This window comes from Lithobates pipiens, unplaced genomic scaffold (genome assembly GCF_037356315.1).
Source record: "Lithobates pipiens isolate NorthernLeopardFrog02 unplaced genomic scaffold, aLitPip1_a1.2 Scaffold_23, whole genome shotgun sequence".
Taxonomy (NCBI): Eukaryota; Metazoa; Chordata; class Amphibia; order Anura; family Ranidae; genus Lithobates; species Lithobates pipiens.
In genome coordinates, this window is record NW_027507785.1 from 60,767,934 (window position 1) to 60,912,112 (window position 144,179).

At 45.3% G+C, this 144,179-nt stretch overlaps 1 protein-coding gene across 4 annotated transcripts; it reads left to right on the top strand.

Annotated features, from left to right (window-relative positions):
- Positions 1–6,909: 6,909 nt before the first annotated feature.
- MGLL (monoglyceride lipase) lies at positions 6,910–115,511 on the top strand. 4 transcript variants are annotated; one of them, XM_077451725.1, is made up of 8 exons: positions 6,910–7,033; positions 24,853–24,989; positions 46,152–46,258; positions 85,231–85,367; positions 95,799–95,909; positions 99,605–99,694; positions 107,005–107,220; positions 111,592–115,511. In XM_077451725.1, the coding sequence occupies exons 2-8, from the start codon at positions 24,865–24,867 to the stop codon at positions 111,736–111,738; spliced, it is 933 nt and encodes a 310-aa protein (XP_077307851.1). In that variant the 5' UTR covers positions 6,910–7,033; positions 24,853–24,864; the 3' UTR covers positions 111,739–115,511. The 4 variants fall into 4 exon arrangements, with proteins under 4 accessions (XP_077307851.1, XP_077307854.1, XP_077307852.1 ...); XM_077451728.1 differs by having other exon boundaries at positions 6,932–7,056; XM_077451726.1 differs by having other exon boundaries at positions 6,957–7,060.
- Positions 115,512–144,179: the final 28,668 nt, after the last annotated feature.

Below are 144,179 nucleotides of genomic sequence, written 5' to 3' on the forward strand. Positions count from 1 at the left end.
TGGCCACTAGATTGAGCCGATGATGATGAGAAAATAGCATAGTAACATTGAAATTTGATGGCATTCTTGCAGTTTCGCAGGGTGGATAACCTGATGCCGCGTACACATGGGCGGATTGTATGGCGTACTTAGTCCGTCGAAACACATTTCAGCGGACAGTCCGCTCGTGTGTGGGCTTCAGCTGACTTTTTCAGCGTGCAGTCTGGCGTACTAAGTATTTTAGATTTTTCGAAGTTCTGTCCGTCGTACTTTGGTTTCAGCGGACAATCCGCTCGTCAGTATGCTAGTTCGACGGACTAAGAATGGCGCATGCCCAGAAAGGATTTACACGGCGGAAGGGTGCTTTGCTGTGTATTGGACTTCCTATTTCTAGTCCCGTCGTACGTGCTGTACACGTCATCGCGCAAGCTTTCGACGGACTGTTTGTGCATCCGTGTGTGGTCAAGTCCGTTCAGTCGAAAGTATGACGGACTGTCTGTCGGATTGTATGACGGACTAAGTACGCCATACAATCCGCTCGTGTGTACGCGGCATAAGATTTACTATTTTTTAGTTTAAAAAAATGTCAGAATTTTGGGTGAAAACGATGATAACCACGAACCTAAGCATTTCCACCCTCTTTACCAATTCCTGCAAAAGTATCCTGAAAATACTGCATTCGGGACACTAGATGGAGCTGATGATGATAAGAGATAAATACTTTATACTGTAGGTCTACATTAAACATCTTGCTCCTAAATGATGTCTTTTGCTGCCCAGCAGCTCCCGTGTGTGTGTATATATGTATATGTATGTATATGTATGTGTGTGTGTGTATGTATATGTATGTATGTATATATATATATATATATATATATATATATATATATATATATATATATATATATATATATATATACACACACACACAGTATCTCACAAAAGTGAGTACATCCCTCACATCTTTTCATGTGACAACACTGAAGAAATTACACTTTGCTACAATGTAGTGAGTGTACAGCTTGCATAAGGCCCCTTTTACACTAGTGCAACTTGCCTTGCGACTTGGGACTGCAAAGTCGCATGACAAGTCCTACCCCATGATTTCCAACGCGTACCATCCATATCTATGCAACTTCAAGTCGGACCGACTTGAAAGTAGTCCCTGTACTACTTTGGTCTAACTTTTATGCAAGTTGAAGTCTATAGACCTCCACTTTACACAGGCATTCCTCGAAATGGTGTCAAAAGTCACGTCAGCATTGTGGCCGCGTAATCGCTGCAAATTGCTTGACTTTGAAGTCGCGGTAGTGTGAAAGGGGACTAACAGTGTAAATTTATTGTCCCCTCAACACACAGCCAATAATGTCTAAACCGCTGGCAACAAAAGTGAGTACACCCCTAAGTGAAAATGTCCAAATTTGGCCTAATTAGTAATTTTCCCTCCCCGGTGTCATGTGACTCGTTATTGTTACAAGGTCTCAGGTGTGAATTGGGAGCAGGTGTGTTAAATTTGGTGTTATCGCTCTCACTCTCTCATACTGGTCACCGGAAGTTCAACATGGCGCCTCATGGCAAAGAACTCTCTGAGGATCTGAAAAAATAATTATTGCTCTATATAAAGATGGCTTAGGCCAGTGATGGCAAACCTTGGCACCCCAGATGTTTTGGAACTACATTTCCCATAATGCTCAACTACACTGTAGAGTGCATGAGCATCATGGGAAATGTAGTTCCAAAACATCTGGAGTGCCAAGGTTTGCCATCACTGGCCTAGGCTATAAGAAAATTGGCGAGACCCTGAAACTGAGCTGCAGTATGGTCTTTGAGAAATAGACGTATGAGTGCTGCCAGCATTGCTGCTGAGGTTGAAGGGGTGGGGGGACAGCCTGTCAGTGCTCAGACCATACAGCGCACACTGCATCAAATTGGTCTGCATGGCTGTCATCCCAGAAGAAAGTCTTCTAAAGATGATGCACAAGAAAGCCCGCAAACAGTTTGCTGAAGACAAGCAGACCAAGGACATGGGTTACTGGAACCATATCCTGTGGTCTGATGAGACCAAGATAAACCTATTTGGTTCAGATGGTGTGAAGCGTGTGTGGCAGCAACCAGGTGAGGAGTACAAAGACAAGTGTGTCTTGCCTACAGTCAAGCATGGTGGGGGGAGTGTCATGGTCTGGGGCTGCATAAGTGCTGCCGGCACTGGGGAGCTACAGTTCTTTGAGGGAACCATGAATGCCAACATGTACTGTGACATACTGAAGCAGAGCATGATCCCCTCCCTTCAGAGACTGGACCGCAGGGTAGTATTCCAACATGATAATGACCCCCAAACACACCTCCAAGATGACCACTGCCTTGCTAAAGAAGCTGAGGGTAAAGGTGATGGACTGGCCAAGCATGTCTCCAGACATAAACCCTATTGAGCATTTGTGGCACATCGTCAAAAGGAAGGTGAGCGCAAGATCTCCAACATCCACCAGCTCCGTGATGTCGTCATGGAGGAGTGGAAGAGGACTCCAGTGGAAACCTGTGGAGCTCTGGTGAACTCCATGCCCAAGAGGGTTAAGGCAGTGCTGGAAAATAATGGTGGCCACACAAAATATTGACACTCTGGGCCCAATTTGGACATTTTCTCTTAGGGGTGTACTCACTTTCGTTGCCAGCAGTTTAGACATTAATGGCTGTGTGTTGAGTTATTTTGAGGGGACAGCAAATTTACACTGTTATACAAGCTGTACACTCACTACATTACATTGTAGCAAAGTGTCATTTCTTCAATGTTGTCACATAAAAAGATAGAAGAAAATATTTACAAAAATGTGAGGGGTGTACTCACTTTTGTGAGATACTGTATGTATAGATAGATAGATATGGTGTGTGTTATGTAGCTGTTATTCTGACATTCCCTTTGGAGCCGGTCACCCTCCACCCAGACCACCGACACACACACACCGCCCAGCTGATAGGCAATTCCTCCCTTCTGAGGGTACATTAGTTGAGGTCATAATAATTACTACATTACTGCTGTCATAGCCGATGCCATTAATGAAATTACAGCATATAGCTTTAACCCTTTCCTTTGCATCTGAAAGCCACCAGAAAAACAAAAAAAGATAATTTCTTCGTATAGATGGCTCATCGTAAAGGCATCGCTTTGTGAACATGACATAAAATTTACAGTAAGGCCAAGTTTTCACTTGTGGTTGGGGGGGCAGTAAAAGCAAGCGGTTGAGCTGCATTTATTTTACCACCTCTCTTTAATCTGCAAAGGCAGCCAGATAGGGTTGTACACTTACCCTAACCGCCAAGCTTTGCTTCTCAGCGTGGAAAGAAAGAATTATCCCCGGTCATGCTCTGCTGGCAGTACCAACCCATTCAAGTAAATGCAGCTGTGCTGCAAGCGCATGCCCACGATTGTGGTGTGGTGGTGCGGGCTTTTAGAGATTAAAGCAGGAGGTAAGGAGACAACATAATGCTTCCAAGCCGTCTGTCAAATGTCCTCTGAATAGTGAGCCATTGTGGATTGCTTTTCATAGGGCAACGCATGTAAATGAGCCCTAATATAGAACTATGGTAAAAAATAAAAAAATAAATGACACATATACGATGCAGTCTGTCAGTACTGTTAAAGTGATTCTAAAGGACTTTAAAAAAAAAATAACAAACATGTCATGCATGCTCTGTGCAGCCCCAGTCCTCCTCTTCTCGGGTTCCCCGCCGCCTCCATGCGCACTATAAGCTAAAAAAAATGCTAGAAAAATGCTGGATGCTAAATGCTCATAATAATGTTTTTGTGGCAGCTTTTAGCCGCAGTGAGGAGCATTCAGCATTTTTTTCTGCTAGCAAATCGGTGCCAAAAATGCAAAAAAATAAACGTTTTTTCTGCTCCTACAAGCTGACGCTTCAAAAACGCTTCTGGACTATAATAGTGTGCATGAACACATAGGATAACACGATTTGCTTCTAGAAGCAGAAAAAAAATATACGGAATGTAAAGGGCTTCGGAAATTTTTGGCGCTTTATAACTGCAAACAATAAATTAATTAAACAAGACTGTACGTTGGAAAACAAATAAATCGGCTATTGGTCAAGCGAAACAAAAATGGTTTTGGTAAGCGACAGATGGTGACGAGTTCAATCGACCTAAGAGACACATGGTGGCGGTTTCGATCAGCTCAAGGCTGACCATACACTATACTATGTACAGCCACCATTAGATTGTAAGCTCATCAAGGCCAGAGAGGCTGATGGTGATCTATAGTGGGTTAGGGGCTCGGTAAATAGTTGGTGCTTTATAAATGCAAACAATAAACCATACCTCCCAACTTTTTGAGATAGGAACAAGGGACACCTACTAGCAAAAGTATGTAGGCATAGGACACACCCCCCTGCCACGCCCAGCGCTGGTGCAAGGATTTTTGACACCCTAGGCCAGTGATGGCGAACCTTGGCACCCCAGATGTTTTGGAACTACATTTCCCATGATGCTCATGCACTCTGCAGTGTAGCTGAGCATTATGGGAAATGTAGTTCCAAAACATCTGGGGTGCCAAGGTTCGCCATCACTGCCCTAGGCGAAACCTAATTTTGACGCCCCCATTGACTCCACCTAGGGTTGCCACCTGTCCAGGATTCACCCGGACAGTTCGGATTTTGAATCATGTGTCTGGGTTTCAGTTCACCTGAAACCCAGACACATTATTCAAACCAGGCTGTGGCTCCCCAAGTAACCGAGATAGTCATACACAAATATATTGCCGCCGCAGGCAGCTGTTTGGGAGAAGTTTTGGCATCACTGAAGGGTGGGGTCATTATGTCAGCAAGAGCAATTTGGCCACACCCACTGGCACTCTCTGTGCGCTACATTACTACTCCCCTTGGGGCACCCAAATGTGTCCCAGGACTTTTATAATCCTATCGTGTTTATGGCTGTGCCAATAAGCAAATAAGTAAAAAAAATTGCCCTGTGCCGCAAAAGTGTTAAGGGTGCCACCTTTTCTTCAAGCCAAACCCAAACTCCACCCCATTTGCCCATGTGACAGAAGGCGCCACTATACAGGAAGCATTGGCTCTTCTTCCTCTAGTGCTGGCTCCATTGCTGCACTGCAGCTCTAATTACACTACCAGTCAGACTGAGTTAGTTACATGCTGCAGCCTGCAGAGCATGCAGACGTGGAGGAAAACCAGCGGCCAGGCGCCCCCTAGGCATCAGTGCGCCCTAGGCGGCTGCCTAGTTTGCCTAGTGGTAGCACCGGCCCTGGCCATACCCTCTTAAAGAAGAATTTTTTTTAATTTTTTTAACCTCTACTATTCCTTTTTTATATCAGCTTTTGAAATTTACAAATACAGCAATTTAGAAACTGGATGAAAGGTTTAGCACTGAGAAACACTTTATGAAAGATAAAAAAAGTGCATTCTATATACATCTATATAGATCAGACCAAAATGAGGGACAAAAGAGGATGAAAGAGGGACAGAGGGACTTTTCTCCAAATCAGGGGCAGTCCCTCGAAATCAGGGACAGTTGGGAGCTATGATAAACTAAAGAAGACTGTTCGATAAAAATGATTAAATAGAATGAAAGAAAAATTGCATGGCTGAAAAAAAAACTGATTGGGCACCACAGTGGTGCATACCTCCCAACTTTTTGAGATGGGAATAAGGGACACCTATTAGTAAAAGTATTCAAAAGACATTGCTCCAAATTTGGGGACAGTCCCTTGAAAGCAGGGACAGCTAGGAGATATGGGTGGTGTAGTGGTTAGCACTTTCACTTAGCATTAAATGGGTTGCTGGTTCAAATCCCAACCACGACACTACCTCCCCGGAGTTTGCATGTTCTCCCTGTGCCTGTGTGGGTTTCCTCCAGCACTCCAACAACATGCTGGGAGGTAATTGGCTCCTGTCTAAATTGGCCCTAGTATGTGCATAGTCCCTGGATTTGTAACAATGTCCCTGATTTTGGTCTGATCTCTATAGATCTATATAAAATGCACTTTTTATCAATCAAAAAGTGTTTTCCAGCACTAAACCTTTCATCTAATTTCTAAATTGCTGCATTTGGAAATTCCAAAAGCCAATATAAAGGAATGATAGTGGTAAAAAAATCACTTGTGGGTTTAACCAATCTTGTTTTTTTTTTTTGTACAATTCTCCTTTAAGGGGGCGTGGCAGGGGGTGTGTCCTATGCCTGCATACTTTTGCTGGTAGGTGTCCCTCATTTCCATCTCAAAAAGTTGAGAGGGATGTATGTGTATTTTTTTAATGTGGGTTAGGGACTTTAGATTGTAAGCTCTATGGGGGCAGGGACTGATGTGAATGTACAATGTATATGTAAAGTGCTGTGTAAATTGATGGCGCTATACAAGTACCTAAAATAAATTGTACAGGGTGGATCATTGGCTGTGTTTGTTTTTTTTTTTTTTGTGCCCTTTGACTTGCTCAATCAAAGTCTGATTCGATTGTTTCATCAAATCAGACACCAATTACTCAGTTTTATTAGATCGCAAGCTCCTTGGGACAGGGGCTGACGAGTAATGTAAGACGCTGCGTAAACTGCCAGCATTTGCAAAAGTGCAAAAATAAATAAATTCACTTAAGTTTCCAATGTCAAAAGATCTCCTTGTCTGTGTCCAGATCTTCCCACTGCCGATGTTTGCAAACAAAGCACAATACACACAGCCTCCTTACCAGGCAAGCAGAGGACATCTGAGCAAAATAAATAACAATTAAAATATAGAGAAAATAACAAAAGGTCAGTCTCCTTTAAGAGCTGGAGCATGCAACTGAGAAAGCGCCCGCCCCCTACTTAGCATGATCCCGCCCCGTCCCAGTGACAACCACGTGCTGTAGCCAGAGCTGTAGGAGAGGTGACAGCGGGGAAGGAGACCCCGCCCGCTCATCTGCCTATCCCCGCCCCTCTCCTCCTGATCAGCTGCACAGGCAGCGCTGGCTGTCAGTTAGAGGGCTGACACCGAGCTGGGCACCAGCTGCATCACCAGCATGGCACTCCAGGGCTAGGACACCTCACTGCTGGCTCTCTGGCTGGGTAAGGCTGCCAACCACAGCTTGGTGGGTAAGAGAGTACACCCCCCCTCCCTCCCCTCTCCCTTTCTTCCTTTCCTAGGTGGTGGGTAAGAGCTGCCAGTGTTGGAGGGTAAAGGCAGCAGCCTCATCCCTATTGTTGGGTAAGCAGCAGCAGCAGCATCCTTTGCAATGCTGGTGGGAGAAAGCATCCTGCAGGGTAAGACAATGCCAGTGACCTGTCTTCACGTGGGCAGTGTCAGGGGTAAGGGAAGGTACAACACCAGGTGGTCTGGGTGGCAGCCTTTCCAGCTGTGCCAGGTGCCCGGTCCTCTTCTGCCTGCCCTCTATTAAATCTATTGATCCCTCCGCAGATAAAACATTGTGTTTCTCTGATTTCTTATTTATTTTTTTCAACCCTTATCTATCCCCCAAGAAAATATGCTTTACTCAATTGATCATTAAGCGAGTGAGCTAGCGTGCCAGCTGGGTGGATGAGATGGTGGGGGGGGGGGGGGGGGGGATAATTCAAGTGTCTGTAGGTATTTAACGCTCCTTGGCTCGATAAGGCAATATTGCCTCCTACTCTCTGTAGTAAAAGCAATTCTTGGCTCCGCTGCCAGACATGTCTTTGCTATTTTTTTTGTTCCCTCTGTTTGCTGGAATAGGTATGTGCAATTGCTCTCTTGAAACGGCAAAAGCAAGCCAGGGGGTCTGTTGTTGGCACATGGTGGTGGGTACAGGGTGACCTGGGTTACCAGAGCTGGCGCCAGTTCCTTGGCTTGCCTTTGAGGTCCCCCCCCCCCCCCTGCTGTGGGTGCAGATTGTCATCTCTTCAGATGCTGAGCATGGCTTTTTATGTTTGGAGACAGTGGCCGTTTTTATATCTTTGTATCAAGTTAGGCAACCAACCAAAAGAGCTGCGGTGGTGTGTGAAAAGCGCACACATACGGGAAAGATGGTCGTTATTGGTTAATATAGATTACGCTTTGAATAATGATCTTTGAAATAGCGGACTCAGTTTTGTCTGGCTCTTGTAAAATTACAAGTCTCATCATGGTCTTCATCAGGGTTTCTCAACCTAGGGTTCCTCCAGAGGTTGCTAGGGGTTCTTTGAGCAATGAGAAATTTCTGCCTCTCGGATAAGTTCCCACTGACACCATTTGATCCTTTTAGCTATCTATAAGGGGGTAATTCTTCCCAATGACCACAAGTGTAAAGAGCATTCTTCCCAATGACCACAAGTGTAAAGGGCATTCTTCCCAATGACCAGTGGAAAGAGCATTCTTCCCAATGACCACAAGTGTAAAGAGCATTCTTCCCAATGACCGCAAGTGTAAAGGGCATTCTTCCCAATGACCAGTGGAAAGAGCATTCTTCCCAATGACCACAAGTGTAAAGAGCATTCTTCCCAATGACCATCACACTAATGCAGCCGTTCTCCACCTTTTAAAAACAGAGGAACCCTTGAAATAGTTCTCCAGTCTCGGGAACCCTTGCTAAAAATTAGAAGTCTACAACTCATGATACATTAGGGTGATTGGTCAGTGGAAAGAATTACACTTGTGGTCATTGGAAAGAATTACCTCCTTACAGATAGCTAAAAAGATCATTGGTGTGAGTGGGAACTTATCCAAGAGGCAGAAATGGCCCAATGTTGAAGGAACCCCTAGCTACCTCTGGAGGAACCCTAGGGTTCCACAGAACCCTGGTTGAGAATCACTGCACTAATGTATCATAAGTTGCAGATATAGTAACTGTTAGTAGGGACTCCCTGAGACCAGAAAGTTATTTCAAGGGTTCCTCTGTTTCGAAAATGTTGAGAAAGCCTGGTCTACAGCCTTGGCTTGATGGCATTCACCATAATCCACTATTGACTTGTGGAACAATGCCCGTTATGCCTGTTAAGCATGCCTTTTTGTTAATCCAGGTCATGGAATAGCTAGTAATAGCTGGTCGCATTCAACCAGACTTGTTCAGCAATATTGAAGACATTCTGTAGTCTCTCCAAGCCATTTCCTTGGTTCCAATGAGCATCAAGAAGATACCCTAGCATTTATATCCACACAGCTAGCACAGAAACCTTAATCCAGCCACTGCATAATGTGTCAAATCGGATGTTGATTGTCCAAGAACAGGAGGTTCTCCAAGATATGAGAGTTGGGGAAATTGCTGTGCTCTTGGTTATATAATCCCATCATTGGTGTCAGGAGGGCTGCGTATGTGTTAATCATTTGAGTCACATGGCTGAATATGTCAATTGTCAAATCGTTGGGATTGACTGTTCAGTTGTAGAACTATAAGAACCAGCATCTAGGTGAAGGTTCTCATTTATCTAGGTTATGGTATAGCTAATAGTAGTTAGTTACATCCAAGACTATTTCTGTAATGTTGAAGGCATTTTGTAGCCTCTCCAAGTCCAACTCCAAGTCTTTTTTTGCTTCCAGTGAGTGCCAGGAAGATGCCCTAGCATTTAAACCTACCTAGGTGGCACAGAAACCCCAATTCAGTTAACAAAGAATGTGTCAAGGTAGTAAATGTTGATTGTCCAAGAACAGGATGGGAGGTGTTGAGTTGGGAAACCGTTGTGCTCTGGTTACATAATCCCATCAGTGATGTAAGGAGGGCTGCATAGGTGTTAATCATTTGATTCACATGGCTGAATGAGTCAATTGATATGTTGCCGGGGGTTAACTGTTTAGCTATGGAACTTTAAGACCCAACATCTCTGTGAAGATTCTCATTTATCCAGGTAATAGTGTATCTAATAATAGTTTGGACAGAACAACGGCACTTGCTCTGTAATGTTGAAGACGTTCTTTAGCTTCTCCAAGCCACATCTTCAACTTTGTGGCTTGGAGAAGTGTCAAGAAGCTGCCCCAGCGTTTATATCCACACAGGTAGCAGGGATACCTTAACACAGTCACCATGCAATGTGTCAAGATAGATGTTGTCCAAGAAGTCTCCTGTTCTGATTACATAGTCCCAGGGCCATCTTTAACCACTACAATACCGGGCACTTTCGCCCCCTTCCTTCCCAGCCCAATTTTCAGCTTTCATCGCTCTAGCGCTTTCAGTGACAATTGCGCAGTCATGCTACACTGTACCCAAAAGACATTTTTATCATTTTGTACGCACAAATAGAGCTTTATTTTGGTGGTATTTATTCACGACTCCATTTTTAATTTTTTGCAATATAAGCGCAAAAAAAACGGAAATTTGGAAAAAAAACTATTTTCTTTTTTCTATTTTAAAAGAAATCCAATAAAATCAAATTTTGTCATAAATTTAAGCCAAAATGTATTCTGCTACATGTTTTTGGTAAAAAAAAAAAAATTTCGTTAAGTGTATAATAATTGGTTTGTGTGATCACGGACATATGTACGCAAATTATCATGTACATGTGTGCAGGTGATCACGCACATATGTGTGCAGATAATCATTGGGACACGTGATTTTAGTGGGACATATGTGGGGGACATGTTTTTATTATTAGGGACATGTGTTTTTATTATTTGGGGACATGTATGTTTTGGGGACATGTGTGGGGACATTGTGTTTATACTGTGTGGTGTGTTTACACTGTGTGGTGATTTGTGTTTACACTAGACTGGTGATCAGTGAGTAAAAAGCTGTAAAAAACAGCTCATACTCACTGATCATCACCCGGCTGCAGCGTTCTGCTCTCCTCTCCTCAGCGATGACTTCTGTGTGAGGAGAGGAGGAGCCGATTGCCTAGCAACCGGCTGTTTGTTTACATCACATGACGGCCGTGATTGGACACGGCCGTCATGTGATCAGGAGGGCCAATCACAGAGCCCTCCTGCCGATCTGAGATGCGCTGTGTCCGGGTGACACGGGCACATCGGGATCGCGCCGCTGCGCGGGCACGCGCGCGTGATCGATCCCGCTCCTTCTGATGGACGTTCCTGAATGTCCTATCAGAAGTAGACGGCTCCCACCCGGCCGTATATGTGCATTGGCCGGGTGGGAAGTGGTTAATATTGATTGGACCCTGGGCAAAAATTTTCTTGGGACCCCCTTCCCATGCAGTTTTGCTCTCCACCTGCTCTGAGACATAAAATAAATAGCAGCTAGACTCAAAATCAGTTTACTGAATCAGATCAGGCAGCTATTGCGATTGGTTGCCAGAGGTTACAGTGTATCATTACCCCTTACTGACTGGTTGCTAGAGGTTACAGCACACATTACTGCTCACTGATTAGTTGCTAGAGGTTACAGCACATGATTTCTGCTTGTTGACTGGTTGCTAGAGATTACTGTGGATATGACCTCAGGGGGGAATGATATACATATCAATGCAGCGGGCCGCCTCTATTTACGTATGAATGCCACCTTTTACATATGAATGCCACCGATCTTTACATATGAATGCCTGTAATTTACATGTAAAAACAGGGTCTGCGGATGAGTCATCCGTACACAGCAATAGGGCAGAGTTTTGCAGCATTGGTAGCAGCACTTCACACTGAAATATTGGGACACAGCACTGGACTAAAACCTCAAGGGAGGACTGAATTTAAACCAGGATAGTTGGCAAGTATGAGGCAGCTGCTTTGGGCCCCACAACAATGACAGGGCCCAGGGCAGCTGCCCCTTTTGTCCTGCCTTAAAAACGGCCCTGCATAGTCCCATCCTTGTGTCAGTGGTCTGCACGTGTTAATCATTCGATTCACATGGCTGAATGAGTCAATTGACAAATCACAGGGGTTGACTGTTGAGCTGTGGAACTTTAAGACCCAGCATCTCTGTGAAGGTTCTCATTTGTCCAGGTCATAGTGTATCTAATAATAGTTTGGACAGAACAACTAGACTTGTTCTGTAATGTTGTAGACATTCTTTAGCTTCTCCAAGCCACTTCTTCAGCTTGGTAAGTCAGTGTCAGAAAGATGCCCCAGCATTTATATCTACACAGGTAACAAAGAAGCCTTAACACAGTCACCATGGAATGTATTAAGGCAGACGTTGTCCAAGAACCTTCCTGTTCTGATTACATAACCCCATCCTTGATGTCAGGGGTCTGCATAGGTGTTAATCAGTCAATTCACATGGCTGAATGTATCTATTGATGAATTGCAGGGTTGCTTACAGGGGCGGACTGACAACTCATGGGGCCCCCGGGCAATAGGAGATTATGGGGCCCCCAGGCAATCAGAGATTATGGGGCCATACAGTATACACACACACACACATACACACACACACACACACACACACACACACACACACACACACACACACACACACACAGTATACACAGACATGTTTCTATTAGCTGAGAAGGTACTGGAGAGGTGGGGCAGCTATAATCTCTGGATTTTTAGACCAAATGGATGTTGGTAAGGGACATTTTCAGAGACAGATGTAAAAAAAAAAAACACAATTTTTTACATACTGTCCCTGGTTTTACTGAGGCTGGCAACCCTGATGGGGCCCCCTAGTGGCATGGGGCCCTCGGGCACTGCCCGAGTGGCCCAATGGTCAGTCCGCCCCTGGTTGCTTACAAGTCTCATCATGGTCTACACCCTTGACTTAATGGTATTCAGCACCACAAGTCCCACCATAGCACACTATTGAGTCTTCATTTGTGGAAATATAAGATTCAGCAAGTTTGTGAAGTTTCTGATTAATCCAGGTTTATGGTTTATCTAGTAGTAGTTTTGCTACATTTACCTGGACTTGTTCTCTAATGTTAAAGGCTTCCAACCGAAGCTACAAAACATCTTAACGTCACAAGTCAAAATGTGACCACCAACTACCGTATTTAAGACCCAGCATTTTGGTCATGCTGGGATTGTGCTTCTGCAGCTTGTGGAACTATAAAGCTGACCACACATAACCTTATAGTACAATTTCCTTTAGATCGGCCAAAAACTATGTAGTGCAAGGGCTTCCCTAATTGGATACAATTTATTGGATACAAACTGATTGCATTGGATTAGGTAGGTTGTCATATAACCTAATGTAGGTAAATTTAAAGTTGACTGTATAAAGCTTGTTTGGTCAGGTTGTAACAGGTATGGTGACTGACCTTGCATGTTGGTCAAGGAGCAGCTGGACAGGTTCTACAGGTCTTTGTCATTGTCCTGAGCTTACAGCACAGTCATTTAAGTAAACATAGTATAATAGGAAACTGCAAAAAACATCTTGTACTTTCCAGAATTTTTCCTTCCTCTCTGGGGATGTCCAGAGCCGGCTGTGCAGAGGAGGTAATGGTGGGCATTCGAGGGCACTAAGTGGTATGGTAAAATCTTTTATTGTATGCTTCTCATCCAAATAATTGAACAAGGGACCTTGGTATTTAGCAATGGTTAATAATAGAGCTCATAGGACTTGATGTACCAATCCCTGTAGAAGTTCAACACTCTTGGTGTTCTCATTGGTGTGGTGAGAATGGGGGAGGGTAGGTATGTCATCAGGGTCATCTATCTTTGGCATTTCGTTGTTGAGCCTACAGGACTACACTGCTGATCATGGTTAGGGGCTCCTACTTTTGTATTATGGGAAAATACGAAAAAACCCATCAAAAACATTGCTGAGGGTTGAATGCCAGAGGAGGTGAACCATTCGAAATAAAACGACAGTGGACAAAGGTAAATTGCACAGTAAGTCCAAACAGATTTTTTAAAAATGTTAAATGGTAGTGGCTTAAGAACTCCTATCAATGTTTTTCTCTTATCTGTGGCTCCAGTCAGCTGACCATATACTATGCAATCTATTTTGGATTTTACAAGGAAGATAGAAGGTAGATAGACTTTCTAACTACCTTCAAGGTAGATAAAACACCGCTCTCCCAACCAGCCACTATAACCTGTGTATGAGGATTGGCTTCAGCCTAGATGTCTCTGCAAAGAAACCATGCCCCTGGTACGCTTCACCCCGCTAACTGGGTAATAGTCTTAGGCTAAGCCCTGGTTGGTGGGACGAAATGGACCTGGGGGGTGGGGCGAAATGCATCAGTGAGCGTGGTTTCTTGGTGGATACATCTAGGCTGAAGCTGATCCACATACACAGGTTATGGTGGCTATGGTGGTTATGGTCTATTTACTGCACACATCGCTGTGGATGGGCATGCCGACAGCCTGCACCCCTTTTCCTGCGGATCATGGTGGTAGAAACCCTGCCTTCCTGCACCCCTTTACCTGTGGATCATGGGAATAGAAACCCTGGCTTGTGTAGATGTGTAGAGCTGGGGTGTCTTACATTACCCCACTGCTTGAGAAAATCCAGGGTTCTGGGAACACCTACACCGGAGGTAAGCGAAATACAGAACCGCGGTGATAAAGCTGAATTGTTCATCGCGCAGTAAGTAATCCAGCATCCAGTCACATTTCAGTATACAGTAAAACCTTGGATTGCGAGCATATTTCGTTCCAGAAACATGCTTGTAATCCAAAGCACTTGTATATCAAAGCAAATTTCCCCATAAGAAATAATGGAAACTCAAATGATTCGTTCCACAAGAAATGTATTCATAAATCCTTCAGGTTATAATCCATATAAAAAGATTATAGCAATGTGATAGGTTGTGTAGCCATAAAATGTCCATCCACAAATGGAAGCCTCCCCAAGGAGATTAGAAGCAAAATCCAGCAGGAGCTACAGAGTATAAAAGAGAAGAGAGGCGCCTCTAAGGCCGCGTACACACGCGGGGACTGTTCGCTCAACTTTGTCCGCTGAACAGTGTTTCAGCGGACAGTCCGCTCGTGTGTGGGCTTCAGCGGACAGTTTCAGCGAACAGTCTGCTGAACAAAGTTTTTCGGAATTTCCGAAAAACTGTCCGCTGAAACTTGGTTTGAGCGGACAGTCCCCGCGTGTGTAGGCTTGTTCGTCAAACTAAGTTCCGCGCATGCTCAGAAAGAATTTATACGCCGAAGGTTGCATTGCAGTGTATAGGACGTCGTTTTCTAGTCCCGTCGTACGTGCCGTTCACGTCATCGCGCACGGTTTCAGCGGACTGTTCGTTCGTCGTGTGTGGCCAAGTCCGTCCATGCTAATTTTGAGCGGACTGTCCGCTGAAACTGTTTGACGAACAAAGTTGAGCGAACAGTCCCCACGTGTGTACGCGGCCTAAGTGTAGCAATATGGTTACATTTAATGAAGGCACAACATTTAGCAACTCTTCTTTTTTTTTTTTTTTTTTTTTTTTTTTTTTTTTTATATATGTGACGTTTGTTTCTCTTTCTTTTTAAAATAATTTATTGAGAATGATACAATACAAGTTAATAATACAAGTTTTAGCATTGTATAGGGCTATAAAATTTGAATAAAGGAACTGCTCAGTTATTAATTTGGAATAACAATAGTACAGTTACCATTTAGAGAGTAATATAGGAATCTTTTATCAGTAAATATATGTGAAGAATATAATCATAACAATTAATAAACCTGGTATAATTTGCATAAAGCAAAATTAATAATATGTCATATATTAAAGAATTGGACATAGAGATACAACAATGTTGGATGAATCGGTCTGTATTGGGATGTCCTAGAGAGACACCCACCCAACCAGGGCTTTTATACTCAGTAGTGACATGACGCTACTTGTATATCAAGACATTGCTTGTATATCAAGTCAAAATGTATTAAAAAATGTTGCTTGTCTTACAAAATGGAAAAAGAACAAAATCCCCTTGTGGTGGACTTTATAGGCACTAAAACTTTTATCAAAAGTTTTCTTTTATCAAAAGTTTTCGTGCCTTTAAAGTCCACCGCAACAAGGGGATTTTGTTCTTTTCCTTAATATTGGATGTGGCACTAAAAATGCTCAAATATTGCCGACTCACCAATTGTACTTGTCTTGCAAAACGCTCTACAAACCCAGGTTTTGCTACCATAGTTATTGGAGTAAAAGTTCATTCTTATTGGTCGCTGTGTGTGACCGCACTTTATGGTGTCTGTCGCACAGATTCTCAGCCAATAGGATGTGTTCCTCATAGAGCCGTGTGCTGTGGATTCTTCTGCTGATTCCTCATTGCAGGTTAGAGGCTGAGAAAATAATCGTTCCAATATAAACGGATCTTACAGAGTATTTTTAGCGATTTAAAAACATGTTCAGAGAGTACTTCTAGTCTGGAGGGGCTGGCAGTAATGCGCACAGCGAGAGGCGTACTTGATATGAGCTGTAGAATGAAACTCGGGAAATGTATTTTTTTAATAACGGTGAATGTTCTTTCCTACATTTCAGACACAGCGATTGTTGCGTCGGTCGTTCTGCTTGTCATTTTGGTTGCAACTTGGGGCAGACACACCCTTGTAAAGCCGGCCATAAGCCCTGCACACACGATCAGAAAATACCGCGTTCGAATCGATCGTACGATAATCGGATCGTTAGTACAGAGCTTTTCGAGAGTCGATCATGACAGTTCATCCGATATTATTCTGTCGAAGATGCACGAAAATTTTCTGCATGCGATGCCAGATCGTACGATTTTAATTATTTTTATTTTTTATTTTTAATAGTTTAATCGATAAAGCTATAGTTTGAAAATGCAATACAAATGCATTAAAACACACAACTTTACTTCCTGAATTTTTTTTCTGTCGTACGGGAATTTTCGTGACTTTAGTAAACTCATCAGATTCGATCTGAGATTGGCATGCAAAAAAAAAGCCTCATACACATGATAGGACTTTGTACAAACTTTCCCTTGGATTTTTGTACAAAGGGCGTCGGCCCTGAACTTGTATTGCATACACACAGCAGGACTTTTTCAGCCAACTTTCACCAAATCACGTGGTTTTTCTGCTCTTTACCGCCACCTTTGGTCAACTTCTGTATTGTTGTCTGATCTTTTGCATTGGTTCTGAGCATGCCTGTTTGTACTTTGTACAAAAGTCCTATGGTTTTCTGTACACACGATCAGACTTTGCTCCATCGGACTTTTGTTGCCAGAAAGTTTGTCCGTTGGCACAGCCAACAAAAGTCCAATGAAAACCAAAAAAGTTTGTCCGATGGAGCGTACACACGATCGGATGTTGCTCCAAAACAGCTAATTTGCATGTTTGTTGTCAAAAAGTCTGATCGTGTGTATGGGCCTTAATTGTGTGTACCGGGCAATACACTATACCAGTGATGGCGAACCTTGACACTCCAGATGTTTTGGAAATACATTTCCCATGATGCTCAACTACACAGCAGAGTGCATGAGCATCATGGGAAATGTAGTTCCAAAACATCTGGGGTGCCAAGAGTCGCCATCGCTGCACTATACAATCTTCTTTATGGTGGTGATTTGATTTCTATTTCCAATTGATCTCTTCCAATAGGAACAATCGATCCAAAGACGGCAAGTCATTTGATCGATAGCTTTCAATACTAAGTTGCGTTGTACCTCCATATAAAGTGAATCTGTTCGATAAAAATTGATTGTGCTAAACTTCCATAAAGTGAATCCGTGCAATAAAAAAATTATTAGTTATCACACTATAAATCATTATATTGAAGATGTGTTTCCAATGTGAGATTGACACACGATACACCAAAGAATTGTGGTGAGAAAAGATGCAACTTCCACCTCTGCACACACACTGCCACTTACCGACTCCAAATGGTCTCCTTTTACAGGAGGTCACACACGCTTTTGGCTTAATACCCAGCCCTGGCCTTTAAGATGTAAAGCAATGGTCCCAGCATCTTCTCAGGGGTTATTCTTCAAAGATACATATTGCCAGATGGTCCCCATGAAGAAATAAAAACTTCCATAGTGTAAAACAGTGTGTGCTCACCTGTCAAATCAACGATGCAACCAACAATGCTGTGCAGCCCAGCTGCCTGTATCCTAGCAACCAGTGATGGTGTTCAGCTGTTCATCGTTGGTTTCTAGGATACAGGTGACTGGGCCACACAGTATTTTTGGCTGCTAGGATGCAGGTGGCTGGGCCACATAGTATTCTAGGTTGCTAGGATGCAGGTGGCTGGGCCACATAGTATTCTAGGTTGCTAGGATGAAGGTTGCTGGGCCACACAGTATTCTTGGTTGCTAGGATGCAGGTGACTGGGCCACACCATATTCTTTGTTGCTAGGATGCAGGTTGCTGGGCCATACAGTATTCTTGGTTGCTAGGATGCAGGTGGCTGGGCCACACAATATTCTTGTTTACTTGGATGCAGTGGGCTGGACCACACAGTATTCTTGGTTGCTAGGATGCAGGTGACTGTGCCACGCAGTATTCTTGGTTGCAAGGATGCAGGTTGCTGGGCCACACAGTATTCTTGGTTGCTAGGATGCAGGTGACTGGGCCACACAGTATTCTTGGTTGCTAGGATGCGGGTGGCTGGGCCACACAGTGTTCCTGGTTGCTAGGATGCAGGTGGTTGGGCCACACAGTTTTCTTGGTTGCTAGGATGCAAGTGGCTGGGCCACATAGTATTCTTGGTTGCTAGGAAGCAGGTGGCTGGGCCACACAGTATTCTTGGTTGCTAGGAAGCAGGTGGCAGTCCTGCACAGTGTCATTGGTTGCTATAGTGCAGGTGACACCAGCATCCTAGCAACCAGCTTAGTAATGCTGCCCTGTATACACAAGACAAAGTAACTGAGCTGCAGTGAAGACAGGGTGTTTGAAACAGACACTCCGGGCTCAGTGCAGCCGCCAACCAAGTACCACCCGAGGCCTCATTGATGGCTCTCCCTTGTCGCCAAGTATTTCCCCAACCCCCCCCCCCCAATTGCTCGGCTTGGGTTGAGCATGCAGAATATGATAACACAAGTGCATAGCAAATTTGTACACACACATGGGGGGGGGGGTTATGTATACGAAAAAAAAAAAAGAATTGCATAACAATATGCCAAGTGGAAAAGCATGTACATTCATTTTGTGTAAATGGTGCAAAAGAAAAACAGAATGTTATTAGGTGATTTCCTGCTTGGTTTAAAATACTGCATTTAGCCACTAGTTGGCACTAAGTATTGTGGAAATTTCCTATGATACCTAGCGCCATCTAGGGGGATCCAAATGCAATATTTTCTATTTTAATGACATTCGACCAGCCCAGGAAATAGCTTAACAACATTTGTTTTGTTGTTTTGGCCTTATTCAGCAGGTCTTTGAAGTGCTGGAGGAAACCAGAATTTCCAGAGGAGGTACAGGGGATGTGCGTAGATATCTACAGGTTTAAAATGTCGAGGAGCAAAGTTCAGTGGCCTGCAGCAACCAATCAGCAGTGAAATGGCTCTAATGGATGGAAAGGGACATCTGAAAGTGCAGGTTGCATATTATGCGAGCTTATTGCATTTCCTCCTTGTGTACGGAGCACAGATGCTCGGGACGCTCGCCGTTGTTGCGGTCAATATCTCTATGTGCATGTAAGGCAGACGTGGGACAGCTGTAAAGCGGGACCGAGGGGGATCACCAGCCAGGTAACTGGGTCAGCTGTGCGTATATCCATCTACCCGACCCACAGTGAGTGATATACGAGATGGGGGGGGTTGTAGCTGCACCTGTTTCCTTTGTTGTTTGCATTCAAGGCTCACATATCTCACTCAACCTACGCCATCCGCCCGTGCCGTCTCCTCGTAGCTTAACCCTCACCTAACCAGGAGAGTTTCTATACGAGATTCGGGGCTCATTCACTCTCACTAAGGATAGATTCACTCGTGCGGTGCGTTTGCGTGCGCACATCATGGGTACACCAGCCTGTTCATTTTATTGGGTTGCGGTACCTGTGAAAAAGTCCTGGAACCTTTTCCTAAAAAAAAAAAAACGCAGCACGTGGTATCACATGGCACGCGTTTCCGTGCGTTTCGGTACCACGTGGTTTGGTGGCCACAAATGTGCTGCATTTGCTAGAAGTTTATAGGGTGCCATTAACAGCGTGCGTCTAGCAAGGGCAGCGTGTACCTGTGCCTTTCCCATACCACATTCTGGTGTCAAAGGGGTCTACAGGCTAGGTTCTCACCTATGCAGGTTGTGGTTGATGCGTTTTTTTTCCTTTTTTTTTTTATTTTGAAGCACACGTTTTATTTTTATTTTTTTATGTGTATTTGAGGCTGGGTTCACACCTAGCAAATTGGATGCGGGTTTCCCTGCATCCAATAGGAATAGCAGGAGAATGTGACTGGCTCTCTATGGAGCTGGTTCACATATCTCCGGGGGGGGGGGGGGGGGCTGCGGAGCGCACGGCACAGTTTTTGCCTCCGTTTCAGGGCCGACTTCAGGCAAATATTGTGCCCTGATTTGTCCCTGAGGCTGGGTTCACACTGCTGCGATGCAGGAATGCTGCAAATCCACTGCGGGTTCCCGCATCGCATGCCTCCTGGCGGCTGTTCACACTGCCCTATGCGAACTGCTGGGAGTGCTGGGAGTGTCAGTTAAAAGTTAATAACACCTCCAAATCAGTTCGCATATCGCAGTGCGATCTGCAAACTCGGACAGGAATCGGATCGCATGGTGTGAACACCCATGTGATCCGATTCTGCTGCGGACCAAAAAAAGGGTCCTGTACGAATTTGGGCCGGATGCGATGCGAATTCAGCCATACTATCTGTATGGCTGAAATCGCATCGCACAGAGATCGCATGTGATTTGCACTGCAGTGCGGTGCGAATCACATCCGATCATGGACATCGCAGCAGTGTGAACCCAGCCTAAAATGGAGAACAGGGAGGGACAGCGTTGCTGTACGATCCTTGGCCGTTTTAGGTGTGAACCGAGCCTCATGCGTCAAGTCTGTGGAAATATTTTAAAAAAGCTACTTGCCTAAGGGACTAATTCTTGGGGGTTCCAATCTACTTGTCCTGATTTAAAAAAAATAAAAAATAAAAAACTCCAAGGGTGGAAAATATGAAGGGTTGATTTTTTTTTACTTTTATTAGGCAGAGGTGCTTTTAGAAATGTCTGAGTCTCTTACAAATGAAAGTTGCTTTATGGCGACTTTAGCTTTTAATTTTTTTTTTATATTTTGCTAGAAAAATTTCTACAACCCCTCCAGATATTATTTATTTATATATATATATATATATATATATATATATATATATATATATATATATATATATATATATATATATATATATATAAATTATTTTTTTAAAGCAGAGGCCCTAGAGAATAAATTGGTGGGTGTTGTCATTTTATTATGTCACATGATATTTGCGCAGCGGTTTTTCAAACAGTTTTTTTATTTTTTTGGAAAAAAATACCCTTTTTTTTTTAAATTTTAATGCAAAAAAAAAATTTTTTGGTCAAATATTAAAAATTATATTACGCTGAGTAAAAAAGATACCAAACATGCCACGCTTTAAAATTGAGCACGCCTGTGTAATGGCAACAAACAACGTACATTTTACTATCCATAGGCGACAAAAACTTTCTTAGAACCCCCAAACATTATATCTTTTTTTTTTTTTTTTTTTTTTAAAGCAGAGGCCCTCGAGAATAAATTAGTGGGCATTGCAATTTTTTATGTCACATAGTATTTGAACAGCGGTTTTTCAATCACATGTGTCCCGATCCCTGTTTGCGTGTGTCACTGATGTGTGCGTTCACCTTTGCATGTGGGGATGGGGGCACTTTAAATTATTTTTTGCCAGGAAGGGAGGGGGGGGGGGGTGAGTCATAAGAGGGCCAATGAGAGCTGCAGAGCTGGAGGTGTACCTCTGTGTGTCTGTGTAAATCCAGGCAGTCAACAGGCAGCAGCTTCAGCTGCCCACAGTTGAAATGGTTGCAGCCAGACTCAGTGGAGGGAGATTTCTGCAGCATATTTGCAAGTACAGAATCACAGTATATATAAAATAATATGAAAAGTGGTTGGAGGGAAGCTTCAGAATGGCAAAGATGTGTTTATTATAAGTTATGTGAGCAGACTGCAGTTCCTCTTTGACATGGACATTTATAGATGGACAACGCCTATATTCATATTGATTAGTGGTTTAATTAAATTAATAATTACTACTGTAGTAGGGAACAGACACAAAAGATACACTCGGCATCTTTCCAAATAACTGTTCTGATTTATTATGACGCAATTGAAGGTTTTTATATACATGATTACATAAGTATCACATTAATATTACAATTGTACTTTTATGGTGACAAGGGGCGTAACATAGGCAGGCTAATTCTAATCAGGACTCGAAAGAATGCAAACATATAATCAAAACATTATTAGTGCCGTGTGCACAGTGATGGCAGTGTACAATACATATAAAAAAGAATACAATTATATACAGAGCTTACAAATTTCCTTTACAGTCTCCTCTCTTTTGATCAATATTTTGATTACTAACCATACCCGCTATCATTTTGAACCTGGAACCTCCACTGTTGGAGGTATAGTCCTGGCCAAAGAGGCAAAACTCCATTGTTGAGAATATAATAGCTGAGCAGCTTTTTCATTACAAAATGACTTTTCATTGTGAAAAACAAATGATTGATAAGACATATTAACAGAGTACTGGCTGTACACTCCTGTGACCAGAATAGCCTTCTAGCTTAATTGTTGGCATGCTGACTTATCAGCATAGGTAAACACAGACAATACTACATAAAATGGAAGAATGGAAGATGTACAAAAGATAAATATGACTTCAACATGGCTAAACTACTTTTCAAATCACATATATATATGACATATATATTACACATATTTTATATATTTATATATATATATACTGTGTGTGTGTGTGTATATATATATATATATATATATATATATATATATATATATATATATATATATATATAATATTTATTCAAATATTTTAACTGTAAGGGATATAGAAATGTAAGGGATATAGAAATATATATATATATATATATATATATATATATATATATATATATATATATATATATATATATATATATATATATATTTCTATATCCCTTACAGTTAAAATATTTGAATAAATAGTACCCTAGACTGTGATTCCAAGAGGGAAACAAATGAAACGCTGAGATTTCTTCAATTTAGTCATTTTTGCAGTGTCTGGTGTGGATCCAGGTGACTTTTCCTTCAAGTTTTGCACAACTGTACATGGAATAGATGCTGTATTGAGTCTCCAAACATTTCCTTATATATAAATGTCTCTTAAAGAGGAAGTAAAGCCTCTTAAAAAAAAATAAAAAATACACACTGCAAGACAAAGGCATAATGAGCTAGTATGCATAGCACACTAGCTCATTACGAATTACTTACCTGAGATTGAAGCCTCCGCATCGGACCTCGTTCTCCTTCTCTGACGCTGCCATCTATCCCGGAGTGACTTCCAGGTATTGCGGCTCCAGCGCTGTGACTGGCCGGAGCCGCGATGATGTCACTCCACTCATGCGCACTGGTGCTGACACCAACGGCATGAACGCTGTTAGAAAGGGCACGCTCAGTGCACCTGCGCCCGATGTCTACGGCACTTCCCCAATAACCTGGATTTAATTTCCATCCAAAGGTTGTCTAAACCAATTACAATATATCTATATTATTAATAAAATTGTTAAACTCATATTATAAACGAATAATTCAACTAATGTATGGTCGAATTTCGAACGAATTTTCTTTTTCAAAATCAGAAAATTAGTTTTTTTTGTGATCCGATGGCGCCACCATTGATTTTCGAAATTCGGCCGACCAAGCCTTCAATTTCACCTCATGTTGCTACAGAAAAGAATTTTCTTGGCCGGGAATCTTCTATCTCTGTAAATTATCTTTTCTTATTACATTTCTCACACGATTCTCCCATCATTGATTAGAAAATCGTTTGTTTTTTCAAAAAATTTCCAACATGTCCGATTCCTCAAATTTTATTTCCACACGAAAATCGGGTGTTGCTGCAGCCCACTAATGGTGCAAAATTCATACGAAAATTCTTAGATACGATTTTCGAAAGAAAATTCTTTCGAAATTCGAACCGTGTATGGCCAGCATAAGTAAAATGTCGTCCTGTCAAGAAATATATATCTGTGGATATGTATTAGTATTAGCCCTTGTATACACGGTCGGACATTCCGACAACAAAATCCGACCGATTTTTTCAGACGGATTTTGTCTGAAACTGGTGTTTCATACACACGGTCGGACAAAGTTGTTGGAAAATCCGATCGTTCGGAACGTGATGACATTTGTACGTTACGACCGGACTACGTTCAGGCTAGTAGCCAATAGCTTTGGTCTCGTAATTTGATCTGAGCATGCGTGGCACTTTGTCCGATCAGAATTCTCTACAAACGATCGGACAAAGTCCGATCGGATGACGTTGTCGGACAATTTTATATCCAGCTCTCAAACTTTGTTGGTCGGACATTCCGACGGAAAAAATCCGATGGAGCCCACACACGGTCGGATTATCCGACAACACGGTCCGATCGGACATTTTCCGTCGGAATTTCCGACCGCGTGTACAAGGGCTTAGGGTGTGTTATTGAGATTATCACTTGAGTATTAATTTGGAACCACTAATCAATATAAGGATAGTCACTCTTTAGTACAAATGCGTTGAAATTACAACAGACAGGTCAGTAAACCATTGTGAGATATGTGTAAAGAACATGCATGGGGGAGGGGTTAACCCAAGAACCGTGTTTTTGATGTGTTTCCATTGAAGGCTATGGAACCAACCTGCTGCAGTCAAAGTCCCTGCACCTTTTTCAAAAAATGCACCGAATGTGAACGTGGCCCATAGGAAATCATATTAAAGGGACTGTAGTGCGTTTCTGCCAAATTTAAAAAACGCACTACAAAACGCATAGGTGTAAACTTAACCGTAGGGTGCACCGGAGGGATGATCTGGTTGGTATCAGCAATAGCAGGCCTCCCCAGAGCCCCCCCCCCCAATATGACGGGTGACTCACCCTGTGTTTTTACATATTCTCTTCTTGTGATTTTAGGACCCTTCCACCATGCCTGAAGACGGCGCTCCCGACGCGAGTCCTCCGGAGGCCCCAGAGAAGGAAGCGCAGCATTATGTCAACCAGGACGGGCAGAAGATTTTCTGCAGATACTGGAAGCCAGAAGTACCGCCAAGGTACGGACCGAAATCTTCTCTTTATAAAATGTTGGGGGGCGTTTGTAAAAGATTCGGGGGGAGGGAGGGGGAGAGGTAGGTTCTGTGTCACAAATTTGAACATTTTGGCAGATGGTTAGGTGTCCTCCATTGAAGGAGCTGAACCCCAGACACATGCAAACTCCATGCAGATAGGGTCCTGGCTGGGATTCAAACCGAGAACTCCAGCGCTGCAAGGCAGAAGTACATAATAAGCAAGAACATGCTTTTTTGTCTTTTAACAAATATTGTTTCCACCATTTTATTTATTTTTTCATCTTTTAACCCCTTCACGCCATAAGGGTAAAACAAATCGAAATGCCTAAGCACAATTTTGCAATTGGTAAAACCGTACAGATCATCACAACTACTTGTGATGGATTATTCGGTAGTAAATAGTTATTGATATCGCCTGATTATTTTTTTTTATGTCCCAAATGTCCCAAAATAACAAAAAAAACTTTTTTTTTTTAATTTTTTTTTATTTAGTTGTAGATTTCTTGTTACTACTGTAACCTACCACTAACAAACAACTCAAAATAAATTCTCCTGCTCCTGACGATCGCAGCGATCCCACATATGTGTATGTTAGTTGTTGTTTGTGCTCGTAGTACAACCCAGAAACAATAGTGTGCATTTTGCTTTTTTTTTTATTTTTTGTCCTACCTAAAACCTGATGCTAATGTAAAAAAGGAAAAAAAAAAAAGTCTCATAATATTCTAACCCTGACCTTTAACCCTCAACTTGACCTTTGACCCAAACACTAACCCTGGCACTGACCTAAATAAATCCTTGATCTAGGTATTTTTTCTTTTATTTTTTATTATTTTATTTATAGTTTTTTTTTTATTTTTTTTTTTTACAAACACAATTATTTTCTTTCTGCATGGAAAGACAACAATCCAGTGGTTCAAATAGCATATGTCAGGGTGACAGCACAGAAGAGCAGTGTAGAGAGAGGAGCAGAGCGTTGTCACCCTGTAGCAGGAAGTGCCTGAACAAGGACCTTTCATGGCGGGATCACCAGGTATAATTTTAATAGAAGACAAAAACGTAAAATAATTAAAACCGGCTTTTGAAATGATAATAAAATGTCACGTCTGACTTCCGGCCTTCCCTTCAGTCTTGCGCAGTTGTAGAGGCTCCTCTCTTGTACTGAAATTTCTTACTCCAATTTCATTGCACACTGTGAGCGTATCACAATGTGCATCAGAAGCTGCAGCAAGTCAGATAGAGCTCCGCCTCATTTCCTGGTTGGAGGATGTCCAGCACCATCTAGGCCCGCCCCTTTTTGTTTATTGGATCTTTGTCAATAATGGAGGCTCGGGCATCACATGTGGGCGTTACCTAGGGTGGTCAGTATTGAATACAGCCTGCCTAGGAAACGCCCACTTCTCCAGGCTGACACCCGTCCAATCAAGGCATTTTGATATTTGCATAACTCCTCCCAAGATCCAGCCCACATGAGGGCTCATGAGAGGAGTACTGTGATGGTTTTATGAAGCTGTGTATAGCTCCTCCCACCAGCCATGATCTATCTGCATTGCATAGAGAATCCCAGAGACCCAGTGATGACATCACCGGGTCTTATATAAGGTATGGAATGAAAACATAAACATTGCATTTAACCACGTCCCGCCCGCGCTGTAGCCGAAAGAAGGCTACAGCTCAGACCTACTTTGCCGGGAGTATGTCCATAGACACCCTCCCGTGCTTGAGCGGCCTGCGTGCCCCATGTAGGGTGCACACGGAATGCTCTGTGATCAGCTGTCAGCCAATGACTGCTGATCATGTGATGTCAATAGAGTCAGTAATCAGCTGTTTTTTTTTTTCTCCTTACGCTGGTACCGTGAAGAGAAAAAAAAGACACCAGTCGCGATCGTGGAGATCCTCTACAGAGGCTTCTGTGCCCACCTGTGTCGCCTACCAGTGCCCACAGTGTCACCAATCATTGCCCACGGTGTTGCCTATAAATGTCACCAATCAGTGCCTCATCACTAGTGCTGCCTATCAATACCAACTACCAATGCCACCTATCAGTGCCACCCATCAGTACCCATTAGTGCTGTATTATCAGTGTCACCTTATCAGTGCTCATCAGTGCAGCCCCATCAATCCAGCCCATCAGTGCAGCTTCATCAGATCCCATCAGTGCAGCTTCATCAGATCCTATCAGTGCAGCTTCATCAGTGCCCATCAGTGCAGCTTCATCAGTGCCCATCAGTGCAGCTTCATCAGTGCCCATCAGTGCAGCTTCATTAGTGCCCATCAATGCAGCCTCATCAGTGAATATCAATGAAGGAGAAGAATTACCCATTTGCAAAATTTTATAACAAACTATGAAACGTGTTTTTTTTTTTTTTCCAAGAAATTTTTTTCTTTTTTTGTTTGTTTAGTAAAAAATAAAAACCTCAGTAGTGATTAAATACCACCAAAAGAAAGCTCCATTTGTGTGAAAAAAAATGATAAAAATTAAATTTGAGTGCAGTGTTGTATGACGGCGCAATTGTCATTCAAAGTGTGACAGTGCTGAAAATGAAATATTGGTCTGGGCAGGAAGGGGGGTTTAGTGCCCAGAAAGCAAGTGGTTAATAATTTGATTATCATGTTGATGAGGGGGGAGGGAATTATCAGGGAAGGCAAAAATATAGGCGGATTAAACTTCAGCTTTAAAGCTTATATGAGAGTTTAGTGATTGGATTTAGGTCTGTAATTCGCTAATATTCTTCTAGAAGTTATGACTGTCTTCCTTTAAGCAGAGAAGGGGCATTTATGAAACTAGGACACCGGGATCGACTTCATTGGAATTTATTGGTAAATACAAGAAACCTTACAGATGAATCATTATGTAAATTGAATTATCATTAATTTAGGTGGGGGGGAGGGGCGGGGATGCAGAAACCGATCGGAGCAATTCATGACGTCTTCATTAGTGACATATTTAAATACCTGTGATAAATTCGGAAACTTTGTGTACATTCTATATTTATTCTAGATAGGACCTCCGCCTATAATAGATTCCTTCTGTACGTTCCTGGCAATGTCAGTCCTGCGGAATGCAGCTGGGGAAAAAAAAGGCGATCGTAGTCTGCCGTGCTTTTGAAAGGGTGATCGGGTGGAGGCGGCATGCCAGCATTGCTGGAATACCTTCACTTGAAATACCGGAGTGGTTCAGTATTATATTGTTTGCTGTGCTTTTTTTTTTATAGGTTAAAGGTTTCCCCGCTAAAAGCCAGTCTAAAGCTGGCCACAGATGGATTGAAATTCAGGCAGTTCTGCAAATATTCCGATCCATCGATGGCGTTCCCGCTCAAGAAAAGTTGATCGAATGATCGACTTTTCTTGAGCGTGAAAAGCCAACATTCAATCAGCGCATGCGGCCACTGTCCGGGTATTCTGACAGCAGCGTCCATGGTTTACGGGAGATCCCGTCCACCTTTGGGTGTTCCCCCGCTCTTTTCCCGCATTCCCCAGTGTATTAATAAATGGACACAGATATATGGAAGTCGCAGATCATGGTGCCCCGTTCCAACGCCGTCCCACATGTACAGATCTAATCAGCCGATAAATTACTCGCATGACTTTTTGATTCAGTCAGAAATCAATTATTTAAATATAATTTGTGCCCCCTGATCCGATCGATCATTCTGCAGTTATTTGGGCACAGCAGTAAATTCCCACCTTCTTCAGGCTGTTTTCATCAATGTTCAGCTCAATCATTACTGTAATCAGAGTAACTGCTCAGAGATCATTAAAGTATATTATTTGAACAAAATCAATCTATTTAGATCAATATCTGGTCAAAAATGATTGAAAATTAATCGCCCTTGTATGTCCGTCTATTTCTTCTTCCTCTCTTCTCACGTGATGGGATTGTATCCCCAGTGTACACAACCCACGTTATATTTATAGATAAGAACACGTTCAACAGGTTCCCTTTACAGGACTAATACCTGAGGAATCTTTTCTTACACACTTAGTTGGGGAGCAGTGATGTCATCTCTCACATTTGGGGAGTGGTGATGTCATCTCTCACATTTGGGAGCAGTGATGTCATCTCTCACATTTGGGAGCAGTGATGTCATCTCTCACATTTGGGAGCAGTGATGTCATCTCTCACATTGTTTCTCAACTGCAGTCCTCAAGGCACCCCAACAGGTCATGTTTTCAGGCTCGCCATTATGTTGCACAGGTGATTTGATCAGTTTCACTGCCTTAGTAATTACCACAGCAGTTTCATCTAAGAGAAATCCTGAAGACATGACCTGTTGGGGCTCCTTGAGGACTGGAGTTGAGAAACACTGATATATATCATATCTGAAGAGCAGTGATGTCATCAATCACATTTGGGGAGCAGTGATGTCATCTCTCATATCTGAAGAGCAGGGATGTCATCAATCACATTTGGGGAGCAGTGATGTCATCACATTTGGGGAGCAGTGATATCATCTCTCATATCTGAAGAATAGTGATGTCGTCTATCATATTTGGGGAGCAGTGATGTCATCCATCATATTTGAGGAGCAATTATGTAATCTATAATATTTGGGGAGCAATGATGTCATCAGGGGCGGACTGACCATTGGGCCACTCTGGCACTGCCCGAGGGCCCCATGCCACTAGGGGGCCCCATCAGGGTTGCCAACCTCAGTAAAACCAGGGACAGTATGTAAAAATTTGTGTTTTGTTTACATCTGTCTCTGAAATGTCCCTTACCGACATCCTTTTGGTCTAAAAATCCAGAGATTATAGCTGCCCCACCTCTCCAGTGCCTTCTCAGCCAATAGAAACATGTCTGTGTACACTGTGTGATTGTATACTGTGTGTGTTTGTGTATACTGTGTGGCCCCATAATCTGATTGCCTGGGGGCCCCATAATCTCCTATTGCCCGGGGGCCCCACGAGTTGTCAGTCCGCCCCTGGATGTCATCTCTCATATTTGGCAAGCAGTGATGTCATCTATCATATTTGGGGAGCAGTGATGTCATCTATCATATTTGGGAGCAGTGATGTCATGTATCATATTTGAGAAGCTGTGATGTCATCTCTTATATGCACCACCTGGCCTCCCTGATTGGCTGTCCATCATTCTGCATGGAACTCCAAGGGGTCTTTGTGATGAATGTGCGTTTCGGCACACTAACGTGCATTTCTCTGCTAAAGGATGGCAATATTTTTTGAAGGCCCATTGAAAGGTGTGTTGGGTACCCCAACGCATGTAACATGCATTGCAGGAAGGCCTGTGGTGCCGCTTGTACAGGGTCCCATGATATCTAATGGTGGTCCTGCATGATAATATCCCCCCCCAAAAAAAAAACAATAACTTCCTGTGATTGGTTCAGAACAGACAATAGATCTCCTGTACCCACCGTACACAAATGGGGTTGACATTTTTTTCTTCAGGCCAAACCCGAACGCTTTTAGCAGCGTGCAGTAATTATTGTCCGGAAGAATCCCGGACAGGTGGCAACCCTATACACAGCTGGCACCCAGCGATCTATAGTACATTGTATATTGGGGGGGTCTCCTCATTCTAACTTGGAATGCAAATTCCTTTTTAAGTGATGTCCAGAAAAACTGTCTGAGTGCGGTCACTGTGCCAGAGGTCGGACATTTTTACACTGGGTCATGTGAGTGCCGGTCAGGGTAACCTGAACCCGTGACACTTCGGTATTATTATTGACCCACCATGCGACTTTCCACCATCACGGCTCTGATATCCGAGGTGACTGACCTTGTCATCTGATATATTATCTGTGAACCATGTGGGAAGCCATGGATGGGGTCAGCTCATTGCAGCGTTTTTTTTCCCCAAAATGTATTGTGATTCGTTTAAATTTGAACTCCAGGGAGATATAAAAGACAGGCGTGCAGCTCTGTAATCATTAATACTTCATTAAACTGATGTTTTTTTTTAAATGCAAGCGGTATGAGGTCCTGAATTTGACCAGGTATGCTCCTCTTGTAGCCCCTGTACAGCAGGTCTCAAGTATGAGATTAAGAAGCAGCACAAAGAGCCAATGAGGAGCACGCTGATAGGAGGAGAAATCGGAGTGACAGAGAGATGTACTCATCCCTATGCTGGCAGCAAATGGGAAACGCAACCTGATACAATTAGCGCCACATCCCAATTGCAAAACATAACATAGAAAAAGAAAGAAGGGACTTTGAAGGTGCTCAACATCAGCCAAATAATTAATAGAATGTGACCTCAATATAAAAATGACAAAAACGTAATTTAATAACTTAAAAACATATAAAATATATAAAATGTGGGGTTTATGTTGAGCACCTTTTTAAAAGTCCCTTCTTTCCTTTTCTATGTAACGTTTATAAACATTGCTGTGCTGCTTCTCTTTTCACTGTTCAGTCACAGGCTGGGGGGGGCTGGTCCGGGACCATCCGGGCTCAGAGGAAATGGGTTAAATGGCTGGCCATTAGTGAGGAGTTTAACCACTTGCCTTCCGGGGCACTTTTTACCCTCTTCCTACTCAGGCCAATTTTAAAGATGGGCAGGAATTACTATTACTTAAAAAAAAAAAAAGAACCCCATAAGATGACATATTTGCATGCCTTCTGCCCCGTACACACGATCGGAAACTCCACCAGAAAAAGTCCGATGTGAGTTTGTCGGAAATTTTGATCGCGCGTATGCTCTATCATACTTCCACCAGCGAAAGATTGAGAGCAGGTTCTCAATTTTTCAGTCATGAAAAGTTCCGATCGGAAATTTCCGATCGTCTGCGCAAAATTCCTGTGCATGCTCGGAAGCATTGAACTTCATTTTCTCGGCTCATCGTGTTGTATGTCACCGCGCTTTTGACGGTCGAAAGTTCAGAGAACTTTTATGTGACCGTGTGCATGCAAGCCAAGCTTGAGCGGAATTCCGTCGGAAAAACCATCCAAGTTTTTTCCCGACGGAAAATCCGCTCGTGTGTAGGGGGCATTAGTCCTTGCGCTGCTTCTTATGACCGTCAACCCCGTGTAAACCCCTGCCAAACTATTTATACAGAATTTTCTTACCCAGGATGCCCCACACTGGCAAGGGCACTACTGCTAGTGCGAAACGTCAGCTTTTTTTGTCTGCTGTGTTTGCTGGGTTTTGATGTGATTTTTTATTTTTTTTTATAAAAAGGTCGTTTTTCTGAAGAGTGTGGCAGTCCAGAGTCTACTTTCATCTGTTAATGGCAGGGGCAGGACTGGCACTTCCTAACTGTCTATAGTACACCCCCGTTCACTACTCTACGGACCTCTAGTCTAGAAGCTACCTTTGCACTTACAATGTCTATTCTACTCTATAGGGTTCCCAACCCCAACTATGATGACATCTAGTGGCCAATTTGGGGAACTACACAGGGCACTTAGCCAACAGACCTACCCAGCCCTCATGTGAGGAGCCCTGTAAAATCTGTCTGCAGTAGATTACAGAAAGCTCAAATTGAGCCATTCCTAGTGGGCTGTCTGAGCGCTTCATGTAGTTCTTGTGATACCTTTGCAATTTTCAGATTTTTTTTTTCTTTATCCCTGGAACAGCTTGAAGTAATATTTTTAAAGCACTTAAAGTAGCTGATTTAATCACTTACTAAGTAGGCAGCTTCTTTATCTTTTAATCCTCGCCTGTGTTCCAGTTTAGGGCGGTGCCATGCATGCTGCCCCAGGTTTCCTGTTTCAAAGTGGCTCCTTTTTTTTGCAGCATTAGAGTCACCCTTGCATGCCAGACAGTGGCGGCTGGTGCTCTTCTTTTTTTTTTGGGGGGGGGGGCAAACAAACCGCCCCCCACCCCTTTTGGTCGATCAAACCCCCACCCCTCCCCATGTCGCTCAGTCAATCGGAAAACATCAGCTCACCATCCTCCCACCAGCCTCGCATTTACCCCATCGGGGTCGTGGCAGCTTCAGCGGCTTACCCCTGCTTCTTCTTCCCGGAACCTTGCTCCCTTGCTTTTGCTCCTGGCCAATACGGTCGCTCCTCCTCCCCTCGGCCAATTGGGTCTAAAGACCCGCTTCCTGATTGGACGGGGGGAGAAGGAAGACAATAGTGAATATTAATTCTATTACTATTTTCACACTAATTGCTATTCTCGCACTACTGAGGTTAGGGGTCAGTCTGTCCAATCCAGGGGGCAGTGTGATTTATTTTAGGACCCAGATCCATTGGCAACAACTGGAGAAAGCCTCAAAAGTTAGGCGCCAGCTGTCATTTTGCTCTAACAATATTCAGACACTGGGGGCTGGAGGTGCAGGCAGGTCTTTAAAGTGGTTGTAAACCCTCGCATATACCCAGTTAAGTGACTGCCCTCAGGGGAAAAACACAGAGATGAAGCAAATCCTCCTACATAAGTTGTACTTGTTTATCTGCAGCTTTCTCTTCTCTACATCCTTTCAAAGTTCAGAATTTATAAAGCTTGCCTGAGCTGTCAGAAAAAAAAGGGGGCAGAGAGCTGAAATTACTCTCTGCAGAGCTCAGTGAGGAGAGCTCTGAGATTGATTGGAGGGAAGAGACACACCCCCCTCCACACAGGGACAGAGCTGAGGCCATCAATCACTTGGAGCCTCCTCCCCGTCACCATATTTCAGCACTGGAGGCTGGAGTGGCAGGCCGGTCTTTAAAGTGGTGGAAAACTCTTCCATATACCCAGTGAAGTAAACGGCCTCAGGTGATACAAAGGGATGAAACAAATCCTCCTACATAAGTTGTATCTGTCTATCTGCAGTCTTCCCTTCACTACATCCATTCAAAGTTCAGAATTTACAGCTTGTCTGAGAGCTCCAAAAAAGGGGGTGGAGAGCTGAGGTTACACTCCTCAGAGCTCAGCGAGGAGAGTTCTGATAGCTGATAGGAGGGAAGCATAGGCATGTGCCTGGGCACACCCTAATCACCCTGTGCGGTGCCGATTTCCCCTGCTTTCTGGCACCCCCCCCCCCCCAGTCTCCCCCCTGCAGTGCTGCCAGCTTCCCTCCTCTCCCGCTGGCAGCTGCGGGGATAATTCAGGGTGGAGAGCGGGGTCCCCTTCCTTTTCTGAATGAACACAGTGAATGATCTGTACCGATCGCCCCTATGTTCATTCTTAACTGAAGCATAGTAAACTATGTTTACCATGCTTCCGTTTGTGAATGAACAGGAAGCCGCTTAGCAAAAGAGCACTTCCCATTAGTTCACTGTCCAGTGCAGCTGAGGCTGCAGAAAAATGGATTGGGGAAACTCTGTCCTCAGTCCCTTTCACTGTCATAAAAGTGAGACATCAGAGGTCTGTTTAGAGAAGGGGTCTCACACTGGCGGCCCTCCAGCTGTTGTGAAACTACAAGTCCCATCATGCCTCTGCCTGTGGGAGTAGGGTTGCCACCTTTTGTTCAAGTCAAACCCGAACACTTTAGTGGAGCACGCCAATTATTTTTTTTTTTTATAGTATAAACTATACATATATTTTGCTATTAAATGACATTTCTAATCATATGAAGTTAATAACAAGAGTCCCCCCTTTACATCAGAGCCCACAGAGTTCTCCTTTTTACATCTGAACTCGCTGAGTTCCCTTTCACTGTAAGGGGGGACTCTGCAGACTCTGATGTAAAGGGAGAACTCTGGGGACTCTAACATAAGGGATGCTCTGGGAACCCTGATGTAAGGGGGAACACTGAGAACTCTGATGTACGGAGAGGACTCTAATGTAAGGGGGAACACTGTGGCTTCTGGTTTAAAAGGGAAATCTGATGTAAGGGGTGCTCTGAGAACCCTGATTTACCTTAGTGTACTCACTCAGAGGCAGGAGATAGAAGCGGGGAGACTTCAGTCACAGACAGGGATGGATGGTGAGCTCACTCACCCCTTGGCAGTCAGCACCTCTCATCCAGATGTCTCTGAGTCTTTTTTTTGCTGAATTCAAATTTTTCCGGCCCCAACTTTCCTTTTCTGAAGCACAGCGCCGGGGATTGGAGTGTGGGCAGACCCAGAGGGGTAGGGGTGGGGGGAAGAGGTGCTGATCGAGCCATCTCTCCTCTCCCGTCTGTGTGTGTGTGTTTCGGGGGGGGGGGGGGGGGGTTTAGTGTTGGCTTTGAGCAGGTTGAAAGAGTTTAACAGACACTTTCAGCTTAGACAACTGCAGCCAGCAACCCTGCTGGGAAGCCATAGTCCAGTCTAAATAATGTGTCCGGGTTTCAGGCAGTCTGAAACCCGGACGCATGATTCCAAACCCGAACTGTCCGGGTGAATCCTGGACAGGTGGCAACCCTATGTGGGAGTCAAGCTTGCCGAGTTCAGTTGAATCTTGAAATAGCGTGGTCCTTTACACAGCAGGGTCCCAATACTATGCTATGCTATACTATACTATGCTATACTATACTATATTATATTATGCTATGCTATACTATGCTATACTATACTATGCTATGCTATACTATACTGTCTGCCTTGCAATACCTCATGGGACTTGTAGTTTCACAGCAGCTGGAGGGCTACCAGTTTGAGAGACCCCTGATTTAAACCCTTGATAATTCACCAAAGCCCATCAACAGGGATCCTAAGCTCCAAAAAAAATTTTTAAATAATAATAATAAAAACTGACACCAATCTCTGCTTTACTGATATACATGCATGTGTGTTTGTGCTCTGGGTTGCAATAGGTTATCTACACCAATGGAGTGAAGGGGACACACCCCCTTCACAGAGCATAGAAGAATAGCGCTAAGGCTGTCAGTCACGGGCTCTGTGCTGGAGCTCCCTCCCCTGTCACCTTTTTTTCTCTTGGTGTCAGGAAAATTTGTCATAAGTGACTCATGCAGACAGCAGAGGAAGTAGGCAGCAGGCAGAAATGGCACTTAGTGCTCTGGATTGAGACAAGCACACACTATAGAGGGATATGCTTTGTTCATATTTCATATCTGAGGTTTACAACCACTTTAAAGCTCATAAATGGAGAGCCAAGAGAGAACCCATTCAGCTCAATGAGCAGAAGGTGAGACGGGGAGTCAAGTTCATGGTTTTCCAGCTCTGTAGTTTGAAGGTTTGAGTTATCTGGTAATTATTATCCTAACTGGAGTCAATTCAGCTAAGCCTGGCTGCAGGTTGAGCTCTCCAAGGTTACAGATGCCTGTCAAGGTCACTCCAAAGCCCTCGGCCTGCTAATGGAAATTTTAGCAAAGCTGACACTTGCAGTCATAAGAAACGGACGGTGCAATCGCAGGAATGGAATCGCACATCATTTCACGGCTGCTTGTGGCGGTCTCGGTGCCGGTGTGTGCGCTCATCTACAGTCACCCCCTTCCTGTCTGCTGGTTATGGAGCCCTAAAAAAAGACACTTCTTCTTTTTGGTTTCCTGGCATGCAGAATTATACCTTCCACAACTTGTTCTCTTTCCAGCAAGCAATTTTAGAAAAACCCAGTATGAGATCAGCCGAGGTGAGCGCCAGCATCGTGCTGCGTCCCCCATGGGAGAACATAACCCCAGCTGACAGTGTCCCCCTGGAACTGATAGGAGAATCACGGCTACGAGCTGATTTCCAGGCAGATATAAAAGACACAAATTATTGCAGCTCTGAATTCATGAATGCATCGCTAATGTATTTTTTTTTAAATGCAAGTTCCTTGAATTTGACTTATTATGAGGCTCTTGCAGTCTCTGTACAGCAGAGCTCAGACTGGGAGAGAGAGAGAGAAGCAGTACAAAGAGCCAATAGGGGAGATTTGCTAAAATTGGAGAGTGAAAAATCTGGTGCAACTCTGCATTGAAACCAATCAGCGTCCAGGTTTTATTATTTAACCGCTTCTGGACCGCCCCATGCTTATATACTGCGGCAGGGTGGCCCCTTAGCGCGAAATGCATGCCACCGGTGACCCACTCCCTCTGTGATTGGACACAGCAGGAACTGTCCGCTGGGACCCGCCGATCGTTCCTGAGGCCGACCGAGGTAAACAAGTCAGATCACAGTTCTGTGCATGGCTGTCTTAATGAATGGGCACTGCCAGTGGCGTAACTAGAACCTTCAGGGCCCCGATGCAAGAAACCATGAAGGGCCCCCCTGAACCCCAGCCAGGGCCCTTCCCTCCGAGTCCGGCGGTGGAACTCCAGGGCGTGGTCACAGGTATGACCTTTGTGAGCCCTGTAGTTTCACCACTGGCATCAGTAGTTTTTTTTATTTTTTATTTTTAGGTGTCCCCAGGGGAGATGGGGGTCCCTGTCCCCATGTGAGAAGGGGGTAAGTAATGGTGTGTGGGGGATGGGGTCCTCTCACTCACCATGACCAAGCTGCAGGCCGCGCACTCATCCATGTTGGCCTGGGCTCCATCCAGTGTGCTGGACAGGTGATCAGCATATCTCCCAGAAAGACCTTTCATCATCTGTGTATGACAGGGAGGAAGGGGACTGGCAGACAAGCCTGCAGTGTCCTCCGGGGGGCTCTAATAGGGCTGCACTGCATCTGTGTGCTTAAAGTTTGTTTACCCGGGTGAAGTATGCAGTGCAGTGTGCGCCGGACTCGGGGGGGGGGGGGGGGGGGGACGACTCTGGCTGGGGAGAACAGACATCGGACTGAGCGGCAATGCATGGAGCAGGAGAGGGGTACTCTGAGGAGCCGGCCGAGGACACAGGTCATGTGGGGAATGCACAACTAAAGAGCAGCCAGTGCGATAGTCGAGCATGGAGCTCTGCTAGTCACCCTCCACCTCCAGCCACCCGTTTACATGGTGCACTGGTACCCCTAGCTGCCTATGCTGCTGCCAGCCATATGTGGTGGGGGCTGCATGGGCCCCCTGCAGCACAGGGCCCAGTTGCGGTCGCGACTGCTGCACCCCCTATAGTTACGCCCCTGGGCACTGCCCAGGGGCCCCAGCTGCATGGGGGGCCCCTGCATTTTTCCCAAAGCAGCTGATCCTTGAGCCAAAATTGATGGCACTGAGAGTGATGGATAGACAGGAGAGGCAGGCTGGCAGAGGTGCGCCATGCTGTGCAGAATGATACCTATTATTTCACAGCCAGCAGGGAGGGGCAGGGCCGGAGTGCCAGTGATGCTCTGACCCCGCCCCATGCAGCTCGAATGCTCGGGACTCGAAGGCTGCGGGGTAGGAGCTGGAGTGGGAGCTGCTGAGTCAGCAGCACTGAGAGCCCACCCGCGGAAGTGGCATTGTGTATGGTGTCATGGTGAGCCCAGCTGTCCATTACAGTTTGCACCAAAGGGCTTGGAATGCCCGGAGGGATGCTCCCTCCTCCGCCCCTCCTTCTGCCTGCTTGATTGGTATAGGGGAATCCAGTGCTGGAGGTGGGCACATAGCCAAAAGTTTACATGCACTGTATCTCCACTGGAAAAGGAGGTACTACATGGATGAAATAATGATGCTGGGGGATATCAAAGGTGTATGGTGGAAAACAATGCTGAGGGTAGATCTGGGGTGCATAGGGGGTAGCAATGCTTGGGGTAGCTTGGGTGGCTACAGTGCTAGAGGTATCAGGGATGTAGAGAGGCCACAGTGTAGGGCTATCAGGGATGTAGAGTGGCTTACAAGGCATGGTGGGTGTAATGCAAGATAGATTCATGGGCGCCAGACACTTCTTGAATGCAAAGAGATTTATTGTCTCTTGAACAGAACTGTGGGAGAGAGGATTTAGGGCCAGGACACCCTTTAGTAGTTGCAATGTTAATTGGCAGACAGCCATGCAGGGAAAGGCACCCAGCCGGACACCACATCTGCATGTGTAGACATGCCATCTCCTATGGCAACAATCTTGAACAGTTTCTAACAAAGGTTACAATGAACTCTTTCACTTTCTCCACAATCTCCTCTTGTAGAGCTTCACTCAACTGAGCTCCCAGTCTCTCTCACAAGACTTGCGGATCCACTGCCACTGGATCTCCTGAGCTCTTCGAGTCCTCTTTCTCAGTATCTTCCTCAAGCTTCACCCCCGCTTCCCTGCTGGATCCCTAGATTGGCACTCACAGATACTCCTCAAGCGTGACCCCCCTGGCCTGCTTGGTCCCTGGCTTGGCTTCCAAGACTGCTCTGCAAGCGTCACCTCCGCTGGCTGGGTCCCTGGCTTAACATCTACTGAAGTTTTCCAATTCTTCCCCGTACTCAGTTGGTTAAAATAATTGCTTCGAATACTCAATGTGATCCCTGGTAATGAGACGAATCCCCTCAGCTTCCCTTCTTCCTCCGACCACGACAGGTTCCCCAGCCAGCAGAACCGTCACTTCTGGTTGGACTGCAAGCCGCAGTCCCAACCCTACGCTGCTCTCTTGCTTCTGGATAGGCCCTCAGACAGCCTAGCAGCCAGATGTCCCCAGGATAGGCCTCAGGCTCTGGCCTAACAGCATGGACAGTACAACACAAGTCCACCCAGACAGCCGTCCAGGGCAGGGCCGGATTAAGAGCATCGTGTGCTTGGAAAGCAGAAGGGTGCCCAGTAAAAGGCCCACCAAAATCCTCAGCACCAAGAGCCTGTGCTGGCATGCGCCCAAACTCAAAAGTGAGCAGCCGCACAGGCCTAACACTATGGAAGCCCCAGACTTCTGTAAGAGCCCTGCATTGGCATGCCCCAGGCTTCTGTTAGGACTGCTCATGCAGTGCCCATTATCAATCCCACCACCCTGCCCCGTCGGTGCATGTGGAATGCAGGGCCCATCAGGGGAGATCTCTTCCTCGTTGACCCATTGCTTTCCATGTCCTTTTTGGATGGCTGGGCCTATATTAAGTTAGGGGCCTGGAGCTGCAGCTCCAATAGCCCCTACATTAATCCAGCCCTGGTCCAGGGGGCACAGAACCCCGATCACCTGAACTCACCCAAAATAGGCTCTCCCATTAGGCCAGAGGACCCAAGAAGATCCCTGCCCATTGGCTGAGACACCCCATCTATTCCTAATTTGTCCTTGCAATGCCCTTGTCTTATCTAATGCCACCAGATACCCGGCCATCTAGTGACAGAAGAGAGAAGTGCAGCAATTCCAGAATTGGGGTGCAATCAATTGATCCCCTATCAATTGAGCAAGGCAACTAATACCTGGCAGGTAAATTTACTAGCAACCCTACCTAAACATCAGGGTGCTACATCTGCAACACTGGAAAGGAGAGACGGTAGAAGACACGGGCCACCGGGGAGATGAGTATAACACCTTGTCTAGTGCAGGAGACTTTTTTTTCCCTTTTTTTCTTTTTTATAGACTGACAGGTTCTCTTGAATGCTGAAATATGTTCTGCCTTTTCCTACCTAATAAAAGATATTATATACCATCCTACAGGTTTACTGTCAGCAACATAAAGCCATCATAAAAATTGATTGAACCATAAAAAATTGCCCGTCTTATCGGAGTTTTGCAGGTTCTCCGGAAAATTTTACAGTATCTTTTTACTACCTTGTTTATTGAGCTGTTCAGCAGGTCTGGCTGGTCCAGGAATCCAGCAGTGATGGGGTTAAGCCTTGTATGGCAGGCAGATGTAGCACGTGCCTTCGCTGTAGTTCACCGGCTGCCGGATAAATCAATATGGATGTTTAAATTGCATTGTGGAGCTGTCAGATTAGAGACGTGCCTTTGTGATTTGCAGCTTAGCAGAGACTGCTGTGCAACCTTCAATAGCTACCTGTCTTCTGAAGGGGTTTGCATTCCACGGCTGGCGGAGAACCACAGATCCTTATTTCCCTTTCTGATGTCACAAACAGCAGAACGAGCCGTAGAGACTGCGTCTCATTGTCAACCGCATGGAGATAAAGCAAGAGATGTAGTTGCTCTATTTATTTATAACACAACACTTTACATACTATAGATTGACATCAGTTCCTGGCCCCAAGGAACTTACAATCTAAGGTCCCAATCTCATATTCATATATACACTCATTGGCCACTTTATTAGATACACCTTGCTAGAACTGGGTTTAACCCCCTTTTGCCTTCATAACTGTCTTGGTATGCTGAAGCCTTAAGAGTTAAGGGGCCAAGCCCAACCCCTGAAAAACAACCCCCCACCATAATCCCCCCTCCACCAAATGACTTGGACCAGTGCACAAAGCAAGGTCCAGAAAGACACGGATGAGCAAGTTTGAGGTGGAGGAACCTATCTGGCCTGCACAGAGTCCTGACCTCAACCCAATAGAACACCTATGGGATGAATTGGAGCGAAGACTGTGAGCCAGGCCTTCTCATCCAACGTCAGCGCCTGACCTCACAAATACGCTTCTGGAAGAATGGTCAAACTTTCCCATAGACACACTCCTAAACCTTGTGGACAGCCTTTCTAGAAGAGTTGAAGCTGTTGTAGCTGCAAAGGGTGGGCCAACTCAATATTGAACCCTATGGACTAAGACTGTGATGCCATTACAGTTCATGTGCATGTAAAGCCAGGTGTCCCAAAACTTTTGGCAATATAGTGTATGAATCCATGGCTCTCCACAAGCCACTAGACTGATAAGTACAGCACATGAAATTAGGAGCTTCCTGGATTTTTGGGACATCAACAGAGATGTACTAAACATGCACTTTTCTTATTTTGCCCAGTCAAACCCTTTAAGGCCCTTGGGTCCCCTGTGTTTCCCTGTTGCCTTGTTATAAAAGCGATTTCTAGAAGTTTCATGTAATCTGTTTCCGGTCTCCTGAAGCAAGTTCCCAGTCTCCAACAATTCCTATAGCATGTCTACAGTCTCTGACCATCTCCTGTATCACATCTGCAGTCTTTGATCATCTCTTGTATTATGTCCACAGTCTCTGACCATCTCTTGTATTCTGTCTACAGTCTCTGACCATCTCTTGTATCCTGTCTGCAGTCTCTGACCATCTCTTGTATCCTGTCGACAGTCTCTGACCATCTCTTGTATCCTGTCTGCAGTCTCTGACCATCTCCTGTATCATGTCTGCAATCTCTGATCATCTCTTGTATTATGTTCACAGTCTCTGATCATCTCTTGTATTATGTCCACAGTCTCTGACCATCTCCTGTATCATGTCTGCAGTCTCTGACCATCTCCTGTATCCTGTCTGCAGTCTCTGACCATCTCCTGTATCCTGTCTGCAGTCTCTGACCATCTCCTGTATCCTGTCTGCAGTCTCTGGCCATCTCCTGTATAATGTCCGCAGTCTCTGACCATCTCTTTTATCACGTCTGCAATCTCTGACTATCTCCTTTTATTATGTCTGCAGTCTCTTATCATCTCCAGTATTATGTCTGTAGTCCCTCACCATCTCTTGTATCATGTCTGCAGTCTCCGACCACCTTTTGTATCATGTCCGCAGTCTCTGCTTATCTCTTATATCATGTCTAGAATAGAATAAGGTGCTATACATGTTCATATAAAAAAAACTGGCACAAAGAAAACCCGGAAATTACAGATCCTCTGCTCCGACGTATGTTTCCCCGTGAATGGCTCTTCAGGAAGTGAGTCCATATTTGATACCCCACACCAGGCTTTGCACCTTCGGAGCGAGACGTGGGACGCACGCTACCCCCAGGGATCAGCTGACTCGCACACACTGTTTTCACCTAGTGCCAGGCCAGGCACTATCACATGTGAGTGTAACTGCTATCATTACTGCTGTTTTTACTTTATAAAAAATGACTACACTAAGACTTTCATCCGTGTCTCCTGTGGAGTCATTTTTTACATTCTAGCTCCTTCCTGAGTGGCCATTGAAGTGGATTTATGCCATTAGTGGGACCAATCTGGTGTTCCCAAAGCATTTTTTGACTGTCCTGTAAAAAGGGGTCAAACAGCTCTGGTGAGTGGCCATCTTCATACGGAGCACTCATGGTGGAAGATCTAGAAGTTTTATCTCAGAGTATTCCATTTTGGTGTTGGGATTCATTCACTTGTGGACTTTATGCTTGCTTATTTTTTCATTAATGTGTACATTTAAGTTTGATACAGTGTTTTCTTTGTGCCAGTTTTTTCATATGAACATGTATAGCGCCTTATTCTTTGATAATTTCGCAGAGTTTAGTGATTTGTTCACTTTAAAGGGGGCAGCTGTTTGTCTATATGTTCTCATCCCCACAATGTGCAATTTTTTTGGTACACATTTTTGCATCTCTTTAATCATGTCTGCAGTCTCTAAGCACCTCTTGTATAATGTCTGCAGTCACTGACCATCTCTTGTATCACATCTGCAGTCTCTGACCATCTCCTGCATAATGTCCGCAGTATCTGGCCATCTCCTGTATAATGTCCGCAGTCTCTGGCCATCTCCTGTATAATGTCCGCAGTCTCTGACCACCTCTTGTATAATGTCCGCAGTCTCTGACCACCTCTTGTATAATGTCTGCAGTCTCTGACCACCTCTTGTATAATGTCTGCAGTCTCTGACCACCTCTTGTATAATGTCTGCAGTCTCTGACCACTTCTTGTATAATGTCTGCAGTCTCTGACCACCTCTTGTATAATGTCTGCAGTCTCTGACCACCTCCTGTATAATGTCTGCAGTCTCTGACCATCTCTTGTAACACATCTGCAGTCTCTGACCATCTCCTGTATAATGTCTGCAGTCTCTGACCACCTCTTGTATCACGTCTGCAGTCTCTGACCACCTCCTGTATAATGTCCGCAGTCTCTGACCATCTCCTGTATAATGTCCGCAGTCTCTGACCACCTCTTGTATCACGTCTGCAGTCTCTGACCACCTCTTGTATCACGTCTGCAGTCTCTGACCACCTCTTGTATCACGTCTGCAGTCTCTGACCACCTCTTGTATCACGTCTGCAGTCTCTGACCACCTCTTGTATCACGTCTGCAGTCTCTGACCATCTCCTGTATCATGTCTGCAATCTCTAACAATCTCTAGTATCATATCCATAGTCTTTTACTATATCCTGCTGTCTATTTTCTATCTCTGACATTAAGTTTACACAGAATTTTATGTTTGTCCCTTTCAGTAACGTCAGGGGCCACGCTTGGGGCCTCCTATATCAATAAAGTTGACCACCACTGGTTTAAGGTATGCAAGCTGAACTTTTAGAATAAATAACTTTTAGAATAAAATACACAGTTTTGATTCCCATCACTCTGTGACCAGCGGCTGTTGGCAAAGGTTAATCTCTAAACATCTGCTGTTGATGACTGTGCGTCGTCCCCTTCGTGTGCGAGCGCCTGAGATGCAAAAACAGCGGAAGGGACATCAGACCTATCATTATTTATTTTTCCACTGGAAAACAAGAGTGTGTGTATCTTTGCCGACATCAGAAGGGACATCTGCCTCTAGCAGAGAGGAAATTTCCTGAATGGTCCTCGCTCTGTGCTCCGGAGGTCACATCGACGTATATAGCACTGGAAAGGAAACCTTGTTTGCCACTGCATGAAAGATCGCCGGGAGCCCATCAGATATTCTGGCGCCCAGGAGGTTGGATAAATTCCTGTTCTTGTCACCGGATAATCGTTCCTCTGCTAGATCCACCCTTTGTTCCATCTCCAAATAATGTAGAGCTGGATTGATGTATATGTATGTGTTTATTTAGAAATGATCAGTGGAAAACATTCTATACCAGTGGTGGCCCCTGACACTTTCAAAGGGCCACAAGGTAGCCCAAAGATTCTCATCCCACTGCATTTTTTGCAGCGTATCGCAATGCATACTAGGTAACCCCCAGCATTGGTGTCAGGGAGTGCAATAATAACCCCAGCATTGGTGTCAGTGGACAAAATAATAACCCCCAGCATTGGTGTCAGTGGATGTAATAGTAACCCCCAACAATGGGGTCAGCAGAAGCACGAATAACCCCCAACACTGGTGTCAGTGAGTTAAGTAATAATCACCAGCATTGGTGCCAGTGAGCGCAATAACAACCCCCAGCATTGGTGCCAGTGGATGCAAAACAAACCCCCAGTAATGGGGTCAGTGGAAGCAAGAATAACCCACAACATAGGTGCCAGTGATTGTAATAATAATCCCCAGCATTGGTGTCAGTGGATGCAATAATAAACTCTGACAATGGGGTCAGTAGGAGCAAGAATAATCCTCATTATTGGTGTCAATGAGTTCAATAATAACCCTGAGCATTGCTGTCAGTAAGTGCAATAATAATCCCCAGCATTGATGTCAGTGGGTGCAATAAACCCCAGCAATGGGGACAGTGGATGCAAGAATAACCCCCAGCACTGGTGTCAGTGAGTTCAATAAAAATCACCAGCATTGGTGCCAGTGATTGCAATAATAACCCCCAGCATTGGTGTCAATGGATGCAATAATAACCTCCGGCAATGGGGTCAGTGGGGGAGCAAGAAAACCGCTCAACATTGGTGTCTGTGAGTTCAATAATAACCCCCTGCATTGCTGTCAGTAAGTACAATAAAAATCCCCAGCATTGGTGTCAGTGGATGCAATAACCCCCAGTAATGGAGTCAGTAGATGCAAGAATCACCCCCAGCGTTGGTACCAGTGAGTGCAATAATAACCCCCAGAATTGGTGTCAGTGGACACAATAATAACACACTGCATTGGTGTCAGTGAGTGCAATAATAACCTCTAGCTTCGATGTCAGTGGACTCGATAATAACCCCCAGCATTGGTGTCAGTGGATGCAATATTAACCCCCCAACAACGGGGTCAGTGGAAGCAAGAATAACTCCCAACACCGGGGTCAGTGAGTTCAATATTAATCCCCAGCATCTGTGCCATTGAGTGCAATAATAACCTCCAGCATTGGTGTCAGTGGATGCAATAATAACCCCCAGCATTGGGGTCAGTAGAAACACGAATAACCCCCAACAATGGTGTCAGTGAGTTCAATAATAATCACCAGCATTGGTGCCAGTGAGTGCAATAACAACCCCCAGAATAGGTGTCAGTGGATGCAAAAATAATCCCCAGTAATGGGGTCAGTGGAAGCAAGAATAACCCCCAACATTGGTGCCAGTGAGTTCATTAACCCCCAGGATTGGTGTCAGTGGAAGCAAGAATAACCCCCAGCATTGGTGTCAGTGAGTTCATTAACCCCCAGCATTGCTGTCAGTGGATGCAATAATAGCCCCCACCTTTGGTGTAAGTACTATTCACTCCCCCCCCCCCCCCCACCCCTGCATTGGTGGTCATGGCTGTGAAAGTTCATTGGGTACCAGGGACATGAGTAAATGCATTCTACAAATGAATCCTAAGGCTATATAAAGCAACAAACACTATGCATCTGTTTATTAATTTCAGCATAGGTAAACATTGAATAACCGATCTGTGTTCTTGTTTCAGGGCTCTGGTGTTTGTGGTCCACGGCGCTGGAGAGCACTGCAATCGATATGACGATCTGGCGCAACTACTGACCGGCCTGGAATTCCTCGTGTTTTCCCACGATCACGGTGAGTACCCAGACCCTGGAACATGCAGTCGTTGACCTACCTGGCAGCCAAGTGGTTAATCTTCCCAAATGTTCCGATTACCTTTCCAGCCAATGAGAAAGCGATGGCAGTCATGTGGGGGTGTCTGGACTTTGCTTTATGTTGCCAAATGAAAGGCCGTCAGTTTCATGTTACTATGCAATTTTGTTGGCAGGAAAATGTTTGTTCCAACCTGAGTCTCGTACGGCAGTTATGTTGCCTGGAGCCGTTTCCTCCTAATCAATGAAAGTAAATTGGCGGCAGCTGTGATTATCGCTCTGCTTATCGCTCTGTTTGTCAAAGATACTTTGTCTAATCTGCGTCCTAGGGACTTCATTAATAGGCCCCTCCCACTCACCATACCACCGTACCTAGAAGAAGTCGCATTTGACTGTGAGGTTCAGAATATTTTGGCGGGTTGCGGTGATTGCAACCCAAATCTCAGGGTCACTGGTTCGGTGCCGGCCCCTGTACAGGAGATAACGATCGGATCTAAAAATAATCGTCTGCATGCGCGGTGCCGCATTGTTGGATGCGTCCTTGGTGACCGATTTTAAGATGAATTTCTAAAAAATAGTCCCAAATCTTCCCCCAGATACGGCCAGCTAAAGGAATTGTTCATATTTCTACTGTGTGACAAGGCCCCTCATTGTAACCTTATATACAGATCCAGCACTGCTTCCTCCTCCTCCATAATCTGACAAGAAACCCATTATATAAGGTATATAAAGTATACTGATCCATCACTGCTTGCTCCTCTACTATCTGGTAAGACACCCATTGACCCATTATATAAAGTATACTGATCCAGCGCTGTTTCCTTATCTACCAGAGTCCGCCGGACAATCCGCCCGTGTGTGGGCTCCGGCTGACTTTTTCTTTCCAAAAGTCCGGCGGACTTAGAAAGAAGTATTGGCTCAAAATTATCCGCCCGTCTGTGTGCTAGTCCACCAGAGTTTTGAAATGATCAGACTTGCCCACTCATGGAGAAAAGTTCGGCTTCAGGTAGGCGGGACAAGCGAAGGAAGTCGATGTCGCCGCCTCCATCGGTGAGATTGACAGTCGCGAGCCCCGTCACCTGGTATGGACTTAAAGGGGAAGCCCTACGCCGTAAAAAAATCCATATCAGACCCTTATCCGAGCACGCAGCCCGGCCGGTCAGGAAAGGGAGTGGGGACAAGCGAGCACCCCCCCCCCCCCAGCCGTACCAGGCCGCATGCCCTCAACATGGGGGGTGCTTTGGGGAAGAGGGGGCCCTGCCCACCCCAAAGCACCTTGTCCCCATGTTGATGAGGACAAGGGCCTCTTCTTGGCAACCCTGGCCGTTGGTTGTCGGGGTCTGCGGGCAGGGGGCTTATCGGAATCCGGGAGCCCTCTTTAATAAGGGAGCCCCCAGATACCGCCCCCCCCCCACTCTATGTGAATGAGTATGGGGTACGATGTACCCCTACCGATTCACCTGGTGAAAAAAGTATAAATAAAAAAAACACAAGTTTTTTAAAAAATGTATTAGACAGCCCTGGTGGTCTTCTGTCTTCGGGGGTCTTCTCGCTGGACTCCTCCGCTATCTTCTACTCTTTTGATAGCTATTTTACTAGCGGAGGAGCCCGGCTTTCTTCTTCGTCGTCGCCGCCGCCGTCCGGGGGTCTTCTTCCGACTTCGGGGTCTTGTCCCACTCTTCGGGGGTCTTGTCCCCCTTTTCAGTTCTTCTGCCGGGCCTCCGCTTTCTTCTTCCAGCTCTTTTACTAGCGTTGGCCCGGTCTTCTGTCGCTGTCGCCTTCTTCTCTTCTTTTCTTCTCTTCTTCCTTGCGATGTTAACATGACGCTCTCTCTGGCCGCAATGGCAGGGACGCGTTGTGCGGTGACTTGTATAGGGACAAGGGGCGGGGTCACTGGGTGATGTCACACAGTCCCGGAGGATGCTGGGATTGTGACATCATAGATGTCACAGTCCCGCGTACACACAGATAGTCCGATCGTGTGTACGCGGCATTAGGAGAGAAGGTTGACAACCTTTGGAAAGGAAATGCCGTTGTTTCGTCACATATGGCGAGCCATCACATTTGGCTACCCGCTGGACTGCGCATGTGCGACGCCGCCATATGCAGTCCAACACTGTGACGATCTGCGCTTGCGCAGAATTTTGTGCCCACACCCCAGTTTCAAGCCCCACCATCCAAGTGGATATAGAGATAGATTATAATTATGCCAAGTGAAGCGAGGCCGTGCCCGAAGCGTGGCGAGCGAAGCAAGCCAGCGAGGGGCCCTGCTTTGGAACCCATATGGAGGCGGCGTGCATGCGCACTCCAGCGGGTAGCAAAATGTGATGGGTAGCCGAATGTGACGTGACACAGTGCTGTGTTTGCAGAGTTTCTATATCAGGATGACAGAGATGGTTTTCAGATCTAAGAAACGAAGTTAAACAGGAAATCCGAGTCATCATCTCTTAGCAGGGTGGTGCAGCTGGAGATCTCTAAAGTTCGTATTCTTCCATCTGAAGATCTTGTCCTGCCAGTAACCTTGGGGGAGGTTTGAGTCAGCGTGGTCTTGCCTTTGCCATTTCAAGAGGAATAAGTTACATAGAGCTCCTCCTGCTATAATTACTGCATGCTGGAAGAACATCTGCAATCTAAAAGTAGAATTTGATTTGAGGGTTTCAGACTTCAATTAAAACTCTTTCCTTTTACATTTTGGATGGGTAGTCCAGGGTTTTTTGTTTTTTTTGCTATCTGCGTCCCCATTGAGTAAAATTCCTTTCACTTCCTGTGTCGGTGACAACAATGGCAGTGTGGCTAGCTACATTTCAGTTGTCCCTCTCCAGTGGGATTTTTTCCCAGTTGAGAGAACTCCTTTGGTTTATACCAGGGGGTATTGAATTAAAATTCATGGGGGTCCGGTCAGTAAAATTTTCTTTCAACAGCAAGGCCTGAATCTCATCGCTTAGATCCTTCCCATCACAACCCCCTCATTTCATATCACAATCCCATTCTTACAGCTATCTTCAGTTTCCCCCACACAGCACTGTCCCACTTCACGGCACTGCCCCTCCCAGCACTGTCCCACTTCATGGCACTGCCCCTCCCCCAGCACTGTCCCACTTCACGGCACTGCCCCTCCCCCTTCACATCACACACCTCCCCACCCTGTTCCACTTCACGGCACTGCCCCCCCTTCACATCACAACCCCCCCCCCCCCCACAGCACTGTCCCACTTCATGGTACTGCCCCCCTTCACATCACCGCCCACAGCACTGTCCCACTACATCACTGTACCACTTTACAGCACTCCCCCCCCCCTCCACAGCACTGCCCCTCTTTATATCACCCACCCCCCCCCCACAGCACTTGCCCTCCTTTACATCACTCCCCCCCCCCACAGCACTTGCCCTCCTTTACATCACTCCCCCCCACAGCACTGCCCCCTTTAAATCACATGCCCTCCACAGCATTGCCCCCCTTTAAATCACATCCCCTCCAAAGCACTGCCCCTCTTCACAGCACTTACCCTCCTTTACATCACTCCCCCCCCCCCTACAGCACTGCCCTCCTTTACATCACTCTCCCCCACAGCACTGCCCCCCTTCATATGACCCACCCCCCACAGCACATGCCCCCTTTTAAATAACACCCCCTCCAAAGCACTGCCCCCCTTCACATCACCCACCCCCCCATGGCACTTGCCCCCCCTTTACATCACATACCCCTACACAGCACTGCCCCCTTCACATCACCCACCCCCCCCCCCCCACGGCACTTGTTCCTCTTTACATCACATGCACCCCCACAGCACTGCCCCCTTTACATCGCACCCCCCACAGCACTTGCCCCCCTTAAATCAGCCCCCCCACAGCACTGGTCCCCTTCACATCACCCACCCCCCCGTAGCACTTGCCCCCCTTTACATCACCTCCCCCCCAACAGCACTGCCCCGCTTCAACTCGCCCCCTTTACTTCACATCCCCCCCCCATGGAATGCCCCCTTCAGACCCCCCACAGTTCTACTTCCCTTTACACCCCACCCCATTACATCTCTCCTCCCACAACACTTGCCTCCCCTTTACATCACCCCCTGGCACTGCCCCCCCCCCCCCCCTTCATATCACATCTCCCCTAGGGTTTCCACCTCATTTAAACTGGCACACATATGAACTACACAGGTTCTGAGGCCAATTTAATGCAGGGTTTACTTCCTCTTTAAGTTGTTTGTCTCATCCATGCAAACGGATACATTTTGCTGGAGAGGTTGTACTTTTGAAAAACAGACTTGCTAGCTGGATCACCAGATGAAAATAGAAAAAAAAAGAGAGCCCAAAAAAGAAAACTAATGCAGCCATCACATCTAAGAATTGGTAAGCTGCAATATAATTGTTTGCTTTTGGGTTTAATACTACTTTAAGTATTCAGAGAATTGTAGGCTCTACAAAGAAGCAGAGGGCAGGTTGCCCATGTCTCCCGTATACTCCCGTACAATGTCATCCATTTACAGGCAGCTCACCCAATCACAATCATTGCTTGTTCCTTTTTGTTTGCGATTGTTAATGTAATCCTGGGCCGATTTACAGTCTCTCCAGACCGGTTTGTTGAGCTCTCCTCTAAATAATTCATCATTGTCCTCTCTGCAAAACTGTGTCACAGTGACAGGGCTGGAGGAAAAGCCTTTTAACATTCCGCCCTCTCCTGTGTCTGAAGAAGTCTCTGCAAAGAGCCGGGTGGGAAAAATGATTTCTAAATAGGATATTATTCAGGATCAAGGGACCTTACACGATGAAAGGAAACGGTGATACCTTAAAGTCCTGCATACATTTCCATTTTTATCCTGAGCACTGTAGGCTCAAACCTACAGTGAGTATAGATAAGAATCTCCCCCCCCCCCCCCCCCCCCTTTAAAATAATCACATTTTGTTGCTTTGCAGCCTGAAACAAAGACAGGCACAGTTTTTGTTTTATCCAGCTGTATTTACTTAGTGAAACTTATAACATCCAAGATATAACACCAACACATCAGAAAAAAATCAAATACAGAATCCCTGAGTTGGTAAAAGGATCACCCCCCTTGTGTCAGTGTTTTGTTGAACCACCTTTTGCTTTAATTACAGTCTTTAGTCTGTTGGGATTTGTCTACTGACTTTGCACATCTAGACTTTGCAATATTTGGCTGCTTTTCTGTGCAGAACTGCTCAAGTTCAGTTACAGTTGATGGTGAACGTTTGTGCACTGCAGTCTTCAAGTCATTCCACAGATTTTCAATGGGGTTCAAGTCTGGGCTCTGACTAGGCCATGCAAGGACATTCACCTTTTTCTCCTCCAACCACTGTGTGCTCATTGTTGCTGTGTGCTTTGGGTCATTGTCATCTTGGAATGTAAACCTTCTTCCCATTGACAGCTTTCTAGCAGAGGGCAGCAGATTTTCCTCAAGAATTTGATGGTATTTTGCCCCATTCATGTTTCCTTCTATCCTGACAAGTGCTCCAGTCCCTGCTGCAGAAACACCCCCATAACAGATTACTACCACCCTCATAACAGGATAATACCACCCCCCCACAACAGGATATTAATACCCCCCACAACAGGATAATACCCCCATAACAGGATATTACCACTCCCCATAACAAGATAATATCACTCCCCCCCCCCCCCATAACAGCATAATACCACTCCCCATAACAGGATAATACCACCCCCCATAACAGCACATGTTTTACTGTAGTAATGGTGTTATTGGATGGAGAGCTGTATTGGATTTCCACCAGACATATCGTTTGGTGTTGAGGCCAAACAATTCAAATTTAGTCTCATCTGACCAGAATACCTTTTTCCATGTGGCTTTAGAATCTGCAAGGTGCGTTTAAGGCGGCCCCTTTAGGGCCGGCCATATAGGGATTGTTTGAATCTCGGCCTGGTAATTAATGTGCCTTTAGGGCCAGCCATAGATGGACGGTTAGAATCTCAGCCTGGTATTTAATGCCTCTTTAGGGCTGGCCATAGACAGATGGTTCAAATCATCATGCATGGGCTGGTATTGGATGTCCCTTTAGGGCTGGCCATATATGAATGGTTTGAATCTAAACCTGGTATTTAATGTACCTTTAGGACCGGCCATAGATGGACGGTTCTAATCTCAGCCTGTATTTAATGCCCCTTTAGGGCCGGCCATAAACGGATGGTTCGAATCTCGGCCTAGTATTTAATGCCCCTTTAGGGCTGGCCATAAAGGGATGGTTCAAATCTCGGACTGGTATTTAATGCCCCTTTATGGTCAGCCATAGATAGACGGTTCAAATCTCAGCCTGGCATTTAATGTCTGTTTAGGGCTGGCCATAGGCGGATGGTTTGAATCTCAGCCTGGTATGTAATGCCCCTTTAGGACCGGCCATAGATGAATGGTTCAAATCTTGGCCTGGTATTTAATGCCCCTTTAGGGCCGGCCACAGAGGGACGGTTCAAATCTTGGCCTGGTATTTAATGTACCTTTTAGGGTCGGCCATAGAGAGACGGCTTGAATCTCAGCCTGGAATTTAATGTCCCCTTAGGGCGAGCCATAGACAGATGGTTCGAATTTCGGCCTTGTATTTAATGTCCCTTTAGGGCCGGCCATAGACGGATGGTTTGAATCTCAACCTGGTATTTAATGCCCCTTTAGGGCCAGTCATAGACAGATGGTTCGAGTCTTGGGCTCATATTTAATGCCCATTTAGGGCCACCATAGATGGGTGGTTTGAATCCCAGGCTGGTATTTAATGCCCTTTTATGGTCGGCCATAGGAAATAATTTTGAATCTCGGCCTGGTATTTGATGCTCCTTTAGGGCCAGCCATAGAGAGACGGTTCTAATCTCGGCCTGGTATTTAATGGTAGTTAATGCCCCCTTAGGGCCAGCCATAGACGGTTTAAATCTCAGCCTGGTATTTAATGCCCCTTTAGGGCCGGCCATATATGGACGGGTTGAATCTCGGCCAGGTTCAGCAGGAACTGGCCAATATTCTAACCATGTATGGGTTGGCTGAATGTACCCAAGTTGATCAATCAACTTGGGTACAACCAGCCTGCCGGATTTTACATGCAACTATCACTAGTGGCTCTAATAGCGGGGGTGGCTTGCTTTTGGGTTTAATAGCACTTTAAGGCAGGTTTCATGATAGTGGTATGACACATTGTAAAATCACAGAACAATAATCGCAAACTTGGAGAATTCTAAGCATATAAGGGAAAGATTTCTTCCTCCTGCCTATAGTTGACTGATGACATCATCGCTGCCTAGGCAAAAGCCAGTGACTGGAGATTAAAGGGCAGCTTTTTAATGATAGAAGGCGGAGCTTTTTTAAATGTTGTTGTTGCTATATATTGTGACAGATCAGAAATGTATTTCTTAGGACTGTACAGTCAATGAAATGGCCACTTTAAACGCACTCTCATTTTTTAATGTACAAATGAGGGACATTTGGCAAGGAGTAAAAACACTTAAACATGTAAGAAAATGATTGGCAAGGGTAACAGACCCAGAATTGTGAATGGTGTGTTGGAAGCAAAGAAATTTTGCAGCAGATGGTGCCAGGCTCCATGAACCGGGTATCCTGGCAATGGCCGTCGCTGGTGCCTGTCTTCAAGCCAATGCGTTTCACAAGCTGTGTTCTTGAAATACACACACGGGAATGAGATATTAATACAGATACCCACTTCTCATCGTCCAACAAGGAGGGACTGTGCGCTGGCACCCAATTTTGTATTTACTAATCTGACACAGCTTGGCAAGCCCATCAGAGATCCTAGGACCGTGCCAGGGATAGATGCACCAAACTGCCTGTACGGGAAGGAGGACAGATTCAGTCTAGTCCTGTCTGGACCAAAAGAGAGATTAAAGCTGAACTCCAGGAAGATATAAAAGACGCAAATCAATGCAGCTTTGGATTCATTAAGGCCCCATTTAAACCTGTGCACAGCGGGAACTCGCGTTCCTGCTCACTTTTTTGGGGGAATGAAGCCTTTTTGCGTATATGGCAGCGTTCCCTTGAATAGGCTACCCTACGTGTGACAAACTCTCAAAAGAAGCTCCTTTGCTTTTTTTGGAGCAGAGCATACCGTGTTTTTTTTTTTTACCACACTTGTGTGTGTTTGTAGCAAGTTTAGTGCCCAACAAAAAACGCAGCAAATGCGCGCCTGGGCTGACATTAACATTTAATGTTAATGCATTCTCGATGCGCACTTGCAACATGTTTCTACAAATGCAATGAGCGCCTTTAGTGTGTGGTTTGCCACGCCATCGGAAACGCAGATATGTGAATGGGGCCTGACGGATTATTAAAGCCCCATTCACATCTCTGCATGTCTGATTGCACTGAAAACCGCACACAAAACATGTGCTGTGCTGCTCATTTTGGAAATATGCAGCAAATGTATTGCATTGCCATTATATGTTAATGGGCTGGCATGCGTTTGCAACATGTTTTGTCCCATGCAGTGGTGGCTCGTCCATACAGGGTGCATGGCACCGCCCCTCTAATCCATGCATCCAGCCCCTATTGATTTCTATGAGGTTTTTTTTTTTTTTTTTTGGAAGCACATGATTAGACCTTGAGGCTCTAATTGGCTTCAAAAAAAGGGTGGGCTAACGTGTGTCGTCCACCCCCTCCCCAAAAATTGGAGCACCAGCCACTACTGGTCCAATGACAAATACACTGCAAGCGCATCAAAAGGGCATGGTAAAAAAAAAAAAATGCATTAACACATGAAAACGCACAAAAAAAACCCCCACAAGGAACTACGTGCAGATATGAATGGGGCCTAGATTTATTTTTGTAAAAGCACTAAAGTTGTACATTTTATTAAAACAGACCGCAACCGGAGTTTGGGGTGTCGTTGCCACTTGCACCTGCTGCAGATCGCAAGTGCAGTGCATTTTGAACATTGTGCGGGAAATGCGCACGGAGCACGGGTTTCCCACATTCTGGCGTGAACTGGCCCTTAAAGTTCTTTGAGTTCTGGTGCAGTGATTTTATCTAGGCTGAGATGAGAAATGAGGGACCCATTCACGCCAGAAACTGCACATAACTGCGCATTTTTGACTGCATGTTTACATGCATTTGAAGCGAGTTTGAAGAGTGCTTGACATGTGCTTGAATGCGTTTTGCATAGCATTTTTCTGTATGTTTTTGAGCTTGGCTTTCTTGGCTAAAAGAGACACGGTGTGGTGCATTTGAAGCACGTTTGTAGCGCATTCCCTGCATTTGCAGTGTGAAAAATGTAGCATGCTCTACTTTTTTTAACTGTGCTAAACTGCACTGCAATGATGTGAACTATGCCCATAGGCTTACCTTGATTTTGGGCCTGTCTATGCAGTCGGGAGTGCAGTTCAAAATGTGTTCAACTGCATTTGATGTGAAAGGGCTCTAATGCCGCGTGCACACGACCGGACTTAGGTCCGACAGACCTTCGACGGAGTTCTGACGGAGTTCTGACGGACTTTCCGAATGAACGGACTTGGCCACACACAATCACCCCAAAGTCTGACGGATTTGAATGTGATGACGTACGACCGGACTAGAATAAGGAAGTTCATAGCCAGTAGCCAATAGCTTCCCTCGCATCGGTTTTTATCCGTCGGACTAGCACACACGCGAGCGGATTTCTCGGTAGGAACTGGGTCCGGCGGAGTTCTGGCAGAAAAATTTGAAACATGTTCCATTTCTAAAGTCTGTCAGACTTTTGCAAATCAAAAGTCCGCTGCAGCCCACACACGATCGAATGGTCTGCCGGAATCATTCCGTCGGACTTTTGATGTTGAAAAGTCTGGTCGTGTGTACGCGGCATTAGGGTTCTCAATTATTTTGTCAGGTTGAACTGGATGGACTGGTGTCTTTATTCAACCTTACTAACTATGTAACTATGCACTGTTGACTATGGACATGATAAAAGGGATCATCAGAGATTGCGGACATGATACAATAGATGGTCAGAGATTATGGACATGGACTATGGACACAATACAAGAGATGGTCAGAGGTCGTGAACATGGACTATGGACATGATACAAGAGATGGTCAGAGACTGGGATCATGATACAAGAGATGGTCAGACTATGGACATGATACGAGATCATAAGAGAGCGTCAGCTAGATACAAGAAATTGTGAGAGACTATGGACATGGACTGTGTACATAATACAAGAGATGGTCAGAGGTTGCAGACATGATACAAGAGAGACTGGGGACATGATACAAGAGATGATCAGAGACTATGGACATGGATTATGGATATGGTACAATAGATGGTCAGAGACTATGGGCATGATAAAGGAGATAGTCAGAGACTGTGGACATGCTGCAGGAGACTGTCAGAGATCATGAACATAATAAAGGAGCTGTTGGAGACTGGTAACCTACTTCGAGAGACAGTCATAGACTGGAGACACATTACATGAGACTGCTAAAGATCACTACTATAATAGGGCAATAGGGGAACACTGATATATGTCTTTAGGGGTCCCAAGGGAAGGCTGCATACACAAGGGCTTCATGCAGCCCCCAGGCCACAGATAGGTCACCAGGGCATTAGACATTCCGTGAAAGTCTTACAGAATAGAAAGTCTAATGACCACACCAGACTAGTCCAAAAATCGGCTAAAACAGCCAACACGTTTCAGAGGCACAAAACTCTCCCCCATCTTCAGGGCTCAAATACAGTATGTGGTTAGGAGGACTCAAAAACAGCATAGTCACCAAAATGAATTTTTTGAAGAATGAACAGTGGAAAGTGCCTGGGGTTAGTATAGCAGTAGCATGTTGCTGAGGAGCCTTAAGGAAGTTGAGGCCCTGGAACAGAGGGGAGGTAGGAGCCACAAGCCACTGGAGAGGTAGGTAAGACACCCTTTCCTTGGGAACTTTCTAATATAGTAGTGGTAAAGAGTTTCCGCATCTTAGAGGGTTTGGTCATGTGTTGAAGGTGGAAGAAAATACGGAATGGTGATGGAAAGGACCCTGTGGGGACTACAGGGAAAAAGTCATAAGTAAGGCAGAAAACTGCTCTTAATCATCCGTTTCCATTACAGATTGTTAAAAACAGTTTTTAAAATAATAACTTCTACAACCCTGCATTCATTTTATTTTTTCATGGAGCTACTTACCCATCACTCCCTTTGCCAGCCTTCTTCCCCTTTGACAGCACATTTTCCCCCCCCCCCCATGCTATGGTTGCGCGCAGAGGCTATTTTAAGTACATAAAGGCAGAGCGTGCCGAGGCTGTTTGCTGAGACGACAAACAGATTGATCAGTAAAGTGCATTAGATAAACGTAGCCCCAGGCAATGCCCGGAACATTATTAAAATCTAAATCGCCGTCAGGCACAGTCAAGAAGCAATAAATGATTTGACAGCACAAGCGAACCACCCGTTGCGGCATAAAAGCTGTGCAGCCACGCAGGAGGGCTGAACGGTTAAAGGGACATTGACATATTTTTTCCAAATTCTTTTTATTGCCTAAAATGGAAGTCCTTTTTTTATTTTTATTTAAAGAAAATAATCCCTAAAATCCGTAGCCCCCACTTCCTAATCCTTTCCCCTGCACAACAGTAATTGGGGATTTTCTGGCTGCCCAGATGACATCACAGGTCCTTCCTCTCTTCTCCTGCAACTGTGATCCTTATTGAGTCTTTCAGTGCAGTCATACTCTGAATCCGATCTGTGGGTCCATGACAACCTGGGCTCACAGTAAGTGGGTTCATACAACCTAGAAGACTCCAGGACACCTAGAGGCAAATATGATCAGCACAAAATAAACCAAACTATTTCATTTATGGAATCGCTTTTCGGCCTTTTGACTAAGATCAAATGTAGTATCTGTTCATATCAGTGTCCAGTAGGGGTGTTTTGCTGTTATTTCGGACTTTTGGCAGGAATGGTTGGCTGTAAACTGCCACAAGGTCACGGCATCAATAACGTCAGTGTATAGGACCCTTCCCGACGCGTTTTGTGCTCAAGTACATCGTCAAAGGGATCTGCCTATCGCGCATGTCTTGTTGTGGAGATGTTTAAAAAAACAGACCTGGAAATGCCGAAATTTCAAACCAGAAGTTGAAAAAATGCCATCTTTGTCAAGACCGCAAATTCTCGAAGGCCAGGACTGTTTGAATACAGACAACAAGCGTTCAGAAATCACCAGACCCATAGGTTCTGGAGTAATTACTTATACAGCCATCGTTTTTATAGAAAATGTACAGTCATTTAACCACTACAATACAGGGCACTTTCACCCCCTTCCTTCCCAGCCCAATTTTCCGCTTTTATCGCTCTCGCATTTTCAGTGACAATTGTGAGGTCATACTACACTGTGCCCAAAGGAAATTTTTATCATTTTGTTCACACAAATAGAGCTTTATTTTGGTGGCATTTATTCACGACTCCGTTTTTTATTTTTTGTGATATAAGTGCAAAAAAAGCGTAAATTTGGAAAAAAAAACAATATTTTCTTCTTTCTATTTTAAAAGAAATCCAATGAAATCAAATTTTGTCGTAAATTTAAGCCAAAATTTATTCTGCTACATGTTTTTGGTAAAAAAAAAATCTGTTAAGTGTATAATAATTGGTTTGTGTGATCACGGACATATGTACGCAAATGATCATGTACATATGCGTGCAGGTGATCACGTACATATGTGTGCAGATAATCATTGGGACATGTGATTTTAGTGGGACATATGTGGGGGACATGTGTTTTTATTTAAGGACATGTCTTTTTATTATTTGGGGACGTGTGTTTTGGGGACATGTGTGTATTACACTAGACTAGTGATCAGTGAGTAAAAAGCTGTAAAAACAGCTCATACTCGCTGTTCACCAGCCGGCTGCAGCGATCTGCTCTCCTCTCCTCAGTGATGACTTCCGTGTGAGGAGAGGAGAGCCGATTGCCTAGCAACCGGCTGTTTGTTTACATCACATGACGGCTGTGATTAGACACAGCCGTCATGTGATCAGGAGGGCCATTCACAGAGCCCTCCTGCCGATCCGAGATGCGCCGTGTCTGGGTGACATAAGCGCATCGGGATTGTGCCTCTGCGCGGGCACGCGCGCGCACAATCCCCCTCCTTCTGATGGACGTTCCTGAACGTCCAGTCAGAAGGAGGCGACTCCCACCCGGCCGTATATGTACATTGGCCGGGTGGAAAGTGGTTAAAACATAAAAAAAATAATAAATGTTATATTTTTTTGTTACCAGGTGCCCCCCTCCCCACTAGTAACCCCCAACACAGGTGGTCAGACACTCTTGCTAGCTTCTGTGTTCTTCACCTTTAGCAGCCCCATTTCCCATAGCATGAGACTGAAAGCTTGACTGGCTTATATCAGGTTTGGTCTCCACCCAGAGTCTGGCCACATCAATCACTTTACTGGTGGACAGACAGACAAGGAAAATGCTACAGCCAAAACCAGGATGCTGGAATGAGGAGCAAGAGCGCTAGACGCTTCTGACACCAGGCCCAGGGCCACCCAGTGCACCAGCACCAATGCCATTTATTTATTTTTTTCTCTCATGTTTTGTCACTTTACACTTTTGTCCGCTTTTCTCACTAGGATTGAGGGTGTGGGTCTTCAGGCCTACCCTGAAGTCTAGGGGGATGTGTGGCCATTAGGTTTCATTCACCCCTGAACTCATCTAGTATTTGTTGGTCAGCTTCGGCTGACCATGAGGAGAGGGGTCTGCCAGGGCTTTTGGCTAGGTGGGCCAAGTTGAACCTTACCCATCAGGATACATTAGGTTCCTTTTTCCCCTGAACCAGGAGGTCTCTCTTCAGGAGAGCCCCTCACCTAGTACTCGTTGGTTGGCTTCGCCTGACCAAGAGAAGAGAGGTCCGCCATGTCTTTTGGCTAGGTGGACTAATTTAACCTTGCCCGTCAGGAGCCATTAGGTTCCTTTTTACCCTGAACTGGAAGGTCTCTCTTCAGGAGAGCCCCTCGCCTACTACTCGTTGGTCAGCTTTGCCTGGCCATGAGGAGAGGGGTCCGCTAGGCCTTTTGACTAGGTGAGCCAAGTTGAGCCTTGCCCCTGTCAGGACCCCCAAGGGTTCAGGGTAAGGTCTTACTCATTTGTGGAGTGAACAAGGGACACACCCTCAAAGTGGTTGTAAACCCTTACAAACCACTTTGACCTACAGGTAAGCCTAGATTAAGGCTTACCTGTAGGTCCAAGAAATATCTCCTAAACCTATACGGTTTAGGAAATATTTACCCGAAGACAGCCACCGCTGTCTACGGCGCATGCAACGTAGACAGCGGTGCGCAGGCGCACTGGGCAGGCCGCCGATCGCAGCGATATGCCACGAGTGTCGGCTCCCGTGCGCATGCGCGGAAGTGACGTCATCGCTGCTCAGGCGAATCACAGCGCCGGAGCAGCGAGACCCACCAAGAAGATGGACGCTCGGAACTACAGGGGACAGCAGTGACTTCGCTGGCTCCTGTGTCAGGTAAGTGACACATAATGGGGTAGTATGCGATGCATAGTAGTCCATTATGCTTTACCTTTGCAGGGAATCAAAGAGGAAGTAAACCCATCAGGGTTTACTTACTCTTTAAAGCGGAGGTCCACCCTAAAGTGGACCTTCCGCTCATCGGAACCCTCCCCCCCCTCCGGCGCCACAATTGGCACCTTTCAGGGGGGAGGGGGGTGCAGATACCTGTACAGTACAGGTATCTGCACCCACTTCCGGGATAGCTCTCTGCGGAAAGGGGCGCCCCTTTCCGCAAGTGCCCCGCTGCCTGCTGGGAAAACACACAGATCCCAGAGGCAGCGGGGACCGTCCTTATTGCGCAGCGCGGCTCGCGCATGCGCAGTAGGGAACCGGGAAATGAAGCCGAAAGGCTCCATTTCCTGATTCCCATACCCAAGATGGCGGCGGCAGCACCCGAGAGACGATCCACAGATCGGCTTCGGGTGCCGACATCGCGGGCGCGCTGGACAGGTAAGTGTCACTATTTTAAAAGTCAGCAGCTGCAGTATTTGTAGCTGCTGGCTTTTAAAAAAAAAAAAAAACGCGGAGTCCCGGCGGACTCCCGCTTTAAGTGCACTTTTTTTTTTTTTTTTTGCACACTTAGGTGTTTCATTTTTGCGCACCACCACGGATTAAAAAAAATAATGAAATCCATTTAAAAAAATAGTTTTCCATCCCTGGCTTGAGTAAGCAACTAGGAAAGGAAAATACAAACTACTTTCTTTAGATGCCCAGAGGGCGGCACAGTAAGGGCCACAGTTTGGGCACCTGGTATGGTAACGTGTAAAAAAAAAAAAAAAAATGGGAATGGTGATGTAGCTGAATGGTATAGTGGATGCGTTTTAATTATCACTGGAAGCAGGCTTAAACCCATTCTTTCAAATCTAGGAAAAAACCTTCATCCCTGCAATATCTTCTTCCTCTAACCTCCTTCATTGGGTATTTGCATTGAACTACAGGTGCGCTCTATCAGCCGAGTTTGACATGTCTTAGTATTCTTGTCCTTCAGGCCTTCTAAAAGTCTTCAAAAGCGTTCTTTCGCCCTTCAGGTGTTTAACGCCCCAGAACCATTCCACTTCTAGAAATCACCATGGGCGAAATTTGACAATGTGAGGCCTGTTTTCATAAACAGCCGCAACGCCGTTTAATTAATGTGAATTATTCTGACTTCTGCACCAGATGGGTTGGGTTTTCTTTCTTTTTTTTTCATTACTGTTTTATATAATCCACAGACAGAATGAAAAAATAATAATAATGCTCAGCTATGTGTATTTCTGGTTTACCTCTTCACCGGCAAGTCACTCGTTCTTGGAAGTGCAGGGGACCAAGGGTGATGGGGGGTCTTTTAGCCTTTTTTGCTGACGCAATTATTTCCTTGGAGTACTACATTTCCTCCTAAATAATGCAGAACAGACTGCGCTCCTCCCAAGACCTCATGCTTTCCAGCTCTGTTGTTACCTCCTCCTGTGCTCGCCTTTAGGACTTCTCCACAGGACTTCTCATCCTCTGAAACCCCCTATCCAAGTGAGCTCAAATGTGATGACAAGTCCATTGATTCACAGTGCAATGAGGGTGTAGGCTTCCATGCATGCTTGATCCAGAAAGCATTGTATGAATGTAGAAATGAAAGGATGACACACACCGCTAACTCAACAAGTGCTGTGGAATGTAAAAGGCCTCAGTCATAGGCTTCTTCTAAGCCATGCCACTGACGCGTTTCACCCTGCCCCCAGGGTTTAATCATACAGCTATTACTTTTTTTCAGCACCTCCCCCCTCTCTTTAGATTGTAAGCTCCATGAGCAGAGCCATCCTATTCCTTCTGTATTGAACTGTATTGTAATTATACTGTCCCCTTTATATTGTAAGGAACTGCGCAAACTGCTGGATAGAAATCCTGTATAATAATTATAATTATCTTGAAGATCGCTGATCATAGGGCTTGTCCTTTGATGTGCCTCTGCAAGTATATACTGTACAGCATATGCTGTATACGTGTGTGTATATATACAGTATCTCACAAAAGTGATTTACATTTTTGTAAAAATGTTATTCTATCTTTTCATGTGACAACACTGAAGAAATGACACTTGTCTACAATGTAAAGTAGTGAGTGTACAGCTTGTATAACAGTGTGAATTTGCTGCCCCCTTAAAATAACTCAACACACAGCTATTAATGTTTAAACTGCTGGCAACAAAATTGAGTACACCCCTAAGTGAAAATGTCCAAATTGGGCCCAACGTGTCAATATTTTGTGTGGCCACCATTATTTTCTAGCATGGCCTCAACCCTCTTGGGCATGGAGGTCACCAGAGCTTCACAGGTTGCCACTGGAGTCCTCTTCCACTCCTCCATGATCGCTCTTCCACCTTCCCTTTGAGGATGCCCCACAGATGCTCAATAGGGTTTAGGTCTGGAGACATGCTTGGCCAGTCCATCACCTTTACCCTCAGCTTCTTTAGCAAGGCAGCGGTCATCTTGGAGGTGTGTTTCGGGTCATTATCATGTTGGAATTCTGTCCTGCGGCCCAGTCTCTGAAGGGAGGGGATCATGCTCTGCTTCAGTATGTCACAGTACATGTTGGTATTCATTGTTCCCTCAATGAACTGTAGCTCATGAAGCCCCAGACCATGACACTCCCAACACCATAGTTCACTGTAGGCAAGACACACTTGTCTTTGTACTCCTCACCTGGTTGCCACCACACACTTGACACCATCTGAACCAAATAAGTTTATCTTGGTCTCATCAGACCACAGGACATTTGTCCAGTAATTCATGTCCTTAGTCTGCTTGTCTTCAGCAAACTGTTTGTGGACTTTCTTGTGCATCATCTTTAGAAGAGGCTTCCTTCTGGGACGACAGCCATGTAGACCAATTTGATGCAGTGTGGGGCGTATGGTCTGAGCACTGACAGTCTGACCCCCCACCCCTTCAACCTCTGCAGCAATGCTGGCAGCACTCATACGTCTATTTCCCAAAGACAACCTCTGGATATGATGCTGAGCACGTGCACTCAACTTCTATGGTCGAACATGGCGAGGCCTGTTCTGAATGGAACCTGTCCTGTTAAACCACGGTATGGTCTTGGCCACCGTGCTGCAGCTCAGCTTCAGGGTCTTTTTAATCTTCTTATAGCCTAGGTCAGTGATGGTGAACCTTGGCACCCCAGATGTTTTGGAACTACATTTCCCATGATGCTCCACTACACTGCAGAGTGCATGAGCATCATGGGAAATGTAGTTCCAAAACAGCTGGGGTGCCAAGGTTTGCCATCACTGGCCTAGGCCATCTTTATGTAGAGCAATTCTTTTTTCAGATCCTAAGAGAGTTCTTTGCCATGAGGTGCCATGTTGAACTTTCAGTGACCAGTATGAGAGTGAGAGTGATAACACCAAATTTAACACCCCTGCTCCCCATTCACACTTGAGACCTTGTAACACTAACGAGTCACATGACACCGGGGAGAGAAAATGTCTAATTGGGACCAATTTGGATATTTTCACTTAGGGGTGAACTCACTTTTGTTGCCAGCGGTTTAGACATTAATGGCTGTGTGTTGAGTTATTTTGAGGGACAACAAATTTACACTGTTATACAAGCTGTACACTCACTACTTTACATTGTAGCAAAGTGTCATTTAGTGTTGTCACATGAAAAGATAAAACAAAATTTACGAAAATGTGAGGGGTGTACTTACTTTTGTGAGATACTGAATATATCTATATTTAGATATATAGCAGTGGGGAAAGTAATTATTTGATTTCCTGCAGATTTTGCAAGTTTGCCCACTTACAAGGAAATTTTGGTGAATTTTAAATGATAAAGACAGAATATTAACCAAAAATCCAGAAAAAAAACTATGTATTTGATCCCCAAGCAAAACATGACTTAGTACTTGGTGGAGAAACTCTTGTTGGTAAGCACAGAGGTCAGACGTTTCTTGTAGTTGGTGACCAGGTTTGCACACATCTCAGGAGGGGTTTTGGTCCTCTCTTCTTTAAAGATCTTCTCTAAATCCTTAATGTTTCTTGGCTGTCTCTTGGCAAATTGAAGTTTCAGATCCATAAATGTTCTATACTATAGGATTAAGGTCTGGAGACTGGCTAGGCCACTCCATGACCTTAATGTGCTTCTTCTTGAGCCACTCCTTTCTTGCCTTGGTGGTATGTTTTGGGTCATTGCCATGCTGGAAGACCCATCCACGACCCATCTTCAGTGTTATGGCTGAGGGAAGAAGGTTGTCATCCAAGATTTTACAATACATGACCCTGTCCATTGACTCCTCAATGCGGCAAAGTCGGCCTGTACCTTTAGCGTGCTGGACTGTAGGGATGGTGTTGTTAGGATCATAGTCAGCATTTTTCTTCTTCCAAACACGGCGAGTCGAGTTATTGCAAAAGAGCTCAATTTTGGTCTCATCTGACCACAGCACCTTCTCCCAATCCTTCTCTGAAGGCATTTTTATATTTGCATAACTCCTCCTAAGAGCCAGCCCACTGCTTCCATCAGAGCTGAGAGCGCTTCAGTGAAGGCCGGGTGCTGTGATGTTTTTGGGAAGTTTAGGTTTACAGCCCCTCCCACCAGCCATGATTTGCCTGCATTGCATTGAGAATCACAGAGACCCAGTAATAACATCACTGCCAGTAATGACATCACTGGGTCTAAAATAAGTTGTGTACTTTTATTTATTTCATTAATGTGTATTAAGGGAAAAAAGGAGTCGGAGAACACAAAATATAAGCAGATTAATCTTCGGCTTTACCTGCTAATACACTTTCTTAGCCCTTGTAAATACGGTCGGACATTCCGAAAACAAAATCCGTCTTTTTTGTTTCCGATGGATTTTGTCCGAAACTGGTGTTGCATACACACGGTCGGACAAAGTTGTCGGAAAATCCGATCGTTCGTAACGTGATGACGTTCGTTGGTTATGACGGGACTACGTTGAGGCTACTAGCCAATAGCTTTGGTCTAGGAATTTGATCTGAGCATGCGTGGCACTTCTCTACAAACGATCGGATCATGTTGTTGTCGGAAAATTTTATATTCAGCTCTCTTTGTTGGTCGGACATTCCGACGGAAAAAGTCCGATGAAGCCCACACACGGTCGGATTATCCGACAACGCGGTCCGATCGGACATGTTCCGTCGGAATGTCCGACCGCGTGTGTACAAGGGCTAATACCAACATTAATTCTAAGCCCTTGTACACACGGTCGGACATTCTGATGGACAATGTCCAATAGGACCGTGTTGTCGGATAATCCGACAGTGTGTGGGCTCCATCGGACTGTTTCCGTCGGAGTATCTGACGGACCAAGTTTTCAAGCTGGGCTATAAAATTTTCCGACAACATGATCCGATCAGACTTTGTCCGATCATGTGTAGAGAATTCCAATCGGACAAAGTGCCACGCATGCTCAGATCAAATTCCTAGACCAAAGCTATTGGCTACTAGCCTGATTGTAGTCCCGTCCTAACGAAATAACGTCATCACGTTAAGTACGATCGGATTTTCTGACAGCTTTCTCCGACTGTGTGTATGCAACAGTTTCGGACAAAATCCGACGGATTTGGTTGTTGGAATGTCCGACCGTGTGTACAAGAGCTAAGACCCTTTTCACACGACTGCATTGTGATAACATGGGGTAAAACATGGCTTTTACAGTACATTACTGCAGCATTACTGCAGCAGATCAGCATTACTGCAGCAGATCAGCATTACTGCAGCAGATCAGCATCGCAGTGCAGGAGACGCCAATGGACCCGCGTTTTAGGGTACCCGCAGTGCACATAGAGAAATGCACTTTAACAAGTAGGACCCTAAAAGTTGAACTAACGCCAAGTCTGTCCCATACAAATCTCTACATCGCCCGCTTTGTAAAACTCAACCTGCCGCAGCACCGAACGCTTACAGCTCTGCTCACATCTTAACAGCACCGACATCCCGCCGTTCAAAGCTACAGATCCGCTGCTGAGGAGAGATAGCGCTTTATCAGCACGCCCCAGAATGAAGAATGATGTTCTGGCAGCAGGGTGCCTAGAGCCTACACACAACTAAATCCTGCCCTGAGACCCGCTCATCGCCCTTTACTGTTCAGCGTATTATGCCGAGCCGAACGAAGCAAACACAGCATAAAGGTGAAAAAAAAAAAAAAAAGAGCATAAAGATAAGCAGTTGTTACAGAGCAAAGCAGCCGATAAATAGAATAACTGTATAAGGAAGATAATGCTATAGTCTCATGGAAATTTCCTTGAAAAGCAATGCTCCTTGTCGGCACACGCGCTTGTAGCACACCTGATTGGTTAAAGCGGGCAGTTATCTCCATCGGAAGCCCATGTGACAGGGTGACAACTTAGGACCACGATTGGGAGACAGAAACAGAGTGTTGTCACCCTCTAACAGGAGGTACCTGAACAAGGACCTTCATGGCAGGATCACCAAGGAATAAATTATTTAAAGCTTCAGATTTGGAAATATAAAAAAAAAAAAAAGTACTTTTGTAATGACATTGTGATCGAAAATTTGAGGAGCCTTGTGATTGTAAACGTTTATTTTTATTTTTAAATAACCAACACATTTATAGTTACCTCCTCTGTGTAATGTTTTTGTACAGAGGAGCCCCGATCCTCCTCTTCTTGGGTCCCCCCCCCCACTCCTGCCTCCTCCCCCCCCCCCACCAAGTGCCCACCATAGAAAGCTGCTTGCTATGGGGCACTTGTGCATGCTCACTCCTGAGCTGGCACCATGTGTGACTCGGCCCGCTCCTTCCTTAAAGTGGTTGTAAACTCTTTTTAAAAATTCATTAAAAAAAAAAAAAAAACCTGCAAGACAAAGGCATAATGAGCTAATATGCATGGCTCATTATGAATTGCCTGAAATCGAAGCCCCCGCAGCGGACCTCGTTCACCGCTCCGGTGGCAGACGTCTCTCCGGGGGGCTACTTCCAGCGCTGTGATTGGCCAGAACCGCGATCACGTCACTCCTGAGCATGTGCGCAGGAGCCGCCGGTAACAGCACAGTACAACTGACGTACTGCCATTGCTTCAGTGCGCATATGCGCCATAGGTAACGGCACGTGCCGTTGCTTCAGTGCGCACGTGCCGATGACGTCAGCACATGCAAATACAAGGAATATCTCCTAAACCATTCAGGTTTAGGAGATATCCAGTGTAGCTACAGGTAAGCCTAATTATAGGCTTGCCTTTAGTATAAAGTGGTTGGAAAGGGTTTCCAACCACTTTAATGGCTGTGATTGACAGCAGCAAGCTGCGGTCTCTGAATCAATGAGAAGGGAGAGAGGGGACAGAGCCTCCGCTCTTGTGCACATTGCTGGATCGAGCTTGGGTTCAGGTAAATATAAGTGGGGGGGGGGGGGGGGACTGCATGCAGAAGGTTGTTTTCCCCTAATGAATTCTAAAAATTCATTCTGCATGCAGTCCCTGCCCCCAGCCCTGCATTTATTTACCTGAGCCCAATCTTGATCCAGCAATGTGCACAAGAGCTGAGGCTCTGTCCCTTCTCTCCCTCCTTATTGGCTCAAAAAAAAAAACCTTCTGCATTTAAAACCACTTTTAAAAAAGGTACTGGTCTCCATCAGAAGCCCATGTGACAGAGTGACTACTCAGAAGCACAATTGGGAGACAGAAACAGAGTGTTGTCACCCTCTAAGCCCTTGTACACACGGTCGGAGATTCTGACAACCAAATCCGTCGGATTTTGCCCGTCGGATCTTGTCCGAAACTGTTGCATACACAGGGTCGGACAAAGTTGTCGAAAAATCCGATCTTTCAGAACGTGATGACGTAATTTCGTTACGATGGGACTACGTTCAGGCTAGTAGCCAATAGCTTTGATGTAGGAATTTGATCTGAGCATGCGTGGCGCTTTGTCCGATCAGAATTCTCTACACCTGAACGGAGTATGTCCGATCGGAGCAGTTTGTCAGAAAATATTTCCAGCAAGTTGGAAAATTTGGTCCGACGGATATTCAAACGGAAACAGTCCGATGCATACCACACACAGTCGGATTATCCGACAAAACGTTCCGATAGGACACATTCCGACGGATTCTCCGACCGTGTGTACAAGGGCTTACAGGAAGTACCTGAACCTATTGTCTAATAGGAAAGTATGACAGTTGTGTTCATAGAGTGCGACTTTGATGCGACTTGAGTGCCAGAGAGTGTAAAGCTGCATCAAATTTGCATCAAAGATGCACTCCATGGACAGAACAGTCATACTTTCCTATTATTACTATACTATCCTACGCAAAAAACGCATCAAAAAGGCAACACTTGCGTTTTAGGTGGAGGTCCTGTGAAGTCTATTTCATGCTAAATTCAATCTGCCGTGGGAGAAATAAAGTCCCCAACACTTTCCAAAAAACACCCCGATGTAAACAAGATCCATAGGAAACCATGTTAAATCGACTGTAGTTCATTTCTGCAAAACGGACTAAAAAACGCATAGATGTGAACCAAGGGTCAGACAGGAAGGGTGTTACTGCCAAAAATAACTGACAGAAAGAAAACAAATGCAGCCACCACATCTAAGGACTGGCAAGCTGCATAATGTTACATTTAAATTTTTTGGGTTTTGATACGGTTCAAATTCCTTTTTAAAAAATACAAAATGTGAGTTCAAACTTATATTTGAATGCATGCCGCTTTTTTTTTTTTTTTTGATGTTCTGCATCGCTTAGGCGGCCTGATTTATTCTCGGCTGTCTCCATGAATATTCATTCATACCTTTTCTCTCCCTGTAAAAGTCCCTTGCCGTGTAGCCATCTCCGTCATCTCCACGGTAATTACATTACATTATTCTCCCGTCGACCCACGGGGAGCCCGGCGAGGCTACGCAGACGGCGGCGTGTTAGCGGAAAGGGTGAGCCTGGGCTTATTTGTATAGAAAGCCATTGGAGGGGGATTATGTTCCCTGCTGATCAATGGCCCCACGTTCATTTGTGGATTTTGTTAAAACCCCTAATGGAATATAATCGCCTTACCTAAATTTCAAAGTATGTGAATCGTTGTGTTAAAGTGAAACGACCAGGAAAAAATATTGGGAGCCCAAATCTACGCTAATTTCTTTTTCATACCTTCCTGTGCCCGGGAAATAAGGCTGTGCTGCTGGTGCGTTTTTGCAAATGAGGCCAAAGTTTGCCAAATGTATCCTAATAACCAAGAGCGGCCGGTCCATAAGGGGCGCAGGGGCGCCCCCCTCTACTTTGCATGCGGGGCACCGTTTCTATGAGTTTGTTTTTTTGTTTTTTTTCAAGCCACATCATTAGAGACTGAGGCTTTAACCACTTCAGCCCCGGAAGGATTTACCCCCTTCCTGACCAGAGCACTTTTTGCGATTTTGGCACTGCGTCGCTTTAACTGACAATTGCGCAGTCGTGCGACGTGGCTCCCAAACGTCCTTTTTTTCCCCACAAATAGAGCTTTCTTTTGGTGGTATTTGATCACCCCTGCGGTTTTAATTTTTTGAGCTATAAACAAAAAATTTGCGACAATTTTGAAAAAGACACATTATTTTTTTTACTTTTTGCTATAATAAATATCCCCCAAAAATAGATTAAAAAAACATTTTTTTAATCAGTTTAGGCCGATACGTATTCTTTTACATATTTTTGATAAAAAATAAAAAAATTAATCGCAATAAGCGTTTATTGATAAGTTTGCGCAAAAAGCTATAGTGTCTACAAAATAGGTGATAGTTTTATGGCATTTTTATTAATATTTTTTTTTTTTTTACTAGTAATGGCAGCGATCAGCATTTTTTATCGTGACTGCGACATTATGGCGGAAACGTCTGACAATTTTTACACATTTTTGGGACCATTGGCATTAATACAGCGATCAGTGCTATAAAATTGCATTGATTACTGTAAAAATGTCACTGGTAGTGAAGGGGCTAACCACTAGGGGGAGGGGAGGGGTTAAGTGTGTCCTAGGGGAGTGTTTCTAACTGACTGGGGGATGGGGCTTGTGTGACGTGGACACTGATCGCTGCTCCCGATGACAGGGAGCAGACAATCGGTGTCCTGTCATTAGGCAGAAGGGGGAGATGCTGTTTAAATCGGCATCTCCCCATTCTTGAGCTCCGTGACACGATCGCGGGTATCCCTGCGGCGATCGAGTCCGCGGGTCCCGCGTGCACGGTCACGGAGCTCACAGCAGGAAATTCAAAGTAACGTATGGGTACGTTACTTTACCCAGCCATGCCATTCTGCTGATGTACATATGCCGACAGCGGTCAGCCAGTGGTTAATTGGCTTAAAAAAAGGGTGGGCTCGGGCGCAGAGTCTTAGGACTGGCTGGGAGGAGAACAACGGCCCCGGCTCTCCCCTGGAGCAAGGAGCAGCATCGGCCTCCTAAGGTAAGGCAACTGATCGCCGCTGTCCATCTCCCATGGGGGGGGGGCACTGATCGCTGCTGTCTGTCTTCTGCGGGGGGGGGGGGGGCAGGTTTGTTTGACACTGCTCCCAAAATATTAAGCACTAGCCACCACTGTATCCTAATAGGGCCAAGTTGGTTTTATGCTGGTCACTGCCGGTTAGCTTCATAGCCCTGGAACTAGGATGAATCATCCCACCTGGATTTTACAGTCCTGGGCAGAGGAAGGTACAAAAACAATGAAAAAAAATTGCAAACAAAATAGATAAAAATGTGATATTAGCTAAAAAAGACAAAGTCCCATAAGTGATACAGTCCAATCCTTGTAAGTCACTCCTAAAAAAGAAAGATTCAATATTTAACATATATCACATGCACATCTTCATAGTGAGAATCATAAAGAAAGGGGAATCACCCAGGTGCGTCTCCACCATATGATGAGAAATGGCCTCTTACCAGAGGGAGTGGACTCTAGGTTATAAGAGTCATAAACGCAGTATAGTAGAATCTCCTTTAAGGCAGAAGTCATCAATCCTTACTCGTTTGCAATATAGCAGGGGACCTCAAAATCCTTCTTTACTAAATGGGAACACTCACATGGCAATAGTGGTTGGTTCACCGGCAGATCATACATGTAGGATAAATCAGAGAATCTCCCATAGTGTAAAACTGTATAAAATGTATTACAAATAAAAAATACCATCTACTCACTAAAAAGCGATTAAAAACAAACATATATGTCATAAAAGTCAGTCCTGGTGATGAGCGTGGTCCCCAGTGACGTGACCTTTCACGAAACGAGCTGGACGGAGTCCATGCTCGTGACGCCACCACGCCCACTGATCCCATGAGGTTGTTGGCTTGATTCCCGGGACTGACTTTTACTGCATATATGCTTGTTTTTTTAAATGCTGTTGAGTGAGTAGTTGGTATTTTTTATTTGTAATACATTTTATACAGTTTTAGATGGAGCAGCATTGGCCCCCTAAGGTAAGGCAACTGATTGCCGCTGTCCATCTCCCATGGGGGGGGGGGGGGGGGCTGATCTTCCACAGAGGAGGGGGGGCAAGTTTGTTTTCCGCAGCGCCCAAAATTTTAAGTACCAGCCACCAGTGTATCCTAATAAGTCCAAGTTGGTTTTATGTTGGTCACTGCCGGTTAGCTTCACATCTCTGGAACTAGGATGAATCATACCACCAGGATTTTACAGCCCCGGCAGAGGAAGGTACAAAAACAAACACAATTTTGCCGCGCTAACATAAGCAAAAAAAAAACAAACTAATAAATATGTGATATTAGTCCCATAAGTGATACAGTCCTGTGATGAGCATGGCCCCCAATGACGTGACCTTTCACGAAACATGTTGGGCGGAGTGATATTGTCATGCCCACTGATCCCACAAGGTTGTTGGCTTGATTCCTGGGATTGATTTTTAGTGCATATAGGCTTATTTTTAACCACTGTTGAGTGAGTAGTTTGTATTTTTTATTTGTAATATTATAGTTTTCCACTATGTGAGTTCCTCTGATTCATCCTGCACATATGACCTTTGGAGTGTGGGAGGAAACCCACACAGGCACAGGGAGAACATGCAAACTCCAGGCAGGTAGTGCCATGGCTTGAACTGACACCCCTGGTGCTTCTAGGTGGAAGTGCTAACCACTTAGCCACTGTGTTGCCCAATATGTTGAGCTGGATTGGATTTAGTAAGGATTTCCAAGGCCTGAAAATTATTTTAAGGGTTCTTCTGGAGTAAAAAGGTTGAGAAAGGCTGCTGTAGGACAAGAAGTGTTAATGGCGGGATCACCAGGTGAAAATAAAGGGAAAAAAAGTCCGGACAAGGAAAGCCTAAAAGAAATAAAAACGAATGTGCCCATTACATCTGAGGACTGGTAATCTGCAATTGGATGTTTTCCATACCCTGGAGAATGATATAGTATCCATATAATGAACCCTGCGGTTGTTCTTCTAGCAATCCAGCAGGAATCATGCTGACTTTACTGCCTTGCATTCAGTTAGCTAGTAAAAGGCATACCTTTAATTATTGCATATAGTGCCATATACTGAAAAGATGTCACAGCAGGCGTGCGATCGCCATCCTCTGCAGCTTATTATCTTGGTACGGAATCGCAGATAATAAAGATATGTTTTACTGCAAATGAACACATCTTTATTGACTCTTCTCTGGTGCTGTCACGATATTGCCGCAGCAACAAATGAAGTCGGTGATTAGGATCTGCGACTCGGGCAGCCCGCGGACGCAGTCGGCTTCACCACGCATGTTGCTGACAGAAGGAAAAACAAAAGGTAATTCTGGCTCATTACCGGAGCTCATCGAATGAGCCAGAAACAGAGCATAGAGCCATTTGTGCTCCGTCAACTGTTTTATGCAAAGTCGCATCATTATTCTTCCTGGAGAGCGGTTAACTGTTTACAAGGAAGAACGCATCGGGCCTGATGTTTGAGATACAGGATCACATAATAGTACAAGCTCTAACGAAAAATGATTAGCTGTATCCGTTCTGCGAACTTGACAGTGATCTTAACCATATGTAAGCAAAGCAACTTGTTGTTTGACACAACTTGTCACAAAATGTAACTAAAAGCGATGATGGCCATAATCCCAGCAATAATCCCGGGACTGCCAGAGAAAGAAAAATCCACATCGTTCTAAGGCAGGGGTGTCAAACTTCATTGAATTGTGGGCCACATCAGCATTATGGTTGCCTTCAAAGGGTCGGTTGTGTCTGTGAGCCCTTGTACACACGGTCGGAGAATCCGTCGGAATGAATGTGTCCTATCGGACCGTGTTGTCGGATAATCCGACTGTGTGTGGTATGCATCGGACTGATTCCGTCGGAATATCCGTCGGACCCAATTTTCCAACTTGTTGGAAATATTTCCCGACCAACTGGTTCGATAGGACATACTCCGATCATGTGTAGAGAATTTTGATCGGACCAAGTGCCACGCATGCTCAGATCAAATTCCTACATCAAAGCTTTTGGCTACTAGCCTGAACGTAGTCCCATTGTAACGAAATTACGTCATCACGTTCTGAATGATCGGATTTTTCGACAACTTAGTCCGACCGTTTGTATGCAACAGTTTCGGACAAGATCCGACGGACAAAATCCAACGGATTTGGTTGTCGAAATCTCCGACCGTGTGTACAGGGTATAAGACAAGATGTTCAGAGCGCCCCACCCCTCCTTACATCAGATGTCAAGAGCCCCCCCACCATCAGAAGTCAAGAGTCCTTCACCCTCCCTTACATCACAGTGCACCCCCCACCCCCCACCCCTTACTTTCTGCTGCTACCTGGAAGAAGCTGGGGGGAGCTGGGAAGCAGAAAGTGCTGGGCAAAGGTGTGCGCATGCCTATTGCATTAGAGCAGGGGTCTCAAATTGGCGGCCCTCCAGCTGTTCTGAAACTCCAAGTCCCATGAATGAGTTCCATGCATTACAAGCATGACTCCCACAGGCAGAGGCATGATGGGACTTGTAGTTTTGTAACAGCTGGAGGGCCGCCAGTTTATATATACAGGGCTTTTTTTTTTCAGGGAGAACGCAGTTATGGCACCTCCAGCACTGGATGTATGTAATGGCAAGGAGTGCCAGGTTGTGCTACAGTGTCCATTGATGCTGATGGATCTATTGTTGCTGGAGGGTTAATTGCTGCTGTGGAGGTCTATTGTTGCTTCTGGGGATCTATTGTCTCTGGAAGCCCTTGTACACACGATCGGACATTCCGATGGATTTTGTCCGAAACTTGTGTTGCATACACACGGTCGGACAAAGTTGTCGGAAAATCCGATCGTTCAGAACGTGATGACGTTATTTCGTTATGACGGAACTACGTTCAGGCTAGTAGCCAATAGCTTTGGTCTAGGAATTTGATCTGAGCATGCGTGGCACTTTGTCCGATCGGAATTCTCTACACACAATCCGACAATATCTGATCGGATCTTGTTGTCGGAAAGTTTTATAGCCCAGCTCTAAAACTTTGTCCGTCGGATATTCCGATGGAAACAGTCCGATGGAGCCCACACACTGTCGGATTATCTGACAACGCGGTCCGATCGGACATTTTCCGTCAGAATGTCCGACCGTGTGTACAAGGGCTAAGGGACCTAGTTTTGCACTGGGGGGGGGGGGGTCTATTGTTGCTGGTGGGGCATATATTGTTGCTGGGGTGGTTAGTTGTCGCTGGGAGGGATCTACTGTTGAGAGCGTAGTCTATTCTAGCTGGCTGCTGGAGGGTCTATTGTTGCTCGGGGGTATTTTGTTGTAAGTGGTCCATTATTGCAGGTGGGGATCTATTGTTGCTGGTGGGTCTATTGTTGGCTATGGGGGTCTATTTTACTGCTTTTCTTGTTATCATGAACAAATTCCATACAAATTACTTAGTATTAGTACCACAAATGTTACTTGGTTCTGTACTCTCTAAATGGGGCATTGCTGGGAGGTGGGTAGAGGGTAGAACCAAGGACTGGTGCTCAGAGGTAGGTAGGGGCAAAGACAAGGGGTAACTCCGAAAAGGGAGAGTTCCTGCACCTATTCTCTGAGTAAAAAAGCCCTGTGTGTGTGTGTGTGTGTATATATATATATATATATATATATATATATATATATATATATATATATATATATATCTATATCTATATTAACAAAAGCAGTTTACGCAGCGCTTTACAATGTATAGAGGGAACAACACAATTACAGTACAGTTCAATACAAAAGATACAGGAGGGCCCAGCTCATAGAGCTTACATTCTAAAAGGGAGGGGGTGGTGGTACAAAAGGTAATAGCTGCAGGGAATGATTTGATGGCGGTGTCTCTGGGACAGTTAGGTGGGTGTGGGATAGGCTCCTCTGAATAAATGAGTTTTCAGGGATCTCTTAAAGGTGGACAGGGTAGGGGCTGATCGGATATACTGGGGTAGGGAGTTCCAGAGGATGGGAGAGGCACTGGAGAAGTCTTGAAGGTGAGCATGGGAGGAGGTAACAAGGGAGCTGGAGAGCAGGAGGTCCTGGGAGGAGCGGAGGGGACGATTTGGGCGAAATCTGCAGATGAGGGGGCGATGTTGTCAACGGCCTTGTATGTTATGGTTAGCATTTAGCATTTATTTTTTACCCCAGATTTTGATCTTTTTGACCCCAGATCTCATATTTAAGAGGTTCTGTCGTGCTTTTTTTCTATTACAAGGGACGATTACATTCCTTGTAATAGGAATAAAAATTACACAGTTTAAAAAAAAATAACAGTGTAAAAATAAAAAATAAAAGGTAAAATAAATAATAATTTTTTTTTTTAAACGTGCCTGTCCCGCGGAGCTCGCATACTTGAGTAACACCAACATATGAAAACAGTATTCAAACCACACATGTGAGGTAGAGCGAGAGCAATAATTCTAGCCCTAGACCTCCTCTGGAGCTCAAAACACGCAACCTGTAGAATTTTTTTAAACGTCACCTATGGAAATTTTTAAGGGTTAAAAGTTTGTAGCCATTCCACGAGCGGGCGCAGTTTTGAAGCGTGACATGTTGGGTATCAATTTACTCATCATAGCATTATCTTTCACAATTATACAAAAAAAATTGGGCTAACTTTACCGTTGTCTTATTTTTTAATTCAAAAAAGTGTATTTTTTCCAAAAAAAAAGTGTGCTGCGCAAATACAGTGTGACAGAAAGTATTGCAACGACCACCATTTTATTCTATAGGGTGTTAGAAAAATAATGTATAATGTTTGGTGGTTCTAAGTAATTTTCTAGCAAAAAAAAAAACTTTTTTTAACTTGTAAACAACAAATCTCAGAAAGAGGCTCAGTCATTTCCCCCCCCCCCCCCCCAAAAAAAAAAAAGCGTACCGACAGTGGAACCCCGCTTTAAGTGGCTAGAGAAACTTTTATATATGTAAACATGCAAAGAAGCACATGAACACCCATCTATGGCAACAAATGCATTCAAGTGACTAGAATAAGGGTTGGTTCGCGGTGGAACACGCATTCCCGTGCGGTCAATCATGTTCTGCTTTTGACAGCTCATTCATATGAATGGGCTGCAAAATGTACTAGAATGTGAAAAAAAAGTAGTGCAAGCAGGGCCGGGACAAGGGGTGGGCAGGAGGGACGGCTGCCCCTGGCGCAATGGTCTATTGCAGGGGTAGGGGGCACCCTAACCCTAAGTGAAAGGGGGGAACAGTTTGGCATCTTTGCCCTGGGCGCTGGGTGACCTTGTTCCGGCACTGAGTGCAAGCATTACTTTTGCAAATTGCACTGCATTGCGACACCATGCAGTTTGGTGGACGCAAGCCCTTATATACCTTTACAGTCACAGTATTAACGGCCCTGTAATGTTTGCAGTGAATGGACAAGACGACAGGGTCTCTTTAAGTCCTAAAGTATCTATTCACAGATCTACAAAACAAAGTGTAATAGAACATCAGCCTGTGAATGGACTCCTTGTAAGGTGAGACTTCCTCAAACCTGGTTAAATAAGTATATAATTAACACCATCTGCTAACGTCGTACTTTGATATGAATTGCACCACCGTCACGGGAGTCTGCCATCCACAGTCAGATATTACTAAATTTGTTAATCATTTTCCACAGTTCTTCATCCTGAAGAACATCCTCCTCAATGTTTCCATGTCTGAAGGCTTGGATCACTATTGTAAACCTGACATCAGTCTTGGAATATTTCAGTGAAATCAAATACACATTTCAAAGATTTTTCTATAATGAAGTCAGTATGGGTCAGATCAGCACTCCTCCCTGTGTGAAGAGGATTTTTTGGAAATAGTGCAGTTTTTATGTCAAGTTTGGAGTCAGGCTTAGATTTTGGAAGAGGTCATGTAGGGCCCAAGGACTGATTCCATAGTGACCTTGTGCCCAATGGCAAAGGCAAACATGGCTTGTTCCATGTAATTGTGGGGATATACTGTGAAAGTTCACCATATTCCTTACAATACGGGTGGGCAATCTCCTTTAGATCTGGCAACTACTACGTTGTGCAAAGGCCTGCCTGAATGAATACAAGCTGAACGAACTGCTTGGGTAGATCCTCACATTTCAAAGTGTTGGTACCTAAACCTACAGAAAAGTGAAGATTGCAGTATCCATGGAATGTATCTACGGAATGCAGTGATCCATAGTGAGAAACAGCCAGCAAACGCCCAAGATTCTTGGATTAATTGGAACTCCATCCAAAAAAAAATATTCGTTTTAGACGGAGAAAAGTGAGGCACAACAGAGGATCTAATCCTGCATCATTTAAAACCTGAAAAACAAGAGTTTTAGCCAAAATCCTATGTTATGTTGGCCATAGACAATAGAGCAGCCATTCTCAGATGGATCTCTAGAGTTCTTTCAGAGGTTGCTAGAGGTTCCTTGATCTGTGGTTGATTGACCTCCCATCTGATGGTGCCTGTATAGTTCCGGGGCCAATGTTACTTGACAAAATCAGCAGCATGGCAGTTATGTTTTTGTTGTCTGTAAGGACTGGACCACCAATGTAAGGAGTAATCTTCCCTCTGACCACCAACGTAGGAGCATTCTTCCCACTGACCATCACTGTAAGGAGCAGTCTTCCCACTGACCACCAATGTAAGGAAAATGTTTCCCACTGACCAGCAATGTAAGGGGCATTCTTCCCACTGACCACCAATGTAAGGGGCATTCTTCCCACTGATCACCAATGTAAGGAGCATTCTTCCCACTGACCACCAATGTAAGGGTCATTCTTCCCACTGATCACCAATGTAAGGAACATTCTTCCCACTGATCACCAATGTAAGGAACATTCTTCCCACTGATCACCAATGTAAGGAACATTCTTCCCACTGATCACCAATGTAAGGAACATTCTCCCCACTGTCCACCAATGCGGCGGTGACAGGTGCTCCGTTTTTTGAGGGGGAGAGCGGCAAAATCAACCACCACACCTCCCCCCCCCCACAGTCGGTAGGTTGGTTGCACCCCCCCATCACTTGATCGTCAGCCCACCAGCCCCGCGCTCACCCCATCTAGGTCGGTGGCAGTGTCTTCTCCTTGGCTTCACCCAACGTCTCCTCCTCGGCTTCATGGCGGTTCCCCCTGCATCTTCTCCTCCTTCCTCTGTGGCCAATATGATCGCTTCCCCTCTTGTCCAATCAGGTCTCAAGACCCACTTCCTGATGGGTTGGGGAGGAGAATCAGGTAGACAATAGCGAATATTAATTCGCTATTGTCACACAACTGGGTGGGCTCAGGGCTGACATAACATGCACGGCATTGATGCATTCACACAATTTCACAGTAACCATGAGATAAAACAAAGTTCAGGAATATTCCTTTATCTCATTGTTTTGCAAATCTATGTACACTACAAACTGTATTATTGTCTGAAGAGAAATGCACCTGTGCCAGTTTTTCCTTCAGATTTACCAAAACCATATAATATGCGGTCAAATCTTAGGAGTTTCAATTTGTATGCAATCAGGCAGGCCCTTGCACTACATGGTTTTGGTAAATCTGAAGGAAAAAATCAGCAGACAATCTGATAGTGTGTATGGAGGAAGGGCAATCAGTAAAAAATGAAAGTGAAACCTTCTAAGCGCCTTATAAACCTTGTGATCTTTTTGCACATAGCTTGAAGTGCTTTTTTCCTTTTCTGAGGACCAGGAATGAGTCCTTACATGTAAAGAGCACCTGTCATTTCAGATCCATCATGGCAGCGCCGTTAGCGGGCATCCACTCACCCGCTGCCGCCACGTCCCTCACCTTGTTATGTCACTGCCGCATCACCCGCCATCCCATTAAAGTGAATGGAACTGTCGCTGAGTCAACAGTGGGTCAGAAGAGGAGCCACTGCGGGACAGAGATGACAGTTGCTCTTTAAAAATTAGGATATAAATCAAGTTAATTTAAATCAAGCCTTTTTTCTAGTAATTTAAATCATGATTAAATCCACCCTGTCAGGGACAGAGCGTTGTCACCCCATAACAGGAAGTGCTTGAACAAGGTCTTGTAGGGCAGGATCCTTAGATAATATTTTGAGGAAAGCTGAAGATTTACAAACATGGAACATGACCTTTTGAAATGACGGTAACGTGTTAAAGGTTGTATGAAATTTTAATGATCGGGTTTTCATGTACTTTAAATCCGCCATCACAGATCAGTTGGGCACTTTAAACAAAGCTGGAGTCTCTTTCACTTTTAATGGGATTTATTATCGGCATCAACATCTCCTGGCTAATCTGCAATCCGGGCCCTGAGCGAACACTGTGTATTAATTAACACATCCTTATCAGGGCTCGTGATAGAATCTGCAGGTGTAAGCTTTGCCACTGAATATTTACAGGAGTTGTCAAAACTTTCATATAAAAAAAAAAAAAAATGGCAATTAAAGTTGAACTCCAGCCTTACTTTTAGCCTTCCACGGTTGTGTAGTCTCCTTTGAAATTTCTTACTCTGATTTCACTGCACACTGTGAGCTTCTCACAATGTGCATTAGAAGATGCAGCATGCAGATAGAGCTCCGCCTCATTTCCCGGCTGCAGGACAGCCAGCTTTATCTAGTTATCTGACTGGCCCTGGCCCGCCCCTTTCGATCATTGGATTTCAGTTCTTTCAACCACGGAAGCTCAGCATCACATGTGGGTGTTACCTAAGGTGCTCTGTATGCAAATATAGCCTGCCTAGAAACGCCCACTCCTCCATACTGACATCCACTCATCAAGGTATTTAAATATTTGCATAACTCCTCCCACTCCCTGCGTCAGGATTAAGGGCTCTTGAGAGCAGGGATGGGACAAAGGGTGGGCAGGAGGGTCGGTTGCCCTGGGCACTGGGGTATCATGTGAGGTGGGGGGCGCACCACAATGAGGTGGGGGGGGGGGAAGTTGTGTTAGAAGGAGGAATTTGGATGGCTGGAGGGGAAATTTGGGGGAGGTTCTAAGAGGGATTTGTTCGGGGATGGGGGAGAAAATTTGTTTAGGGGGGCATATTTTGGGACAGTTGATGCTGGGAGGGGGGTATTTTGAAGTGGGGAGAGGGGGAGATGTGTACTGAGAGGGGACATTTTAGGGGTAGAAATTTGTGCTAGAAGGGGTGAGTTTTTATTTGGGGGGGAATTTGAGCTTAAGGGGGCAAAGATTTTTGCTGAGATGGGGGATTTCAGCAGGGGGTGGATTTGTACAGGGAGCAGGGGGAATTTATGCTTAGGGGGAAAGCTAGGGCTGCCACCAGTCCAGGATTCACCCAGACAGTCCGGGTTTTGAATCATGTGTCCGAAACCCGGACACATTATTTAGACTGGGCTGTGGATCCCCAATTAACTGAGACACTCAAATCTGTTGCCATCCGGGAGCTGTGGGCAGCTGTTTGGGGGCAGGTTTGGCATCACTGAGGGGCGGGGTGGTGACGACAGCAAGACTAGTTTGGCCACACCCACTGTTTGCTGCAGCGCACTATGTGCGTTGCATCTCCTTGGGGGAAGGCACCCAAAGGTGTCCCAGGTCTTTTATAATTTTACAAAGGCTAAATACAGTATCTCGCAAAAGTGAGTACACCCCTCACATTTTTGCAACTTTTTTATTATATATTTTCATGTGACAACACTGAAGAAATGACACTTTGCTACAATGTAAAGTAGTGAGTGTACAGCTTGTATAACAGTGTACATTTGCTGTCCCCTCAAAATAACCCAAAACACAGCCATTAATGTCTAAATCGCTGGCAACAAAAATGAGCACACCCCTAAATGAAGATGTCCAAATTGGGCCCAAAGTGACAATATTTTGTGTGGCCACCTTTATTTTCCAGCACTGCCTTAACCCTCTTGGGCATGGAGGTCACCAGAGAATCACAGGTTACCACTGGGGTCCTCTTCCCCTCCTCCATGATGACATCACAGAGCTGGTGGATATTAGAGACCTTGTGCTCCTCCACCTTCTGTTTGAGGATGCCCCACAGATGCTCAATAGGGTTTTGGTATAGAAACATGCCTGGCCAGTCCATCACCTTTACCCTCAGCTTCTTTAGAAAGGCAGTGGTCGTCTTATGCCGCGTACACACAACCAGACTTTCCGGCAGACTAGGTCTGACGGTATTCCCGAAAGGACTAAGTCTGTTCGAAAGTCCACTCATTTTGAACGGGATGACGTAAACGGGACTAAACAAGGAAGTTCAGTAGCCAATAGCTTCCCTTGCGTCGTATTTGGTCCGTTGGACCAGCACGCAGACAAACGGTTTTCCCGATTTTTAGTCCGTCAGAATTGAGTCCGTCAGATAGATTTGAAACATGTTCTATTTCTAGGTCCGTCTGATTTTTTTTTTTCAAAAACCGATCGGACTAGCCCACACATGATCGGAATGTCTGACAGACTAAACTCTTCAGACCTAGTCTGCCGGAAAGTCCGATTGTGTGAACGCGGTATTAGAGATGTGTTTGGGGTCGTTATCATGTTGGAATACCGCCCTGCGGCCCAGTCTCTGAAGGGAGGGGATCATGCTTTGCTTCAGTATGTCACAGTACATGTTGGCATTCATGATTCCCTCAATGATCTGTAGCTCCCCGGTGCCGGCAGCACTCATGCAGCCCCAGACCATGACACTCCCACCACCATGCCTGACTGTAGACAAGACACACTTGTCTTTGTCATCCTCATCTGGTTGCTGCCCCGCACGCTTGACACCATCTGAACCAAATACGTTTATCTTGGTCTCATCAGACCACAGGATATGGTTCCAGTTATCCATGTCCTTAGTCTGCTTGTCTTCAGCAAACTATTTGAGGGCTTTCTTGTGCATCATCTTTAGAAGAGGCTTCCTTCTGGGACAACAGCCATGCAGACCAATGTGATGCAGTGTGTGGCATATGGTCTGAGCACTGACAGGCTGACCCCCCACCCCTTGAACCTCTGCAGCAATGCTGGAAGCACTCATACATCTATTTCCCAAAGACAACCTCTGGATATGACGCTGAGCACGTGACCTCAACTTCTTTGGTTGACTATGGCAAGGCCTGTTCTGAGTGGAACCTTTCCTATTAAACCGCGGTATGGTCATGGCCACCGTGCCACAGCTCAGTTTCAGGGACTCTGCAATCTTCTTATAGCCTAGGGCCATCTTTATGTAGAACAACGATTTTTTTTTTTCAGATCCTCAGAGAGTTCTTTGCCATGAGGTGCCATGTTGAACTTCCAGTGACCAGTATAAGAGATTGAGAGAGTGAGAGCGATAACACCAAATTTAACAAACCTGCTCCTCATTTGCACCTGGGACCTTGTAACACTAACGAGTCACATGAAACCGGGGATGGAAAATGGCTAATTGGGCCCAATTTGGAAATTTTTACTTAGGGGTGTACTCACTTTTGTTACCAGCGGTTTAGACATTAATGGCTGTGTGTTGAGTTATTTTGAGAGGACAGCAAATTTACACTGTTATACAAGCTGTACACTCACTACTTTACATTGTAGCAAAGTGTCATTTCTTCAGTGTTGTCACATGAAAAGATGGACTAAAATATTTACAAAAATGTGAGGGGTGTACTTACTTTTGTGAGATACTGTATAAGCTGATTAAACTTCAGATCTAAGTGATGACTCTTCAGCTGATGGAAATTGTAATACTGATTGCTGGAGTTATGGTGACTCTGCAAGTTTTAGGATGGCTGTGCCCTGTCCTGAACTGAATGTGGATATACACAGATAGGCCAGCTGTGTGAAGTCACATTGTAAAGATAAGGCCACTGATGTGTCACAGTAAATGGGCAGTGGTTAGTATCCAGCTTTAGTTATCTAGTATTTAAAGGGTATGTCACAGCAAGATAAAAAAAAATTTTTTTAAAAACATATGCCGCACTTCTGCAATACCATATGCCATGCCCATCCTTTATCTTTTAAAGAGCCTGTAAGTACAGAAAATACTTATCAATCTGCCAGACATGCTCTTGGCTCTTAAAGCAGAACTTTAGCCCCTGTTCTTCATGAATCCACTACTCCCCCACTTCCCTGCACTGATATTATGACGCGTGCATATTGGTGCATGCGTCATAATAGCAATACAAGTATTGTATTACCAAAAGTATTGGGATGCCTGTCTTTACACGCACATGAAATTTAATGGCATCCCAGTCTTAGGCCTGATTCACACCTAGGCGTTTTTGGTGCTTTTTGCATTTTGCAGATTTGCACTACAGACCATGTTCCATAGGAAACTATGTTAAATGGACTGTAGTGCAAATCTGCAAAATGCAAAAAGCACAAAAAATGCATAGGTGTGAATCACGCCTTAGGCTGGATTCACACCTATGCGTTTTTAGTACTTTTTGCATTTTGCAGATTCGCACTACAGTCCATTTAACATGGTTTGTTATGGAACACGTTCTGTAGTGCAAATCAGCAAAATGCAAAAAGCACAAAAAATACATAGGTGTGAACCCAGCCTTAGTCCGGAGGGTTCAATATTGAGTTGGCCCGCCCTTTGCAGCTATAACAGCTTCAACTCTTCTGAGAAGGCCGTCCACAAGGTTTAGGAGTGTGTCTATGGCAGTGATGGCGAACCTTGGCACTCCAGCTGTTTTGGAACTACATTTCCCATGATGCTCATGCACTCTGCAGTGTAGCCGAGCATCATGGGAAATGTAGTTCCAAAACATCTGGGGTGCCAAGGTTCGCCATCACTGGTCTATGGGAATGTTTGACCATTCTTCCAGAAGTGCATTTAGTGCGTAGACTGTGAGCCAAGCCTTCTCATCCAACATCAATCCCTGACCTCACAACTGCACTTCTGGAAGTTGTCGAAATGTCCGACCTTGTGTACAAGGGTTTAGATGAGCTGCTATCAAAAGGAACAGCAATAGATTGGTCGAAATTCCAAATGAATTTCGATCCATCTATGGCCAGCTGAACTCTGGTGTCTGCCGGGCAGCGCAGACGTGCAGAAAGATTTCTACGACACAGGCAGTGAGCTGTCAAGCAAGCCTGTTCGTTTCCCATGTATAGGTTGCAATGCCCGTTCTTAACGTATGATGACTGTGAATTGAGATGTGATGATTTCCAAGTCTAATTTCCCTTCTTTTGGATTTTGGCAGTTGGCCACGGACAGAGCGATGGTGACAGGATGATGGTATCCGACTTCCACGTCTTCGTCAGGGACGGCCTTCAGCATGTGGACCTCATGCGGAAGGAACACCCGAACGTACCGCTGTTTATCTGTGGACACTCCATGGTAAATAATCGCATATACATTACACCAGTGTTCATTTTGATGTCAAATTTGGATTTAGTTTTAGTCATAGCCTTTTGAACACCATGCCATTTTAGTTTTTTTGGCGTATTTTAGTCATGTTAATTGTTTTCATTTAGTCAACAAAAACCTCCAGTACATTTCAGTCTAATGAAATCGAATAGGTTTAGTTAAATTGTAATGCATTATTTAAAGAGGAAGTAAACCCTGATGGGTTTACTTCCTCTTTTTTTCCCTGCAAAGGTAAAGCATAATGGACTACTATGCATCGTATAGTAGCTCATTATGTGTCACTTACCTGACACAGGAGCCAGCGAAGTCGCCGCTGATCCCTGTAGTCCGCCGCATCCATCTTGCTGGTGGCGTCTCGCAGCTCCGACCAATGACAGCGGCGAAGCCGCGATGACGTCACTCCCGCGCATGCGCACGGGAGTCGCGTCTCGCAGCTCCGCCTCTGCCATACGGCGAAGCCGCGATGACGTCACTCCCGCGCATGCGCACGGGAGTCGACAAATTAGGCAAATCCATTCTTGGATTTGCCGCATTTAGTGCGCCTGCGCGCCGCTGTCTACGGCGCATGCGCCGTAGACAGCGGTGCCCATTTTCGGGCAAATATCTCCTAAACCATATAGGTTTAGGAGATATTGCTTGGACCTACAGGTAAGCCTTAATCTAGGCTTACCTGTAGGTCAAAGTGGTTTGAAGGGGTTTACTTCCTCTTTAAGCATTTATCTAGAATTTCCAAACTTATATACTCCTGGAGTAAAAATCTAATAACATGTTATTATTTAGGGTATTAACACCTTCCTGCCCGGCCTACATAGGCGTGCGCACAGGGTGTGCCAGGTGTGCCTGGGCACACTCTAATCACTCCATGTGGTGCACATTACCCCTGTTTTGACCCCTGATATTTCACCTAAAAAATTGTAAAAAAAAAAAAAAAATGAAAAAAAAAATTGTGAAATATAATACAACGTAAAATAATAAAAATAGAAACCACTGACCCCAATCTCTGCCCTGCTGACACCATCCACTGCTCTACTGACACCATCAGTCAATATAAACATACACGCACACACCCAGGTGTGTTTGAGCTTTGGGGTGCACACCCTAATGCAGCATGCTGCCCACACCTATGCCGGCTTATAACAGAATGACGGCTGGGCAGTGGCTTTACCATTCTGAGTGGACGTCGTATGCAGGGCTGTCTTTAATACTGATTGGACCCTGGGCAAACATTTTCTTGGCCCCCCCCATGCAATTTCACTCTCCACCTGCTCTGAGACATACAATAAATAGCAGCTAGACTTAAAATCAGTTTACTGTATCAGATCAGGCAGCAATTGTGATTGGTTGCCAGTGGATACAGCATATCACTGCTTACTGACTGGTTGCTAGAGGTTATAGCACACATTATGGCTCACTGATTAGTTGCTAGAGGTTAGAGCAAATGATTTCTGCTTGTTAGTTGGTTGCTAGAGATTACTGTACATGCCCCTCTGCAGTACATGCCCCTCTGCATCTGTATACAACAATAGGGCAGAGCTGGGCAGCATTAGTAGCAGCACTTCACACTGAGATACACAGCACAGGACTAAAACTTCAAGGGACGAGGGAACTTAAACTGGGTTAGTTGGCAAGTATGAGGCAGCTGCTTTGGGCCCCACAACAATGACAGGGCCCAGGGCAGCTGCCCCTTTTGCCCTGCCTTAAAGATGGCCCTGGTTATATGACATCCTCTCAGAAAGCGCCAATGACTGATCGGTGTACCGACTCCCTGTCAGTACCATGTGACTGCTATGACCAATCTCAGCAGGTCACATGACATGGCTTCTTTCATGCCATCCATTGTGTATAACTGTGTTGCTAGCTGTTATTGGTCAATGTGATTATATGGTACAGACCAGGGACAGGTGGTGAGGCACTGGCTAGTATCAGAGCCACATACACACAGGGTACATACACCCAGAGGCGTAACTAGAAACCTCAGGGCCCCGATGCAAGAAATCAGGAAGGGCCCCCCCCCGAAAAGCATGATTTTGATACTATATTTTTTTCCACTGTAGAACAAAGTAAAACATTTCTGTGCAGCCTGTGTCCCGAGTGAAACCTGTGTCACCAGTGCAGTGGTGGTACTGGAGGGGGGTGGCAGTGGTACTGGAGGGGGATGGTGGTCCTGGAGGTGGGTGGCGGTGGTAGTCCTGGAGAGGGGTGGCAGTGGTACTGGAGGTGGGTGGTGGTGGTGGTACTGGAGGGGGGTGGCAGTGGTGGTACTGGAGGGGGATAGTGGTCCTGGAGAGGGGTGGCAGTGGTACTGGAGGGGGATGGTGGTCTTGGAGAGGGGTGGCGGTGGTACTGGAGGTGGGTGGCGGTGGTGGTACTGAAGGTGGTAGCGGTCCTGGAGAGGGGTGGCGGTGGTACCGGAGGTGGGTGGCGGTGGTACTGGAGAGGCATGATGGTCCTGGAGAGGGGTGGCGGTGGTACTGGAGGTGGGTGGCATGGTGGTGGTACTGGAGAGGGGGTGGCGGTGGTACTGGAGGTGGGTGGTGGTGGTACTGGAGGTGGCTGGCGGTGGTGGTACTGAAGGGGGGTGGCGGTCCTGGAGAGGGGTGGCGGTGGTACCGGAGGGTGGGTGGTGGTACTGGAGGAGGGTGGCGATGGTACTGGAGAGGCATGGTTGTCCTGGAGGTGGGTGGCGGTGGTACTGGAGGTGGGTGGCATGGTGGTGGTACTGGAGAGGGGGTGGCGGTGGTACTGGAGTGGGTGGTGGTGGCACAGTCTGGAGGGGTGGTGGCCTGGTGGTACTGGAGGGGGGGTGGTGGCACTGGAGGGGGGATGGTGGCATTGGAGGGAGGGGTGGCACTGGAGGGCGGTGGTGGAACAGTCTGGAGGGGGGGTGGTGGAACAGTCTGGGGGGGGGGTGGTGGTGGCACAGTCTGGAGGAGTGGTGGTGGTGGCACAGTCTGGAGGAGTGGTGGTGGTGGCACAGTCTGGAGGGGGGGATGGTGGCATTGGAGGGAGGGGTGGCGGCAGTCTGGAGGGGTGGTGGTGGTGGCAAAGTCTGGAGGGATGGTGGTGGTGGCACAGTCTGGAAGGGTGGTGGTGGTGGCACAGTCTGGAAGGGTGGTGGTGGTGGCACAGTCTGGAGGGGTCTGGAGGGGTGGTGGCACAGTCTGGAGGGGTGGTGGAGGCACTAGAGGGGGGTGGTGGTGGCACAGTCTGGAGGGGTGGTGTTGGCAGTCTGGAGGGGGGGTGGTGGGCTGGTGGTACTGGAGGGGGGGTGGTGGCACTGGAGGGGGGATGGTGGCATTGGAGGGAGGGGTGGCACTGGAGGGCGGTGGTGGCAGTCTGGAGGGGGGGTGGTGGAACAGTCTGGAGGGGTGGTGGTGGAACAGTCTGGAGGGGGGGTGGTGGTGGCACAGTCTGGAGGGGGGGTGGTGGTGGCACAGTCTGGAGGGGGGGTGGAGGGCTGGTGGCACTGGAGGGCGGGTGGTGGCACTGGAGGGGTGGTGGCACAGTCTGGAGGGGTGGTGGCACTGGAAGGGGGTGGTGGTGGCACTGGAAGGGGGTGGTGGGCTAGTGGCACTCGAGGGGTGGTGGTGGCACAGTCTGGAGGGGGGGGTGGTGGCACTGGAGGGAGGTGGGGGTAGCGGCACTGGAGGGGTGGTGGTGGCAGTCTGGAGGGGGGTGGTGAAACAGTCTGGAGGGGTGGTGATGGCACTGGAGGGTGGGTGGCACAGTCTGGAGGGGGGGTGGTGGCACTGGAGGGAGGTGGGGGTAGCGGCACTGGAGGGGTTGTGGTGGCAGTCTGGAGGGGGGTGGTGAAACAGTCTGGAGGGGTGGTGACGGGGGGTAGGTGGGTGGTGGTGGCACTGGAGGAGGTTGTGGGCTGGTGGCACTGGAGGGGGGTGGTGGCACTGGAGGGAGGTGGTGGCACAGTCTGGAGGGGTGGTGGTGGCACTGGAGGGGGTTGTGGGCTGGTGGCACTGGAGGGGGGTGGTGGCACTGGAGAGGGGGTGGTGGGCTGGTGGCACTGGAGGGGGGGTGGTGGCACTGGAGGGAGGTGGTGGCACAGTCTGGAGGGGCGGTGGTGGCGAACAGTCTGGAGGGGGATGGGGTGGAACAGTCTGGAGGAGGGGATGGGGTGGAACAGTCTGGAGGAGGGGATGGGGTGGAACAGTCTGGAGGGGGGGATGGGGTGGAACAGTCTGGAGGGGGGGATGGGGTGGGACAGTCGGGGGGGTGGGGTGGGGTGGAACAGTCTGGGGGGGGGATGGGGTGGAACAGTCTGGGGGGTGTGGTAGAACAGTCTGGAGGGGGGGTGGTGGCACTGGAGGGGGGGTGGTGGGCTGGTGGCACTGGAGGACAGGGGGTGGCACAGTCTGGAGGGGTGGTGGTGGCACTGGAGCGGGGTGGTGGGCTGGTGGCACTATGGTGGCACTGGAGGGGTGGTGGTGGCATTGGAGGGAGGGGTGGCACTGGAGGGGCGGTGGTGGCAGTCTGGAGTGGAAGTGGTGGAACAGTCCGGAGGGGGGTGGTGGAACAGTCTGGAGGGGTGGTGATGGCACTGGAGGGCGGGTGGCACAGTCTGGAGGGGTGGTGGTGGCACTGGAGAGGGGGTGGTGGGCTGGTGGCACTGGAGAGGGGGTGGTGGAACTGGAGGGGTGGTGGTGGCACAGTCTGGAGGGGGATGGGGTGGAACAGTCGGGGGGATGGGGTGGAACAGTCGGGGGGGGGGGGATGGGGTGGAACAGTCGGGGGGGGGGGGGATGGGGTGGAACAGCCTGGGGGGGATGGGGTGGAACAGTCTGGGGGGGTGGGGTGGAACAGTTTGGGGGGGGGATGGGGTGGAACAGTCTGGAGGGAAATGGGGTGGAACAGTCTGGGGGGGGGTGGAACAGTCGGGGTGGGGGGGATGGGGTGGAACAGTCTGGAGGGGGATGGGGTGGAACAGTCTGGGGGGGGATGGGGTGGAACAGTCTGGGGGGGGGATGGGGTGGAACAGTCTGGGGGGGATGGGGTGGAACAGTCTGGGGGGGGGGGGTGGTGGTGGCACTGGAGGGGGGGTGGTGGGCTGCTGGCACTGGAGGGCAGGGGGTGGCACAGTCTGGAGGGGCGATGGTGGGCTGGTGGCACTGGAGGGCAGGTGGTGGCACTGGAGGGGGGTGGCAGGCTGGCACAATCTGGAGGGGGGATGGCGACTTACCGCCAATCAATCGATGATGATCGATTCCCCCTCCTCAGAATCCTGCAGAGTGATGCTGATCAAGTGATCAAGTCCTGCATGAAGCGTGCCTCCGTTCCTACAAGAAAGCCTTGCTTCAGAGAGCTCCTCCCCCGCCTTCACTGAATTGGCTGTTCCCTTTCAGTCGCTCTGGATAGGCGGGGGCGGAGCCAAACGAGCAATTCTCTCACGCTTTCTCTCACGCTGGTGAAGGAAGCCCCCCCCCCCCTCACCACGTCATGACAAGCGAAAATGAATAACAGCACACGCACACCCCCGGCCGGACAGTCAGGTGGGCCCCTCGGGCGGCGGGCGGAGGGCGGCGGGCGGGCTGCCGGTGGGCCCCCTGAAGTGGCAGAGAATTACAGGGCCCAGTCGCACTTGCGACTGTTGCGACCCTGATAATTCCGCCACTGCATACACCACTAATGTTAGAGCGAGAGCAATAATTCTGGCACTAGACCTCCTCTGTAACTATAAGCATGTAACCTGTAAATTATAAATAGCAATATGGGTGGGTGACAATGATAAAGAAATGACACCAACATCCCTGAGAATAAATGAAAACAAGGGTTTTTTGGCAGGATTTTTGGGGGTGCCGGAGAAAGAGGAGTAATTTCAATACTCCACAATATGTATAAGAGACAGAATTGTTTAATTACAAACAGGACATAGTTACAAAAAGCTGTTAAAGATATGAGGTTATGTGCACATGTACAAGGATACATTTAGAGTTCTAAACGGTTGAGGGAATTCAATCACTCAATTCGAACATTTCCCAACATGTTTCGCCACTGTAACCTGTAAACATTTTTTTAAAGCGTTGTCTATGGAGATTTTTAAGTACTGAAGTTTGGCGCCATTCCACAAGTGTTTTTAATTTTAAAGTGTTGCCATGTTGGGTATATATTTACTTGGTATAACATCCTCTTTCAGAGTATACACAAAAATTGGGCTAACTTTTAGGGTCCTTTCACACGGGGCGGATCAGTTCTGATCCGCCCCGTGGATATCCGTTTGCTCAGCGGGGATCACTCCGTCGATCCCCGCTGAGCAGGGAGATGACCGGTCCGTCTCTGCACACTGCGCAGGGACGGATCTGTCACAGCGCCGCTCTCCCCTATGGGAGATCGGATGACGACGGACCGCAGTGCCCGTCGTCACCCGATCCGATCCGCAGACGGATGGAAAAATAGCTTTTTCCTCCGTTACACTTTTTCGGATCGGAGCGGGTCGGATGTCAGCGGAGGCCTTAGGAGGCCTTAGTGTTTTTTTTTTTTTTTTTATTATTCATGAAACTGTCCATCCCCCCCCCCCCCCCAAAAAAAACACATTTGAAAAATTGCTGCGCAAATACCGCGTAACATAAAAAGTTGCAACAACCACCATTTTATGCTCCAAATCAGGGACAGTCCCTCGAAATCAGGGACAGTTGGGAGCTATGTTCTCGTGACAACCCAAAATTTGTGACTCCTTAATACAGCCACTAGACATGCTGCATTTTCATGCAACAAATCTCAAGGCGTGAACAGGGCGCGTAGGAAACAATAGATTTGTGTGTGTCCTCGTGTTGAGCCTAAGTTGATGAACACAGATGTAGTGTGTCATAGTGTAAATGAGCCCCAAGACATGTTATTAAGGCTTAATGTACGTTGTGTTAAATGTCAGACTCGCTGTCTCCTAATAATACTCCATAAGTGCTGTGACATCCATTTATTTTAATTGCGCACACACCCACGCTTTCATCATATTATTATATATAATGTCGTCCTGACAATTAAACTTGTCTTAGTATGATTCTATTTTTACTTCAATATTTGCTAATAAAAAATGTAAATGCATATTAAAAAAAATTTTTTTCTTTTTTACTATCAAATTTTGAATAAGATTAATAGTTTTTCAAAAAGTTGCACCTCGATTTAATTTATTTGCACACACACACCCCTTTCAATTTCATCTTATTATTATGTATATGTATAAGTGCTGCGTAAATTGATGGAGATCTATAAATATCTTAAATAATAATAATAATTATTAAAGGCATACTAAACACACACAGTTTAACCACTTCAGCCCTGAAAGGATTTACCCCATTAATGACCAGGCCATGTTTTACGATATGGCACCGCGTCACTTTAACCGCTAGCCGACCAACCGCCGCAGTTGTACTGCGGCAGCATGGCTCAGCTTCACGAATCGCCATCATGCTACGTCGGTAGCATAAACGGCCAATAGGGGGCCCCCCGCTCACCCCCCAAGCCGATGCGAGTGCCCGGCGGTCTCGATCACCTGCTCCCGTGATCGCTCTGGGGAACATGGAGAACCGGGAGCTGTGTGTGTAAAAACACAGTTTCCGGTTCTCTGAGCAGTGAACTGACAGATCGTCTGTTCATACAGAGTATGGACAGCGATCTGTTAGTTTCCCTGCACAGTCCCATCCCCCCTTCAGTTAGAACACTCCCTAGGACACATATTACCCCTTCACTGCCCCCTAGTGTTAACCCCTTCACTGCCAGTGACATTTTTACAGTAATCAATGCAATTTTAATCGCACTGATCGCTGTATTAATGCCAATGGTCCCAAAAATGTGTCAAAATTGTCCGAGGTGTCCGCCATAATGTCGCAGTCCCGATAAAAATAGCCCATTACTAGGGAAATTATTAATAAATATGTCTTCAATCTATCCCCTATTTTGTACATGCTATAACTTTTGCGCAAACCAATTTATATATACGCTTATTGCAATTTTTTTTAACAAAAATATGTAGAATACGTATCGGCCTAAACTGAGGAAAAATGTTTTTTTATATATTTTTGGGGGATATTTATTATAGCAAAAAGTTAAAAATAATGCGTTTTTTTCTAAATTGTAGCACTTTTTTGTTTATAGCGCAAAAAATAAAAACCACAGAGGTGATCAAATACCACCAAAAGAAAGCTCTATATGTGGGAAAAAAAGGACGTCAATTTTGTTTGGGAGCCACGTCGCACGACCGCGCAATTGTCAGTTAAAGCGACGCAGTGCCGAATCGCAAAACGTGGTCTGGTCTTTGGCCAGCCAAATGGTCCGGGGGTTAAGCGGTTAACTGACAATTGCGCGGTCGTGCGACGTTGTACCCAAACAAAATTGCTCTCTTTTTTTTTCCCCACAAATAGAGCTTTCTTTTGGTGGTATTTGATTTTTATTTTTTACGCTATAAACAAAAAAAAAAGACAGACAATATTGAAAAAAATATATATTATTTTTACTTTCTGATATAATGCATATCCCAAAAAAAACAAAAAACAAATTTATTCATCAGTTTTTTTTTTTTTTGTTTTAATTGGAAAACCAACTTTATTGAAAAAATATATGCATGGTACATAAATCGGTATAAGCCAGTATGGCAAAAACAGTAGTACATACATAAACACATTGAAATATCTGTGTGACATAATGCAAAATATCTATCGGGGTGGAACCAGTACTTAATAAAAAAAAGGAGAGAGATGAGGGAGAAAAAAAGGGGGGGGGGGCTGAACATATCAAGTACACGTTTCACCATTTATTCATCAGTTTAGGCCAATATGTATTCTGCTACATATTTTTGGTAAAAATAAATAAATAAACAAATAAATCGCAATAAGCGTATATTGATACGTTTCTACAATATATAATATTATAAAATAACAATTCTACAATATTTGATAAGTGTCTACAAAATAGGGGGTAGATTTAGGGACTTTTTTTTTTGCAATTATTATTCTTACTAGTAATGGCGTGATCAGCGATTTTTTGTGGGACTGTGACATTGCAGTGGACAAATCTGACCCTAAGTGACACTTTTTGGTGACCAGTGACACCAATACAGTGATCAGTCCTATTAAAATGCAATGATCACTGTATAAATGGCACTGACAGGGAAGGGTTTAACACTAGGGGGCAAACAAGGGGTTAAGTGTGTCCTAGGGAGGTGTCTCTAACTGTGGGGGGACAGACTGGCTGGGAGTACAGAGAGATCGCTGTTCCTGATCACTAGGAACAGCAGATCTCTCTCTTCTCCCCTTTCAGAACAGGGATCCGCCTTGTTTACATAGACAGATCCCCATTCTGCCTCTCTTTACCGCAATCGTTCGATGTCCGCCGGACCCGTGGGTGACCTCCAACGCCCGCAGTACCACATGCAAAGACCGACGTACAGGTACGTCTGTTTTCACAGCCGAGCCGCCTTGCCACAGTATATATGCGGAAGGTGGTTGGCAAGTGGTTAGGTTATATTGTCCCTTCTATTTCTGTATGGTAATAATGGCACTGTAATTATTTTAATAAAAAATCTAAGTATCTTTTTTCTAATCAATGTTCAGCTTTCACATGACCCAGATCATTCTCTGCAGAGAAACATAAGCAGGGGGAGCTTCTAGTCCTCTGTATTTCAAAGGCTATTTATTTTTTATTTTTAACATGTGACCAGCAGCAGAGTAAAAATAAATAATATCAATAGAATTGTTATACAAATATATATTTCAAATCAAAACTTTATTACTTTGTGGAAATAGCATGGTGAGGGCATATTTCTGCCAGTCATATGCTGTGCCCCACCCCTTCAGCCTGTGTCTTAGAATAAGAGGGAGGTAAAGCCTCCATTGATCTACATGCAATATCCTGCCCCTATTGTGTTTGTCTGGTTAGTGGGCATGGAGGAGGAGGGGGAGAGTGGGCTGTCATTAACCACTGTGTAGAGGCCCACATGTGTGACTCTATAGTCACATGGGCTGCTCAGTTATGAGATGTGATAGGGAGGAAATGCTCAGTATAGTAACTCACTGAAAACTGAGCATGTGCAGAGTTGCCACCACAGCTGAAAAATCCCTAGCTGAGTTTGGGACATAAACAGAAGGTGGGGATAGAGAGCAGCAGAATCAACCAGGTTTTTTTGCAGAATACAGAAAACAAATCTCATAGTGACTGAGTGCGTATGAACAGCATGGAATACAGCATTTGTTGATCGTTTTTATGATGTGGGTATAGCGATACTTTAATGTTGTCCTGCCAATTAGTGTGCAATTCTGTTTTAACTTCTTATATATTTGATTAAAAAATTGTAAATACATATATAAATGTGTAAAAAAACAAACAAAAAAAACATGAATAAGATAAATTGTTTTTCAGAAAGTTGAAAATTAATTTTTTATTTATTTTTTGGCCTAGGGGGGCGCTATTAGCATTTTGATGGCCAATGAAAGGCCTACTGACTTCTCTGGCTTGATCCTGATATCACCGCTGGTGTTGCCTAACCCGGAGTCGGCGTCTTCTTTCAAGGTAAGTTCAGGGATCTTTCCAAAGATCTGTCTAATTATCTGTTGGTAGGGGGACGGGTTGCTGCAAAGAAGCCATTGGGGGCTTGTAGCCTGTGCGGCAGTGTCTGGACCGTTGGTCCATGCACTCCTTCACTTGATTTATGCACCCCTTACATCATTTGAAGTGGAGAGCAGGCAGGAGTTGCCAGGGCAAGGATAATTCTGTATGCAGGAACAAGTAGTATTGTAGAACCATCCAGAGGCATAACTAGAACCTTCAGGGCCCCGCTACAAGAAACCATGAAGGGCCCCCCTGACCCCCAGCCGGGGCCCTTCCCGCTGATCCAGAGGCCCTTTACTCCTGACGCAGGGCCCTTTTTTATGGTCCCGTAGTGGGATCCTTTCACATGTTCTGCAGTGGGCCCCCTTTTTGCTGTCTTGGGGCCGCCCCATGGTGGCGAAACACCAGGACCCAGTCGCAAGGGAAACCTTTCCTGCCCTGGCAGTTCTGCCACTGGTGTCAGTGGTTTTTATTTTTGTTATTTTATCTAAGGGCAGAGGATCCTAGGTCAGTCATAGTAGGTGGTTAAGTGTAATTAATAATTTGTTGACCCTCATGGGCTCCTCTGCCCCTCCCCCCTCTTCAGGGATTTGTAGTTCGGCCTTCTCTGGATCCCCTTCCCCCATGACTGGTGTCCAGACACTGCGCATAGACCTGGCTACAGGGCCTGGATAGGAGGGGCGGTGGGGTTGACATACAGAGGAACTGTTACCCCCACTGCTCCTCCTATCCAGGTGCACAGGGGAGCCGCATGGGTCCCCTGGAGCATGGGGCCGGGTCACAATTGAGACCCCTAAGACCCCCATAGCTACGCCCCTGGACCCATCTTATGTAGCCCTCCGAGCCCCTGTTAATTTCCAGCGCAAATGAAGTATCACGCCCTTTTATTTTTTTGTATATTCCCATCATTTTAATGATTTGTAAATGCCCTAAAATCCAGTTCTCTCCCAGTAAAATACTGCTTCCCACTCTCCCCCTCCAATGTTCTGCACTGGCAGAGCTGAGTAACAGCCACACCTCTCATCACACAGACTTGTATTGCAGAGGAGGAGAAAGAGGCATGTCTGAGCTGGCCTGTTACTGAGTGCTGATTACTAAATGCACTAGGGTCTACTTCTGGTGCCTATCGGACCATCATATTTAACCACCGTCCCCAAAGGCACGTACATGTACAAATGCACAAAACCCTCCATTCCGCTACACGTGTTACATATCCCTGCACATGCCGGAGTGAGAGCAATAATTCTAGGCCCATTATTCACAGTTAACTCTGAAACGACCTGATGACCTGTAGGGGCTTTTTCCTATGGAAAATATAGGGTGCTGAAGTTTACCTGTAGGGGCTTTTTCCAAAGGCACGTACATGTACAAATGCGCACGTAGGGAGCGCCTATGCACAAAACCCTCCATTCCGCTACACGTGTTACATATCCCTGCACATGCCGGAGTGAGAGCAATAATTCTAGGCCCATTATTCACAGTTAACTCTGAAACGACCTGATGACCTGTAGGGGCTTTTTCCTATGGAAAATATAGGGTGCTGAAGTTTGTTACAGTTTTACAGGTCCACACAATTTTAAGGCTTGACATGTTGGGTATCTATTTACTCTGTGCAACCTCACCTTTTATATTTTACAAAAAAAATTGGGTAACATATTGCGAAACTGTGCCCTGAAATTAGCCTTTGTGTAATTTTTTATCGTGTGACATAAAAAAAAAAAAAAAACCTGCCACTATTTTATTCTCTTGGGTCTGCTTTCAGAAAATATATAATGTTTATGGGGTTTTACATAATCTTTAGGCCTACAGCCATGGCCAAAAGTTTTGAGCATGACACAAATATTCATTTTCACAAAGTCTGCTGCCTCAGTTTTTATGATGGCAATTTGCATAAACCCCAGAATGTTATGAAGAGTGATCAGATTAATTGTAAAGTCCCTCTTTGCCATGAAAATGAATTTAAGGTCATAAAAAGACATTTCCACTGTATTGGTGAAGAAGGCTTCAGGGCTCCCAAGAAAGTCCAGGAAGCGCCAGAACCGTCTCCTACAGTTGATTCAGCCGGGGGATCGGGTGCAGACCACCAGTGCGGAGCTTGCTCAGGAATGGCAGCAGGCAGGTGTGAGGACAGCGGCACGCACAGTGAGGAGAAGACTTTTGGAGGATGGCATGGTGTCAAGAAGGGCAGCAAAGAGGCCACTTGTCTCCAGGAAAAACATCAGGAACTTTTCTGCAAAAGTTATAGGGATTGGACTGCTGAGGACTGGGGTAAAGTAATCTTCTCTGATGAATCCTCTTTCTGATTGTTTGGGGCATCTGGAAAAAACCTTGTCCGGAGAAAAAAAAGTGATCACCACCATCAGTCCTGTGTCATGCCAACAGGAAAGCATCCTGATGCCATTCATGTGCGGGGTTGCTTCTCAGCCAAGGGAGTGGGCTTGCTCACAATTTTGCCTAAGAACACCGCCATGAATAAAGAATGGTACAAAAACATCCTCCGAGAGCAACTTCTCCCAACCATCTAAGAACAAGTTTGGTGAGGAACAATGACTTTTCCAGCATGATGGAGCACCTTGCCATAAGACAAAAGTGATAACTAAGTGGCTTGGGGAACAAAACATTGACATTTTTGGTGCATGACCAGGAGACTCCCCAGACCTTAATCCTATTGAGAACTTGTGGTCAATCCTCGAGGTGGGTGAACAAAAAAAACTCCCACAAATTCTGATAAACTCCATGCATTGATTATGCAAGAATGGGCTGCAATCAGTCAGGATGTGGTCCAGAAGATGATTAACAGCATGCCAGGGAGAATTGCAGAGGTCTTGGAAAAGAAGGGTCAACCCTGCAAATATTGACTCTTTGTATAAACTTCATGTAATTGTCAATAAAAGCCTTTGACTCTTATGAAATGCTTGAAATTATACTTCGGTATACCATAGTAACATCTGACAAAAAGATCTAACAACACTGAAACAGCAAACTTTGTGAAAATTAATATTTATGTCATTCTTCAAATTTTTGGCCAATGCTGTAGAATAAGTGAAGATTTTTTTTCTGGCAGGGTGCTGGCAGGGAATCCAAAGCATGGAGGCAACTATTTGTGACCTACTTTGAAAATCCAGTTTGCTTGGCTGCCGTGCTAACCTGATGGCTCTAGAACAGCCTTTCTCAGCCTTTTCAACACAGAGGAACCCTTGAAATAGTTCTCCAGTCTCGGGAACCCCTGCTAAAAAATGTGAAATCTACAACTCATGATACATTAGTGTGATGGTCAGTGGGAAGAATGGTCCTTACACTTGTGGTCATTGGGGAGAATTACCTCCTTACAGGTAGCTAAAAAGATCAATGGTGTCAGTAGGAACTTATCTGAGAGGCAGAAATTGCTCATTGCTGAAGGAACCCCTACAACCCCTGGAGGAACCCTAGGGTTCCACAGAGCCCTGGCTGAGAATCGCTGCTCTAGAACCTTGCGTTCCTGATTTAGGACTTTTGACTTTTTTTTTTCTTTCTATGACTTTTCTGAACACTTGTTGTGGGACTCAGAAAGTATTAAAGACATTAGAACAATATAAGAGCCAGGAAACTGGCATTTTCAGAAGCAGGTCAGTATTTTAATTTTTTTTTTACATGAAATCTTTTTTTTCTCCAAACAGGTGTTTGCAGCTAAAATCCTAAACCACGTTTTGCCAAATTTATCCCTCGGTGGTATTGACCCCAACTATTTGTCTCGGAATAAAAAGGAGGTGAGAACAGTCAAAGCTTTGTACAATAGTTATACTTTCACTTGCCCAACAAGTGGGTCTTCCATAAATATGAAGTTAAGGCGCGGCTCCAGCCAGAATGTCGTTGCTGTCCTCTAATATTTTAGGCCTCGATAACGAGAGAATGCAATGTCCTAGTGCACATCCATTGTTTAAAGCTGAACACCAGGCAAGCAGCCACACACATGGACTGTCTAATGTCCAAAGGATTTATAACTCTGTATAGCAACTTTTGTGATTCGCACACCTCTGCCAGACAGCACAGCCAGGATGTTGACCCTACTTTCACTGTTAGATTTAAAGCAATTTTCCCCTTAAAAATAACAAACACGCCATACTTACCTGCCCTGTGCAGGGGTTTTGCACAGAGCAGGCCAGATCTTCCTCTTCTCAGGTCCCTCTTCGGTGCTCCTGGCCCCTCTCTCATGTTGAGTGCCCCCACAGCAAGCAACCATTCAGACATGGAGCCGCAGCCCGGCCCTGCCCCCTTTCTCTGCTGATTGGTTGGTTGACTTTGATTGACAACAACTGGAGCCAATGGTGCTGCAGTCTCTTAATTAATATTGGTATTAGTGGGAGGAAAAGTGCCCCATTATAGGTATCTGTGAGAGGAATAGTGCCCGATCATTGGTGTCATTGAGAGGAATAGTGCCCCATCATTGATGTCATTGAGAGGAATAGTGCCCCATCATTGGTGTCAGTGGGGGGAATAGTGCTCCATCATTAGTGTCAGTGGGAGGAATAGTGCCCCATCATTGGTGTCAGGGGGAGGTATAGTGCACCATCATTGATGTCAGTGGAAGGAATAGCGCCCAATCATTGGTATCTGTGGGAGGAATAGTGCTCCATCATTAGTGGCAGTGGGAGGAATTGTGCCCCATCATTGGTGCCAGTGGAACGAAAAGTGCCCCATTGTTGATGTGAGGACTAGTCTAGTACCCCACCTTTTGTGTCAGTGGAAGGAATAGTGCCCCATCGTTGGTGTGGGTATGAGAAATAGTGCCCCATCCTTGGTTTCAGTGAAAAAAATTGTGCCCCATGTTTGGTGTCAGTGGATGAAACGGTGCCCCCTCATTTGTGTCAATGGGAGTAGTAGTGCCTCATTATTGGTGTCAATTTGAGGAGTAGTGCCTCATTATTGGTGGCAGTGGGAAGAGTAGTGCCTCATTATTGGTGTCAATGGGAGGAGTAGTGCCTCATTATTGGTGGCAGTGGGAGTAGTAGTGCCTCATTATGGGTGTCAATGGGAGGAGTAGTGTCTCATTATTGGTGTCAGTGAGAGGAGTAGTGCCTCATTATTAGTGTCAATGGGAGTAGTAGTGCCTTATTATTGGTGTCAATGGGAGGAATAGTGCCCTGTTAAAGATTCTTCTTTTTTCTTTTCTTTATCTTTTCTCTGCCTAGAGTTCAGTTTACTAATACTGTACATGGATAACATTGCCTTCTACATTTCTGAAGAAGCTTTTTGTTTACTGTCATCCATCGACCATCACTTATATCAGAATGCAGACTATAATAACCCTCCCAATGACCCTGTCTGTATTACAGAGAACATAGACAATAATTCACCCGTCTATCTCATTTTCTGCTCTGGCTGGCAGAAGAGGGTTTAAAAGGTCGGCGGGATCTAAATTATACATTCTCATTCATATTTCACAGCTGACTTCCTCCATTGGGTACACTTGACTGTCTGTGGTGGTTAGGAAAATACGATGGTGGCACCCTATTGTCGGCAATGGAGTTGTTCACAGCGGTGCGACTTTGCGCTGCCTCACCAATTTAAAAAAAGGTTCCTGCGTTATTTTTTTTGCGATTTCAGGTGCGACTTGCATAGACATCTGTGCATGAAGCGGCGCAGATGTTAACCAAGTAGCACCTGAAATCACGCTGACTTGCTACTTTGAAATCGCGCTTGAAGTGAATTAGCGCGATTTCAAAGTAGCATGAATGTGAACCAGGGCTTAAAGTGGTTTTAAAGTCTGAAGGTTTTTCATTCTATGCATTAAGATGAAAAAACCTTCTGTGCAGCAAAATCCCCCCAGCCCTCCCTTATACTTACCTGAGCTTGATCTGATCCAGCGATGTGCACGAGAGCAGTGGCTCTCGCCACTGTCTCCCTCCTCGTTGGGCAGATTGCTAGCAGCGTTGGCTCCCACTGCCAAAAAGAAAAAAAAATGCAGTTCATGAAAAACTAAGAAAAAATATGGCATGGGGACCACCATGACATGGGGCATGGCATGGGGTATGGATTGGGGGGGGGGGGGACTCCCACACTTTAAAAAAATTTTTTATTAGTTTTTCATTTTTTTTGGCATTCATCTGTCAGCGGGGCCCCTTAGAGGCCTGGTATGGCTTTTGGGTAGTGGGGGGGAGAGGCGCACCATTTTTTTTTTCTTTAGCGTGGGACTCCCCTTAAAATCCATAACAGACGCTAAGGCCCCATTCACACCTGAACGCCGATCGTTCAGAAAGAGGTGACGTATAAAACGTACGACGGGACTACGTAAAGGCCAGTAGCCAATAGCTTTCGTCTCCAAATTTTTTCTGAGCATGCGTGACACTTTGTGCGTCGGAAAAAGTCCGATCGGATTTTGTTGTTTGAGATCCAGCTCTCAAACTTTTTCCGTCGGAAATTCCGACAGAAAAAGTCCGATAGAGCCCACACACGATCGGATTTTCCGACAACATAATCCGATCGGACTTCTTCCATCGGAATTTCCGACAGTGTGTATGGGGCATTATTCTCTATGGAGACGGTTCACATCTTCACTCCAAAACGCCTGAAGCCAGAAGCTCCAAAATGCCTGAAGGTCAAAAAAGTTCTGGAACTTTTTTTTTTTTTTAGGCAGATTTGGGAGTTTTTCTGCTTTTTACATTGGTGACTTTTTGATCTGTACAAAATCGTGGCAAAAACGCGGTAAAAACTTGCGACTTTCTGCCTGAAAACGCTACGCTCAGGTGTGAATGGGGCCGAAGGGCCTAGTGTAGATTCGGGCGGGGGGACCCCCACGCTCAGTACCTGTTCAAAACATGTGTGATTGAAGGCAATGGAATTAGCCTGGAATTCGCATCTAAATCGCACCTCAGTGCTCAGAAAACGCACAGGGCTCTTTTTACATTTGCAGTGAATTTCACTGCTGGTGTGAACCGGCTCCATAGAAAGCCGGTTTGGTTTACATGTCGTGCGAATCGGATGCGGTTCAATTCACGTATATGTGAACGAATCCTTACAAGGCGACCAGGAAAATGGTAGTTCACCTCTTTGTCTTCCATCAGACTATATGATGGCAGTAGAATGTTATACCCATCCAGATTCCACAATGGCACAAGGATCCAGACTCTATTTTACGTTTTCCTTTGTCGACTATCGTTTGAGCTCAGGAAATTTTTTTTAAATAATGAAGCTGTTAGAGAGAGGAGAGTATGTGAATATTTTAGCTGATACTTCAAAGGCAGTTTCGAAAACGCATTGAAATTTTAGCGAATGGATTGAAATAATCCTTTAATGCGGGAGAGAGAGACATTCTGTGGGCATTATGTTTTCTTGGAAATGTGGTTCAAATGGAAATACAGTCTGCACTGTGTTAGGATATTTTAATATCGAGCCTCAATGAAAGAAAAAATGGAAACGAATACAAGCTGATGGTGACCAATCAAGCTTTTGTTTTCATTTTCTAGTCTTCACTTGTAAGATGAGAGCTGCCGTCAGATTGGCTGAAGATGGTAACACAAATCATAACTTTTTAGTTCTGAAACCCGGGGACCTTCCTCTGTATGTACGGTTGTTTTGAAGCAACTAGATGGACCCTATTTCTACTAGGGATGTTGGACTGACTGGCTCATAAAGCAAATATTCAGTATATAGGCAAAATGTTTGTTGACTTGGTACAGTGCCTTGAAAAAGTATTCAGACCCCTTGGCTGAAAAATTCCATACTGGGATGATGCCTGTAGGTACAGGCATCATCCAGGTATAACTACCGTGTCTTGAAAAAGTATTCACACCCCTTGAAATGTTCCACATTTTGTCATGTTACAACCAAAAAACGTAAATGGATTTTATTGGGATTTTATGTGATAGACCAGTGATGGCGAACCTCGGCACCCCAGATGTTTTGGAACTACATTTCCCATGATGCTCAACTGCAATGCAGAGTGCATGAGCATCATGGGAAATGTAGTTCCAAAACATCTGGAGTGCCAAGGTTCGCCATCACTGTGATAGACCAACACAAAGTGGCACCTAATTGTGAAGTGAAAGGAAAATGAAAAATGGTTTTCAAAATTTGTTACAAATAAATATGTGAAAAGTGTGGCGTGCATTTGTATTCATTCCCCCTTTACTCTAATACCCCCCAACTAAAATCTAGTGGAACCAATTGCTTTCAGAAGTCTAATTAGTAAATAGAGTGTTTAATTTAATCTCAGTATAAATACAACGGTTCTGTGAAGCCCTCAGAGGTTTGTAAGAGAACCTTAGAGAACAAACCGCATCATGAAGGCCAAGGAACACACCAGACAGGTCAGGGATAAAGTTGTGGAAAAGCTTAAAGCAGGGTTAGGTTATAAAAAAATATCGCAAGCTTTGAACATCTCACAGAGCTCTGTTCAATCCATCATCTGAAAATGGAAAGAGTGTGGCACAACTGCAAACCTACCAAGACATGGCCGTCCACCTAAACTGACCGGCCGGGCAAGGAGAGCATTCATCAGAGAAGCAGCCAAGAGGCCCATGGTAACTCTGGAGGAGCTGCAGAGATCCACAGCTCAGGTGGGAGAATCTGTCCACAGGACAACTATTAGTCATGTACTCCACAAATCTGGTCTTTATGGAAGAGTGGCAAGAAGAAAGACATTGTTGAAAGAAAGCCATGACAAAATGTGGAACATTTTAAGGGGTGTGAATACTTTTTCAATGCACTGTATATGTAGGAGTAGAACCCCAATTAAAAGCTGCAATTTGGGCTCTTTGGCCCTCATACATAGATGAAACCTTTTTTTTTTTGTATAGTTTTAAGAGAAAAATAACCAGAAACCCTTCCTTTTTGTTTTTTGGTGTCTTTGTCCCATTGGGGAGAATTCCCTTCTCTTCCTGTCTTAAAGAGGAAGTAAACCCTGAAGACTTCCTCTTTTTTTCCCTGCAAAGGTAAAGCATAATGGACTACTATGCATCGCATAGTAGCTCATTATGTGTCACTTACCTGACACAGGAGCCAGCGAAGTCGCCGCTGTCCCCTGTAGTCCGCCGCATCCATGTTGCTTGTGGCGTCTCGCAGCTCCGACGAATCACAGCGGCGCAACCGCGATGACGTCACTCCCGCGCATGCGCACGGGAGTCGCGCCTCGCAGCTCCGCCGCTGTCATACAGCGAAGCCGCGATGACGTCACTCCCGCGCATGCGCACGGGAGTCGACAAATTTGGCAAATCCATTCTTGGATTTGCCGCATTTAGTGCGCCTGCGCGCCGCTGTCTACGGCGCATGCGCCGTAGACAGCGGTGCCCATTTTCGGGCAAATATCTCCTAAACCATATAGGTTTAGGAGATATTGCTTGGACCTACAGGTAAGCCTTAATCTAGGCTTACCTATAGGTCCAAGTTGTTTGGAAGGGTTTACTTCCTCTTTAAACTGGCCATACATGGCTTGAATTTTGGTTGATTCAGCAGGAAATGCAAATTGTGGGTGGCCTTATCAGCACTAGCGGTGAGCTTGGGCATCACCTGATATCATTCCAATCTGTAGCTTCCACCTTGCACTCTTTTGAAACCCAGTTATCTGCGGATTGGATCATTCCCTGCCCCACAGCACATGTAAACTGGTGCTGGTGATGTTATGGACGCATGCCTACAGTTAGCCAATGACATTGACATAATATGGACATGTTTCCATATAAGGTCGCTGTCGTCACCAGCATTCCGCCACGTACCATGCCAGAGAATGACCCGGCCCGCAGCTGATTGTACTTTAAAGAGCGCAAAATGGAAGTTCAGGTGGAGGTGAGTTCGGAAGACACCTAGGCTCATCTTTAGTCAGGAGCACCTGGCTCAATAGACTTTGATTGAAAAATCAAAGGAGCCAATTCAAGTGCAACAAGTTACTGTATTCAATCAGATGCAGACATTGTCTAAATACAACAGCCAGAAGGTAAGATTCCTTCATCCACGTTAAATGAACAAGCAAAATCTAAACCTGTAAGGCTAGTCATAGAGACACAATCAGAAGTTAGAGGAAATCTCTCCAAACAGAGAGGAGTCAACTCTTAGAAGGTCGACACACAAGCAGTTTGAAGAGTTCCCTTCAATCATACCACTCTCTGTCTTGGTGACTTTCATCATTGGCAGTGCCCAGGGCGAAGATGGAAAAAACACAACATTGCCCCAGCACCCCACCATTCCACACACCAACACCCCCCCCCCCCCAAGTCCCCCCAACCCAACCCAAGTGGAGAAGGGAATTGCAGGAGCTCTCAGCATGCCCCTGCCTCTACACAACGCAAGGGGAGGGGAGTTTTCACTTGACACAAATATGGACATTTCAGTAAAATTCGCCATTTTGGCTGTATAAATTGGGGTTATTGATGCATTGGTTATTTATCACCTAGATTAATCACTTTCACTAAGGGAAGGTGGCTCAGATTCTCAGAAGGTTTAATCAATGGCATTTGTACATGCATATATATAAAGCTGAAGCCTCTGCTGTTAGGCTCTGAGGAAGAAGGCAAACTTTTCAAAACGTGTTAGTCAGTAGGGGCCCCTGTATGGTCTCCCCTGTGATATGGAGATTGCTGGTTCCAGGACTGTAAAGCCACGGGATGGTAGTGGCCGGTATAAGTGTATTTCCAGCTTCACGCTTGAGTAGTTTTAATCTCTTTTTATACATAATTTATTTGGGATAATGCATTAGGCTGGTGCACCCTCTTTTCGTTCTATTTCTCTAGTTATTGGTGCATCTGGGGTGAGTTCCCCTTGGGGCCCATTTAGGATGTGTGGAGTAAACATACAATGGATTGCCATCTAAAGATGTTATCTGCATGTAGTTAGCATGGTTTTCCACAGGATGTTCCTCACACAATCATAAGGCCTGTTGGTATATTTATCGGCTTCTAAACAGATCTGCCCTTCCCTGTCTAAATGTGCTAGAAACTATAAACTGTGAGCTCCTCGGGGGCGGGGACTCGCATAGTTACGTAATTGTATTGAAAAAAAATGTAATTGTAAAATAAGTGATATAACATAAACTGTCTAAATTTTAAGCCCATGCCCTGTGTAAATATTTTCTTGTTTATCTATCTAGGTGGAGTGTTATGTCACTGACCCCTTGGTCTACCATGGCGGGCTGAAGGTCTCCTTTGGAGTGCAGCTCCTGAACGCCACAGCCCGGGTGGAGAAGGCCCTTCCACACGTCAGGCTGCCCCTGATATTGTTTCACGGCACCGCTGACAAGCTTTGTGATTTCAAAGGCTCTCAGTTCATGATGGACACCGCCCCCAGCGAAGATAAAACACTAAAGGTAAATACTTGTACAGCAGCATTATCTCCTGCTAACAAAGGTAAAAATCAGAGCAATTACAAAGAGCAACTTTGTCCTCTTTGAGGCCTTGTTCACACAGGTTTACTTAAGCATTCGCCCCATGCATGGGCCGTATGGAAATGCAGAGGATGAGAAATGCACCAGTGCATCCTCGGGTGGGCAAACATGGCCCTCATGTGGGCATATGCTTAAAGCAGTAGTAATAAGGCTTACCTGTAGGTAAATGGAATATCTCCGAAACGTGCACTGTTTAGGAGATATTCACCCTGGATGCAGCCTGTGATGTCACAGGTGCATGCCCTCTAAAGGTACAGCAAACTGTGCCAAACCTTCAGAGCTTTGTGCCTGAACCAACCTTTTCTGTATGGTGGAGCGCTGTTATGACAGAAGGGGGAAAGCACATTCTGCACCTCCTCCCGTCTCTGTATCAATTTCCAGCCTGTAACGTGGGGGGGGGGGAGACTTACAGGTGGGGGAATTGTAGCTGGGCGGAGGTAACAATCATTCATTTTTGGGATGAGAGGGTTGTGGATGAGGGGGGATGGGGGTCTTTTTGTCCTCGGAGGGGTAATTTGGGGGGGGGGGGGTGCATGCTAGGAAGAAGAATAGGGGGCGTGTGCTAGGAGGAGGGAATAAGGGGATTTTGGGTAAGAGGGGGAATGGGGGGGGTTGACCTCCTGAACCCTGCCTTGCTGACTTCTTTACACTGCCCTACTGACCTTTGTCTTTTAACCTACTGACCCCCTGTACTCTGCCCTGCTGACCCCTGGTGATGCCTGTCATCTGCTCTCGTGACTCTGTCCTCTGTCCTGCTGACCCCTATCCTCTGCCCTGTACACTGCCCTACTGACTTTTGTACGCTCCCCTTCTGACTTCTCATCCTCTGCCCTGCTGACCCCCCTGTACACTGCCCTGCTGACCCCCCTGTACACTGCCCTGCTGACCCACTGCACACTGCCTTGCTTTATCCCTGTCCCTGCCATTCTGACCCCCTGTCCTCTGCCCTGCAAATCCCTGTACAATGCCCTGATAACCCACTGTACACTGCCCTACAAACTTATAACCTCTGCCCTACAAATTACTGACCCTATCCTCTCCTCTGCCCTACTGATCCCCTGTACACTGCCCTACTCACTCCTATACTCTGCCCTGCTAATTTTATATCCTTTTCCCCCTGACATTTTTTGCTGCAACTCCACATCAGACAGGCTAGATCCGGCCCTGATATATATACATATACTGTATATATAGAGCTGAAACAAGCAGGACCCTCTAATCCCTCTTGAACTGTACTGTCTCCCTCCATTTTGTACCAAACTGTTGGCGCTATATAAATCCTGTGTAATAATATAATAATAATGTGCATATAATTTATCCATGGGACCGTGTCCAGTATATCAATATAAATTTGTACGTGCTAGTATGAATTAAATCTAGCAATATGGGAAATTGAATGTACAAGCTGCATATCATCTTGTTAGTGGGATTTATGTCTGCTTCTGATAATATCCAGCTGTCATGATGACTGCGGGCACTCACGGTTTGCGCTGCAGCCAAGATATAAACTCTGCACTGTAGATACCATCTGTGTTGATATTAATATTGTATAGTGAAAGCTCACAGATATTAAGGCTGTCGACAGAGGCTGAAACCAGCAGCAAACCCTACACCATAGATTGCACAGAGTAGACCAGTTTAAAGGAAACTTGTACTGACAGGGTTGGGATGTGAGATTTCCCTTGTAACCATTGTGACTGCGACAAAGAATGATGGCAATTCCAAATTGTTGGCGTTTTTCCAGGAAGAGGAGATTAATGGATACCCTCCAATAAGGACATCTGTTATGGGGACAGTTGTCCAAGAGGAGATTTACCCTAATTTTAAAGGAGTCTTTTCTTAGGGCTTGATGGAATATGTAAAAAAAAAAAAAAAAAACTGGAGGGGTCTTTAAACCCCTAATTTCAGCCTTCTGGTGTGGTGGGGTTTAATAGAACAAAGGAGCTGTCTAAAGCCCAAACCAACTCTACTTTCCTCCACCATCCTCTCCAACCCCCCTTTCTGGTCCAGTGGGGGTTAAGAGAACAAAGGTGCTGCCACAGGCTCTCATCAAGAGTGCCCGACTATGCCCACCCTTTCCTACAAACTGCTCTATACTTAGAAGCCGGTACTACAGCTTCCACGAATGACACAGGATCTATGAATAGAAGATAGGGCGGATGATTGATTTGTCCACCCCTCCATTCAGAGATCACGTTCATTCATAGAAGCTGTAGTATGGCTTCTGTGAATGGGGCGGCTGGGCAGAAAGAGCGGGCATGGTTTAGCACATGTAGGTCTGTTTGTATTGTTCACTCTGTTGTGGAAAGAGGTTGCCACCATCCGTATTTACATAGTTTTGTGTTTTTTACCCTCTATGGGATTTTGTTGGCATGTATTAATTCTGTATTAAAGTCTCTCTTTAATACAGAATTGTTTAAACACATATTCACTAAAACCACAAACAGCCATAATTGGCTTGAAGGACATTGGTAAGCATATACAGATCATAGTGGTACTTCTCCAAAACTGCAAATATTATGAAGCTTTGATATTCCACAAGTTATTCGCTCTATGGCATCAAATAAATCCAACACGTTTCAAGACTCGTTCAATTAATCTCTTCGTCAGGGGCAGAAGATGCCACTCTAGAATATCAAAGAAAACTCCCAATAACATATTATCTACAAGACATGTATTAGCACATCAAATTTTACTTACAGACATAACAAGATACACCACTGCTTCTCAATATATCAGCTCATTTCATCCTTCACTTGTTGAAAACGGGATGATCCCAAACCTTTAAAGAAAAAAAAATCTCTCTAAAGATGGATCCCATTGTAGATAAACAATCAAAAATAAATAAGTGTATTGGCAAAAATCATTCCACTTTACGCATAAATCCTCTATATCCTGCTATACCCAGGAAAAAAAATATGTAAACTCCTCTCCCAATGGTACAGGGATCCTCAAACTCTTCGTAAAATATTCCCGTCCATATCTCCCTTATGTTGGAGATGTGGCGTGGCGGAGGGAAGTTACCTACACGTCTGGTGGGACTGTGCAGCAATACAACCCCTATGGTCGTAGGTTTTTGCCATATATAACAGCTTATATGACCGAAAATTATCGCCCACCCCAGAAATATCCTTACTGTCCATGCTCCCAGGGTCGATAGCCTCTCAAAAGCGTTCCCTGTTGCGTTTTTTCCTATCAGCCGCTAGACAACTTATACCCCTGTTCTGGAAAACTACTACCACCCCACCCCTGGAACCCATGACACCGTCGAAAAAATTTAAGGCCCTTTGGATTATTTCGATCGACTACTCTACCTCTGACTCCCTGAAAATGAGGTTGGCACCTCACAGCCAACCCGGACTTATCTCTCGACTCCGCCACGCGGGTTTGTTGCACCAAGGTCTGCCCCCCCCTCCACCCTCCCCTCTCCTGCAGCTAGCCTGCGTTCCCTCCCTTGTTCTCCCCCCTTTCCTCCTTCTCCCCTACCCTCTTCTTCTCTTTCTACCCCACCCTACGTCTGTTTCTCTCTATATTATACCCAGATATATTTTCACATGGTTCTAATGTTTAGTTTTGTGATACATTCCGATTTCAATATTTGACTTGAATGATGACTATCTGCTTCCTCATCGGAGAAGGCTACGGACACATGTTTACTATATGATCTATGTTATATACTGATCTCCTGTTTCTCACTCATGTCATGTTATTGTGCTTTATCAAAATATTAATAAAAAATATATTCGACTCTAAAAATAAATAAATATGCTAAGACTATATATCTATATATATAGATATATACACATCAGACCCTGATAGGTACGTACCCAGCCCACTTTTCACTCTCGCTCACATCAACTGTCCTTGAACATGTCTGTGCTCCAAAAAAGCTGTGCCTCTGGGAGCTGGGTTTCCCCCCTATATATAGGGCTTTAATTGCCCCCCCCCCCCCCCCCCCCCGAAGCTGGTTGCGCCAATTGGTTGAGCACTCTTGATGGAAGCCTGTGACAACTACATCATTCTTAACTCCGCTGCAGCAGAAGATTGAGGCAGCGGGGGCTTGGGTGGGGGGAAATAGGGAGAGGTATAAGAGGAGGAAGCTTTCAGCAAAAGGAGGAGACAGCAGCACAAGGGAAACATTTCATTGAAGGGAAGTCATGTCCCATGTGCTGATTTTTTAAATTTTTCATTTTAGCTAAATTTAGATTTTAACCATTTCCCACTTTTTTTTTTTTGGGCTTCGTCTGCTCTTTAAGGTTTGGTGTCCATTCATCCACCTTTTTTATCTTGCAGGTTTATGAAAATGCTTTCCACGTTTTGCACAAAGAACTTCCTGAGGTGACAAATGAGGTGTTCCAAGAGATCAAGAGCTGGATCCTTCAAAGGCTAGAGGCGTCCACATCAGCTCCAGCAACAACAGAACAGCCAAAAAGTACTTAGGTGATACTATACCCAACGACGCCCTGATGGACTCTTGTGCCCTCCCATATTAGCCTATTTCCAACTAAGCCTCCATTCAAGTCACTTCTCAGCTGAGCCTCCACACCATAATAACTCCCCTTCTGTATGGCCTCCAGCTCCGATTCCCAAGTCACAGGAACCGACGGGGAACTTTGATGGTGTACGACAACACTTACTTGACAAAGCACAAGAAAGCCACAGATGCAGCCCATGGAACTCCCTCTCTGCACTCAGCTGGGGGTGGATGCATATGGAATGGTGGGCGATTTCAGACAAATGTCTCTAGGAAGGATTTGGGCATTTAAGTTCTCAGCAATAATTTTACAATGTGCATCCACCTTTCTTGGAAGCCGACTTCACAGGAAGCGCATTGAGGAAAGGCTTCCAAAATCTACAAAGCGATCTGTCACCGTAAAGCACAAAGCAATATATGATATCGTCCATAGGAAGAAAAACAAGAATGTATATTTTATCATTGCTTGTTTTGCTGGCTTACATTCGGGGAAAGCGCTGCGACTGTGTTTAAAGATCAGCTATGAAGGAATCCTTTGTACATATCCCCTTCTACCCGTTTTAATAGATTTTATTACACATTATATAAAAAATAATAATAATTTAATATGTTAATATATTTTCTGCCTGCATAGGACACGGCGGAGAAAATGTAGTTTTTTTAGATTATTTTTTACATTCTAGAAAAAGTGAATTTGTGGCCTTTTTGCCTGCTAACCGCTAATGTATGTAGATTTTTTTATCTGACCAAGACAACACAGTGATTTTTTTGTTGGGTAATGTGCTTTAGGTTATCTTTCGCAGTAACAAAAAAAAAAACCTAAAGATACACTCCAATTGAATACAAAAGGATGTAATTTAAAGTGAACCTGTCATCTTTAGATGTTACTAAGCTCCCTAGTAAGATAAAAAAATGTTGTGCATTCCCTACTTTGGCAAATTAAGAAACCATTAGAAATTATCCCCTCTCCATAGCTATAGGGTCAGGAGGATCAGCAGAGAGTAGAAGTGTCAAGCTACTCAATGAATTAACCTTTCTGCGCTGTTATCAGGAAAATTCATACAGAAAAGGGATATGCTGAGGTGTGAACCCCTCATCAGATACCAAACTGTTCCTTCTCACTCCACTCTCAGTAGCCCTCAGTGTTCCTGGTCCAGCCTATTCTTGCTGGTCATCAGTAGGGTGGGAAGAGGACTGTCATTCTCAGACCATCTACATTGGGACTCGTCCTGCTTCCAAGTGGAGCCCTCCTGCAAAATCCATACAGAGAAGGGATATGCTGAGGTGTGAACCCCTCATCAGATCCCAAACTGTCCCTTGTCACTTCCGCTTTCAGTAGCCCTCAGTTTTCCTGATCTAGATTTTTCTTGCCTGTCATCAATTGGGTAGGAAGAGGACTGTCACTCTTAGTGGGAAGAGGACTATCACTCTTAGCCCTTGTACACACGGTCGGACATTCCAACAACCAAATCTTAGCCCTTGTACACACGGCCGGACATTCCGACAACTAAATCCGTCGATTTTGTCCGACGGATTTTGTCCGAAACTGTTGCATACACACGGTTGGACAAAGTTGTCGGAAAATCCAATCGTTCAGAACGTGATGACGTTATTTCGTTACTACGGGACTACGTTCAGGCTAGTAGCCAATAGCTTTGGTCTAGGAATTTGATCTGAGCATGCGTGGCACTTTGTCCGATCGGAATTCTCTACACAGGATAGGACTATGTCCGATCGGAGCATGTTGTCGGAAAATGTTATCGACAAGTTGGAAAACTTGGTCCGTCGGATACTCCGACGGAAACAGTCCGATGGAGACCACACACGGTCGGATTATCTGACAACACGGTCCGATCGGACACCTTCCTTCGGAATGTCCGACCATGTGTACAAGGGCTTAGACCTCATCTACATTGGGACTCGTCCTGCCTCCAAGCGGAGCCCAGGCCCTCCTGCAAAATCCATACAGAGAAGGGATATGCTGAGGTGTAAATCCCTCATCACATCCCAAGATGTCCATCCTTATTCCTATATTCGTAGTCCTCAGTGCTCCTGATCCAGGTTTTACATGCCTTTCATCTGTATGGTGGGATGAGGACTGCCACTCTTAGACCTCCTCTAAATTGGGACTTGTCCTACTTCCAAGTGGAGCCCATGCCCTCCTGCAAAATCCATACAGAGAAGGGATATGCTGAGATTTGAAGCCCTCATCAAATCCCAAGCGGTGTTTGAAAGTTTAAGTTCCAAGGTTGTGGTAATCTTCATTATAAAAAAAAAAATGGATCTGAGATTGAAGTGCCACACCTCAAGTTAATAGTCCAAATACAAAATGTATGCCAATATAATATTGGCTGGAAGACCATACAAAGGAAGCCAACACGTTTTGTGGGCCAAAAGTTGCACCTTCAACACCTTCAACAGGTTTTGAGAATAAAAAACATTGTGTATGGCTTCGATTGAGAATTCATGGTATGTGGCTTATGGTCTTCATCAGCAGCTGCTTTGAGCAGCAAGCTGCCCTGAAATGCGTTGAAAATCTTGCATGGATTTATACCAGATTTTACATAGGTAATAATCCAGATACAAATGTATTCCAAACAATGTGGTGCATCAATCTCTGGTGCATTTATATTCATTACAAACTAAGGAAAACTTGAGGAATGCTTTGGTGCATGGAAGTCGCCATCCCAAAATCCAGATACTCGTGTTTAAACACCACTGCAATACCAATGGATAGAAATACAAGCAGGATAATCCTAGGGTTCCAGCTCTAGCTTTCCATTCTCCCCAAAAAAAAACATACAAGTGTCTTAGGGAGTCACTCACCCAGAGCAGATTTTCAAACACCTTTGCTTCTCCCAAGTCAGTGACCAAATGGGATAAGGACAGCCTGGAACTTACACTGTTAAAGGCAAGTCAGCCATGGCATGCCCCCTCCCTGTCTTGATTTGAATTCGATCACATGGAGTGGAGTTTACTTTGTAAATGCATTTCACTACTTTTTACCTCTGTTCCCTTTGGTAGGAAAACAGTGTGTCTCAAAAGCAAGCCATTTTCCTTAAATGCATGCTTTCTTCTGGCTGCATTTGGCTTGCTGCTTAATCTGATGCACATTGACACTAACCATAGAAATACAGATCAAACAAGTAGTATAAACCAAGCTGTTTTGATTTGTATATATTAGATCAATACCATGTACACATATAATATGATTATTATTTTTTTTTTAAATATATTAACTGATCAGTTATTTAAGGACCCCTGGCAGTGAAAAATCTCCACCATGGTGTTCCCAGCTCCGCCCACCTGACAGCTTCTATGGGGGGGTCCCTGCTCTTCTTGTTGGGTTATTTTTTTATCACGATACTGAGAAAACAGCAGGAGGAGTGAGACCCCCCTCTACACCTGTAGTGAAAAGAGCAAGAGTCCATAGCAGTGAGGGGATCTTATCACTGGCCTCCCTAAAAAAGTTAAAAAATAAAATGACAGTGGGTTATTCAGGCCTTTGCACCTACAAATGAAATATCGTTAGTAAGGAATGATTCTTTAAGATTTGGCCTGTTCTTCCTGGTGTGCATTGTATAATGCCCTGCCAGGTTACGGAGATTTCTGCAATTGTATCCAACTTGTTAACAAAGCAAAAAAAAAAAAAAAAGACTGAGTGTAAATCATTTTTATACATGTAACACTGAAGCAAAATTTTGTCTCTTTATGAATAAAATTTGACTGTTATGAACTATGGCTTTGTAAAGCTTTAGTATATAAGCACAACCTCCAAGTGTCCAGACTGTGTACATTAAAGTTTCTACATTTTCCTTAAAAGATAAATTTGGCCAAACCGGCAATATTGGCGGGATCCACCCGGCTGCCTGATTGACAGCTTGCCGTCAAGCTACAAATAGTAATTATGCTGCTGTTTTCATTTATTTATTTTAAGTTGCTTAGTGCTGTAGCAAAGATTAAAATACTTTTGCTACAGCAAAGGTGGACTCTCTCTCCTCATTTGCTGAGACACAGCAGTGGGAGCCATTGGCTCACAGCCAATGAACCAATGAGGAGAGAGCAATGAGGGGTTTTCTATGGGCAAAGAGCGGGGTGCGGAAGTGAGCATGCATCAGTGGCAAGCAGCTTGCTATTGAGGGCATTGGTCAAGGGGGAGGAGCCAGGAGCGTACACGGGGAACCCAAGAAGAAAAGGATTGGGGCTGCTTTGTGCAAATCCATTGCACAGAGCAGGTAAGTATAACATGTTATTTTTTTATAATGAATCATTTAGTATCACTTTAAGCTGCAATAAATTGCATGTTTGGTCTTGCGCTTAATACAGTTTTAACACTTGCTGCATCACTTCGCAACTAAAAAAGAAACATATTGATCACTGTATATGCAACCTGATTGCATTAGAGTAATAGATACAAAAAGTCCAATTAGGCTTTAAAGCAAGCCCTTACTAACCTCTGGAGCTGCAGGTACTGTGGAGCAATTAAACTTTAAAGGTCACAATAAAAACTGAAGTCAGGTTTCAGTCTGCTCTAATACAGCCCTGGCCAAAAGTTTTGAGAATGACACAAATATGAATTCATTTTCACAAAGTCTGCTGCTTCAGCGTTTTTAGATCCTTTTGTCAGATGTTACTATGGTATACTGAAGTATAATTACAAACATTTCATACGTGTCAAAGGCTTTTATTCACAATTACGTTAATTTTATGCAAAGAATCGATATTTGCAGTGTTGACCCTTCTTTTTCAAGACCTCTGCAATTCGCCCTGGCATGCTGTTACTCAATCTGTGGACCACATCCTGACTGATGGCAGCCCATTCTTGCATAATCAATGCTTGGAGTTTGTCAGAATTTGTGGGGCTTTTTTTGTTCACCCGCCTCTTGAGGATTGACCACAAGTTCTCAAAAGGATTAGGGACTGGGGAGTTTCCTGGACATGGAGCCAACATTTTGACTTTTTTTGTTCCCCAAACCACTTAGTTATTATTTTTGCCTTATGGCAAGGTGATCCATCATGCTGGAAAAGGCATTGTTCCTCACCAAACTGTTCTTGGATGGTTGGGAGAAGTTGTTCTTTGAGGATATTTTTGTACCATTCTTTATCCGTGGCGGTGTTATTAAGCAAAATTGTGAGTGAGCTCACTCCTTTGGCTGAGAAGCAACCCCACACATGAATGGTATCAGGATGCTTTACTGTTGGCATGAAACAGGACTGATGGTAGCGCTCACCTTTTCTTCTTCGGACAAGGTTTTTTCTGGATGTCTCAAACAACCTCAGAGAAAATTACTTTACCCCAGTCCTCAGCAGTCCAATCCCTGTACCTTTTGCAGAATATCAGTATGTCTCTGATGTTTTTCTTGGAGACAAGTGGCTTCTTTGCTGCCCTTATTGACACCAGGCCATACTCCAAAAGTCTTCACCTCAATGTGTGTACAGATGTACTCACACTTACCTGCTATCATTCCTGAGCAAGCTCTGCACTGGTGGTGCCCCAATCCTGCAGCTTAATCAACTGTAGGAGACGGTCCTGATGCTTGCTGAACTTTCTTGGGCACCCTAAACCCTTCTTCACAACAATTGAACCTCTCTCCTTGAAGTTCTTGAAGATCCGATAAATGGTTGATTTAGGTGCAATCTTAGCAGCAGCAATATCCTTGCCTGTGGATCTCTTTTTGTGCAAAGGAATGATGACTGCACGTGTTTCCTTGCAGGTAACCATGGTTAACAGAGGAAGAATAATGATTTCAAGCACCACCCTCCTTTAAAAGCTTCCAGTCTGTTATTCTAACTCAATCATCATTACAGAGTGATTTCCAGCCTTGTCCTCGTCAACACTGACTCCTGTGTTAAGTAGAGAATCACTGGTATTAAGTCAGCTGTTCCTTTTGTGGCAGGGTTATAATGCAGTGGAAATGATTTTTGGGGGGGATTAAGTTAATTTTCATGGCAAAGAGGAACTTTGGAATTAATTGCAATTCATCTGATATACTGACATATAATCACACACATAGATTGGACTTGATGGACTTGTGTTTTTTTTTCAACCTCATCTACTATATATAACTATGTAACTCTTTATAAACTTCTGGAGTATATGCAAATTTGCCTTCAAAAAAAAATTGAGGCAGCAGACTTTGTGAAAATAATATTTGTGTCATTCTCAAAACTTTTGGCCAGGGCTGTAGGTAAAGAAAAAGGGAAAATGAGCTGTCATTTCAGTGCCTTGGTTGCAAACGTTGATGATCCATTCCCTACAATGCCAACAGCTACAAAGGTCAATGGGGGTTGTTTTTACTGGAGAATATTTAACTACTTAATTTGTAGTGTGTGATGATGAGCAATATGATTGCCTCCTTTTCTTATCTAATAATAAGCAGTATGGCTGCTTCTTGTATATATAAAATTAAAATCAAAACTAGGAGAAAACTAGGATTTTTAAAGTTAAACCTTTAAAAACCAGGCAAACCACTAAATACACAGATGAAATATATATATATATACAGTGAGGGAAACATTTATTTGATCCCCTGCTGATTTTGTATATTTGCCCACTGACAAAGAAAAAATCAGTCTATAAATTTAATGGTAGGTTTCTTTTAAGAGCGAGAGACAGAATAACAACACAACAAAAAAATCCAGAAAACCGCATTTCAAAAAAGTTATAAATTGATTTGCATTTTAATGAGTAAAATAATATTTGATCCCCTATCAATCAACAAGATTTCTGGCTCAAGGGTGTCTTCTATACAGGTAACGAGCTGAGATTAAGAGCACTCTCTTAGAAGGTAGTGCTCCTAATCTCAGCTTGTTACCTGTATAAAAGACACCTGTCCATAAAAGGAAGCAATCAATCAGATTCCAATCTCTCCAACATGGCCAAGACCATTTTTGCAAATGGGAAAACACAAAATAAATGTCAATCTCCCTCGCTCTGGGACTCCATGCAAGATCTCACCCCGTGGAGTTTCAATGATTATGAGAACGGTGAGGAATCAGCCTAGAACTAGGGAGAATCTTGTCAATGATCTTAAGGCAACTTGAACCATAGTCACCAAGATAACAATTGGTAACATAATACACGGTGAAGGACTGAAATCCTGAAGTGCCCGCAAGGTCCACCTGCTCAAGAAAGCACATGTACAGGCCTGTGTGTGTCTGAAGTTTGCTAATGAACATCTGAATGATTCAGAGGAGAACTGGATGAAAGTGTTGTGGTCAGATGATACCAGAATCAAGCTCTTTGGCATCAACTCAACTTGCCGTTTCTGCAAGAGAAGGAATGCTGCCTATGACCCCAAGAACTCATTCCCACCGTCAAAAATGGAGGTGGAAACATTATGCTTTGGAGGCGTTTTTCTGCTAAGGGGACAAGACAACTTCACTGCATCAAAAGGATGATGGACAGGGCCATGTACTGTCAAATCTTGGATGAGAACCTCCTTCCCTCAGCCAGGGCATTGAAAATGGGTTGTGGATGGGTATTCTAACATGATAATGACCCAAAACACATGGCCAAGGCAACAAAGGACTGGTTTAAGAAGAAGCACATTAAGGCCCTGGGGTGGCCCAGCCAGTCTCCAGACCTTAATCCCATAGAAAATATGTGGAGGAAGCTGAAGGTTGGAGTTACCAAACGTCAGCCTCAAAACCTTAATGACTTGGAGAGGATCTGCAAAGAGGAGTGGGACAAAATCCCTCCTGAGATGTGTCCAAACCTGGTGGCCAACTACAAGAAACGTCTGACCTCTGTGATTGCCAACAAGGGTTTGGCCACCGAGTACTAAGTCATGTTTTGCGAAGGGGTCAAATAATTATTTCGCTCATTAAAATGCAAATCAATTTATAACTTTTTTGAAATGTATTTTTCTGGATATTTTTTGTTGTTATTCTGTCTCTCACTGTTAAAATAAACCTACCATTAAAATTCTAGACTGATCATTTCTTTGCCAGTGGGCAAACATACAAAATCAGCAGGGCTCAAATACTTTTTTCCCTCACTGTACGATCTGTCTGGTCTGGAATAAGATTTGCATTATTGTCCATGAAATCTGGAGATAAACACAACTCTAAAAGCACAGGCAGAGTGTGGCCCACATTTTCTCTGCTGCAGTTAAGCAGGATAGCCTGGTCACCTCCCTGCCCCCTGGTCTGTGATTGGACAGTGAAGGAGCAACAACCAACTGTGGAGGTAATCTCTCTGCTCTTTTTTTCCTGTCAGTATGTTCCTTGTTAGCACAGTTTGATGTAGCAAAGCCTGATTGGCTCACTGTAATGCCCCTTAACCAGTCTTATTGGTTCACAGTACTGCAACTCTCTCACCTAGTCTACGTAGGTTCCAGTACGGCCCTCCATCGCCATTAGAGCAGTACTAAGTGCTGTTATACAGGGGGCTAAAATTAATCAAAAGTGAAGTATGGGCAAAGCTTTTTTAACCATATGTCTACTGTAGGTCACAGGCGTGCACTTACTTGTGCTCTCCTGTGACCCAGAATCAGCCGACAGCAGGCTAAAGCTCGCTGTCAGCTGACATCACTGAGCAGCTCCAAGTTTTGAAAATAGAGTTGGGATCCATCCAGATGCCTGACCAGTAGTTACCTCAGCCTCTCAGCACCCTTCTCCAACTCTGCTTTCCAGTAAGTTTTGGAATGGCAGAGCGGAGAGCAATGACTAACAGTCACCACTCTCTGCACAGAGCAGATCAAAAACCAAAAGATCAGTGTTAAAATGTATGTATGTATGTATATGTATATGTATATGTATATGTATATATATATATATATATATATATATATTTATATACATACTGTATATATAAAGTTTAAGAGGGTGGACAGCACCAGTAGGTAAACATGTTTGTCTATGCAAGTAACCTGGTGGATCCCCCCCAAAAAAACACCAAATTAATCAATATGCAATTCAAGGGATTTACAGCACAGTAAGTATCCCTGCCCTTTATCGTTACCAATCTGCACTATGCAGTAGAAATGGAGAAATAAATGCTCAGGTCAAATAGCTTCATATATACAACACATGAGAAACCAAGGAGATGTTGCCAATTGTTAACACTTTCCTATAGCAAACTGTTGCTTATAAAATGGGGATGCTTAGTTGCCATATATTGCAATAAATCTTCAAGCTGGCCAATTGCATTAAAGTGATCCCTCTCTGGCTATTCCTTACCTTATCTTGCAGATTTGCTAACTCTTATGCCCCGTACACACGAGCGGACTTTTCAACATCCAAAGTCCGTCAGACCGAGTCCGTCAGACTATCCGATCGTGTGTGGGCTGCAACGGACTTTAGCTTCGCAAAAGTCTGACGGACTTTAGAAATGAAGCATGCTTCAAATTTTCCCGACGGAACTCCGCCGGACCCGGTCCCCTTCGAAAAATCCGCTCGTGTGTATGCTACTCCGACGGACTAAAACCGACACTAGGGCAGCTATTGGCTACTGGCTATGAACTTCCTTATTCGAGTCGGGTCGTACGTCATCACGTTCGAATCCGTCGGAGTTTAGTGTGATCGTGTGTGGCCAAGTCCGTTCGGCCGAAAAGTCTGTCAGAACTCCGTCGGAACTCCGGCGGAACTCCTTTGGAAGTCTGTCGGACATAAGTCCTCTCGTGTGTACGGGGCATTATTTGCTAAAATAGCTACCTTCTGAGTATGGATTTGTAGTGCCAATATGGGGCAGACACAGCTGGAGGTGAAAACTGCTCTGGGCCAAAATGCGCACATCCACAATGGTGAAAAATACAAAGTTTAATAGGGTGTACAGCACCAGTAGGTAAACATGGTTGTCTATGCAAATAACCAGGTGGACCCCCCCCCCCCAAAAAAAGCCAAATGAATCAATATATAATGCAAAGGGGTTACAGAGCAGTAAGTATACACTTATAGCAGTGGTGTAACTACCAGGGTCGCTAAACTCGCACTTGCAACCAATGTGGGGGAGGGGGCCAAGATGGCAGGAAGGGGGTGTCACGTCACATTTGGCTACCCATCACATTTTGCTACCCGCTGGAGTGCGCATGCACGACGCCGCCATATGCGTTCCAACCGTGGGTCCCTCTCCACGCTTTGCTCGCCACGCTTTGGGCATGGCCTCGCTTCCTTCGGCATAAATATAATCAAACTCTATGTCCACTTGGATGATGGGGTTTGAACTTGGACTCAGGGGTGGAACGCATATGGCGGCGGCGCGCATGCGCAGTCCAGTGGATAGCCAACTGTGATGGGTCGCCATATGTGACGAAACAGGGGCGCACTGCAGAACATGTGAAAGGATCACGCTACAGGACTGCAAGGCTCAGTTCACACTGCTGGGATCCTAAAGTCATGCGACTTGCTTGCCATTTCCTTGCGACTTGCTTTCCATTTCCTTGCGACTTCTATGATTTAAGATTGCAGTTTATGGCACTGAAATCGCACCAGAGTCTCAGAAAAGTAATGCAGGAACTTTTTTTTTTGTTACTGTGACTCGAGTCATATTACTTATAATAGCACCCATTGAAATCAATATGTTTTGACTTGTCATGCGACTTTATGCGTTGCAAGACGCGTGACTGTAAGTTGCAGCAGTGTAAACCAGGGGTTATAAAGGGCCCACGGATCGGTGGGAAGGGCCACAGGCTCAGAGGGAAGGGCCTCGGCGCCAGAGGAAAGGGCCCTGGAACCAATGGAAAGGGCTCCAGTGGTCAGGGGTCCTTTCATGATTTCTTGCATTGGGGACCTGTGTGTGTATATATATATGTATATATATATATATATATATATATATATATATATATATAGTAACTTCAGGCACTCCTTCCCTTTATAGTTACCAACCTACAAGGAGAAATTAATGCTCAGGTCCAAATAGCTTCATATACATACAACACGCGAGAAGCCAATGAGGTGTTGCCACTTGTTAACCCTTTCCTATAGCAAACTTTTGCTTATAAAATGGGGATTCTTAGTTGGCATATATTGCAATAGTTGTTCAAGCTGGCCAACTGTGTCAAATGGATCCCTCTCTGGTCTGGGTCTTCTCATTTACATGAATTAGCGTTTAAAAAAAAATATATACACATATATATATATATATATATATATATATATATATATATATATATATATAAAAACATAGTGTAAAGTTGTATTTCCAATCATTTCTGCAGCAGTTACGGCCAATACTGGTCTCTGGCCCACCACCAGTGTCATCGCACCTCACCCGTATGGCACTGAAAGCTAGCCTTTACTGCCTTCCATCAGAGCATGCCTTTGTCGCCACTCTCCCGATACAAACCCATTTCAAGCTGTGAAATGTATTCATCGCAGTGGTTAAAATGTAAATTTCCTTCATTAACATGGATCGGCGTTCTCCTGCTCCACAAAACAACAACACAGCTGCACTGGCATCCAGAACCAGGCGCTGTGAAATGAGTCAACCTTTATGTTAAACGCCATGATGAGAGCCTGCCAATGGAGGAGATAAAACATTTGGCCTCACTGTGATCTCCAGCTAAGTCAAGAGATGATGACGTCATCCTGGCAGCCATTTTACTATCACTCTTCTATTTCTATTTGAACTATTGACAGCAATGATCTGCAACAACAGATGAAAAAAGATAAAAGATTTGTACTTAAAATTGTTAATTGTTTATGATGCACGGTTCTTCAGCAAATTAAATGTAATGTAAGTTTTACATACTGGATAGCTGTACATGTAGTACAGTAAATTGTAGATGGACAGAAGATTGTAGTAGATGAAGAGTGTGAGGCCATGTGCTGAAGAAGCAAACCTGAACAGGAGTCTTTTAAAGTGATGGTTGCTGCAGGCCGCATGATGGGGATCTTGGAGGAGCGGGGACGGGTACATCCCCACATATTGATGGCCTTGGAGGAGCGGGAAAGGGTACATCCCCACACAGTTATGGCCTTGGAGGAGCGGGAAAAGGTACAACCCCAAATAGCGATGGCCTTAGAGGAGCGGGGAAAGGTACATCCCCACATAGCGATGGCCTTGGAGGAGCGGTTACAGGTACATCCCCACATAGCGATGGCCTTGGAGGAGCGGGGAAATGTACAGCCCCACATAGCGATGGCCTTGGAGGAGCGGGGACAGGTACATCCCCACATAGTGATGGCCTTGGAGGAGCGGGGACAGGTACAGCCCCAAATAGTGATGGCTTTCAAGGAGTGGGGACAGGTACATCCCCACATAGCGATGGCCTTGGAGGAGCAGTTACAGGTACATCCCCACATAGTGATGGCCTTGGAGGCGTGGGGACAGGTACATCCCCACATAGTGATGTCCTTGGAGGAGCGGGACAGGTACATCCCCACATAGCGATGGCCTTGGAGAAGCGGAGACAGGTACAGCCCCACATAGCGATGGCCTTGGAGGAGCGGGGACAGGTACAGACCCAAATAGCGATGGCCTTGGAGGAGCGGGGACAGGTACATCCCCACATAGTGATGGCCTAGGAGGAGCGGGGAAATGTACAGCCCCACATAGCAATGGCCTTGGAGGAGCGGGGACAGGTACATCCCCACATAGTGATGGCCTTGGAGGAGCGGGGACAGGTACAGCCCCAAATAGTGATGGCCTTCAAGGAGTGGGGACAGGTACATCCCCACATAGCGATGGCCTTGGAGGAGCGGTTACAGGTACATCCCCACATAGTGATGGCCTTGGAGGTGCGGGGACAGGTACATCCCCACATAGTGATGTCCTTGGAGGAGCGGTTACAGGTACATCCCCACATAGTGATGGCCTTGGAGGTGCGGGGACAGGTACATCCCCACATAGTGATGGCCTTGGAGGAGAGGAGACAGGTACAGCCCCACATAGCGATGGCCTTGGAGGAGCGGGGAAAGGTACATCCCCACACAGTTATGGCCTTGGAGGAGCGGGAAAAGGTACAACCCCAAATAGCGATGGCCTTAGAGAAGCGGGGAAAGGTACAGCCCCAAATAGCGATGGCCTTGGAGGAGCGGGGACAGGTACATCCCCACATAGCGATGGCCTTGGAGGAGCGGGGAAATGTACAGCCCCACATAGCGATGGCCTTGGAGGAGCGGGGACAGGTACATCCCCACATAGTGATGGCCTTGGAGGAGCGGGGACAGGTACAGCCCCAAATAGTGATGGCCTTCAAGGAGTGGGGACAGGTACATCCCCACATAGCGATGGCCTTGGAGGAGCGGTTACAGGTACATCCCCACATAGTGATGTCCTTGGAGGAGCGGGGACAGGTACATCCCCACATAGTGATGTCCTTGGAGGAGCGGGGACAGGTACATCCCCACATAGCGATGGCCTTGGAGGAGCGGGGAAAGGTACAGCCCCAAATAGCGATGGCCTTGGAGGTGCGGGGACAGGTACAGCCCCACATAACGATGGCCTTGGAGGAGCGGGGAAAGGTACACTCCCACATAGCGATGACCTTGGAGAAGCGGTTACAGGTACAGCCCCAAATAGTGATGGCTTTCAAGGAGTGGGGACAGGTACATCCCCACATAGCGATGGCCTTGGAGGAGCAGTTACAGGTACATCCCCACATAGTGATGGCCTTGGAGGCGTGGGGACAGGTACATCCCCACATAGTGATGTCCTTGGAGGAGCGGGACAGGTACATCCCCACATAGCGATGGCCTTGGAGAAGCGGAGACAGGTACAGCCCCACATAGCGATGGCCTTGGAGGAGCGGGGACAGGTACAGACCCAAATAGCGATGGCCTTGGAGGAGCGGGAACAGGTACATCCCCACATAGTGATGGCCTAGGAGGAGCGGGGAAATGTACAGCCCCACATAGCAATGGCCTTGGAGGAGCGGGGACAGGTACATCCCCACATAGTGATGGCCTTGGAGGAGCGGGGACAGGTACAGCCCCAAATAGTGATGGCCTTCAAGGAGTGGGGACAGGTACATCCCCACATAGCGATGGCCTTGGAGGAGCGGTTACAGGTACATCCCCACATAGTGATGGCCTTGGAGGTGCGGGGACAGGTACATCCCCACATAGTGATGTCCTTGGAGGAGCGGGGACAGGTACATCCCCACATAGTGATGGCCTTGGAGGAGAGGAGACAGGTACAGCCCCACATAGCGATGGCCTTGGAGGAGCGGGGAAAGGTACATCCCCACACAGTTATGGCCTTGGAGGAGCGGGAAAAGGTACAACCCCAAATAGCGATGGCCTTAGAGGAGCGGGGAAAGGTACAGCCCCAAATAGCGATGGCCTTGGAGGAGCGGGGACAGGTACATCCCCACATAGCGATGGCCTTGGAGGAGCGGGGAAATGTACAGCCCCACATAGCGATGGCCTTGGAGGAGCGGGGACAGGTACATCCCCACATAGTGATGGCCTTGGAGGAGCGGGGACAGGTACAGCCCCAAATAGTGATGGCCTTCAAGGAGTGGGGACAGGTACATCCCCACATAGCGATGGCCTTGGAGGAGCGGTTACAGGTACATCCCCACATAGTGATGTCCTTGGAGGAGCGGGGACAGGTACATCCCCACATAGTGATGTCCTTGGAGGAGCGGGGACAGGTACATCCCCACATAGCGATGGCCTTGGAGGAGCGGGGAAAGGTACAGCCCCAAATAGCGATGGCCTTGGAGGTGCGGGGACAGGTACAGCCCCACATAACGATGGCCTTGGAGGAGCGGGGAAAGGTACACTCCCACATAGCGATGACCTTGGAGAAGCGGTTACAGGTACATCCCCACATAGTGATGGCCTTGGAAGAGTGGGGACAGGTACATCCCCACATAGCGATGGCCTTGGAGGAGCGGTTACAGGTACATCCCCACATAGTGATGGCCTTGGAGGAGCGGGGACAGGTACATCCCCACATAGTGATGGCCTTGGAGGAGAGGAGACAGGTACAGCCCCACATAGCGATGGCCTTGGAGGAGCGGGGAAAGGTACAGCCCCAAATAGCGATGGCCTTGGAGGTGCGGGGACAGGTACAGCCCCACATAACGATGGCCTTGGAGGAGCGGGGAAATCTCCCACATAGCGATGACCTTGGAGGAGCGGGGACAGGTACAGCCCCACATAGCGATGGCCTTGGAGAAGCTGGGAAAGGTAAAGCCCCACATTGCGATGGCCTTGGAGGAGCGGGGAAAGGTATATACCCACATAGGGAGGCATAGGTAACCACTTGTATTAGTTCTTGTACTGTTATCTTTATACCCCAATGTTACTTGCATTACACCCCTTGAGTAACTTAAAGTGTTTGTTAACCCAAAAAAAATTCAGATCCTGGTCCCTTAAAGTGGATGTAAACCCGTCATTTTTTTTATTTTTATTTTTTTATGTCATAATGTAGAGTATAAGATTTCCTATCATTTGAGCCCAGTTTTGCCATAAAGAGTTAATCCAGCTCTGAGCAATCCTCTTATTGTTCAGTGAGATAAATCTTGACAAACAGAGAAAAACCTTGTCAAATCCTCCCCCTTCCTGTGAGTGACAAGTGATTTACATATCTCGTGCACTAGCCTAAGAGACATGCATTATTTTTTAATTCCCTCCCACTCCTTTCTTCTGCTGCTCTACAAGGATTGGCTGTTCCACATCTCAGCATGATTTGACATGTTGAAGTCATGTGGGGACTTTTCTGGGTTTTGACTGGATGTTAGTGATCATGGCAGAAGTTCAGTGTAAGAAATACACAGGAGAAAATGTATATTGACAAGGGGAGTGTAGAGGTGGGCGGGGAGTCTACTGACATCACAACTCTACACACCGAGCACCAGACAACAGACCCACCCACAGAATCTGCAGTTTTTCGGGTCTTATAACAGACAGAGGGGGAGACATTTAACAGGTAAAGATACATACAGGATGCATGTATATCCTTCTAGATAACCCCTATGGCAGTAGTTTAGAAAGGATGACATTGGGTTTACATCCACTTTAAAGCAGAATACACACTGCTTGTGCCGTGTAATCTGCCCCCCTCTAAACTGTAAAAAAAAAAAAAAAAAACTCCCTGAACCTGCCACTTCCTGTATGCCCTTTCTATACTGACCAGAATAACCAGGGCTACTCAGCCCTGACCACCATGGTCAGAGTATGTCCCTCTGTCAAAAGCTGGCTTCCCCTCTGCTCTCCTCTCTCTCTCTCCCTCACCCCCTCCTTCCTGCCTGTCAGCTCCCCCTCTGTGTCTGTCTCCGCCCCACCTCCCGCCACTATTTTTTTTTTTAAACCTACAATGGTCACTGCCAGCCCCTCTATTAGAGGCTGGCATACCACACTATGTAAATGCTTTCTAAAAACAAGCGTTCTAAATAGCTATTTAGAGCTGTCTTCAGGCCGGTTACGTGACTCGTGACTTACATAGTGTGCTATGCCAGGCTCTAATAGAGGGTCTGGCATAGACTTAAACAAATGGCTTCACAAACTCTTTAAGGCCAGGCAGAGGCAATGTTTCAAAAGCTTTACTTGAATAACGTGGCATGACAGTAACAAAAAGGCACCAGTCTTTCCCTAAAACAAATCCCTAAACCAGGCTTGTGGCTGCTCCAGCATACCTTTACAGGAAAGAGTCCATATCTTGCTGAGTCAATGATGGCAGTGTCCAGGATTGACATCTTCAGTGTTCCTTCATTAGCTTCATTGTTTAAGGGCTGGTTGACACCACATCGCACAGCAACACATATCACATAAAGCATTGTGCTGCTGTACGGTGTGTAGGTTTGTTGCAGTATTGCAGTGCTCTCTTTTTAACTTCTATGTAAATCAGGTGTCTCAAACTGGCAGGAGGCTGGAGGGCCACCAGTTTCAGACCCCTGATGTAAAGTCTTTGTGCTACAGTGGGTTGCAGCTCAGTGTAATGCCGGTTATAAAATCATGCCTGCATCATTTTATCTCAGTGCCTTGGTGGGAACCGGTCCTACACAAAAGCAAGGCTTGTTGCCTCCTCTTTGCATTCGGAAATGCAGCCAAACTCCCTTAAACATCCCTTAATAAAAAAAAAATTCACAGTATAATTTGTAAGGTACCCCGCCTCTGATTGCTTCCTTAGCGCAGACCCTGACACAATAAAAGGACACAAGAAGGGCACAACAGCCATGTTGCCTGCATTACCTATTATTATTCATTTGAATACAGTATATATGAAAAACAATGCAATATACTCACAAGCCTAGTTGGATATCAGGCTTAGATACATTAAGCAAAGCAAACTCCAACAAGAGACTTGAACTACAATTCTAAGTGTGCCCTAGCAACATCACAATGTAGAGCCAAAAACACATTTTGAGGGTTATACCCTCTTTTTCGAGCAAATTCTTTTCTTACCCAGCCATCATCACAATGGATAGAGAATCGAAAAACCTGGGACATGTAAGTGCAAGCACCGTGCACTTGATTCCTATTCATGAGTCGCCTTGTGACTCTTCCTTCACTGCACCTTATTGTCAGACATGATACAACACACACCTAGGGGTAAGCGATTGTTCAAGTTAAGGGAAACTCTGCTTGTATGATCAATGAAAACAAACTTATGAGCTGTTTTAGAGGGTATTTCTATTTGATGCTATCAATAAGGCCTCATGCACACCAGGCGTTTAGCCCCAGGGCTCGAGATTCTGCCATGCAGATGGAAGGTTAGACCTCACTACCGGAAGCCAGTCTAATGCCCCAAACACACGATCGGACTTTCCGACAACAAAACCGTAGATTTTCGTTTGAAGCATGTTGGCTCCAACTTGTCTTGCATACATACAGTCACACAAATGTTGGCCAACAATCACGAACGTGGGAACGTGGTGACATACAAGCCTAGAAAAAGGAAGTTCAATAGCCAATGCGGCTCCTTCTGCTTGATTCTGAGCATGCGTGAACTTTTATGCGTCGGACTTGTGTACACACGATCGAAAATTCCAACAACAAAGTTTTGACGTAAAATTTGAGAACATTTGAGAACGCGCTAGCCAACATTTGTTGGCAGAAAGTCCGACAACAAATGTTCGATGGAGCATACACACGGTCGGACTTTCAGCCAACAAGCTTACATCCAGTATTTGTTGGCAGAAAATCTGAACGTGTGTACGGGGCATAACTCTATGAAAGGCTCATAGCTGCTGTGGCTGGTACTTACGTTTAGTGCAGTCTGTGCCCAGGGATGGATGCCCGGAACACAGACTGCTGGCTGAACTCTGCCGCCAACTTTATTTTTGCCTCACCAGGGCACAAGGCAACATTAATGCTGCTGTGTGTACACCTCCTTATGTTTAAATGTGTGGCAGACCTTTACTGTACCTCTGAAAAGCGATCGTTCCCCAGAAGTGTTTGACAGTGAGGTGGCAATATCTCTCTTTCTTTACCCCCTGATTTAACCCTATGAATGCTGCAACCACTTGCGGTTGTGGCACGGGCACTTTCACTTGAATGGGTTGTGTCCCATGTATTCCATGGTGTTGGTGCCTGACAAATATGAGAGTGGTATAATGTTTGTCACGCCATGTGTACACCCTCATCCAGCTACCTTTGCAGTTTAAAATGCTACTCAACTGCCTCCTCAACCGCAAATGTAAATGACCTTCCAATTGGGAGTAGGCGGTCAGAAAGTGGAACGAACGCAACTCCTGGCCGCCTATTTTCTTTTTTTCCAATACTTTATTTTAAGGCATCATGCGGTAAGTACAGAAACCAATTCACGTGGAAGTTGAAAATACTACATTATCATAAAAGACACATCACAAAGAAGACAATTGCAAACATGAGAAGCAAACGTATACATGAGAAGGTGTCCCGGAAAACCATACACTAGAGAGTCTTTGTACCCCGTGTGGCATTTTTCTCGGTATAACAACCTTAATAAAAAAAGAAAAAAAAAGAAAAACAACCAAGAAGGTAACTTAAAGAACAAAGACGGTGAGAAAGAGAGAGAAGAAAGCCAAGAAAAAACTCCAAAAACATACTTGTAGGTTAATTGGATCCTGTCTAAATTGTCCCTAGTATGTGTATGTATGAATGAGAGTTAGGGACCTTAGAGTGTAAGCTTCTTGAGGGCAGGGACTGATGTGAATGTACAATGTATATGTAAATTGCTGCGTAAATTGACGGCGCTATATAAGTACCTGAAATATTTAAAAGCAAAACAGGATAAGAAAGAGAGAAAGAAAAAGAAAAAAAGGGGGGGGTTAGAGCAATTGGAAGGGGAAAGGTAAAGGGGGAAAGGAAGGGATTCAGTCATTCTGCCATGCCTTAAAGAGCAGGCGACCCATCGGTATGAACACCAAATAGGGGGCATTAATTCAGCAAGACTTTAAACTCCTCAGAGTAGACAAATTCATGCCAGTAAAGCCATTTTTTGAGAATTTCTTTGCTGAAGGCCCTTCTCTGTAGCAACCAGGTCTTCCATCTCATTGCAACCCTTCATGGCAGTGAGCAGCAATGGTAAAATGGAACTTCTGTAAACCTTACTGGAAAACCGGTGGTGATGCAGAAGTAAAAGTGCAGGGACCCTTAGGAACTCATAGTCAGCAAAGTTTGGGGTTATACGGTGAACCTCTGTCCAATATGGCTGTAGAAAATGGCAGGACCAGAAAATACGGAGAAGAGAATCTCCTCTCCACACCTCCAGAAAAAGGTGCAGGTGTCACGTCACATTCGGCTACCCATGACAATTTGCTACCCGCTGGAGTGCGCATGCACAACACCGCCATATGCGTTCCAACACAGTTGCAAGGCCACTTTGCCACAGTGCCTCTCGCGGGTTTTCTTCGCTCACCACACTTCGGGCACGGCCTCGCTTCGCTCACCATAATTATAACCTGACTCTATGTCCACTTGGATGGTGGGGCTTGAACCTGGACTCAGGGGTGTGGCCACAAAATTCTGCGCAAGCGCAGATCGCCACAGTGTTGGAACGCATATGGCGGCATCGCGCATGTACAGTCCAGCGGGTAGCTATATGTGATGAAACACAGGCATTGTGGGAACATCTTATGAATCTGTGCAGGTGTGTGATCTAGTCGCCTATTTTCAATGCCTGTGTAAATGAAGCTCAAGGCTTTCACTGACTCTTGGCTATGGCATAGCTGGAAAGCTGTCGTGAGTTAAACGGCAACTATATTTATAGCCATGGTGTATCAGGAAAACAGCTGAGCGGCAGATGAGGCTATTGGGAGCTATAAAACGGCAATATAAAATCATAGATGGAGAGAGGAAACCCCGGAACGGTCTTCATCTTTTGTATTTAAAACCATCATAACAGAAGTCACACACATTCTCCCAATTTAACGAGTAGTCTAGCATAATGCCAACACCCTTGTACTGACAACAGTGCAAACCACACTGGGCCATTATTCCTTTTAAAGAGCAACTCCGACCAAACAATTAGAAGAAGTGCATACACAGGATCTGCTTTACCTATCGAATAATTGCCGCATATACACCTGCAGTCTGCACACCTTTGCCATGCTGGACTCTATGAGCACTCATTCAGACAGATTCAACTTTGAATGGGATGTTACCCATTATTAGGAGTAACACTCATTTTTGGACTGATTGGGTTTTTGTATTTTTTTTCCCCTTCAGTTCCTCAATAAAATGTTTTAAATTCATTAAAACTTACCGTCCACTTTTATCTAAACACATTCCCACACCATGTACAACAAGGACTAGCTGCTAAAACAACCAGGACTAACATCCTTACAGCAAAAGGACAACAAAGCAGAGCCTGCACCCTATCACCAACTAGGCTTGTGCAATTCGTTTCGTAACAAATCGAAATTCGACCGAATTTTGCATCTTTCGGACATTCGGATGCATCCGAATGTCCGAATAAAAAAATAACGAATAACAACGAATACGGAAGAAATATAACGAATGAATTCGACATGATTCGGTAATTCTTTAACCACTTGCTTACTGGGCACTTAAACACCCTTCCTGACCAGACCAATTTTCAGCTTTTGGTGCTCTCACACTTTGAATGACAATTACTCAGTCATGCAACACTGTACCCAAATGAATTTTGTGTCCTTTTTTTCCCACAAATAGAGCTTTCTTTTGGTGGTATTTGATCACCTCTGGGGTTTTTATTTTTTACGCTATAAATGAAAAAAGACCGAAAATTTTTTTAAAAAACGCATATTTCTTTGTTTCTGTGATAAAATTTTGCAAATTATAATTTTTTTTTCATAAATTTTGGCCACAATTTATACTGCTACATATCTTTGGTAAAAATAACCCAAATTAGTGGATATTATTTGGTCTTTGTGAAAGTTAGAGTCTACAAGCTGTGGTGCGAATCGCACAAAATTGATCACACCTGATGTACTGGTGGCCTATCTCATTTCTTGCGACCCGAACAAGTCAGGAAAGTACAAATACCCCCCAAATGACCCCTTTTTTGAAAGTAGACATTCCAAGGTATTTACTAAGATGCATGGTGAGGTTTTTGATGTTGTCATCTTTTTCCCACAATTCTTTGCAAAATGAAGATTTTTTTTTTTTTTCACAAAATTTTCAATGTAATAGGTTATTTCTCTCACATGGCATGTGTATACCACAAATGACACCCCAAAATACGTTCTGCTACTCCTTCTGAGTATTACAATACCAAATGTGTGAGACTTTTACACAGCCTGGCCACATACAGAGGCCCAATATTGAAATAGCACCATCAGGCGTTCTAGGAGCATAAATTACACATTTCATTTCTCAACCACCTATTACATTTTTGAAGGCCCTGGAGCACCAGAACAATGGAAATGCCCACAAAGTGACCCCATTTTGGAAAGCTAACACCCCAACGTATAATCTATGAGGCATAATGAGTCGTTTGAATGGTTCATTTTTTTTCCAGAAGTTTTGGGAAAATGTGGAAAAAAAATGAAAACGCATTTTTTTTACGCAAAGTTGTCCATTTATAAGATATTTCCAACACATAGCATGTACATAGCAAAAATGACACCCCAAAATACGTTCTACTCCTCCTCCTGAGTATAACGATACCAAATGTGTGAGACTTTTACATATTGAAATAGCACCATCAGGCGTTCTAGGAGCATAAATTACACGTCTTATTTCTCAACCACCTATTACAGTTTTGAAGGCCCTGGAGCACCAGGACAATGGAAATGCCCACAAAGTGACCCCACAAGGCACTGACAACACGTGGCACTGACGACACGTGGCACTGACAGATGGCACTGGAGGCAGATGGCACTGGAGGCAGATGGGGCTGACAGATGGGGCTGACAGATGGGGCTGACAGATGGGGCTGACAGATGTCGCTGGCAGATGTCGCTGACAGATGGCACTGGGGCTGGCACTGGCAGATGGCACTGGCAGATGGTGCTGGCTATTTGCTCTGGCTAATTGCTCTGGCAAATGGGGCTAGCAGATGGCACTGCGGCTGGCAGATGGCACTGGCGCTGGCAGGTGGTACTGGCGCTGGCAGGTGGCACTGGCACTGGCGGCACTGGGGCTGACGGCACTGGGGCTGGCAGGTGGCACTGGCGCTGGCAGGTGGCACTGGCACTGGCACTGGCAGGTGGCACTGGCGGCACTGGGGCTGGCGGCACTGGGGCTGACGGCACTGGGGCTGATGGCACTGGGGCTGATGGATGGCACTGGCGCTGGCAGGTGGCACTGGTGCTGGCAGGTGGCACTGGCAGGTGGCACTGGCGGCACTGGTGGCACTGGTGCTGGCAGGTGGCACTGGCAGGTGGCACTGGCGGCACTGGCACTGGCGGCACTGGGGCTGACGGCACTGGGGCTGACGGATGGCACTGGCAGGTGGCACTGGTGCTGGCAGGTGGCACTGGCGCTGGCACTGGCGGAACTGACGGCACTGGGGCTGACGGCACTGGGGCTGACGGATGACACTGGCGCTGGCAGGTGGCACTGACGCTGGCAGGTGGCACTGGTACTGGCAGGTGGCACTGGCGGCACTGGCGGCACTGGCGGCACTGGGGCTGACGGCACTGGCGGCACTGGGGCTGACGGCACTGGGGCTGACGGATGGCACTGGCGCTGGCAGGTGGCACTGGTGCTGGCAGGTGGCACTGGCACTGGCAGGTGGCACTGGCGGCACTGGCGCTGGCGGCACTGGGGCTGACGGCACTGGGGCTGACGGCAGGCACTGGCGCTGGCAGGTGGCACTGGCGCTGGCACTGGCGTTGGCAGGTGGCACTGGCGGCACTGGCGGCACTGGCACTACTGGCAGATGGCACTGGGCTGACAGATGGCACTGGGGCTGACAGATGGCACTGGCACTGGGGCTGACAGATGGCACTGACATACAGATCGCTCTCCCTCCTCACACGCTGTCTCTGTGTGAGGAGGGAGAGACACGGCAATGGGAGATGATCTCATATGTTTACATATGAGATCATCTCCCATTGGCAGCTGCGATCGCGCTATGAACGGCCGCTTTGATTGGGCGTTCACGGCGATCTGTATTTGCCTGTCTCCGGGAGACACGGCGAATACAAAACTTCCGCGATGCGCACCCCCGGCGGCGTGCATTGCGGAAGTAAACAGAAGGCCGTCCAGGGATGGGCAGGCGAAGGAACCCGCCTGCTCTAAGGCCGTCATTTGGCTATAGGGCGGGTGGGAGGTGGTTAACCACTTCAGCCTCGGACCAATAAATACCTTAAGGACCAGAGGTCTTTTTGCAATTTCGCACTGCGCTGCTTTAACTGGTAATTGCGCGGTCATGCAATATTGCACCCAAACGAAATTTGCGTCCTTTTCTTCCCACAAATAGAGCTTTCTTTTGATGGTATTTGATTGCCTCTGCGATTTTTTTTTTTTGCGATATAAATGGAAAAAGAGCGAAAATTTTGAAAAAAAAAGATATTTTCTTCTTTTTGTTATAAGAAAAATCGAATAAACTAAATTTTAGTCATACATTGAGGGCAAAATTTATTCAGCCACATGTCTTTAGTAAAAAAAATGTCAATAAGCGAATATTTTTTGGTTTGCGCAAAAGTTATAGCGTCTACAAACTAGAGTACATTTTCTGGAATTTACACAGCTTTTAATTTATGACTGCCGATCTCATTTCTTGAGGTGCTAAAATGGCAGGGCAGTACAAATCCCCCCCAAATGACCCCATTTTGGAAAGTAGACACCCCAAGGAAATTGCTGATGGGTATGTTGAGCCCATTGAATATTTATTTTTTTTGTCCTAAGGGATTGAATAATGACAAAAAAAAAAAAAAACATTTTTTTTACAAAAAGTTGTCACTAAATGATATATTGCTCACACATGCCATGGTTATATGTGGAATTGCACCCCAAAATACATTCTGCTGCTTCTCCCGAGTACGGGGATACCACATGTGTGGGACTTTTTGGGAGTCTAGTCGCGCACGGCACCCCGAAAACCAATCACCACCTTCAGGATTTCTAAGGGTGCAAATTTTTGATTTAACTCCTCACTACCTATCACAGTTTCGAAGGCCATAAAATGCCAAAATAGCACAAAACCCCCCCAAATGACCCCATTTTGGAAAGTAGACACCCCAAGCTATTTACTGAGAGGCATGTTGAGTCCATGGAATATTTTATATTTTGCCAAAAGTTGTGGGAATATTACAAACTTTTTTTTTTTTGCACAAAGTTGTCACTAAATGATATATTGCTCACACATGCTATGGGCAGAAGTCAAATTACACCCCAAAATAAATTCTGCTGCTTCTCCCGAGTACGGGGATACCACATGTGGGGGACTTTTTGGGAGCCTAGCCACGTACGGGACCCCGAAAACCAAGCACTGCCTTCCGGATTTGAATATAAAATGCTATAAAAAACAAACTAACCAGAGTCACCCGTAACACTTATACGGTGATCAGTGGTGAAAGGGTTAACTAGGGGCAATCAGGTGGTTCAAATTTTTATTAGGTAGTATATGGGGGTCCCTGGCGCTATATAAAAACCTGACGGGGAACCTAAATAACTAACTGGCTAACCAGCGTCACCAGTGACACTTATACTGTGATCGCTGGTGAAAGGGGGTGAAAGGGTTAACTAGCAGCAATCAGGGGGTTAAAACCATTATTGGGTAGTATATCGGGGTACCTAGCGCTATAAAAACCTGGCGGTGAACCTAAAAAAATAACTAGCTACCTAGCGACACTAGCGACACTGATGCAGCGTTCAGAAAAATTATCGCTTAGTGACACTGGCAAAAGGGGGTGAAAGGGTTAACTAGCGGAAATCAGGGGGTTAAAACCATTATTGGGTAGTATATCGGGGTACCTAGCGCTATAAAAACCTGGCGGTGAACCTAAAAAAATAACTAGCTACCTAGCGACTGTAGCGACACTAATGCAGCGATCAGAAAAACGATCGCTTAGTGACACTGGCAAAAGGGGGTGAAAGGGTTAACTAGCGGCAATCAGGGGGTTAAAAACATTATTGGGTAGTATATCGGGGTACCTAGCGATATAAAAACCTGGCGGTGAACCTAAAAAAATAACTAGCTACCTAGCGACACATGCAGCGATCAGAAAAATGATCGCTTAGTGACACTGGCAAAAGGGGGTGAAAGGGTTAACTAGCGGCAATCAGGGGGTTAAAAACATTATTGGGTAGTATATCGGGGTACCTAGCGCTATAAAAACCTGGCGGTGAACCTAAAAAAATAACTAGCTACCTAGCGACTGTAGCGACACTAATGCAGCGATCAGAAAAACGATCGCTTAGTGACACTGGCAAAAGGGGGTGAAAGGGTTAACTAGCGGCAATCAGGGGGTTAAAAACATTATTGGGTAGTATATCGGGGTACCTAGCGATATAAAAACCTGGCGGTGAACCTAAAAAAATAACTAGCTACCTAGCGACACTAGCGACACATGCAGCGATCAGAAAAATGATCGCTTAGTGACACTGGCAAAAGGGGGTGAAAGGGTTAACTCTAGGGGCAATCAGGGGGTTAAATCTTTATTGGGGGGTGATAGGGGGCTACCCTGGACCTAACACTAACTGTCCTGACAGTTTTTACTGTCACAACTGACACTGAATGCATTGATCAGTAAAGAAATGATCAATGCAATCAGTGACACTGTGACTGGGGGGGGAGGGGGGGCGGGGGGGGGATCGGGGGGCGATCGGGGGGGGGATCGGGGGGGGTTTGTGTGCCTGTGTGTACCTACATGTCAGTGTAGTGTTGGTGCACACTTACTTTTACTGTTCTCCTCGTAGTCCGGTCAAAAAGACCGCCCCGAGGAGAATGACATCACTTCCTCCTTCCTGTGTAAACAATACACAGGGGAGGAAGCTTCTCATTGGCCAGGAGCGATCCAGAGGGGGTGGCCGAAAACCAACGGCCATCCCCTCATCACGGAGCGCTCCTGGACCGAATCGGACCGCCGTAACCAGCGGGAGGGGGTCCGATCGGACCCCCCACCCGCTGGAAGGCAATCACGTAGATGTACGTGATTATGCCTGCCTGTGCCATTGTGCTGACGTACAATGGCAATACGGCGGTCCTCAAGTGGTTAAAGATCTAATGAAACAAAAGGTCAGCTCAAAGTAAATCTTATAGTCCAATCAGCTAATTAATTTTGTGCCGGAGGATGGATTACTGACAAAAGTGCATTCCTGAGAACTGAGTTAGAAGGGTATTGTATTGTATTTGAGCCGAGGAGAAGAGACGTTGTCATTGTGTGTGTTAAAAGATTCAATAAACAAACGACTTTCTAAACTACGAATCATTATCACGAATGTCTATACATACATAAATAGCGAATTTCAACGAATACGAACAAATGAATTCGACACTCTATGAATAATAACGAATTATCCGAAAACATATTAACGTAACATAACGAATATAACAGAACGAAATTATGTATTTTACGAATGACAACGAACCAAAACTAAACAAAATTTTCCGTTGTGCACAAGTCTATCACCAACACACTCCAGGATTTTTTAACCTTTGATGGACATCACCACTTTATGAACCTGCAAACTGGTAAGTTAAAAAAACAATATATATTTATGTCATAGAACTAATGGAGTTGGCGCCTCCAAAAAACCCCCCTTCCTGTCTTTTTTATCTAAACACATGTACTGGCCTGACCTGTCTAACGATTCAGACTTATACAGAGTCCATTCATTATTTTTATTTTTAATATTTTTTTGCATTTTAGATTTTAAATTGCTCTATTTTTGGGTTATTATATTTTATATATAAATTAAAGGGGGGGGGGGGGTTATTCCTTTTTTTCAGATATATGTATATGTTTTTTTGTTTTTTGCATTTGCCTTGTTTCTTTTATTTAGCACATTGTGCCTTTATTAATTTACAAACCTCACGCTTTGGTGTTTGTTAGGCACGTTTTTTTTTCCTGTGGACTTTTTTATGTTTACCATCTTAGGGCAAGGCATACACTATATTGTGAAAAGTATTGGGACACCTGCCTTTACATGCACATGAACTTTAATGGCCTCCCAGTCATAGTCCATAGGGTTCAATATTGAGTTGGCCCACCTTATACAGCTATAACAGCTGCAACACTTTTGGGAAGGCTGTCTACAAGATTTAGGAATGTGTCTATGGGGATGTTTGATCATTCTTCCAGGAGCGCATTTGTGAGGTCAAGTTCCTCCACCCCAAACTCGCTCATCTATGTCTTTATGGACCTTGCTTTGTGCACTGGTATGCAGTCATGTTAGAACAGGAAGGGGCCGTCCCCAAACTGTTCCTACAAAGTTGAAAGCATGAAATTGTCCAAAATGTCTTGGTATGCTGGTGCCTTAAGAGTTCCTTTCACTGCAACTAAGAGACCAAGCCCAACACCTAAAAAACAACCCCACACCATAATCCCCCCACCAAATAATTTAGACAAGTGCATAAAGCAAAGTCCATAAAGAAATGTATGAGTGAGTTTGGGGTGGAGCAACTTGACTGGTCTGCACAGAGTCCTGACCTCAACCCGATAGAACACCTTTGGGATGAATTAGAGTGGAGACTGCGAGCCAGGCCTTCTCGTTCAACATCAGTGCCTGACCTCACAAATGCACTTCTGGAAGAATGGTCAAACATTCCCATAGGCACACTCCTAAACCTTGTGGACGGCCTTCCCAGAAGAGTTGAAGCTGTTATGTTATAGCTGCAAAGAGTGGGCCAACTTCATATTGAACCCTACTGACTAAGACTGGGGTGCGTGTAAAGGCAGGTGTCACAATACTTTTGGTCATAAAGTGTAGTAAAAGCAGCACACATTTCAGATTGTTAGGCACACAGTTAATCCATTGATTGCCCCTAGATGTTAACCCCTCAGCCAGTGTCATTAGTACAGTGTCAGTGTACAGTATTATCACTGTATTAATGTCACTAGCGACATCAGTATCAGTTAGTGACCCTCCCAGATAGTGTCTGTTAGAGCCAGATTGCTCACCACCCTATCACCGCCATTTCAGTATAGCGTCTATAGCTGCGTGAATTGCAGTATGTATACCATAGTTTGTAGATGCTATAACTTTCAAACAAACCAATTAATATAAACTTATTGGGATTTTTTTTTACCAAAGACATGTAGCAGAATACGATTTGGCTTAATTTAATGAAGAATTTTTTTTTTTTATTGAATACGTTTTATAACTGAAAGAAAATATTAAATTTTTGCAAAATTTTCAGGCTTGTTTCATTTATATAGTAAAAAAAAAGAAAAAAAAAAAACAGTGTTGATCAAATACCACCAAAAGAAAGCTCTATGAGTGTGAAAAAATTATATAAAAAAACATTAATTTGGGCACAGCGTTGCATGACCGCGCAATTGCCAGTTAATGTAGCGCAGTGCTGAAGAGCAAGAAATTCCCTGGTCATAAAGGAGAAAAAAACCTTCCAGAGGTCAAGTGGTTAATAGAAAAAAAATGAAAATAGTATAGTGGAACCGGTGACCCTGGGGGCCTGGGAAGTGACCCCTAAGCTCGCAGGAGGGCCCAGCCCTGAGAACGCTCAGTAAGGCTTTGTCCTAGTGAAGAGTTAACAGGCTGCAGCAGAACGCCGATAATGTGCAGCATTATGATGCAGCGTAACAAACTCTTTTGAATTTCATAAAGCATTTCCCTTCCTGCCTTATCATCTGCATCACTGCTAATCATCTTTCTCTTTTTCTCAGGCACGGCTGTCTCAGCGATTTCTGTAGGTCTCCTTGTTTTTTGGTTTGCAATAACATGAGCCATTACCCCCCCTCTCAGGAGAGGTCCCCCCCCCCCCTCCTTCATTCACAACATGCAGCTGGTTCTCTCCTATTCAATCCTGCGTGCGCCCAGGCGATAGTAATTGGCTGACAAATGCGCACACACACTTCTGTGCTATAGGCTTCTGATCCGAAAGGAGTGGGCATGATTTTTATTTATTTTTTTCCTACGTGCTCCTTTGTTGAAAAAAAAAAAAAAGGACCCTTACTGCGCTTACAGTGCTAAAAAGAGGGGCTGGCACCAAACGACATCGAAAAATGACTTTGCCCTTAAATTAGCGTCAATCAAGCAATTTGTCCAAAATGTCTACCAGGGAGGTCCAATTTGCTGTCAAGCCCCCGATATTTTTGGAATGGCTCCCTTCTACAATTTTCTTTTTTTATGATTAACCTTGACGCATTCCTCTCCCTTTGTGTTGCCGTGCTGGGACCAGTCATGCATATTTAACGCCAATCAGTCCTGTGTGAAACAAGCTCTGTGTTGTAGGGAAGACCTTGACTGGTGAGCAGTAAAGAAAACCAGCAAGTATGGAGCATTATCTTAAAAGAAGTAAATCGATACCAGAAAGTTGGCATTTTAAAGTAGAATATCTTTATTGGATGACATTTATTTTGCACTGTGGAGCATTAAAAAATTGTCATGTTGTTTTCTTCCATAAAATACTGTTTTTATTATTTTTCATCCTTCTGGGTAAGTTCTGCTATTCTTCTCCAGCTTTATTTAGCCACCTCCTGTCTACACGTGCTCACTTTAGCGTCAGCTGCACTTCATTGATTTGGATTGGCTTACCGGTGGTGATGGTGGACTATGCCTTTGCAAATTTGTGTCGGTGTCAGTAAGGGCACTCTTATGCCGCGTACACATGTCCGGACTTTCCGGCACACTAGGTCAGACGGTCTTCCCGACGGACTTTCGGTGGAGTTCCGCCAGGCTTTCCGAACGAACGGACTTGGCCACACACGAATGGACTAAGTCCGTTCGTTTTGAACATGATGATGTAAATGGGACAAAAAAAAAAGGAAGTTCAATAGCCAGTAGCTAATAGCTGCCCTTGCGTCGTATTTGGTCCGTCGGACCAGCACACAGAAGAACGTATTTCCAGATTTGAGTCAGTCGGAATTGAGTCCATCGGATAGATTTGAAACATGTTCTATTTCTAGGTCCACCGGATTTTTATTCCCAAAAAATGAACGGATTAGCCCACACGCGATCAGATTGTCCGAAGGACTGATCCCGTCGGAGCTAGTTTGGCGGAAAGTCTGGTCATGTGTACACGGCGTAAGTCCTCAATCAGGAGCACATGTGACAGGGTGACAACTCAGGAGCAGAGTTAGGAAACTGGACATGTTTTCTGATGGTGACAACAGTGGACCACCTGTGTAATCTGTACAGCCATGACCAAAAGTTTTGAGAATTATTATTATTATTATATAGGATTTATATAGCGCCAACAGTTTGCGCAGCGCTTTACAACATGAGGGCAGACAGTACACTTACAATACAAATCAATACAGGAGGGATCAGAGGGCCCTGCTCATTAGAGCTAACTAGCTAAAAGGGAGATTCAATTGGAACAAAAAGTAATAACTGTGGGGGATGAGCTGATGGAGGAAATGAAAATACAGTTGTTAGGTGTGGGTAGGGAAGGCTTCTCTGAAGAAGGGTTTTCAGGGATTGTTTAAAAGCTAAGAGTAGGAGATAAATGGACAGATTGGGATAGGGCATTCCATAGGATTGGAGAGGCTTTGGAAAAGTACCGGAGGCGAGCATGGGAGGAGGTGACGAGGGAGCTAGAGAGCAGGAGGTCTTGAGAGGAACGAAGAGAATGAATAGGTTGATATTTAGAGACTAGGCTAGTGATGTAGCTGGGGGCTAAATTGTGGATGGCTTTGTAAGTAGTTGTTAGTATTTTGAATCTAATTTGTTGGGTGAGCGTAAGCCAGTGGAGGGATTGACAGAGAGGGGTAGCAGACACAGAGCGATTGGTAATGTGGATGAGTCTGGCAGCAGCATTCATGATGGATTGAAGAGGTGATAGACTATGTAGAGGTAAGCCAATGAGAAGGGAGTTGCAGTAGTCGAGGTGAGAGATGACCAGCGAGTGAATTAAGAGCTTTGTTGCGTCATTGGTTAGAAAGGGGCGTATTTTGGAGATGTTGCGGAGGTTGAGGCGGCAAGATTTGGACAGTGATTGGATGTGGTGCTTAACCGGTTCCCGACCAGCGCACGCCGATGTACGTCGACAGAATGGCACGGGCAGGCATATTGGCGTACATGTACGTCCAATCTTCAATGCCGCCCTGCCGGGATATTTATTATAACAAAAAGTAAAAAATAATGTGTTTTTTTCAAAATTGTCGCTCTATTTTTGTTTATAGCGCAAAAAATAAAAACCGCAGGGGTGATCAAATACCACCAAAAGAAAGCTCTATTTGTGGGAAAAAAAGGACGTCAATTTTGTTTGGGAGCCACATCGCACGACCGCGCAATTGTCAGTTAAAGCGACGCAGTGCCGAATCGCAAAAAGTGGTCTGGTCTTTGACCAGCAAAATGGTCCGGTCTGTAAGTGGTTAAAGCAGAGTTCAGAGTCCAGGACTACACCTAGAACCTTGACATGCGGGGATGGGTTTATAGTTGTGCCATCGATTTTGACAGAGAGATCAGAGGAAGGGAAAAGGGCATATGGGGGAGGAAAAATTATAAGTTTGGTTTTGGACAGATTGAGTTTGAGGAAGTGGTGTGACATCCAGACTGATATGGCTGATAGTAAATTAGTGATACGTGAGGAGACAGAGGGGGTGGGCTGAGGGTAGAGAAATAGATTTGGGTGTCGTCAGCGTAGTATTGGAAGCCATGGGAGGCTATCAGCTGACCCAGGAAGGAGGTGTAGCTTGAAAATAGGAGAGGTCCAAGAACAAAGAACAAGAAGTACAAGAACAAAACCTTGGGGAACTTCAACAGAGACAGGAAGAGTACAAAGAGTACAGTCACGGAGACCAAAGACATGGAGTTTTTTTTTGAGGAGGGGGTGGTCAACCGTATCAAAGGCAGCAGAGAGGTCCGGGAGTCGGAGTACAAAATAATGTCGATTGGTTTTGGCCGTTAGTAGATCGTTTGTTAGTTTTAGGAGAGCAGTTTCTGTGGAGTGTTGAGGATAAAATCCAGACTGAAGGGGATCAAGAAGGCTATTATCAGCAAGGTGGACGCCCAGACATTCAATGAGTTTGGA

What these genes read in the sequence shown, in the direction of transcription:
- MGLL (XM_077451725.1), top strand. Translation starts at nt 24,865, where the DNA reads ATGCCTGAAGACGGCGCTCCCGACGCGAGTCCTCCGGAGGCCCCAGAG. An exon ending in CGTGTTTTCCCACGATCACG is followed by an intron (nt 46,259 to 85,230) that starts GTGAGTACCCAG and finishes GGATTTTGGCAG; the next exon opens with TTGGCCACGGACAGAGCGAT. An exon ending in TGTCTCGGAATAAAAAGGAG is followed by an intron (nt 99,695 to 107,004) that starts GTGAGAACAGTC and finishes TTATCTATCTAG; the next exon opens with GTGGAGTGTTATGTCACTGA.